We start from the raw sequence: 141,325 nt of genomic DNA, 5'->3' as shown, positions 1-141,325 counted from the left end.
GATACAGGTGTGCTGTTTCAAAGGGGCACATGCACCCCAATGTTTATAGCAGCACTATCAACAATAGCCAAAGTATGGAAAGAGCCCAAATGTTCATCAATGGATGAACAGATAAAGAAGATGTGGTATATATATATATATATATATATATATATATATATATATATATATATATACATACACATACATACAATGGAGTATTACTCGGCAATCAAGAAGAATGAAATTTTGCCATTTGCAACTGTGTGGATTGAACTAGAGGGTATTATGCTAAGCGAAATTAGTCAGAGAAAGACAAATATCATATGACTTCACTCATATGAGGACTTTAAAATAGAAAACAGATGAACACAAGGGAAGGGAAGCAAAAATAATATAAAAGCAGGGAGGGGGACAAAACATAAGAGACTCTTAAATATGAAGAAAAACCAGGGTTACTGGAGGGGTTATGGGAGGGGGAATGGGCAGAATGGGTGGGGGGCATTTGGGGGTCTACTCCTGAAATCATTGTCGCACTGTATGCTGGCTAACTTGGATGTAAATTGGGTGGGAAAGAAAGAAAGGAAAAGAAAGAAAGGAAGAAAGAAAGAAAGAAAGAAAGAAAGAAAAAGAAAGAAAGAAAGAAAGAAAGAAATATGCTGATATGATTTGAATCTTCTTACATTTGTTAAGACTTACACTGTTGGCCTAACATAGGAATCATCCTGGGAATATTCTATGTGCACTTGAGAAGAATGTGTATTCCGTTGCTTCTTCTGCTTTCACAGGGAATGTTCTTGCATAGAATATTCCGTAGATGTCTGTTAGATCTGGCTGGCTTCTTGAGTTGTTTAAATCCTCTATTTCTAGTCTTTTGTCTGGTTTTCTAGCCATTGTTTTCAGTTTGGAATTGAAGTTTCCAACTATTATCATGGAACTGTCTATTTCTACATTAATTCTGTCGGTTTTTGCTTCTATATTTTGCTAATCTATTACTACGTATATAAATAATTATTATATCTTCTTCCTGCGTTGAGGTTTTATTATCATATAATGTCTTTCTTTGTCTTATAACTTTTTAAGTTTAAAGTCTACTTTATCTGATATTAGTGTAGCCATCCCTACACCCTCTTGCTTACTATTTGCATGGAATGTCTTTCCACCCTTTTACTTGTAACACATTTGTGTCTTTGGATCTAAAGTGAGTACTTTTAACACATTTGTGTCTTTGGATCTAAAGTGAGTACTTTTAACACATTTGTGTCTTTGGATCTAAAGTGAGTACTTTTAACACATTTGTGTCTTTGGATCTAAAGTGAGTCTCCTGTAGCTAGCGTATAGGTCAATCTGTGTTTTTATCCATTCTGTTAATCTCAGCTTTTGATTGGAAAATTCAGTCCATTTACATTTAATATATTAAGTCTGATAAGAACAGACTTACATCTGTCATTTTGCTATTTTTTCCGATATGCCTTATAGCTTTTCTTTCATTTCCTGCATTACTGTCTTCTTTTAGTTTTAGTTGATTTTGTAGTATATATTTAAATACCTTTCTCATTTTCTTTCTTTTTTTTTTTTTTTTTTTATCTATAGTTATTTTCTCTGTGGTTATCCTGGAGATTCTATTTAACAGCCCCTGGGTGGCTCAGTTGGTTAAGCGTCAGACTTCAGCTCAGGTCATGATCTCGTGGTTCAGTCTGTGGGTTCGAGCCCCGCATCGGGCTCCCTGCTAACAGTTCAGAGCCTGGAGCCTGCTTCAGATTCTCTGTCTCCCTCTCTCTCTCTGCCCCTTCCTTGCTCATGCTCACTCGCTCTCACGCTCTCTCTCTCTCTCTCTCTCTCTCTCAAAAATAAATGAACATTTAAAAAATTTTTGAAAAGCAGTTAACTTTGTTGCTCCTATATAATTCATGCATGATATAGACTCAACAACAACCACAGCAGCAGCACCATGACAACAACTGTAGGAGCAGCAACATCATAAATCCATTCTTTTCAGCCTGGGGGAGATTTAGAGCTGTCCAATTAGCTGGATTGTTTCCACTGAAAATTGATTGTACTGGGCTCCACATGTAAGGAGCTTGGAAAGTCATAGTAACAAATAAAAAGGTGAACAGATTGAAAAATCATCAGCTGTTGTAGGATCCTAAAGAGAGGTGAGGACAAAGGTGAGAACCCTGCCCAGGAGTAATGGCTTACCCGAGTGGAGAGTCACAAGGGGCAAGTCAGCAAGAACCAGTGCCAGGAACTAGAGATGGGGTGGGATAACATGTTGTGACAAATGGCTGGACAATTGTGAGAGCTAAAAATTCCAGGGGGACCTGGTCCTGGTGGGGTGGAGGGGTGTTCTACAATTCTGTGAGATTTACCTCTAAGAGCTCCACTAGGTTCTCACAGTAAGTATCAAAGAAAATCCCCTTGTGATTCTGTAGAGGAGGAGAAAGGAACCCTTTTGAAATATACTTATTTCTTAATAAGATCTGTCCTCAGCAGAGACTAATTAATAGACCCTAAACTGCTGGGGTATTATCAGAGCCTAACTGACCAGAGGAAGAGAAATACCCAAGTCCAGTCAGCTCAAGCCTTCTACATGGTAGAAGGGAAATCTCCAACTTTAGCTGATTCTAACAACCGAAACCAAAACACTGAGAACATGTGAAGTTTATAATGAGAAGCACAGGCCCACTAAAAGTCTGAGCCCTCACTGTAGGACTGTAGAATGCTTCTTCTCCCCCTCTGTTCCTAATTGCCACCATTTGGAAGAAACCAAGATGTCCTTTGGAAGGTGAATGGATAAATAAACTGTGGTACATCCAGACAACGGAATAGTATTCAGTGGTAAAAAGAAATGAGCTATGAAGCCATGAAAAGAGATGAGAGAAACTTAAATGCATATTCCTAATTGAAAGAAGCCAATCTGAAAAGGCCACATACTATATGGTTCCATTGATGGGACATTCTGGAAACAGTAAGACTATGGAGATAGCCAAAATATCAAAGGAGTTTTATCAGAGCAGTGAAAGTACCCTTTATGGTGCTATAATGATGGATATATATTATGATAACTTTTGTCCAAATCCATACAACGTACAAAAGCAAGAGTGAACCCTGTTAACCTTAAAGATAAAACTGTCAGTTATTTTGGCAAGAAAAATGGGTTTATTTGGGAATAACAGAGAATTACAATTCTGGATATGCAATGTATGGCAACATAAACAGCAAGTCCAACAGAGGAGAGGAAAGTTATTTTATGGAAAAGGAAAAATTTGAGAGGGCTTGTTTTGAAGGAAAGTCCATTAGAGAAAAGCAAGAGTTCAGGTTTTTCATTGGCTGAGTTGCAGGGGTAGTTGATTTCTTATAGGAGAGGCAATGTAGATCTTTTTATTGGATCTGTAATTGATGATTCTTTCCTCTTGAGGATTTTTCTGTTGGAGTCTATAATTGACAGTCCTTCCTATAATTGACCTTGAGTGGTATGGCTCCCCCTTCTGGTCTCCGAACTCTACTTTACTGACGTTTCCCTTTATTAATTTTCACAACCCTAAAACAAACTATGGACTTTGGGCATTATGCTCTGTCAATGTTGGTTCATCAGCTGTAACAGCAATATATCACTCTGGTGGGGGCTGTGGATAATGCATGGGTGGGGTCAGGGGTATGTGGGAAGTCTCTGTCCCTTCCACTCAATTTTACTGTGAAATTAAAACTACTCTAAAAAGATAAAGTGCTTAAAGAAGGAGAGAAACCAAAGCTTTCCATCATCGAGTTTACTGAAGAATACAGGAAGAGAATCAATTGCTTCTGAATCATTTCCTTAAGGCATTTTCAGAGGGCAGTAAAGCCCCTACTGTGGGAGGGATGGCAGCAGTGGCTGCCAAGGAGAGGCAGGAAGTGTACCCTGGGGAGGATGGGGTTTCCTGAGAACTTTAATCAGGTGGATTGCTATGAACATTGGAGGAGGGGGACATCAATGTTTAATTAGTAAGCTTGATATAAAATTATCTTAAAGATGTTGCATGAACAATGAGCATGAAAACTGATATGACAATCATACTGAAATAAAAAGCAAGAAACTGAGTTCCAGCTGTATGTCAGGCACTATGTATATGTTATCTCTCTTATTCTCAAGAGTTTAATAAGATGGGTATTACTGTCTTTTTTTATAGGAGAGGAAATAGTAAGAGAATTTGGCTTGAATTAATTATATTTTCCAGGTGCCACTGAGACTCTGAGATGCCAGGACATGGCTTATCTCTTGCAACATCAGGTAAGAGCTCTGGTCCTCTGGACACAGCCACTGAATCAGAGCAGGATGTGGCATGTCTGCCTGCTGCAGGGTCAGCATATTTGTAGTGAGAGGCTCCATGGCCAGGCAGGAATCACTTACAGTTCCTGGGTCAACATTGGGGATATTGGCAATTTAGCTGCAGGAAAATAAAGGTTAATGCTGCCGCTTAAGCTAAGTCAACTGCTAAAAAATAAAACCCAAATCAGACACATAACAACATTCATGAAATAATTCTAAATGCTTCAAAGTCCAAACAAACAAAAATCCAATAATTTCCTATAGTTTTCATTATTTGTTGTTTAACCTTGCCTGAAATTGGGATTGATTCTGTAGAGTGTTTTGTTTGAACAGTGGATGCAGTGGGTGTGGGCAGGGGGTAGTGGAAAGAATGCTGGGAATCAGGAGGTGGGATGCTAATTCCCACCCCTAACCCAAATGGTGTGACTTTGAGACAGTCATTTGGACCACTATTTACACGTTGGTCAGACTCATCTATTGGATTGGGAGAATTTGAAGTTACCTTCTAATTCTAACATTCTACAAATGTGGTGTAAACTTTATGCTGTCTTTACAGTAATTCTCTGTGACAAGGTACTCACTGCTTGGCTTCCTCCATTTGCCCTGGCAGATGCTGTTGGTTCGTGGCCTCCTTCTTCCATGTTCCAGATCAGTAATGGCTAGTTGAGTCCTTCTCACACTGCATCAGCACTCTTACCTCCTTTTCTCCTTCCCTCTTCCACCTGGAAGGACTCTTGTGATTTTACTGGGCTCATCCGGATAGTCCAGAGTAATCTCTCCATCTCAATGTCCTCAGTGATAATCATGTCTTCAAAGTACCTTCTGCTATGTAAACTAACATATTCTCAGTTTCCAGGGATTAGGATGAGGATATCTACACAGATGTGTGAAGGGTGGGTGGGTCATTATTCTGCCTACCACAATTAGAGAAGACTGGGCTGATGGGCAAGGACTAGAAGTCTTAGATGCATAGAGAAAGAAGCTGCTGTGGGCTGGAGCCAGGAAGTGGCTAAATAAGTTACAGAGTCCCTGATAAGGGTGTGCGTTTATTAGGGTATGGGACAAGGAGTGAGGAGATAAGATAACTCCTCTTTATATCACGGCCCTCTTCTATGCCTCCTCTGTTGCAAAGGAAGCCATCCTAAATATGACCTGTATGGCTGTCTGCATTCATTCGCTAGTGAGGTTGTGTCTGGAAATCACAAAAAGGGAAGCTATGGAGGAAATTGGTGCCAGTTTGGTGCAACTCCAATAGAGGTGGGAAATGGAAAACTTTGCCATTATACAACTCTAGGCCTTGATAGGTAATTATGATGCTACCAAATAAACCCTAATTTTGGGACATAGACTTAGATAACCTCTGCTAGGCTTTTTTGACAATAAACAAACAGCAAGACCATTGACTGAACACTGGATTAAAACCCACCTGATGAAAAAAAAACCTCTTTAAAAAAAAAAAAAAACAAAAACCTGTATTCAGTACTTAAATGCTTCACTGAGGTCGGGCAGGCAATAGGGAGTGTTAAAATGTGTGGGGTTCACAAGAACGCCAAGACATTCTACCATCCAAGCTTGGGGAAGCTCTCTAATGTGTCCCTGCTCCCAGGAGAAAATGTGATAATTATGCACACTCTGGTATCAGGGCTTGCAGAGCTTTGATGTATGATTCTCTGTCCCCTCAGTAGAACATATCAACTGCCATTAAGAGCCTAGAATCAAGGAAATGATGTCCATGAATTTTAAGCTAGACAAGGAATGAGAAAGACATTTACAGCAGAAGGGAGGAATGGGATTTTGTGCTCATGGACCTTCCTGGACTCTCATAGTAGGAAAATAAGAAAATCCAGCTGACTTTCCTGCACAGTGGAGTCGACTTGCACCCAGGACTGTTCTCCCATCCCCACAGGCATCTTCTTTGCTGTAGGCCCTAGGAAAGGTTCCTTCCAAGGCCTGGAGACGATGTTTAGGGTGTCCTCAACTGCCAGGGAAAGAACTGAGTGTGGTAGAAGAGGACCAGGTCACTCTGAGAGGTGGATGGACTCAGCTGGTGACATCAAGGAATTACTCTGGCTGGGTTCCTCTTTGATGGTTAAAATTCTCCGTTGGCTCAAACTCACAGGTACAGAATGGCTCTCCTCTCCTGGCTGAAAACACTGTTCCATGGAAAAGAGGGATAGAAATAGGAACCTTTCCACTGAACCAGAAAACTCCTTGTAGAGATGACTCCCTTAGAGCACTGAATGTTCAGGAACCATAAAGTGCATTTAAGGGGATTTCGTCTCTAAGTGCAGTTGTCTGGGATTGGGAAGAGTCTGGCTTTGGGGTCTTAGGCAACTGGAGTTGAATCTTGGCTCTATATTTCACCTACTGTCCTTTAGCAGATGATACTCCCCTGGAGCCATTGTTTCTCACCATGTAAAATGGGGATAGTAATAACTACCTTGGCAAGAGTAAACGTATTTTATATTAAAGACCAGACACGTTGCTTGGCATAGGGCAGATACTTAAGAGTGGTGACTATTATTATTACTATTATTATTATTATTATTATTATTATTAAAGCTTGTCTAACTACATCAACTCAATATGATAAATTAAATGACATCAGGAAATTTAAGAGAAGGGCAATGTGTAAGTCTTTAATTCTCAAAATCAACTGGCAAAACCACAACAGAAGGAATCTGCCTTCTCCAAACCTCTCAGATGCATGCCTGGCCATTTTGCGGGCTCACTGTCCAGCAAGATTAATGACCATTTGTCTTAAACACCTGGCACATTGCCTGGCATGAAAGAGGCACTCAAAAGTAGTGGCTATTATGGTCATTATAACAAAAGCTAACCCCTTCAAGTGCGAAATTATATCAACTTACATGGAAAACTAGATAAAATGCATCGCATACTCCTATATCTTCTTAAAAAAATATACTGAGTGTAATTTTATTCCTTTATTTATTTTGTATACATCATCATAAGAACATCATTTAATGTGTTGGGCACTAACATCTGCTTTCAGGGACTATAAGACATGTAGGGCTAATAGCCCCAAACTAGATAATATATTGCTATCTTTATTTGATGTTGGTCTAAAATTAATACAATTTTTCTTTATAATTATATATATATATATATATTATTTTTCTTTATAATTAATATAATTATTCTTTTTCTTCTCAAAAGGTTGTTAACTATCACTTTTTGCCTTTGTCATTATAACTGTCTTTTGTAAAATCCACTCACTCCTGTGTTCATTGGTATGCAGTGAAATGAACAGCAAAATAACCAAAACCAAGCTTTGCTGAATGCTGTAGGAACACAGAGCTGATAGGCATTGAGTAAGAACTTGTAAATACTGGTCACTAACTATAAAAAGGGGTTTTGGACATCTACACAGTTAAACTGTACTGAAGAGAACAGAAACAGAGCTTGCCAGAATTATGTGTAAACACAGAGCAAAAAGGTGCTGAGTAAGAATTTACAAACAATGGTCAGGAACTTTATGTCCTGCTGTAACAACAGCTTCAGCCAACTAACCTGTGCTCAGAAAACAACAGAAAGTAGCCAAACAGGTTAGAGGTGTGTGTGAATTAAGAGCCTAGACATTGAGTGAGAACTTAGTTGCGGTCAAGGTGGCAGTCATGAATTGTGACAGCTGTTTCAGTTATCCAGAGGTGATTTTCTTGGTCTCTTCTCAGCTTTGTCTGATTTAAGGGAGGTCTGCAGGCAAGGGACACCTGATGAGTGGGTGTTTTTGCAGTTTCTTTCATGAGGCACAATCATGGCGGAGACCCAAGTCCACCATGTGGGATGAGCCCAGGCATCCAGGCTGTAATCCTCTGAGGGGTGTGTCCCTGGATAATTGGGCTCCAAGGGCACAAGTAGAAATCGTTGTCATTTCCAAGCAAGTATGTAATCGGTTTTTGAGGCTGGTGAGAGTTGGATCAGCTTTCAAATGTTCTGATCAAAGTCAGTCTTTGGCCTCAAAGCCAAAGATCCCTGAAGACATTAAAGGCCCTTGGAAACCCCTCAGCCCTGGGCCAGATGTCTTCAGCACATGTTTAAGCAGTAGTCAAACACACTTAAGCAACCAGTGCCTAACTTCTCTTCAACCCCAAGAAGTGCCATCCACAGAACTTCTAGTTAAAATGATAATGTAGGATAGGCTCCTCAAGGAGCCCTAGTGTTGAGCAGGGACCACTGGTTAGATAATGGTTGGTTTCTCCTTGTCATTGTTTTGCCTTTTGGTAAAGCTGGGAAGGGCTTGTGTCCTTTGCCTCAGAAGCCTCAGGAGTTTTCACTGGCCAAAATGCTACTAAGAAATCCTTTCTGCTGTCTCTATAGCAGACAGAGATTTTAGGTTACTTCGGGTGATGAGGCAGAATAGGGGAAGGTTATTGAGAAAGTTTATTCTTACTTTGATGCAATTATAATTCAAAAGATATACTTATATAAGCACCATTAAAGCAAGAATGCTTTCTATCTTGTTTACACTTGTATTCCTTGTGCCCAGAATGGAGTATATGCTCAAAAAACTTTTGAATGAAGTAATGAATTTCTACTGAGATTGAAGGATATAAGAAGTCCATGTAAAAATTCTCAAAACATTCTGGGAAACCCTGCTTAATTCATTATAGGATTGGAGTAGGAAGGGGGTAAAAGCTTTCTTGAGCTTCTAAGAGGTCCTGACAAATGCTAAACTTTTACAGTTCAGTCTTTGGAGAACTCATCCTTATGGTAAGTCATTGAAGTATCCATCCAGTTTTTGAAGTTTTTGTAAACAGTTAAAGAAACAAAATTGATTCTAGGAGTCAGTTATTTCTGTATTAAAACAGAAGGTTCAACAACCAAACATTAATGCTATAGTTCAGTGGCAATAAACTTTGATATTTAAAGGAAATGCAAATATGAAAACATCAAGTATTCCATAATTGTATTCTATTTTTAATTCTAATAAAAATATGGAAATGGTGTTTCATCTGATTCACCACAAAAGATATTACAATAATCTAATATGATAATTGCAAAAGAATGAATCAGAATCTTGGCTTCCATTAGTGAACAGATATTATGTAGTAGGTATTCCAAAAAAAGAAGAAAGAAAAAAGCCAGGAGAAAAAATCTGTTGACAGAGAGAGTGACATCAGAAGTTTAAATACATGCTAAAAATTGAAATTTAAAAAGAATCCCTGAGTTTTACCCTAAAGCTATGTTTTCTAGAAATCTTATTGCATTAACATTATCTGAGTATTTGTTAAAGACACATTCCCAGGCCCCACCCTATGCCAAATCAATCTGAATTTCCAGAAGTCAACTCTGAGCATTGAATAGTTACTATACTCTCCAGGTGATTTTGATGCAGAGCTAGTTTTGGGAATGAACACTAGACTGTCAGTCTTCACAATATAGCTTTCTTTTTTTTTTCTTTGTTTTTTCTTTTCATTGATCAAGATCAGCTTCCTTCTGGACACATTCTGTAATTTGTTTTATATTAGCAAAATTTCTGTGCTTCCTTTTATCTCCTAACTTCTTATCTTCTTATGGCATTTAATCAATGTGTTATGGAATTATGAAATTGAATTGGTAGAAGAATAGAGAAAAGGCAGCACAATATTTTAGTTCTCTCCACATTGTATCTTTAGATTTTGCTTTGTTCAACTATTCTGTCACACAGAACAATAGACAGAGTTATATTCAAATGTAAATCTGTATTAACTCCCATCTCTGACATGAAAGATCCTAGGATACAGTTTTTTGGGGGAGGATATCTCAACTCATTTAGATTGAGCCTGAAGATTTTTCTTATAAGCTTGACATGTAAATCATGACCCAAGCTTTAGACAGGTCTTATTTTTTTTTTTTTTTGTTATTTTTTTTCAGTATATGAAATTTATTGTCAAATTGGTTTCCATACAACACCCAGTGCTCATCCCAAAAGGTGCCCTCCTCAATACCCATCACTCACCCTCCCCTCCCTCCCACCCCCCCATCAGCCCTCAGTTTGTTCTCAGTTTTTAAGAGTCTCTTATGCTTTGGCTCTCTCCTACTCTGTTAAGTTTCTCAGGATCCACATAAGAGTGAAACCATATGGTATCTGTCTTTCTCTGTATGGCTTATTTCACTTAGCATCACACTCTCCAGTTCCATCCACGTTGCTACAAAGGACCATATTTCATTCTTTCTCATTGCCACGTAGTACTCCATTGTGCATGTAAACCACAATTTCTTTATCCATTCATCAGTTGATAGACATTTAGGCTCTTTCCATAATTTGGCTATTGTTGAGAGTGCCGCTATAAACATTGGGGTACAAGTGCCCCTATGCATCAGTACTCCTGTATCCCTTGAGTAAATTCCTAGCAGTGCTACTGCTGGGTCATAGGGTAGGTCTATTTTTAATTTTTTGAGGAACCTCCACACTGTTTTCCAGAGTGGCTGCACCAGTTTGCATTCCCACCAACAGTGCAGGAGGGTTCCCGTTTCTCCACATCCTCTCCAGCATCTATAGTCTCCTGATTTGTTCATTTTGGCCACTCTGACTGGTGTGAGGTGATATCTGAGTGTGGTTTTGATTTGTATTTCCCTGATGAGGAGTGATGTTGAGCATCTTTTAATGTGCCTGTTGGCCATCCGGATTAGACAGGTTTAATTAACATTGAGAACCTAGACTTAGGACAAGATTTTGGTTCAAATCCCATCTGTGACACTGTGATTTTAAAAAAAAATCGCTTAATTTTTAATTAATTTTAATTACGATTTAGAAAAGTTGCCTTCACTTCTCCACATTAGATTTCATCATCAAGTGAAGATACAATGTCTCATATGGAATAATAATAATAATAATAATAATAATAGCTAATAATCATTAGGTACTATATTAAATGGAAGGTAAGTAGGAAAACAAAATAGTGTCTCATCCATTAAAGAAATATTGCTGATCATGTAACTGCCACAGTTTTTAAATTTAATAGGGAGTAAATTGAGTGTTACATCTGCAGAAAGACAAACTGATGATTCTAGTAAAATATATTTTTAAAATTTTTATTTTTCAAAAAAAGGTTTTTAAGTTTATTGATTTATTTTGATAGAGAGTATGTGTGAACAGTAGAGGGGCAGAGAGAGGGGGAGAGAGAAAATCCCAAGCAGACTCCTCACTGTCAACACAGAACCTGACATGGGACTTGATCCCACGAACCATGAGATCATGACCTGAGCCAAAATCAAGAGTCAGACACTTAACTGACTGAGCCACCTCGGTCCCCCAGTTCTAGTAAAATATCTTTTCAGAATCATATCAAAGGAAAGGTAACAAAACTTGGATATCTTTGTTTCAAAAATCAACAATACCATTTTATTAAACATCTATCTGGAGTTGAAGAAGTTATCTCTTGACTGGCGGATTTTATTTTCCAGCAGTGCCTGCAATATTATTTCCCATCCCACCTGCTTTAAAAAAAAACAAAAACAAAAACAAACAAACAAAAAAACACCTTGCTATATTCCCATTAAGAGATGGAGTTTATTTCCCTTCCTCTTAAACTGGATAGACCTTTATGACTAGCTCAATGAATACAGGTCAGCAGGTGGCACAGAAAGAGACTTCTGACGCCATGTTGTAAAAGGCAGTCCAGTTTTCTCCTAGGTCTGACTCTTAGGATTTCTGCCTTTGGAATTTCTCATTGCATGAGAAAACCAAGGCCACACGGAGAGACCCATGCAGAGGGAAACCCAGGGTTCCCAGCCTTCAGCCCCAGCTATGCTCCCAACTGACAGCCACCAAAAACCAGTTGATTAAGCCAACTTAGAAACGTGTCCTCTTGCTCTCAGTCAAGGCACCCCAGCAGATGCCAAGCCCTGCCCAAACTGTACCTTTCTAAGCTAACAGAATAGTTGTTTTGTTTTAATTCACTGCGTTTTGGAGTGGTTTTTATGAATCAAAAGATTTTCAGAAGAGTACATTACTGAATTCTTTAGAACTTTAGTATTGATATAAATGTTTGCTATTGATATAAATCAATACTACATGTCAGCATTTATTTAATGACCATGTGGGTTATTAGGGTGGAGAAACAGGCATCCAATTCAACTAAAAAATGTTATTCAAAGCAGTGCTAGGATTCCTGCTCGGATTTGTATATTTATAGAATCTGTATATTGTAAGAATGCTTTTCCTCCCTCTCTTTTTATTAGATGTTGAATAAATGAATGAAAGAATGAATACTGAAGATAGCCTAGTGTATGATTCTATTTGGGGTAAAGATTAGGAGTAATGAAGAGATTAGGGAATTACTCACAAAACTCTGATAATAGATGAGTTGTTTGAGATTTAAGCCAATCACAAGATGTAGCATATCTAGCACCCAGATCTTGTTTTTTTTCGCCTTTATCAGTTTCTGGTCTTCCTTCAATCCTCATCATTAAGGCTACTTTCTCTAGGAAGCTTTTGAACCCTGAAGATGGTCAAATCTGCTTGCTATATGTCCTATAGCTCCATGCAGCTTCCTTCTGTAATGCTCATCACACCTGGCTTAAGGTGCTTTCAACATGAGGCCATGTCTTTCTGGGTTGCTTCTCCACCACCAGCACACAGTATTGTAACCACTACACTGGGGCTATTCATTGGTTTTAATTACAAGAAATTGCTCTAGGACACATTGTGTTTGTGTTTCTCATTGGTTTTAGCATTTTACTTTTTTTGGCCATGAGTTTCTTTCATTTAGCATTATTAGATGGTTAGAGATTTTATAAATTCCCTATCTACTCCTCCAGAGTAAGTACAACCAGTGGGAGAATGGGGCTTACTCACAAATATAAAATTATATTATCTGATTAAGTAATAGAATAAAAAAATGACAACTAACCTGATTCTCTAAGTGTCTCTGTGGACACGTGCTTGGAGAACACACATATTTATTATCCATTATTTTATCTTACCCCACCTCCCTTCTCTCTTTGCCTAATTCCTATCTGTTTTTTATATCTCAGCAGGGCTATCACTTCAGACAATTTGCACTTAGGCTGTGTAAATGCAAACTTCATTCTCAGTGTCAAGTACAGTGGTATCTAACACATGATAGGAGATCAGTAAATGTTGAATTAATGAATGACCGAATGAACAAAGGAATATTGGAAAGATTTGATGTAGGATCTTATTCAGGGGAAAGATCAGGAAAACAGGAGGGAATCAATCCCAAAACTATTTTATGTTTTTTTGACATTTAAGCTGGTCAAAAGAGGCAGCACACCTAGCACTCAGAAATTGGTTTCTAAATACCATTCTCCAATAAAATGAAGGAGGAATCCTTGGAGAAATGACTGATTCTAGGACTGGGACAGGGCAAATACGGATGAGTCTGGAGCATCGTGTAGTGTCAGACAGTAAGGAAGTACTCATGTGGCCATAAGTGTGGGCTGAACTAAGTGACTCTCATATAACAGAAAGAGTATGGAAAGGGAAAGAAGAAACTTCACAGATAATACCTTAACCAAGCACTTATGATTAATATCACCAGGAATACATATTTTGTTATCTTGGCCTCTCTGACACGATCAATGAAAAGGATACCGCTTCAGGGATATTCTTCCTCCAAGATCCCTAACCTCTATCTAATTGTGAGAGAACAGCTAACTTAGATTGGGGGGCAGTGTAAGAAATACCTGGCCAGTGTATTTGAAAGTATCCAGGTCATGAGAACAAGGAAATACAGAGAAGCTGTTAAAAAATCAGAAGAGACCAAGGAGAACTAATAACGAAATGCAGTGTAGTGTCCTGAACCAGGAAAGATATTAGTGGAGAAAACTGGTAAAATCTGAATAATTTTGTACTTTAATTTTATTGCAATAATGTTAAATTTCTTAATTTTGGCAAATGGACTGTGGTTATAAAATTGATAACGCCAGGAGAAAACAGGATAGGGTATATGGGAACTGTTTGTACAACTTTGCAAATTTTCTGTATATCTAAATTTATTTCAAAATTTAGTTAAAAAAAAAAAAAGATTCCAACAAAGCTTGGCTGCAATGTCCATTTAGAAGGAGTATGGGCGGTGGGGAGGAAGGAGGCTGGTCTGATTTGAAGTCTGTGAAATCTTTCTCCTCCAGCAGTGCATATATAATGCTACCCTTATCTGCATAGTGTTTTAAATTGTATAGAAGGGGGGCGCCTGGGTGGCTCAGTCGGTTAAGCGTCCGACTTCAGCTCAGGTCACGATCTCCCGGTCCGTGAGTTCGAGCCCCGCATCGGGCTCTGGGCTGATGGCTCAGAGCCTGGAGCCTGCTTCCGATTCTGTGTCTCCCTCTCTCTCTGCTCCTCCCCCATTCATGCTCTGTCTCTCTCTGTCTCAAAAATAAATAAAACGTTAAAAAAAAAATTTTTAATTGTATAGAAGGATTTCACACCCTTAGACTTACTTGTCCCTTTCCATCTAGAGAAAGGATAGTCCAGGAAAATGCTTAAGTTCATAGGGGACTAAAGTGAGCTTCTCGTCAAGACCTTACGTTAAAATGAGTAATCTCACATTTAATGCTTGGGATTTGGCATCTGTAGAGACCAGAGTGTGGACTCTGAAAGAAACTGATCTGGAAGAAGATTGTGACATCATTAATTAATACACACTAAGGAAAGAATCTGACAAGGGTGGCAAACAAGTCCAGAAAATGGATACGAAAACATTATGAATGTGTCAGCATGTTTGCAGGAGGCACCAGAGGGATATATATATATATGCACACACACACACACACACACACACACACACACACACACATATATACATATATATATATATATATATATATATATATATATATATGCCTAAGCTGTGTCTCTTAAAGCTGGTCACTGGGATGTTCCTTTGGTAGAGATGATGCTTCAAGCTATTATAGTTCCTTGGCTGGATCTGTTCTGTCTCAACAAGTAATTAAGGCACAAAGAAAGGAAACTGATTACCCATGTAGTCAGTCTTGTGGTAGATAATTTAAAACCGTTATGTTTTTGAATTCTCTCAAAACATTATGAAGTAGACATTACTGCCCCCAGTTACAGATCTGTACAGAAGTTAAGAAACAAGCCTGGTTACATAGTAAGTAGCAGAGCTGGGATTCAAATCCAGGTGTGGCTCATGCTCTGGCCCATTTCATTCCAGCCCCACTTGGTAAGTACACAGGGAGATGCCTCTCAGCCCCACTGTGCTCTTTAACCATCCAACCTGATGGTAGGATGTTGGGAACTCCTGGCAAAAACTGGATGACCGCTCTGGGATTGCATTATGGAGCACTCATTGTTTAAAGGCAGAAACCCCATTTACTTTTTGAAGACAACAAGCTGTGTATTGAATGGACAAGCTCTGTTGAGTGGCCTCCCCAATATCCATTTCCCCTTCTCTTGTTAATTCCCCTGATACTCAACATTAATGCCAACCTTACCCAGCCCAAGCCCTCTTGGCTAAAGCTGACCCCACCCCTGGCCTTGAAGGCAGGACATGTGATTCAAATTAATGTGACCCTGCTGTCTGGCCTCAGAGTTTGGTGGAGGGATGGGCATGCTGGCAAAATTGGGCCAAAGAGCATGAGGATTCATTTGCTGGGAGCCTCTGGGAAATAGGCCTCTTAGCTCTTCTGAGAGGATTTTAGAGAAATTCTTTCCTTTCTTCTGTGACAGGAAAGAAGAAACATGTAGCACAGGGTATGGATGTGGAAGCATCGCAGCAGATCACTTTGCCATAGTGAAGGGGAGTCAGCCCTTGGGGAAAGTTGTGTGTGGATCAGACAAGTTGGAATAAACCAAACATTGTTGTTCCCACATTCCTAATGAGCTAATCAATCTCTTTTATGACTTAATCCAGTTTGTGTTATTTTTTTCCCTCATTTTTAAATCTTATTTACAACGGAAATCATCTTCACTGACAACTTCCAAATTAAATTTTATGTTCGTTAGCCAGTAAGTAGGGTAACCATATAATTTCCTGTAAAACCGTAACTTTTTTCAGAGACTATGAGCTATTAATTATTATAGAGGTGCAACAGGTGTGAACTGGGACCATCGTGGACAAACTGAGATGTGTGGTCCCTCTACCCCTGAGGTATATGCTGCTTGCAGTTCTGTCCGGGAAAAAGCCGTGAGACTTTTTGCAGTTGATTCTATATCTCTGGGTACCAGTTTTTCAATATGTGAAATGAAATGCGACATTCTATGAGCGTACGTGGTTTGTCTCTAGTCTGTAATATTCTGAGCTGAGTGCTGGAGTGGGATTCTCAAGGATGGAATGTTCCCTAGGGCAGAGATAGTAATACTAACAACAATAATAGTAGCCAGTATTACTTAGCTATTGATGCAGAAATGCTGCATATCTAACAGCCACAAAAATCTCAGTGGTTTACATTAACATTTATCGTTCTTGCTGATGACTCTGCAGGTCTGGTTGATCTCAGCTGTGCTTGCTTGGCCAGGCTGAACTGCAGACTTTGCCTTGGGCTCAGAATGCTCCATCTGTGTGCATTCTTGTACACAAGCAGAAAGAGCAATGAACACTTGGCACATGCTCTTTTAACCGTACAGGATGGACGTTCCAAGATGCTAGGATAAACCAAGAACATTTAAAACCTTAGGCCTGACATCTGTTACTCACATTCTTTTGGCTATAGTGAGTCGTATTGCTGACCAAGCTCAGTAATACTGGAGCAAGGCCATACACTTTACTCCAAGAAGGAGACACTGAAAAATCACATAGTGAAGGACTTAATTATATAAATCCATTGTAGGGTAGAAATGAAGATTTGGTTACAATAACCTAACCTAAAATCCACCATGCATTGGACACTGAGTGACCAGGCACTTAAAATACATTGTATCATTAATCTTCACAACACTTTCATGGGACACATGTTAATATTTGCTTGTTGGAGGAGTGTTTCCCTAGTGTGTGCCTGTTGGGCTAAACACAGTGGTTACTTTGTAAGAGTTCTGATATTTAGTTACCTGGAAAGCAGGCAAAGCAGCTGGAGGACTCTGTTAGGCATGAAGAGGTAGCTGGAGTTATTTCTTAAACTCATGTAAGCAAGATGTACATTTGATCCCAGAGCAGCCAGTGAACAGGAGAGCCTTGGTTTAGGTTAGAAGAGAACTTCCAGTATGGACGCTCCCTCTCCTTCTCCAATTCCCTGACCTCATCAACTGTGGGCCTCACCTTTCAGTATTACTTCCTATATGTCAGTATTAAACCTTGTCCCTTCCTGTCCCCCTAGCACAGGCACAAACGCTATGGCAGCTACACAGGCTTAGCACACTGAATGTTTCCACACTGGATTTTGCTATTCTACCATTTTCATAAAACTATTACATGAATATTCAGGAACCACCAATGAACAAAATTAAGACTGTAAAAGACTGTATGTAATATACAAAAATCATAAGATACTACATTTGATGTCTAAGTGTTCTAATGACAGGATTACGAGCAACAAGGAAAAGTTGAATGGGGGGAAAACTGGGACAAGAGTGACTTCCAGTCAATGTTCAGTTCCCTCCACTTCTTACACATTCCTAAGACCATTTTGATGTCATAAACTTAGAGCCCTAAACTGAGTCTTTTGCCAAGCAAGTATCTTTTAAAGGAATGAATAAAACCTTTTTTTTCCTATTTAACAAATACTGCCCTCCAACAATTATAAATGTCAAGACACATAATTCTATTTCATTTAATTCTTGCTGAATATTTACTATAAGCCAGTCAAGAAGCTAAATGCAAGTGACAACCTTGGGTCAGGGTTATACACAGTCCAGTGTAGAAATAGCACATATATATAGATATAACCTTAATGAGATGTTGACAGTGCTTTATTTGAGTTATGAACAAATTTTACAAAACATGGAAGAGAGAGGAATTAATTCTTGTTGAGGCAGGAGCAGAAAGAGTAGGTGCCATTCAACCTCAGCCTTGAAAACTAAGAATAGTAAAAAGGACAATTTGGGACGAGTTTCAGAATTTAAAATATCACAGAGAAATAAAAACACAAACCATCTCCCTCAGAGCCCCTATGCCCTGCTTAGCTGCCTCAGGTACTGTCCTGGGATAATGAGGTTTACAAGTTAAAACGTCTCTCCCCAAAAGGTATGTTGAAGTTTTAACCCCTACCACCTCAGAATGACTGTATTTGGAAATACGGTCTTAGTAGAAGTAATCGGGTTTAACTGAAGTCATTAGTGTGGTGTCCTTTTAGAAAGGGGGATTTGGACACAGGCAGACATGCTCAGGGAAGACGGTGGGAAGGGGCTCAGGGAGAACCCATGGGAACAAGGAGGATTGATGAGTGACGCATCTGTAACACAAGGAAGGAACAGCGAAGAAGCCAGCAAACCAGAAGTTAGAGGCAAGGGAGGGTTCCCCTATGGCTTTCAGAGGGGGCATGGCACTGCTGACACACTGATTTTGGGGTCTAGTCCCCAGAACTGGGAGACGACAAGCTGCTGTTGTTTTAAGATGCCCAGTTTGTGGTACTTCCTTAGGGCAGCCCTAGGAAACTAACACAGGGAGTTAAGAAGTTGCTGTCAGTTAGGATTCTGGACTGCCCACCCCTGTCTCAAACACACTGGCTTTCGTTTTATGCTTCTGCTCCGGGTTCTGTGTGAGAAGTGGGGTTCTTTCATAGGGTAGACACGAAAACCACAGTTCTACAGCTTGGGAGTGTGTCAGTTGGACATTTTCCGTTGCAAATCCCCAAAGCCTCAGTCACATGCCTTGAGTAACCGAGAGGATTTAGGACCTGTATGATTATAAAAGTCTGGAGGGGGTGTGAGGTTCGGTGCAGTTTGACAGAGACGTTGATCAAGGCTCTCGACTCTGCTTCTGTGCAGTGTCCTGTGAAGTTTCCACATAAGGGTTTCCTCCTTGGGCTGGCTCCTCCTTTTAAGGTTGCAAAACGGTGCCATAGTTTGGCTGTACTCCACAGCACGGTAGGCAGAGGAGGGAGAACAGCTCTGCCCCGGTGTCCCGGGCATGGTTTTGAGGTTCTCACTGATTCCTTGAGCCTGCACTGATGACTTAGGCCTGTGTTCTGGCCCAACTGTGCCGGGAGGGAAGGATTTGCCCTGATTGGCTTAGCCCACTGTTTCCATGAACCTTGCTACCTAACAAAGCACCCCAAAATGTAGTGGCTCAAAACCAGAACAGCCTAAGTGTTCGTAATTCTGTGGGCCAGGAACTTGGGCAGGACTGAGGTGGGATGGCTCACTATCTTCCACGTGGTGGGTCCAGTTACACAGTTAGAGTCACTTGGCAAGTCAGCTCGGGGTTGGCTGGCCTGGAGGGTGTCTGTCACAGACGTGCTGCTTGTCTGGGCCACCTGGGTTCTCCTGTCTTGGGTGTGTTTCCCCAGCAAGCCAGCTTGGGCTTACTCATTCTCTCTTCCTCTCTCTCTCTCTCTCTCTCTCTCTCTCTCTCTCTCTCTCTCACACACACACACACACATACCACAGCATTCCATGAGGGTGAGAACAGAAACTGTAAGGACTCTTGACTTGGAAACTTGAGACCTGTGTGATGTAATTTCTGTCACATTATATTGGACAAAGCAAGTCCTCACCTTGTGATGGAACATCTGTAAGAATTTGTGATGTTTAAAATTATCACACCACCCTTCCAGCTGGAGGACGGGGACCCAAGTCACCCAACCACATAGCCCCTGAACAGAGTGGACATTAGGGAGAAAACTGGCTAGCAGCTGGAGAGGAGTCCAAAAGGTAGATGGAAAAGATGGGGGGCTTGTGTATGCCTCGCTAGGGGGACTTTATTTTCAAGGCCCGTGGTTCTCATTCTTTCTTCTCTGACAAAATAATGAATGATTCTGATGCATTCCAATTAGTAAACATGAGTCACCATGGTTGTTTTTCTCAACCTGCAGAGTGGGCATGAGTAATGTTTCCTACAGGGGCTGCACGAAACCTTCCTTCCTCTTGGGGAGTGGGCCTGCCTTGGTTGTAACTCACAGTTCCAGGCAATGGGGAGCCACTGATGTCTTGTTTCCGACTGAAGGGCAGATTTTCTGCTCTGAGATTCAGTCTTAAGGTGCTTTTTTAACAGCTCTGAGCTATACTCACACCCTCCTTCACTTCCCCCAGTGTGCACATATGCTACTCGTGAGGGATTTTCTTATATCTAAGAGCACACTATTCCCAGAAGTAACATTTCTTACTGTTGGCCTAGTCCGTGGAACCCAGTCCACTCCTCGGTGCTCACACACCATTCTCATTCATTGCCATGGAACTTTTTTTTCTTTTCTCTTTCTTTCTTTTTTTTTCTTTTCGGACCTTAACCAGGACAGCCCAGTCCACCCAGTGTTTGTACATCAACCAGGAGACTTGCTACCATCTAGTTCTCTTTCCTCTGAGAAGTCTTCTATAAGCGTCCTGCAACAATCATCATACTGATCATCCTACTGATACGATCTCCAATGACTGGAAATAAGCATGAATATACTGACAAGGGAAGGGTAATATATCTGTGGCATCTGAGCTGCAAATCAGTGAGTGTCCTCCTATGTGAATATATTTATCTCTGCTGCTAGGCTGTACACAAGTTGTAAAGGAAATATGGGATTTACCTTGTTTATGGTGAAAATAAATCTCCATTGAATAAGTGAATTAAGGATGGATAAATAAACAAGATAACCCTGTGCTCATCCCTCTAAATGGAACGATTGAGTAACATGAAAAAGTTCCTTGTTGGATGACTCAAGAGTCCTGGATCCCAGGAAGGCACCAGTGAGAGTTGACATCAGGCACCTTAAACTTGGGTCCTCCCATACACTGGGGGAAGATATGTGAGCCCAGAGGAAGTGTTTGAAAGAGGTGAGAACTTTTCTCTTAAACTGAGTAGGAATAGCATTATGAGGAATATTTGGGGGACTAGGACAGAGCCAGGGATAGGATCAGGGAGAGGGGATGGAAGAAGTGAACAGGGAAGAGGGAAGCCCTCCATTAGTTCCCCTTGGGCCTCTCCAAATTGAATCCTGTCGCAGACTATGAGTCTGGAGTTCTCTCTTGTCCAGCAAGGGAGCGGATGCAGAATTGAATACGAGAGAAGTTAATGTCCAGGAAGAGACAAGAGCCCTGAACAGGAGTTTCATCTCCATGTTTATTGAGTACACAAGATATTACTCATGTGGTGAGCATGTAGAAAATAAGATCTTACACACGTGAATGTGAAGAAAACAATCACACAGTAATTATTAACTTGTGTGTGTAAGAAGCAAAGGATCTGGGGGGCAAGTGGAGTTTGTGATCAAAGTATAATTGTACATTGGCATCAAATGGAAAGTAATTTCCTGCAGGTGATATAACAAGTTACTTGTGATCCCATTACAAAATCTCGCTAGCTAACCTTGGGTGCTTTTGCCCCATGGTGGTGACTTTCTGCCCTAAGCTTTTTTCTAACCCATTTATGTAAGTAGTACCTATTTCCCCACGAAATCCCATCCTGGTGCCTGCAACATTTTGTGCAGGGTTCTTGGCTGTGCCTCCCTGACCAGGAGTAGGTAGTTTACAAGGAAGACTTGAAGCCTTAAGTGTCTGTCCCTTAGTGCTGTGGCTCCTGCAACCACTGTTCATATGAGCAGCTCACTTCTTCTCCTGCATTCCATTGGAGACAGCCCTTGCTCACCTCCATTTGGCTAAAGGACCTGGGCTTTGGAGGAAACAGAGGCTATTTAAGTGATTTATTTAATTAGAACCAGCAGCAAGGGGCACTGTGCCATTGTCTGGCAGTCCAATCCCAGGACAGCTCCAGATGACTGGGATTATTTAATCTGCAGAATCCATTAGCCTTTCAATGTGGGGATTGGAGGGCAACAGTAAATATTACAGAAAGTGGTTAAGGGGTGTGGCCTAACTACAGTTTCAAGAGCAGCCCTTGGGCAGGGAGGACGCATCTGGGAGACAAGTGATAGAAGGTGAGGAAGAGGTACAGTGCAAGGTAGATCTGGGTGGCCCTCATACCTGCCCATCATGGACTTCTCACTTTCAATGCCCATTGGAATCTTCTGGGAATTTATGAAATGCTCATATCTGGGTTTAACCACGTCCTCCAGGTTCTGATTAAATTGGTCTAGCTTGTGGCCTGGACATCAGAGTTAGGATGCTCCAGATGAGGAGGCTGAAGGGAATGGAGAGATTTTATCATTTCATAGTGGAGAGCGGGAGGGACCCCTACAGAGCACAGCTTCTCAGGTGAAGCACAGCCCAAGAGGGAAAGATACCTACATGGACTAGTGACAAAGAAAGGGCCTTACATTTTATCTCTTGAGTTCCCAGGACAATTAATAGTCCCATTTACCACTCTTCTTTCCCTTACCAGTCATGTGGCCTTGGTCAAGTGTTATTTTCCTCACCTGTAAGATGGGTATCATCACCTAATCTACGTATTTCCTATTATTGCCATAAAAATCAGGGTTGATGAGGATGCTGTGCAAACAGTCTAGGATGGGAGAGAAGAAACGGCAGAGCTGCGTCTCCACTCCATGGCTTCCATTGAGCTTAGAATGAACTTCAAACTCTACTCAGACCCACAGACCCCACATGGTGGGGCTCTTGCCTACACCTCCAGGTTCAACACTTGCCATTCCCATCTGTGTTCACATGTTCTAGACACGCCGGCTTGTCTCTGCTCTGGAATACCGAGTTCTTCCTTCTTTCTGCAATTTCTGTCTCCTCCACCTGGATTGCAAGAGCCCTACATATTCCAGTGTAACCTCATCTTTTCTTGGGGTTTTTATTATCGCAATGCATTCAACTAGCAGCAGGGTAGGCAGTGACTGCTCAGTATGGAATTAGAAGTATGGATTGTGACTGAAAAGGAAGGAGTTTATAGAAAAGATGTTGAGTGGGGAACGTGGAGGTGAAAACTTGATTTTTGTGTTGGAGGAGAGACTTGAGTATTTTTTCTTCAGAGGGAGGAGCCAGCAGGAGGGAAACTTGTCATGTGGGGAAAGTCTGGTAATCAAGGGATCAAATTCCCCCAGCACTTTCTCCATGCAAAATCCCTTTGAAGAGATAAAACATGTGATTGATTCCTAAGGAATCTGGTTCTCACTTAGCTTCCTTTTTTTCCTATCACTTTATGGATTTCTATACTGTATTACAAATACTTCCTTATGCATGTGTGTGTGAACGGTGAGCTCAGTGAGCAGAGGGGGATAGGTCTTCCTCATTGGATCCTAGTGCTGCATACAAAAAATGGTAAGTGACATGGGTGCCCTGGAGCAGCAGGAATCCACTCAATGAATGGAAGAAGGAGCAATGGAAAAGAGGGAACAAGGCGGGAACACGGAGTGTGTGGATGCTGAAAGAAACTTCATGAGAGCTTCATGATTGGGAGGGAAGGAGCAGGAGCAAACACTATTTTTCTCTGCTCTCTCATAGTCCTTGTCTACATTCTAGCATATTTTACAGAGCTATAATCAAACATCTGCATAATTGGACATCTAGTTTTACCAAACAGTATTTTTTTTTAATTTTTTTTAACATTTATTCATTTTTGAGACAGAAAGAGACACAGAGCATGAACGGGGGGAAGGTCAGAGAGAGAGGGAGACACAGAATCTGAAACAGGCTCCAGGCTCTGAGCTGTCAGCACAGAGCCTGACGCTGGGCTCCAACTCACAGACCGCGAGATCATGACCTGAGCCGAAGTCGGATGCCCAACCGACTGAGCCACCCAGGCGCCCCGCCAAACAGTATTTTGAACAACACCTTACACTGGCTCATATTCTTCATAATTATTGTGAGAACTGCACAACATTTTATCCAGTTAATGTACTGCAATTTACATCACTGTCTTCACTGTCCCTGTTGTTGGACATTCAGGTTGTTTTCAATTTCTGCTATTACAGAGAATGCTACAGGGAGGAGCAGCATACAGAGGGATTGCCCTTCTCCTGAATTAGCTCCTCATCTAAATTACAGTGAGTGAAATTACTGGGTCAAAGGGCAGGAACCTTCTATGGTTTCAGTACCTACTACTGTATTCCTGTTTTTTATCCACAGTCATAAAGTCTCATCCATTTCACTGTGAACAATGGTGCTAGTGTTATTATTATACCTTTCTTAACAAGTTAAGGATATAAAAACATACCTCATTATTTAATTTGAATCTGGTTACAAGATGAACATTTACCCCTATTTGCTTTCTATCTATATTTTGCATTATGTCATTTGCTATCAAGGGAGCATTTATTGATACTTCTACATTAGAATAAACTTTTTATATATTAAACATAATGATCCATTTCTATAACATTTGAATGAAATGCTTTTCGTGCTGATTACTTTTTCACTGTGATTAGTTGGTTCTTGTACAGAAATTATCTTTTGATCCTTTTCTTTCAAAGATTCATAAATTAAAAAAAATTTTAATGTTTATTTATTATTGACAGAGAGAGACAGAGTATGAGCAGGGGAGGGGCAGAGAGGGAGAGACACAGAATCCAAAACGGGTTCCAGACTCTGAGCTGTCAGCACAGAGCCCAACATGGGGCTCAAACTTGTGAACCACAAGATCATGACCTGAGCCGAAGTCAGAGGCTTAACCGATTGAGCCACCTAGGGGCCCCTATGATTTATAAGTTTAAATGCTGCCATCACCACCACCACCACCACCACCACCACCAACAACAACAACAACAGCAACAACAAAAAGCTTATATGGGGCACCTGAGTGGCTCAGTTGGTTGAGCATCCAACTCTTGTGTTTTTTTTTCATGTTTAAAAAAAATTTTTTTAACATTTTATTTATTTATTTATGTATATATTCATTCATTCATCTATTTATTTACATCCAAGTTAGTTAGATATAGTGCAATAATGATTTCAGGAGTAGATTCCAGTGATTCATCCCCTATGTATAATACCCAGTGCTCATCCCAACAAGTGTCCTCCTTAATGCCCATCACCCATTTAGCCCATTCCCCCCTCCCACAACCCCTCCAGCAACCCTCAGTTCTCTGTATTTAAGTCTCTTATGTTTTGTCCCCCTCCTTGTTTTTATATTATTTTTGCTTCCCTTTCCTTATATTCATCTGTTTTGTATCTTAAAATCATATGACATTTGCCTTTCTCTGGCTGACTAATTTGACTTAACATAAAACCCTCCAGTTCCATCCACATAGTTACAAATGGCAAGATTTCATTGTTTTTGATTGCCGAATAATACTCCATTGTGTGTGTGTATATACACACACACACACACACACACATCTTCTTTATCCATTCATCCATCGATGGGCATTTGGACTCTTTCCATACTTTGGCTATTGTCGATAGCTGAGTGTCCAACTCTTGATCTTAGCTCAGGTCATGATCTCACAGTTCATGGCTTCAAGCCCTGTATTGGGCTCTGAGCTGGCAGAGTGTAACCTGCTTGAGATTCTATCTCTGCCTCTCCCCCTCCTCAAAATAAATAAACTTAAAAAAAATTTTTTTTTTAACGTGCAAAAACTCTCAATCCTATTTTGTGCAATTTTTGGACAGTTCTTCCACTAATTTATAATTTTTAAACATACATTTTGAATATAACTTAATGTTTGCCCAAACGGATAATCCAGTGGCTGTTTACAGTCAGTATGTAAGAGTTAGGGAACAAACTTACTAAAACGAGCAGACAGGCCCTTGTCTTGAAGCTGTGTTGTTTTTACTGACAATGCATATTATTAGGTATAATAATTATGGCTATAGGGTTATGGGTTAATAATTAGGTTATAACCATTATGATGGTGGTGAGCATGATACAGATCATGAATAGAGAAAGGTTTATGCTCTGTTGGCTAGGATTGCCTTGTGATTTTCATGTGCCTTAGGCATTTTTGCTTTTATTTTATAACTGTGTGTAATAAAGGCAAATACAACCCAGGCTGGATTCATTACTACATATTCATTTTCACTCTTAAAGTTTTTTTTTTTACTTATTTGAAAATGAAAACATTTTTGTGGGCCACTAAGCTATATGCCTGCTGTGTCTAATGGATATCAACCCTGTCCCACAGTCACCTCTTAGCACAAATTAGCTCTCTTTAGCTAAATTATTGAGTCTACTCTGTGCCTTTGCATTCAGTTCCTCAAATACACATTTTTACCTTATCAGAACCATAGTATTTTAAACAATCATTATTTTTAAATATGTTCTAACAGCTGTTAAAGCTGATCTGTACCCCAAAACTCTTCTTTTTAGGTCTCTAGACCACTTATTTTCTAAGTAAACTTTAGAACTCCTCTGTTTATCCCAAGAGAAAAATCCTCCTGAAGTTGCATTGTATTTGTAAGTTATCTCAAAGAGATAGGACATTTGTATAAAGACACAACAATGTGATATTCCATTCCAGATTTAGGATAGCATGACCATGCTACAAAGAGGGTTCATGAGCAGTGGTGACAGAGGCAGGAAATAGGGGAAGAAGAGCCTGCAGTCTTCCGGGGTGAGCTCTGAACTAGGGGTGCTCAGTGAGGCTGGGACACGAGCTCCCATGAGTTAACATACTCCCAGCCCTGTAGGTCAAGTGCTAGTTTATTCTTTGCATGAGGGGAAAGGGGGTGCCCTTGGGCAAAGATTGAAAACCATCATTTAGCCGAACGTACCTTCTCCTAGGCGGATATTCTGAAGTGGCTGTAGCTTGGTAGCCCTTACTACCAGTCTTACATATAAGTTTAACAAATTTTTTTCCCAAAAAAAATTTGGGGGAGAAATTCTTATCTTTATTATCAAGCCCAGCCTGCAGCTCCCCCCCCAAGCCTAGCCCACCCAAGGCAGACAGCTAGTAGGGGTCTGTATGTGAGACAAGAAGAGGTACCAGTTCTACTCAAAATGTGTGCACTAACTGGGCTGTGGACAGAGCCTAGACAATCTGGATGGAGGGTAGGTCCTGTGGGGTCATGCCCCCAGCTGCCGCTCCTGCCAGGACCACAGGAGCTTGTACCATCTGAGAGATGGGAGCCACGGGGACGCCCTCAGCGGCAAAACTGAACCAGGTGGCTCTGGGGCCAGCAGCTACAGTTTAGTGTTACCTTCCTTAATGCTGCTATTCAGCAGCTCAATGACTGGGGCTCTGCAGATGATGAGCAGTTTCGGTCCCAATGGGCCAGGGGAGGCTGCTCTGTCAGCCCTGGGGAGAGGGTTTCTACCTCCCAGATGTACTCCCCATCAGGCTGCTCGGCAGCAGGATGTTTTGCAACCTCTGGCTGGTCTGCAGCACTTCCGGAACCACTGCTGGCCTCACTATCACCTGCTCCCCAGGGCAGCACACCAGCAACTAAAACACATATAACATAAAATTCACTATTTAAATCATTTTAAGTGTACAGTTTAGCGGTATTAAGTACATTCATGTTGTTGCACAACCATCACTGCTATCCATCTCTAGAACTCTTTTCATCTTGCAAAACTGAAACTTTGTATCCATCAAACAGTAACTCCCTATGAACTCCTCTTCCCAGCCCCTCACCATTCTAACTTTTCTTTCTCGCTTTCTTTCCTTTCCTTTCTTTCCTTTGCTTTTTCTTTTCCTTCCTTCCTTCCTTCCTACCTTCCTTCCTTCCTTCCTTCCTCTCTTTCTTTTATGTTCTTTTCTTTCTGTTATTTCCCCCTTTCTCTCATGCCCCATGCTTTGAAAACTACCATTCTACTCTACTACTAAGAATTCAGCTTTTTTTTCTGCTCAAGATTCCATATATAAGTGAGACCATGCAATACTTGTCTTTCTGAGTCTTGATCATTTCACTCAGCTTTATAATGTCCAGATTCATCCATATTTTTGCAAATGGCAAGGTTTCCTTTTTCTTAAAGGCTAAGTAATATTTTATTGTATATATGACCACATTTTCTTTATTCATCCATTGAAAGACATTTAGGTTGTTTCCATATCTTGCCTATTGTGAATAAGTTTGCAGTGAATGAACATGAGAGTGCAAATACCTCTTTAAGGTAGCAATTTTATGTCCTTGGATATATATTCTAAGTGGGATTGCTGGATCATATGGTTGTTCTCTTTTTAATTTTTCAAGGAATATCCATACTGCTTTTCATAATGGCTGTATCAGTTAACATTCAGCAGTATATAGGGGTTCCCTTTTTTCCACATCCTTACCAAAACTTCTCTTTTCACTTTTTTTATATTAGCCATCCTAACAGGTGTGAGGCAGTATCACTTTGTGGTTTTCATTTGGTTTCCTGCTGATTAGTGACTCTGAACATCTTTTCACACACCTTTTGGCCATTTGTCTTCTTTGGGAACATGTCTGTTCAATCCTGCCCATTTTTATTTTTCAAGGGTTTTTTTTTTTAAGTTTATTTATTTATTTTGAGAGACAGAGAAAGAGAGCATGAGCAGGGGAGGGGCAGAGAGAGAGAGAGAGAGAATCCTAAGCAGTCTCTGGACTGCCAGTGGAGAGCCTGATGTGGGGCTCAAACCCACAAACCATGAGATCATGACCTAAGCTGAAATCTAGAGTCAGACACTTAACTGACTGAACCACCTAGGCACCCCACTTTGCCCATTTTTTAAATTGGGTTATTGGTTTTTTGCTACTGAGTTGTAAGATTTCCTTATATGTTTTGGATACGAATCCCTCACTGAATGTATGATTTGCAAAAGTTTTCTCTCATTTTATAGATTGCTTATTCATTTTATTGACGTTCCCTTTACAGTGCAGAAACTTCAATTTGACATAGTCTCACTTGTGTTTTTGCTCTTGTTGACTATCCTTTTGGTGACTGACCCACAAAATCACTGTCAAGACCAATGTCAAGGAGTTTTTCCCCATGTTTTCTTCTAGAAGTTTTACAGTTTTAGGTCTTAAGTTTAAGTCTAATCTTTTTTTGATTGGATGTTTGTATGTTGTGTAAGGTAAGGATCGAATTTCATACCTTTGCATGTGGATATCCAGTTTTCACAACATCGGTTACTGAAGAGGCTGTCCCCTTTCCCCACTATGTATTCTTGGTACCTCTGTCAAAAATCATTTGACTGTGGAAACTTTGTGTTGTGTGGAGCAGTGTTAGCCCCGCAGTCAGCCTTTTACGGGTCTTCAAGGCTTGAGTCTGTCTTTTCCTCAAGATGAATGATAAGCCAGACTTGTCCAAAGTGGAGAAGCTTGACAGGTCAAAATGGAAGAAAATGAAACTAAAGAAAAAAATACTCTTTCCTCAAAGGAAACTATCTAGCAAGAGAAAGAGTTGTTGAAACATCATAAAATGGGGATCCTTGAAGAGCAAATTCAGCATTGCCTGAATGTTTGGTTTGGGGCTTGTTTTTTTTGGTAAACCTATGTGTTTGTAGAGATTGTAGGCACCTTCTGATGTCTTCTTACTTACCCTTTCTCCTTGGCTAAGAGGTCAGGAGTAGCCAGTGTTCCCTTATGTTTGTTTTTAAAATTTCCATTGGTGCATAAACTCCAGCTGGCAAATGCTATCAATAATCTCAGCATTGATGACTTTTGTGTGTGAAGTTATTTCACCCCCTACAGGATAAGCCACTTTTAACCTTCTGCATTGGGTGCCTCCATTGTTCCATAAACTTCATGATGTGGCATGTGTTTATAGCTTCTCAAAGGTTATTTTCATTTCTAATGTACCAACAAAATAATAAACATAATCCAAAAATTATTTGTGCATGATTTTATTTCTGGGTTCTCTATTCTGTTCCATTGATCTATGTGTCTATTTTTATATCAATACCATACTGTTTTGATTATTATAGCTTTGTAATATAGTTCAAAAGCAGGAAGTGTGATGTCTCCAGCTTTGTTCTTTTTGCTGAAGATTGCTTTAGCTCTTTGAGTCTAATTTTGTTCCATTAAATTTTAAGATTTTTTTTTCTAATTTTTGTTTCTATTTCTGTTAAAACTGCTATTGGAATTTGGACAAGTATTGCATTGAATCTGTAGTTCATTTTGGCTGTATAGACATTTTTTTTAAAAAATGTTACTCCACCATTATTTTTTTTAAGTTTATTTATTTATTTTGAGAGAGAGAAAGAGAGTACAAACAGGAGAAGGCCAGAGAGAGGGAGAGAGAGAGAATCCCAAGCATATTCTGCATTGATAGCTCAGAGCCCACTGTAGGGCTTGAACTCATGAACCATGAGATCATGACCTGAGCTGAAACCAAGAGTCAGACGCTTGAGCCACCCAGGTGCCCTGGCACCCCAGATCAATAGACAATTTTTTTTCTTTTTTTTCTATTTTTGTTTTATTTAATTTACATCTAAGCTAGCATATAGTGCAACAATGATTTCAGGAGTAGATTCCTTAATGCCCCTTACCCATTTAGCCCATCCCCCCTCCCTTAACCCCTCCAGCAACCCTCTGTTCTCTATATTTAAGAGTCTCTTATGTTTTGTCCCTCTCCTTGTTTTTATATTATCTTTGCTTTCCCTTATGTTCATCTGTTTTGTATCTTAAATTCCACAAATGAGTGAAGTCATATGATATTTGTCTTTCTCTGACTAATTTCACTTAGCATAATACACTCTAGTTCTATCCACATAGTTGCAAATGGCAAGATTTCATTCTTTTTGATTGCCAAGTAATACTCCATTGTATATGTATGTACCACATCTTCTTTACCCATTCATCCATCGATGGACATTTGGGTTCTTTCCATACTTTGGTTATTGTTGATAGTGCTGCTGTAAACATTGGGGTGCATGTGCCCCTTTGAAACAGCACAGCTGTATCCCTTAGATAAAGACCTAGCAGTGCAATGTCTGGGTTGTAGGGTAGTTCTATTTTTAATTTTTTGAGGAACCTCCATCCTGTTTTCCAGAGTGGCTGCAGCAGTTTGCATTCCCACCAACAGTGCAAAAGGGTTCCTCTTTCTCTGCATCCTCGCCAACATCTGTCATTGCCGGAGTTGTTAATGTTAGCCATTCTGACAAGTGTGAGGTGGTATCTCAGTGTGGTTTTGATTTGTATTTCCCTGATGATGAGTGATGTGGAGCATTTCTTCATGTGTCAGTTGGCCATCTGGATGTCTTCTTTGGAGAAGTGTCTATTCATGTCTTTTTCCCATTTCTTCACTGGATTATTTGTTTTTTGGGTGTTGAGTTGGATAAGTTCTTTAGAGATTTTAGATACTAACCTTTTATCTGATGTATAATTTGCAAATGTCTTCTCCCATTCCGTTGGTTGCCTTTTAGTTTTTCTGATTGTTTCCTTCACTGTGCAGAAGCTTTTTATGTTGATGAGGTCCCAATAGTTCATTTTTGCTAGACATTTTTAAAATATTAATTCTTTCAATCCATAAACATAGGATATCTGTTCATTTATTTGTGTCTTACTCAATTCTTTTCATTAGTGTTTCACAGTTTTTAGTGTAGTTTTGTAGTTTAGTAGTTTCAATATCTTTTACCTATTTGGTTACATTTATTCCTAAGTATTTTATTCTTTTTGATGCTAGTGTACAGGGGATTTTTTTTCTTAACATCTTTTTTGGGTAGTTTATTGTTAGAATATAGAAACACAATTGATTTTTGTGTATTGATTTTATATCCTGTATCTTTATTGAATTCATTTATCAGTTCTAACAGTTTTTTTGATGGAGTCTTTAGAGTTTTCTATATAAGATTATGTCATCTGCAAACAAACAATTTTACTTCTCACTTTCTGATTTGGATGCTTTTGTTTCTTTTACTTGAAATGCTTTGGCTATGAATTTCAGCACTATTTTGATTAGAAGTGCTGAAAGTGGGCACCTTTGTCTTGTTCCTGATAATAGATGAAAAGCTTTCAGCTTTTTGCCATTGAGTATCAAGTAAATGACAGAGTGGGCTTGTCATACATGGCCTTTTTTTAATGTTGAGGTTGGTTCCTCCTAATTTGAGAGTTTTTATCATGAAAGGATGTTGAATTTTGTCAAAAATTTTTCTGCATCTATTGAGATGATCATATTTTTAAAAACTATATGAATAAATAAAGATTTCTTTTTTTTAATGTTTACTCATTTTTGAGAGAGACAGAGACAGAGTGCAAGCAGGGGAGGGGCAGAAAGAGAGGGAGACACAGACTCAAAAGCAGACTCCAGGCTCTGAGCTGTCAGCACAGAGCCCATTGTGGGGCTTGAACTCATGAACTGTGAGATCATGACCTGAGCCGAAGTTGGGCACTTAACCAACTGAGCCACCCAGACACCCCTAAAGATTTCAATAAATACAATTACGTAGACAATTATAAAATCTAGTTTTGTGGTAATAGTAGTTTATAACTGCACTTTTTGTTTTCTACATGTTTTAGCAGGTCAATAAAACTTTTAAAAAGATTTTATTTTTAACTAATCTCTTTACCCAACGTGGGGTTCGAGCTCACAACCCTGAGATCAAGATCACATGCTTTACCAACTGAATCAGTCAGTTCAGATTAATAATTTTTATTTATTTGTTTATTTACGTTTATTTATTTTTGATAGAGACAGAGCACAAGTCGGGGAGGGGCAGAGAGAGAAGGAGACACAGAATCCGAAGCAGGCTCCAGGCTCCGAGCTGTCCGCACAGAGCCTGACGGACACAGGGCTTGAACTCACAAACCGTGAGATCATGACCTGAGCCAAAGTCAGACGCTTAACCCACTGAGCCACCCAGGTGTCCCTTTATTTATTTTTTTTAAAAAGACACATTTATTCAGCATCGTGATCAGATTATTACATTTAGCAATCAATAGCATGGGTGCAAAAAAAAAAAAAAACTACATTAAAACCCTTTTTTGGAATGCTTTATACTTTCCACAGAACAGAAACTAAAATAACCTCTTATGCGATTAGTCACAAATACAGCCCTTGAATTTTTGTCCATACACATGAGTATTGTCTCAAACATGTCTTCTTTGTAGCAGCTAGGCCCCACCACCACTGTGCTTGACTGAGTTCAAAAATCTGTTGTAACCTGTAACTTCCCTGTCACTTCTCTGGCTCTCCTCTCCTGCTAAGCTTTGTTTCCTGGAAGTAATTAAAACCTTCTGCCACTCCCATAGCCACTGCTGCTGGAACCACCATAGCCACCTTGGTTTCATGGTTTGGCAGAGTATTGGCCTCCACCACCATACGGGCCAGGGCTTCTGCCTCCAAAACTTCCTCCTCATAGGGGCCCAAAATGTCAAGATTGATTGTTGTAATGGCCAAAATCATTATAGCTTCCACCACCTCCAGAGTTGCTTCCATCATTACCAAATCCGTTACAGCCATCCCCACTGCCACTATCCACCACCACCTCGACTACCACCAAGGCCACCTCGCCCACCGAAGTTTCCTCCATGGCTGGAGTTGTCATTCCCACCAAAACCACCTCTACGACCACCACCAAAATTTCCAGAACCACTTCGACCTCTTTGGCTGGATGAAGCACCAACCATCTGTTGCTAAATAGAGGTTTCCTTACTTCACAGTTGTGGCCATTCACAGTATGGTATTTCTGAATGACAGTCTTGTCTACAGAGTCATGGTTGCCAAATGTTACAAAAGCAGAGCCTCTCTTTTTGCCACTGCTTCGGTCGGTCATGATTTCAATCACTTCAATTTTCCCATACTGTTCAAAATAATCTTTTAGGTAATGTTTTTCAGTGTCTTCTTTAATGCTACTGACAAAAATCTTTTTCACAGTTAAGTGGGCACCAGGTCTTTGAGAATCTTCTCTAGAGACAGCCCTCTTTGGTTCTACAACTCTTCCATCCACCTTGTGTGGCCTTGCATTCGTGGCTGCGTCCACCTCTTCCACAGTGGCATGCACACGTGACAAACCCAAAGCCTCTGGAGCACTTGGTGTTGGGATCTCTCATTACCACACAGTCCGTAAGCATTCCCCACTGCTCAAAATGGCTCCTCAGACTCTCATTGGTTGTTTCAAAGCTCAAACCTCCGATGAAAAGCTTCCGCAGCTGTTCAGGCTCTTTGGGAGACTCTGACTTAGACATGATGGCGGTGGGAGGGGAGACTTTCACGATGCTTACTCGGCAGCGTCTGTGGGCAGAAAGACCAGATTAATAATTAAAAAATTTTCTTTTTCTAAAAGCTAGTATTATTATAACAGTGTTTATCTCCACATTTGGCTTTTTTTTAATAATTTAACTAATACATTTAAAAGAATTGTTCCTTTATGCTTTTGGACGCACACATATCAGGATGCAATGTTGTGACATCAACAACCAAACTTTGCTGTTAAAGAAGAAGTTAAACTGGTATAAATTCAAATTAGATTATAACCTTCAGATGTTAAATGTAACCTGCATGGTAACCCCAAAGAAAATTACTGTAGATTAATTATACACAAAAGGAAATGTGAAATTACACATTTCATTTAAAATTTAATCACAAAAGAAGACAGTAATTCAGAAAATGAGAAACAGAAGAGTTATAAGGCATTTAGAAAACAAACAACAAAATTATAAAAGTGAGTTTTTCCCTTATCAGTAACTATTTTAAATAGAAGTGGATTGAACTTTCCAACCAAAGGAGATTAGCTGAGTGGATAAAAACACATGATCCAACTATATGCTATCTACAAAAGATTCATTTTAGATCCCAAAACACAAATAGATTGAAAGTGAATATATGGAAAAATACTGCAGAAATAGTAACCAAAAGAGAGCAGGGATGTCTAAACTGATGTCAGACAACTTATACATTATTTTTTAAATGCTTATTTATTTTTGAGAGTGAGAGTGCACATGCATGTGAGCAGGGGTCAGGGAAGGGCAGAGAGAGAGGGAGACAGGATCTGAAGTAGGCTCTGTGCTGTCAGCGCAGAGCGTGATGTAGGGCTCAAACTCATGAACCCTGAGATCCTGACCTCATGACTTGAGCCAAAGTCAGATGCTTCACTGACTGAGCCACCCAGGTGATCCAAACAAAGTATACTTTATAAAGTTTCCAAAGAGACAAAGAAGAATATTACATGTTAATAAAATGCTCAGTACAGCAAATACATATACCAGTTGTAAATGTTTACATGTCTAATGACAGATCATCAAAATATGTGAAGTAAAAACTGACAGAATTCAAGGGAGCAATAGTTCTGCAATAATAGTCCAAGACTTTACTGTACCACCACTCTCAGTGTAGATGCAACAACTAAACAGAAGATAAGTAAGCAAATAGAGGGCTTACTAGAATAAACTACGGTAGATCTGACAGACATCCATAGAACACTCTACCCAAGAACAGCATACGTATTCTTCCCAAGTGCACTTAGAACATTTTCAGGGTAGACCATATGTTAGGCCTCCAGTTAAGTCTCAGTAGCTTTAAGAAGACAGATACCGTGCAAAGTGTCCTCTCCAGTCACATCAGAATGAAGTTAAAACTCAATAACAAAAGAAAAACTGGAAAATTCACAAATTTGTTGAAATTAACATATCCTTAACCAACAAATGGGTCAAAATAGAAATCACAAGGGAAATTAGAAAATACTTAGAGGCAAATGAAAACACAGCAAACTAAAATTTGGTACAGTGAAAACAGTGCTAAGGAACAAAGCTATAAATGCTTACATTAAAAAATGAGAGTGACATTAGCATCACGGTGGCATAAGACATTAGTCTTTTTTTCTCTCCCTTTTTAAACAACTAATTAGACATTCATCCACAAGCAAAATATCTCTGTAAGAAGTGTTGGACCCAGTTTAATATGCCAAGAGACCTGGATAACTCTTGCCCACCAGTGCATCTAAAAACAGGCAGACAGATTTTGGATCTCAGTAAAGATTTTAGAGTCAGCAAAACTGCTGCACCCCCTCTCACTGGCCAAGAAAAAAAGCCTGGAGAATGCTGACCTGGGAAGATATCCTTGGGTGAGAGAGAACTTATAGAGGGTCAGCCTGCCTGAGGGGAGATTCTAGAACACCACTAGAGCAGGAAAGACACGAGTCTGGTCATAGTAGAGAGGGAAGAACTCTGCCAGAGCCACCCTTCCAACCAAAAGAGACACTGCACAGGGCCACACTGTTCATCCATGGTGACCTCTCCTGTGGAGGAGGTAGAAATTGGTGAGTTCCTGGCTACCTTACTTGTGTGGTGGTGACTAGAGAAATCTGTTTGTATCCAACAACATGCAGCCCACTGAGGTGAGACCTCATGACTAAGTGGAGGCAAGACAGAGTAAGAAGCAGATAAGAACATCAAAGTAATTCAGTTCCTGGTGACTACTTCAGGACCTCAGCATGAACTCTGCTGATAAGGCTCTGGGAGTACAACCACATTAAGATCTCCCCACTGGGTCCACAGGCACTCGTACGCCAACAGTGCTAATGCACACCTCCCAACACGCACACGCATGTGCACACACACACTCTGTGACAAGATCCTCGTGTGCTCCCAAGTGCAATGGTAATAGAGGTCCAGTAATCAGAGTACTCTCAGGAAAATGGAACAGGGCTATGGACAAGGGAGAAACCACCACTTTTTGGAAAACCAGAGAGAGGCATCCAGCAGCAAGCCTGGTGACTTCTAAGAACAAGAAAAGATGTAAAAGCTTAAGAATTCTGCCACAAGAGGAAGAAAAAAGAGTGGGGCAGGTCTACTCATTCAAAAGCTGAGGAAAACCCACATATAGCAGCACCAATCAACAGTACCCCATATGAAGGCAACCAATAAAGATTTAAAGAAATGTCTACTACTTCAAGTAGCAATGTAAAAATATAAGGGACATGAAAAATCAAGGAAATATATCATCCCCAAAAGATATCAATAATCCTCACGTAACTTAGCTAAAAGGTGTATAGTATGATCTAATAGATAAAGAACTCAAAATAGCTACTTTAAAAAAAACTCAAGCTAATCGGGCGTGTGGGTGGCTCAGTTGGTTAAGTGTCCCACTTCGGCTCAGGTCATGATCTCATGGTTTCTGAGTTGAGCTCTGCATGGGGCTCTGCATGCAGAGCTCCAAGATCCAAGCCTGGAGCCTGCTTCAGATTCTATATCTCCCTCTCTGTCCTTCTCCCACTGGCACTCTGTGTTTATCTCTCTCAAAAATAAACATTTAAAAAAATTAAGCTAAAAGAAGACTCAGACAATGCAATGAAACAGAAAAGAAAAGAAGGAGAAAAGAAAAAGATCAATCTGAGTTCTTTTTTTTTAAACGTTTATTTATTATTGAGAGACAGAGAGACACAGAGTGTGAGCAGGGGAGGGGGCAGAGAGAGGGGGAGACACAGAATCTGAAGCAGGCTTCAGGCTCTGAGCTGTCAGCACAGAGCCCGACGTGGGACTTGAACTCACAAACTGCGAGATCGTGACCTGAGCCGAAGTCGGTAGCCTAACCAACTAAGCCACCCAAGCACCCCCTGAGTTCTTTATGAAAGAGAAATAATAAGAAGAACCAAATTCTGGAGCTGAGGAATTCAATGAATGAGATGAAGAATGTGATAGAATAAAATAGAATGAAGAAATAGAATAAAATAGAGATGCAGCAGACAGCATCTGTATTAGAGTATACTAGATTAAAGAATAAATGACTTAAAGGACAGGAGTTTTGAAATGACACAGAAGAGAACAAAGAAAAAAAGAGCAGAGAAAGCCTGCATGATCTAAGAGAATCCATCAAAAGGACAAATACCAAAACAATCAGGATTCCAGAAGGAGAAGAGAAGGAGAAGGGGGCAGAAAGTTTATTTAAAGAAATAGCTGAGAACTTCCCAAACTTGGAGAAAGACTTGAATATCCAGTTTCAATGAAGCTAATAAATTACCATATTATCTAAATGCCAAAAGACCTTTCTCCAAAACACATTATAAGGAAACTGTTAAAAATCAAAGAGAAAGAAAGAATCCTAAACACACAGCCAGGGAAAAAAGTGTAACCTCCAAAGAAACCCCCATTAGGCTATCAGTTGATTTCTCAGCAGAAATCCTTCAGGCCAAGAGAGAATGGAATGACATATTCAAAGTGTTGGAAAATAAAAACTGCAACTATAATACTCTATTCAGTGAAGTTATTCTTCAGAGATGAAGAAGGAATGACTTTCCCAGATAAACAAAAGCTGAGGGAGAAATGCTGAAAGAATTTCTCAGAGCTGAAATGAAAAGACAATAATCAGCGACATGAAAACTTATGAAAGTACACAACACCCTGGTATAGGTGAAAAATATACAGGCCAGATTTAGAAACCTCTAAAATAGAATGGTTGGTCAGCCACTTAACTATAAAATAAAGGTTAAAAGAGTATTAAAAATAACTATAGTAACCATAATTTCTTAATGAATACACAACATAGAAAGTAAGTGTGACATAAAAAGAGGGGGGGGCGGTAAAAGGTGGAGCCTTTGTAGGAGATTGAAGATAAGTTGCTATCGGCATAAAATGGAACATTTTATCTATAAAATGGTTTATGTAAGCCTCATGGTAACCACAAAGCAGGAATCTAAGGTAGATTTACAAAAGAAAAACAAGAGAAGCAAAACATACCATCCTAGAATATCGACAGTTTAGAGAGGTAGGCAGAAATAGAAAAAGAGCAATGCCAGTACAAAACAAACAGAAAACAGTCAATAAGGCAAATATGGCATTACTAAGTCCTTACGTATCAATAATTACCTAAATATAAATGGATTCAATTCATCAGTCGGAAGGCACAGAGTGGCTAGATGGATTGAAAAATAGAAAAAAACAAAACAAGATCCAACTATATACTACCTACAAGAGACTTACTGCAGTATTAAGGACACACATAATCTCAAAGTGAAGGTATGGAAAAATATATTCCATGCAGTGGTAACCAAAATAAAGCAAAGGTAGCTATACTTATATCAGAGAGTATAAACTTTTAAGCCAAAAACAATAATGAAACAAAATGATAAAAGGGTCAATTCATCAAGAAGATATAACAATTAATTATACACACTAGTATATACACATATACACAGTTAATATATACACATCCAGTATCAGAGCACCTAAACATATTAAGCAAATACACACATCTGAAGGGAGAAATTGACAACAATACCATATGAGTGGAACTTTAATACTCCACTTTCAGCAGTGGGTATGTCACCTAGACAGAAAGTCAACAAGGTAACAATGGACTTGAACCATACATTAGACCAAATGAGATTTGTAGATTGTTCCTTCCAATAGCAGAAGAATATACATTCTTTTCAAATGCACACAGAATATTCTCAAGGAAAGATGATATGATAAGTGATAAAACAAGCCTCAGAAAATTTTAAAATATTAAAGTCATACCAAGTATCTTTCCTGACCACAATGGTAAGAAACTAGAAATCCACAACAGGGAAGCTGGAAAACCCACGAATATGTGGAAACTAAACAACACATTCTTGAACAACTAATGGGTTGAAGAAATCAAAGGGAAAATAAAAAATATTTCAAAACAAAAATGGAAATATAACATCCCCAACGGACCTATAGGATGATATGAAAGCACTTCTGGGATGGAGCTGTATAGCAGTAAACACATATATTAAGAAATTAAATCTCAAATAGCAACCTAACTTTATACCTCAAGGAATTAGAAAAAAAAAGAAAGAAAAAATTAAGCCCAAATTTATCAGACGGAAAAAGATAATAAAGATAAGAGTGGAAATAAATGAAATAGAAACCAGGAAAGTAATAGAAAATATCAACAAAACTACAACTGATTTTTCAAAACGATAAACAAAATTGATAAACCCTAGCAAACCTAAGAAAAAAAGAGAGAAGACAAGTTAATCAAAAATGGTTGATACTATCAAATTGATACTACCAAAATACATAGGATCAATACACAACTGCTATGAACAATTGTATGCCAACAAATAGATAACCTAGATGAAATGGAGAAATTTCTAGAAACATACAACCTACAAGACTGAATCAAGAAGAAAAAAATTGAGGGGCCTGGATGGTTCAGTCAGTTAAGCCTCTGACTTCAGCTCAGGTCATGATCTTGCAGTTTATGGGTTCAAGCCCCTCATTGGGCTCTGTGCAGACAGCTCAGAGCCTGGAGCCTGCTTCAGATTCTGTGTCTCCCTCTCTCTATGACCCTCCCTTGCTCACACTCTGTCTCTGTCTCTGGAAAGTAAATAAACAAAAAAAAATTTTTTTAAAGAAAAAAAATTGAATAGACTAATAATAAGTAATAAGATTGAATCAGTAATCATAAAGCTCCCAATGCAGAAAAACCCCAGGACCAGACTGCTTCAGTGGCAAATTCTACTAAACGTTTAATGAAGAATTAATGGCAGTCCTTCTCAAAGTCTCCCAAAAAATTGAAGAGGAGGGAACACACCCAAACTCATTTTACAAAGCCAGCATTACCCTGAGACCAAAGCCTGCAAGGACACTACAAGAAAAGAAAGCTACAGACCAATATCCCTGATGAGTATACATGAAAAATCCTCAACAAAATGCTACCACACCAAATTTGAGAACACTTTGAAAGGATTATACTCCATGACCAAGTGGGATTTATCCCTGGAGTGCAAGGATGTTTCAATATATGCAAATCAATAAATGTGATATACTACATTAATAGAAAGATAAAAGTCACATGATTATCTCAATAGATGCAAAAACAGCATTTGACAAAATATAACATGGTTTCATGATAAAAACCCTCAACAGACTGGGTATAGAAGGAACAAGACTCAACATAATAAAGGCCATATATGACAACCCCACAGCTAATATTATACTCAGTGTTGTAAAAATTGAAAGCTTTTCCTCTAAGTTCAGGAAGAAGACAAGGCTACCCACTCTCACCACACTTATTCAATACAGTACTGGAATTCCTAGCTAGAGAAATAAGGAATAAAGAAATAAAAAGCATCCAAATCAGAAGCAAAATGGTTATTTGCAGATGATATGATCATATATATAGGAAATCCGAAAGACTCAAACAAAAAATTCTTGGAACTAATCAATAAATTTCAGTTACAGGATATAAAATCAATATACAGAAATCAGAAATCTATACACTAACAGTGAAACATCTGAAAAAAGAAATGTAAAAAACTGTTCCATTCACAATAGCATGAAAACCAATAAAATATCTAGGAATAAATTTAACCAAGAAACTGAAAGATCTGAACCATGAAAGCTACAAGATTTTGTTGGATGACATTGATGAAGATACAAACAAATGTAAAGATATTCCATGTTCATGGATCAGAAGAATTAATACTGTTAAAATGTCCATACTACCCAAAGCAATCTATAGATTCCGATGGCATTTTTCACAGCAATAGAAAAAACAACCTTAAAATTTGTATGAAACCACAAAAGAAACCACAAATCCTGAGAAAGAAGAACAAAGCCAGAGTATCACACTTCCTGGTTTCAAACGATATTGCAAAGCTATAGCAGTTAAAACAGTGTGGTACTGGCGTAAAAAAAAAAGACATACTACCAATGGAACAGAACAGACAGTTCAATATTAAACTCCCACATATACAACCAACTAATATTTGACAAGGATGCCAAAAAGGAATCCAAGGGGAAATGATGGTCTCTCTAACAAATGATGTTGGGAAAACCAGATAACCACATGCAAAAGAAAAAAGAAAGAAAATAAATTGAACATCTCTCTTACACCATTCACAAAAATTTACCTGAAATGGATTAAAAACTTAAATGTAATACCTGACATCATAAAACTCCTACCAGAAAACTTAGGGGGAAAGATTCTCCACATGGGTTTTGATAATAATTTGGGTGGATATGACACCTAAAGCATAAGCAACAAAATAAAAAATAAACAAGTGGGACTACATGAAACTAAAAAGCTTCTATACAGCAAAATAAACCATCAACAAAGTGAAAAGACAACCTACAGAATAGGAAAAAATATTTGCAAGCCATATAACTGATAAGGGGTTAATGTCCAAGATATATAAAGAAATTGTACAACTCAATGGCAAACAGCCCAAATGATCCACTTTTAAAATGAGCAGAGGACCATTTTCCCAAAGAAGATATATGAATGGCTAACAGGCTAACACATGAAAAGGTGTTCAGTCTCACTAATCACAGAAATGCAAATCAAAACTACAGTGAGATATCACTTTATACCTGTTAGAATGGATATGATCAAAAAGATATAACAAGTGCTGACATGGATGTATAAAAAAGGGGATCTTTGTGCACTGCTGGTAGGAATCTAAATCAGGGCAGCCCCTATGGAAAACAGTGTGTAGGATCCTCAAAAAACTAAAATTACCATATGATCCAGCAGTTCTGCTCCTAGGTATTTATCCAAAGGAATTGAAAATGCTATGTCAGATTGATATCTGCACCCCATGTTCATGGCAGCATTATTTATAATAGCCACAATATAGAAACAACCTAAGTGTCTGCTGACAGATGAATGAATAAAGAAATTGTAAGGTATATATTCAATGAAATATTATTCAGTCATAAAAAGACGGAAATTCTGCCATTTGCAACATGGATGGATCTTGAGGGCATTAGGCTTTGTGAAATAAACCAGAAAAAGACAAATACTGTATGATCTCGCCTATACAGAGAATCTAAAAGAAAAAACACCTAACTCAGAAAAAAGACCTGATCTGTGGTTACCGGAAGCAGGGAGTGGTGGAGAGGGAATTGGAAGAAGGTGGTCAAAGCTACAAGCTTCCAGTTATAAGATAAATAAGTACTAGGGATGTAATGTACAGCATGACCATAGTTAACACAGTTGTATGGTATATATAAAGTTAAGAGAATAAAGCCAAAGTGCTATCACAAGGAGAAAATTTTTCTTTTTTTTTGTTTCGTATGTGTATGATATAGTGGATATTAACTAAATATTATGGTAATCATTTCACCATATAGGTAAAAATCATTATGCTATACACTTTATCTTATCCAGTGCTGTATGTCAATTATATCTCAGTAAAACTGAGAAAAAAATATTGCTTTGGCTGTGTACAACATTATAGAATAATTGAATACTTTTGTTAGCAAGGTACAGCTTATATACAACATATATATAGATCATGTATTGAAACGCACAAGCAAAAAAGTTGATGAGGAGCCATCAACTTCTGCCTGAGAGTTTCCAGCGTCTCAACCTGCCCTACAGATTTTAGACTTGTCTGTCCTCGGATCACACAAAGTATTTACGTGAAATTGAATATACACGTAAATATATTTGAAGTGATATCACCTACCCTGGAAAGCTTTTCTATCTGGATTAGGTTAGAATACAACCTCCTGTGCCTACTCCAGAGATACTGTTTATCACACTGTGCTCTAATTGCCCCCTTCCTTCATGCCTCAAATACCAATCAAGCATCTACCATACTTGATTCTATGTTAAGTGTTACAGTGGAGAGCAAAACAGATGTAGTCCCTGTGTGAATGGAACTTACAGTCTAAGGGGGGGGGGGGGGTAGACATTAACCAAATAACTACACTATTAGATATATAAACTAAAACAAGTAGTGAGCTGAAAGAAAGGTATGACCACTCTTTAAAATCAAATAAGAAAGAAATATAACCTAGACTCAGAGAGTGGCAAGTCTGGAGAGGCTTCCTTGAGGAAGCAATGCTCAGCAGAGATCTGAAGATGAGTAAGACTTAACTGGAAATAGAGAATAAGGGGAGACCAGACCAGTGGAAAAGATACTGTGACTGGAAAAACATGCAGATTCTGACAAATTTAAAAACGCCAATGTGACTAGAACTCAGAGTGGGAGGGAGAGCATAGTGAGAATTCAGACTGGAACAATAGTCAGGTGCCACATTATATGTAACTTTGTGGACTGTATTAAGGGTTTTGTACAGGACCTGGCAGATCGTTGACTACCTCTATGAAGGCAAGAAACCACACATATAATCTTCCTAGATTTACAGATAAGCCAAGATCTCCAGGAAGTCTCAAAACTACCCCTCTTTATGGAAACAATTAATCTTATCATTGCCCTGGTAAGCCAGAGTAGGAGAGATGAAGCCCAGATTTATAGCGCTTGGCTCAGGGCCCTGCCAGAGACAAGGGCAAGACTTTTGTTAGCTCTACCCATCACTTACACGCAGCAGCTATTACAAGAATATCCAGAAAAGTTTCATCAAGAGCAGAAATATCTGAGGATCCAAATAATTGAATAGCCTTACCCCCTACTCCAGAGGCATTCTTGAGAATGAATTGTTCATTGTCTAGGATAGATCCAGGTAAAGACATGGCTCTTAGAAAGTTAAGTCAAGCTAGGACTTCATAGTGAAGAAAACAGAATTTTCTTGAAATTTCAACAATTACGAACCGGTCCTTGCTTCCAAGGTATGCTCTTAGTCACAGCCAATTCTCCCTGGAGAGAGCCAAGTGAAGCAGGAGAGCAGAGAAAGTAAATTCTGCTACTGGAGGAGTTTTCTAACAATTAGAGTGATCCAAAGATAGAATGAGCTACCTCAGAAGATAGTGATCTCAAAACTTCAAAAATAAGCTAGTAGGCCAGTTGGGGTGTTATAGAGGAGATTCAAGCTTATGGGTTGGTCTACATGAACTTAATGGTTTCTTCCCACCATGAGAATCTCAGAGGCAGAAAGAATAATGTGAATGAGTAACCATAGGATAGAGAGAACTGAGAACTGAGCGAGAGAAAGAGGCTGCTTGTAAAAAGCATTCAGTTATAAAGAACAGAAGGGCTTAATTTTGTTTGGAGTAGAAGCAGTTTATGCCATTGTACCTAATCTGATCTGGGTTTGGGAATGAAGAGGAAGAAATCTAACAGTGCATTCTTTCTGGGAACTGTGGCTTCCAACTTGAAATTAGGTCTGCACACCTACCCAACTCCAGTGAATGTGCTTTTCAGATTTTGGTGTTGGGCTAGGGTTATTATGGTGAAGATGGATATTAGTTATCTGTAGCTGTGTAGCAAATTATCTCAAAATGTAGCTCAGAAGAACAAATATTTTATTTTGTCACACAGATTCTGAGACTATCTAGGAGTGGTTCAGCTGGGTGGTTCAGGCTCAGGGTCCCTCTCTACATAGATAAATAGGTAGATAGATACAAATATATTATTTTATAGTCCAGCTCTCACCTGGGTCTAGAATCACATGCAGGTTCAAACAGGGCTAAAGAAGTCTCTCCTAAGCTCCCTTATTTGGTTGTTGCAGACTTTATTCCTGGCTATTGGACAGAGACATGGACCCCTCCATAACCCGCTTTAATGGCCTCATGACATGGCATCAGGCTTCCTAAGGAAGAAGTGATTCAAGAGGGAGAGAAACATGAATGAGTGAGTGAAATAGTGCCCAAAAAGGAAGCAGGACTATTATCTACAATATAAAGATCTCCTATAACAGACAAGCAGCCCCCCTCCTAAAAAAATGGACAAAGTATTTGAACAGAAATTCCACAAAAGAAGATAAACAAATGGCCAAAAACACACGAGGAGATACTCAATTATCACTAATCATTAGGGAAACAAAATTAAAACCCACAATAAGAGATGGTTACAGAATAATAATAATAGCTAAAATTTAAAAGACTGAAAATACTGAGCATTGGCAAGGACATGCGGAATGAGTTAAGTGATCATAATATACTTCTGCTGTAGTGTAAAATGTCAGAGCCATTAAAAAAAACTTTACTTATACACACATTTACCATACCACCTCCAGTAATTTAAGAATAATGAATTCAGCTTTTCACACAAGACTGTACATAAATGTTTATAAGAGTATCATTTATAATAGCCAAGTCAAGAAACAATTCATTTGTGGGTCCATCCAACAAATTGTGTACACATGAAATATTTCTTTTTTTAAAAATGTTTTAATGTTTATTTTTGAGAGAGACAGAGAGAGAGAGAGTGTGAGCAGTGGAGGGGCAGAGAGAAAGGGAGACACAAAATCCGAAGCAGGCTCCAGGCTCTGAGCTGTCAGCAGAGCCTGATGCGGGGCTCGAATTCACAAACCATGAGATCATGACTTGAGCTGAAGTCGGACGCTTAACTGACTAAGCCATACAGGCGCCCCAACGTGAAATATTTCTTAATTCTCCCTCTTCCCAGATAATTATATATTTATACACGTAGCAGTATAAATAAATCCCAGTCATTATGCTAAGTGGAACATCTTAGGGAAAGAACATACATACCATCTGTCTATCTCTGGGAAAATGAATCTGCAATGATAGAAATCAGGTCAATGATTGTATGGGATAGGGGTTTGGGAGATACTGACTTCAGAGTGTCATGAGGAACATCTGGGACAAAGAAAATATTCCATACCTTTTTCTGTGGTGATGGTTACATGGAGAACATTTGGCAAAACTCATGGAAATGTAATTTAAAACATATAATGTTTTATTGTGCAACCTATACCTTATGAAACGTAATTTTAAAAATAAGAAAAAAGGCTCTTGGGTGGCTCAGTTGGTTGAGCTCAGTCCACTTCGGCTCAGGTCATGATCTCATGGTTCATGAGTTCAAGCCCCACATCAGGCTTGCTGTTGTCAGCACAGAGCCCACTTCAGATCCTAGTTCCCTCTCTCTCTCTCTCTGTGCCTCCCCCACTTCTCTCTCTCAAAAATAAATAAATATTTAAAAAATAGGAAAAATGTTCAAAATATTTAAACAACAATTTTAGAATGGGAGGGATAATTCATAGAAACAAAATAATATTTGGAAACTTTATTGCTTTCTACCCAGGCAAAAATACCATATATTAAATAGCATACTTAATCACATGGATATAGATATAGGTATAGGTATAGATATAGATATAGATATAGATATAGATATAGATATAGATATCTACAAATGTAATCTTATGCCTTAGGGAAATTTTTCTGGTATTTTTTAATCATTATGGGAAAGGATCTTTTAATAAACCTCATAGAAAATTTCAATTTCCCATGTAAAAAATTATAAAGATCATTTGATGAAACCTCAGTGCAAAAACATAGAACTGATAACTGAAGCATACTTTTAAAAGCTATTTTAAATTAAAAAAAAAAACTACTATACAACTTTTGAGTCAAAGTGGAAGTCAAAACAAAAATTATAGACTTTTAAAGGCAAGATCTTTACATCTCATAACGTGTTACACGGTTAAAGGATGAACTCAGAGAACAAAATAATAAACATATAATAAATGTATAATATTTAAGATAGTGGTAAATTCTATGAATAAGAATAAAACTGAATAAGGTAGAGACTGATCAAAGAAGGAATACCATTTTGGTCAAGGAAGCCTTCACTGAGAAACTGACATTTCAGTAAAGTTCTGAAGGAAAGGAGGGAGGCAATCATACAGACATTGAGAGGACAGGATTCTAGGGTGAAAAATAATTAGCAAGTGCCAAGACCCTGAGGAAGCTGGTAGTGGAGCAAACGATGGGTAAATTAGTAGAAAGGGAAATCAGAGAAATGATGTGGGATCAAATCATGTAGTACTTCTTAGGCTACCGCAAGGACTCTAACTTGTATTCTAGTGGATGGGAAGCCTGTGAAAGGTTTTGAGCAGAGGATAAACATGATATAACTTATGTTTTACAAGGATCATTCCAGAATTGTCTATGTAGCAAAAAGGGTAGAAACAGGGAGATCAGGTGGGAGGTTGTTGTAATAATCCAGGTAAAACATGATGGAGACTTGGATCAGGAGAGACTCAGTGGAGGTGGGGGAGAATTGGTTAAATACAAGTAATCAAGGAAAAGAGAATATAGACCATCTGATTTAATAATTCAACTCAGAAATCTAAAGAGACCAGCTAAACAAACTTTTCAATCAACTGAGTGAAGGTAATTAAGTGGGCAGGAAAGAAATGAGTGAATTAGAAACCAAAAAGATATATAGTGAAAGATATACATAGAATTAAAAAATAAATAAATTATGTTCTTTGTAAAGTCTGATAAAATAAATTTTTGGTAAAGTAAGTAAGGAAAAAGAAAAGGGAAAATACAGATATATAACAGAATGGAAAAGAAGACATAAATATGAATACTTTAAGCTATAATGAAAAGATACAATTTGCTAATCATGCAAAAATTCAAATTAACAAGTTGCACAAAAATATAAGTGAATCAAGGATAGAATATTTTTATATTCTTTGGGTAAATACATAGTAGTACAATTGCTGGATCATAGAGTAGTCACCCCAATATTTTATAGCTCATTACCTACAATAGCCAAATTATGGAACCAGCCCAAGTGTCCATAGACTGATGAGTGGATAAAGAAGTGTACACCACACACACACACACACACACACACACACACACACACACACACACTGGAATATTAGTCAACCATAAAAAAAGAATGAAATCTCACCATTTGCAATGACATGAATGAAGCTAGAGAGCATTATGCTAAGTGAAATAAGTCAGTCAAAGATGAAACCATATGATTTCACTCATATGTGGAATTTAAGGAACAAAACAAGCAAAGGGAAAGACAAGAGAGAGAGAGGCAAACCAAAAACAGACTCTTAACAATAGAGAACAAATTGATGGTCACCAGAAGGGAGGTGAGCGGGGGGATGGGTTAAATAGGTGATGAGGATTAAGGAGGGCACTTTGTGATGAGCATTGGGTGATGTATGGAAGTGTTGAATCACTGTATCATACATCTGAAGCTAGTATTACACTGTATGTTAACTAACTGGAATTTAAATAAAAACTTCAAAAAAATAATAGAATAATAATACAGCAGACTGACCATAGCAGAAATTGAAAAACCTTGTTAAGAATTATGTTATAAAAGGAACTCTGTGAGAAAGTTTTAGAAGTGTATTATATAAAGGCACAGATAGTTTCCATGTTATTTACATTGACCTAAAACAGAAGAAGTTCAAAAGTTTGCCAACTCATTTGATAACTTTGGCAGAGCCCCAATACTAACTTTAACAATAGTAGTACAAAGTCCTAAATAAATCACAACAAATTGAATTTGGAAGCACATTTTATTTATTTATTTATTTTTAAATTTTTCTTTATTTTTTTTTGCAATATATGAAGTTTATTGTCAAATTGGTTTCCATACCACACCCAGTGCTCATCCCAAAAGGTGCCCTCCTCAATATCCATCACCCACCCTCCCCTCCCTCCCACCCCCCCATCAACCCTCAGTTTGTTCTCAGTTTTTAAGAGTCTCTCATGCTTTGGCTCTCTTCCACTCTAACCTCTTTCTTTTTCCTTCCCCTCCCCCATGGGTTTCTGTTAAGTTTCTCAGGATCCACATAAGAGTGAAACCATATGGTATCTGTCTTTCTCTGTATGGCTTATTTCACTTAGCATCACACTCTCCAGTTCCATCCACGTTGCTACAAAGGGCCAGATTTCATTCTTTCTCATTGCCACGTAGTACTCCATTGTGTATATAAACCACAATTTCTTTATCCATTCATCAGTTGATGGACATTTAGGCTCTTTCCATAATTTGGCTATTGTTGAGAGTGCTGCTATAAACATTGGGGTACAAGTGCCCCTATGCATCAGTACTCCTGTATCCCTTGGGTAAATTCCTAGCAGTGCTACTGCTGGGCCATAGGGTAGGTCTATTTTTAATTTTTTGAGGAACCTCCACACTGTTTTCCAGAGTGGCTGCACCAGTTTGCATTCCCACCAACAGTGCAAGAGGGTTCCCGTTTCTCCACGTCCTCGCCAGCATCTATAGTCTCCTGATTTGTTCATTTTGGCCACTCTGACTGGCGTGAGGTAATATCTGAGTGTGGTTTTGATTTGTATTTCCCTGATGAGGAGTGACGTTGAGCATCTTTTCATGTGCCTGTTGGCCATCCGGATGTCTTCTTTAGAGAAGTGTCTATTCATGTTTTCTGCCTATTTCTTCAACAAACATTTCTTATTTGTTTTTCGAGTGTGGAGTTTGGTGAGCTCTTTATAGATTTTGGATACTAGTCCTTTGTCTGATATGTCATTTGCAAATATCTTTTCCCATTCCGTTGGTTGCCTTTTAGTTTTGTTGGTTGTTTCCTTTGCTGTGCAGAAGCTTTTTATCTTCATAAGGTCCCAGTAGTTCATTTTTGCTTTTAATTCCCTTGCCTTTGGGGATGTGGAAGCACATTTTAATACATACCCTCTGGCCAGACAGAGTTTATCAAGAAACAGTGTAGAGATTTAAGACACCAGACTCTGGAACCAGATAGCCTAGGAACAGGTTTGCTATGGATCTGCTAGCTGTGTGGCTTTGGTCAATCTATTTAATTTCTCTGTATCTCAGTTTCATCATCCATCAAATGGGGCTTCTGATAGTAACTACTTTATGCAGTCATTGTAAAGATTAAGAGAGTAATTCTGTGGGGGCGCCTGGGTGGCTCAGTGGGTTAAGTGTCCAACTCTTGATTTTGGCTCAGGTCATGATATCACAGTTCGAGAGTTCGAGCCCTGCATCAGGCTCTGTGCTGACAGCTCAGAGCTTGCTTGGGATTCTCTCTCTACCCCTCCCCAGCTTCCCCCTCCCTTTCTGTCTCTCTCAAAAATAAATAAATAAACTTAAAAGAGTAACTCTGTGAAGCACTTATTATAAGCCAAGCATATAGTAAGCACTCAAAAATATTAATGACTATTAATTTCTATGTTTGGAGATATATTGTTCATATTAGCAAGTCAAAGGAGAAAAACCATAAGGTAATGTTGTTAGATATCAAAAGTATTTTGATAACGTTTCATATTCATTTATTATTTTAAAAAAGTTCTAGTATACAGTAAGAAGAAAAATATTTTCTTAAAATAATTAAGAAGCTCCATTTGAAATCTGTAGCCTTCATCATCAAGGATGCCTATTATCACCAGCATTGTCATGATGTGATACAAAAAGAACAAAAAATATGAAATAACATTTATTATTATTTACAAATGATACATTTTTGTACCTAGAAAACCCAATGCCAGTCAAAATCCAAACAGGATTTTTAAACAATTGGTAATTATTCTAACTTTCTTCTAGAAGAAAAATAATGTATAAAAATTGCCAAGACCATGTTGAAACAGAGAAGTATTGGGGTGCCTAGGTGGCACAGTTGGTTAAGCAACTGACTCTTGATTTTGCCTCAGGTCATGATCTGTGAGATCAAGCCCTGGGTCAGGCTCTGTGCTGACAGCAGGAGCCTCCTTGGATTCTCTCTCTCTCTCCCTCTCTCTCTGTGTCCCTCCTCTGCTTGTGCTTGCTTGCACACTTGCTGTCTCTCAAAATAAATAAACATTAAAAAAATGGGAGAGAGAGGGAGAAGTATGAGGTGCTTTTGGCTTATATGAGGCTTCATCTTTTACAAGTGCAAGAGGTATACATATCAACACAAGAGAAAAGAAAGACCAGAAGAAGATAGCATATGATAAGGGTGGTGTTTCAAATCATTGTGAAAATTGTTGGCTAATTAATAAATGTTTTGTGAAAAGTAGACAATTTTATTATTAATAAAATCTATCACTCCATTGCATTTGTAAATTCAGTATGTTTTCTGAAATCCATCATATTGTCAGGCAATATTTGCAGAACCAAATTTGAACCATGCGTTTTGGAAGTGATTCCAAAAGCCGAAGGCTTATTGAGTAGGGTACATTAATTCTATAATAAGAACTCTTGATATACATATTTCACCTGCAATTCTGTCAGTTTTTATTTCACATAATTTGAGGCTGTGTTGTTGGATGCATGTGTGTCTATTATCAATAGATATTCTTGCCACTTTGCTCCTTTTCCCACTAGATGATCTCTTTCCTTTTCCAATAAGGTTTTTTTCCTCCTGAATTCTATTTTAATCATATATTATGAAGCTCAACTTGTTTTTCTTCATATTTGTCTTATGTATCTTTTCCTACCCATCTATTTTAAATAATTTTGAATCCTTCTGTTTATTTCATAGAAAAAAAAATCATTGCTAGAGCCTTAAAAGAAAGTCCAACCTGATAGTCTTGGTCTTTTATTTGGTGACTTTAATTAATTTACAATTATTTTAAAGCTATGTGAATACTTATTACTGCCATCTTTTCTCAAATTGTGCATTAACTATATGTCAGGGGTCTTTTTCATGAACAGGTCTTTTTTTTTTTAATTTACATCCAAATTAGTTAGCATATAGTGAACAATGATTTCAGGAGTAGATTCCTTAATGCTTCTTACCCATTTATCCCATCCCCCCTCCCACACCCCCTCCAGTAACCCTCTGCTTGTTCTCCATATTTATGAGTCTCTTATATTTTGTCCCTCTCCCTGTTTTTATATTGTTTTTGTTTTCCTTCCCTTATGTTCATCTGTTTTGTCTCTTAAAGTCCTCATATGAGTGAAGTCATATGATTTTTGTCTTCTTCTGACTGACTAATTTCACTTAGCATAATACCCTCTAGTTCCATCCACGTAGTTGCAAATGGCAAGATTTCATTCTTTTTGATTGCCGAGTAATACTCCATTGTCTATATATAACACATCTTCTTTATCCATTCATCCATCGATGGACATTTGGGCTCTTTCCAAACTTTGGCTATTGTTGATAGTGCTGCTATAAACATTGGGGTGCATGTGCCCCTTCGAAACAGCACGCCTGTATCCCGTGGATAAACACCTAGTAGCGCAATTGCTGGGTCGTAGGGTAGTTCTATTTTTAGTTTTTTGAGGAACCTCCATACTGTTTTCCAGAGTGGCTGTACCAGCTTGCATTCCCAATGAACAGGTCTTTCCACTGAACAGAACAGATTCTGTTTCAGTATTAAAAATGTATGCATTCTTAAAAAAAAATAAAAAAAAAAAGGGGGCGCCTGGGTGGCTCAGTCGGTTGAGCTGCCGACTTCGGCTCAGGTCATGATCTCGCGGTCTGTGAGTTCGAGCCCCGCGTCGGGCTCTGTGCTGACAGCTCAGAGCCTGGAGCCTGTTTCGGATTCTTTGTCTCCCTCTCTCTGACCCTTCCCCGTTCATGCTCTGTCTCTCTCTGTCTCAAAAATAAATAAACATTAAAAAAATTTTTTTAAATGTATGCATTCTTTTTAAATTTTATGATATGTCCCTTAATATAAAAGACCTATACTTATGACATTTATTTTTACTAAGCATGAGTATAAATGACCATCCATATATTCCAGTACTCAGTTTAGAAAATGATACCTAAGGAAACAAAACCATGGTGGGTGCTGCCTTTATACCCCTCTTCATGACATCTTCTTCCCACCCACTCAAAGTTAATAACTTTTAAAAATATGATATTTATTCTCCTTGCACGTAACTGTATTTTTGCTACATATATATGTATCCCTAAATTATGTATAGTAATGTTATGCATGTTTTAAATTCAATACAAATGGTACCATCTGTATGTACCTTTTGCAACTTACTTTATTTTGCATGCAACATTACATGTGAGATTTATCCAGGTTGATACATATATTTATATTCATTGTTCTGTAGTGTATTGTACATATCCATTATATGAATAAACCACAGTTTATCTAAGGTATAGATTATCAATAGATAGATAAAGAGATAATAACGTATGTGAGTTTCAGAAGCAGTAGACTGGAACCAAAACAAAATGAACATTATTTTTTTTTAATGCTTATTTATCTTTTGATAGAGAGAGTGAGGGGGAAGAGGGGCAGACAGAGAGGGAGAGAGAATCCCAAGCAGGCTCCATACTGTCAGCGCAGAGCCCGATGTGGGGCTCAAACCCATGACCCATGAAATCATGACCTGAGCCGAAACCAAGAGCCGACCGCCCAACTGACTGAGCCACTCAGGTACCCCAAAGTGAACATTCTTACAATGATTTTAAGGAGATGAAATGCAAATGAACTCATAAAAATAAATGGATAAAATTGCTAAGTTGGACATTAAGCGAATTGACATAAAATCTCAATAAGAGGAAAAACAAGCCATGGTACCAAAAACAGTTCCATCAACTGATGACCCCTGTATTAGTCTGCTCTGGCAGTCATTACAAAATAACACAGATTAAATAGCTTAACAACAGAAATATATTTTCTCTCAGTTCTGGATGCTGGAAGTGCCAGATGAAAATCCCATCAGCATTGATGTGTAGTGAAATCTCACTTTTATCTTACACATCGCTGTCCACCAGCTGTGTCCCCACCTGGCCACTTCTCTGTGTGTACATGGAGAGGGAAAGAGAAAGATCTCTGCTATCTCTCTGTTTTTCTTTTAAAATTTTTTAAATGTTTGCTTATTTTTGAGACAGAGAGAGAGACAGAGTGTGAGTGGATGATGGGAAGAGAGAAAGGGAGACACAGAATCTGAAGCACGCTCCAGACTCTGAGCTGTCAGCTCGAACCCACAAACCGTGGGATCATGACCTGGGCTGAAGTCAGACATCCAAGCGACTGAGTCACCCAGGCGCCCCTATCTCTCTCTGGTTTTATAAGGCCTCCAGTCCTATCAGATCAGGACCCTACCTTTATGATCTCACTTAATCTTAACTGCTCCCTCAAGGCCCTATCTTCCAATACAGTCACATTGGGGGTTAGAGCTTCAGCATATGGATTGTGGAGGTACGTGTTCTCTCTCTAATACTCCCAAATCTTATATCCCATTTAGCTTTGTCACAACATTATTAAAAAGCAACCTCAAAATCTTAGTGGTTTACAAAAGCAAATATTTATTTTTCTTGGTCATGGGCAGGTAGTAGGGATGAGTGTGGTCTCAGCTGGTGTTGGCTGCGTGTGGATCTAGACTGCAGGTCAGGTTTAGGTCCACAGGCTTCATTTTGGAGTCCAGGCTAAAAGGGCAAAGGACACCTAAGCATGTACTTTTCAGGGTGATTCCAGTACCACAAGAGCACAAAACCCAACCACATAAACATGTTTCAAACCTCTGCTTGTACCACATCTACCAGCATCCCATCAGCCAAATCAAGTTACTAGGCTAAGCCCAAAATCAAGGATCAGGGATGTCCATTTCACCTACATTGTGGCCATGGTGAGAATAAACATACACACACACACACACACACACACACACACACACACACGCACGCACACTACCATGGGAGCGATAGTTCAACAGGCACAGCATAGATTCTCAAGCTCCAAGTGTTTGGCATGAGTCTTAATGACACTAGAAGACATTGTTTTGCTATGACGGCCCATGTGGGTTTTGCGTAGTAAAGACTGATGCTGCAGCCACACCATCCATAAGCTAAAAGTCTTTTGTCTCTCATGTTGTGCTTTGATTCCTCACCCACTCCCTACAGCGCTTCGTAAAGTTCTGAGCCAGTGCACCCTGCTTTTGTTTGGAGAGTTCACATTGGTCACACTCTTTCACTCTGTGAGCTCTGAGTCCATTGAGAAGTATGGTGGGAATTCAGTGCAGTATTGGCTTTATTATGGTGAAGTTGCCTTGGATCCCAGACTGAAATGGTTTCTCATCTGTTTCCCCTCCTGATATGACTTCCTAGTCATAGGTATTACTCCTAGAGAGCACCCTGCCTGTCTGCTCTGTTTACAGCGTGGGGAGGAAGCAAAGCTGGTCAGATTAATACAGAGGAGGAGAAACATAGAGCAAGAAGGGTGCTCAAACTAAAGACACAGGCCTTGTGGAGGCAGGAGGCAGAGTCACTGATAACTGGTGGCCACTGCGGAAACCTCCAGGCTTTTGAAGGAGTCACTCTCTAGGTGACCGAATTCACTGAAGATGAAGGCCCTTGGACAGTTTGGCTTGAAGAAAATCAGGCCCAGAGGGGACCTGGTAGTTGACCATGAACATAAAAAAGACATAACTCCATTACTTCTCTCATTCATTCAATAAATATTTGAGTCCTACCTTGTGCCAGGCATACTGTTCTTTGTATTGGCAATTCAGCAATTAACAAAATAGCCATATCCTTGTCAGTGTGGTACTGACATGGTTTATGGAATGGGGTACAAACATTAAATAAAAAATGTAGATAATATATATTCTGACAGAAGGTAATAAATGGTAAAGACAGAGAAAAAAGGGAGGGAAGAGGGTTAGGGTGTGTTGGCAAGGTGAGGTACAATTTCAGAAAGGATGGCCAGGGTAGGTGATATTTGAATAAAGATCTGGAGGAAATAGGGCCATGGGGTTAGAGCATTGTGCAACAGGTGAGGCAAGTGCAAACACTTGAGGGGGTAGGTGCCAGGGTTGAGGAATAGTAAGGCCAGTGTGTGAGAGGAAGTACAAGATGAAGCCAGACAGGTCATGGGGCTGGTGGTGAGAGGAGGGAGGGAAGATCATTGTGGACCTTGGAAGTCCCCACAATGATCCAGGTGCTTATTCCATGAAGTGGGGAGTCAGTGGAATACTTTGTGCATAATGAAGACATTTGGGTGATTTACCTTTACAGCGCCAGTTGGGCAACAGTGTGGAATACAGACTGAATGGGAACAAGGGTCATATTCCGTGTGCTCCTGAGAAATCATTAGAGTCAGTGGATATAAGGGGGTGACTTTACCAACTAAAGAACCTCACCTAACTGACTATCCACCAGTGAAACTGGGTGCTCAGTCACCTTGGGAGTCAGCAGCACGTAACTGACAGTCCCAGTAGATGTGAGGGTTGTTAACGCTGGGAAATTCCTACATCAAATAAGGCATTAAACTCTGACATCCCAGATTCCTTCCACTAATGAGCATCTCTGGTGCCACAGCATATATCACCCTAATCTCCCCCAGTTAGAATATAGGTTCCATGAATATAAGGAGTTTTGTCCCTTCTGTTCATTGATCTATCCTGGTGCCTTAAATAGTGTCCAGTAAATAACAGCCACTCAATTAGCATTTGTAAATGTTTGAATGTCCCTATTAAACATATTGCAGGTTTTTAGGGGTGCCTGAGTGGCTTAGTCAGTTAAACAACCGACTTTGGCTCAGGTCATAGTCTCCTGGTTTGTGGGTTCAAACCCCATGTTGGGCTCTGTGCTGACAGTGCAGAGCCTGCTTGAGATCCTTTCTCTCTCCCTCTCTCTCTGCCCTTCCCCTACTCATGCTTCCTCTCTCTCAAAATAAATAAATAAACTTAAAAAAAATATTGCAGATTTTTGAGCATCATACTTTTGTTCTCAGCACCTCAGAGAATAAGAATAGTTGGTTGGATGGCACCTGATGAATTTTCCAGGCCTGCCAGTCAGTGTGATTGCATTTCAGACTCTGAGCCATTGTTTCTAAAGGGCTTTGCAGGCTATAGGGTGTATGAAGGGTGCTTATGGGGAGGGAAGGCAGGGATGGGCAGTGGCAAAGCTGAGTCAAGGGGAAGTACACAGAGAACCTCTGGTGCTAGGGATCTCTGAACATGAAGGTGGATTGTCTTGGAGATGTCTCGAGTTCTTGTTCCATTAAAGGTGTTTCCTTAAAAGCTAAAGATACAGGATACAGAAGACCTATCCCATCCCAAGCATGTTGCCTTTGCTTCGTGGTCAGCCTGGTCAACAAAGTATTCACAGGTCTTTAGGCTTTCCTTGGAAAAACACCATAAATAGCAGTAGGGACGCCTGTTAAGTGTATTTAAAACCTCTTTTTTTTTTTTCTCGTCTTAATGAAGTTCACCAGTGACAGTATTTTTTCAAAGACTTCTGTGTGGGCACAAGCATTATTATGCATCCCCAGACACCCACCTGGCAGCTACGCCACTTCCCCCTGAGGTTTAACAGGATCGCCAACATCAAAAGGTAGGCTGACGGGGCTCACCTTTGCCACCAGATAAGCCAGTGAGACCTGCTGTTACGTTTATTGAACAATCAATACAACGAGATACACAGTATGTCTTTGCAATGATTTTATTTCATAGTTAGCTTTAGTTTACTTCAGTATATGTGTTGCCGAAGCGAGCACAGCTTTAGTTTATTTCAAACTAAAGAGAATGTTTTTAATATTAAGCATGCATTTATATGTGTCTTCCATGCTCTGTATCCGATGAGTTGCTTTCATTACAAATTAAAAGTAGACTTCGCTTCATGATGACCTGGAAAAAAACAATAACAACCAGAATTTTGTAACTTTATTGTGAAAATATTGAAATCTATTATCTCATTTACTCTTTAATACTAGCTAGTAGATATTGTTGCCTTTGATTCACAAATAGGGAAATTGAAGCTCAAAGAATGTGTGACCCATGGTCATATGGCTAATAGAAGGCAAATAGTTCTTGACTCCAAATTTATGTTCTGAATTCATATGTAAATATACCAAAAGTATGTCCCTACCTTTCAAACTCAAATGATAGAATATTCATAATTATAACTTCATGGGACAGACATTTAAATAGATTTGTATTTTCTAGCAGATGATCCCAGTATCACAGGGAGATACTGGGAAAATGGAGGAAAATGAACCTAAATTTTAGGAGTTTCAGCTACTGGAACTCCCTCTTCTCTTTCCAGACACTGGTTGGGCACATTGCCCTGTGAATTTTTCTACTTCATGAGCTTAGGGAGGGTTAAAGTGTGGACTGCATCCCTGCAATAACCAGTTTTCCAGCCTCCCATCTGACAGTACAAGGGCAGTCACCTTCCTGGAGTTGTTTACTGCTTAAGTCCAAGGTCCCTGCGGCGCCTGTTGTAGACTTTGAAGCCCATAGAGGTAGGCAGCAAGTTGGTGTTTGCCACGCTTCCGGCTTTGCTCAGCAGGCCTCCCAGCCAGTGGGCCACACAGGTGGCAGAGTTGCAGGTTCTCTTCTGGACAGTGACTCTGATTAGCAAGGTGGAAAAAGAAGAGAAGACCTGTTAGAGACTGGAACAGATACCTGCCACATAGAACCATCATCGTAAAATTACTGCTCTGAGAGGCACCAGTTAACCTTGTGTCTTTCCTCAATCACAATTGTCACTGCAGAAATACACAGGCTCTTGGGGAAAATGCCATGATCACTCCCACAGACATTCCCAGGGGTGTCAGAAAACCCAAGGTGGCTCCGGGTGAGTGGCCATGGAACACAGAGCTGTAACAGCCTGTCTTTCCTGTATAAATAAACTACAAATCAAGAAAGGCTTATGAGACACAGAGAATTATGGCCCCAAACTGATCCTAACACGAGGATTGTCTGGAAGTCACATCCCACTCAAAGGCATCAAATATCCCTTGTTAGAAATACAAAATTTCCCCGACTTACCTGGAAGAAAAGGCGATTTTACAGCGTTGGGTCCCCGAGGTGCTTACCTGTTCTTTACTGCTCCTGTTCTTCCTACTTGAGGTTGGTCCAAGGACTAGCTACTCCACCCTGCACCCAGCTACCACAGGGCTGAGGCTACTTCTAAGCACAGGTCCCTGAATCTGGGAAGCCTGTGGTGTGGGCCAGAGCAATAACCACCACCGCTCAGGTCTTTTGAGAAATATACTTTTATTCCCCATCGGCAAACACATTCACAAGCAGGACTGAGAAGCCGTGCTGTGAGTCCTCAGGGGAAGCACAGGGCTGCCCCCCATCTCTTCCTGCGTGATTCTCTTCTGGCCTGTTCCTCTTGCTCTCCTCCCATCTGAGGTTCCAGACATCCACTGCCATAAAGAAAGCCACCGATACCAGCAACCCGAGAGGACCACACGTATCACGATATAGGAAGGAAGGAAGGAAGAAAGGACATTAGAAAAGAGAGGGAGGGGTTTAATAGGCATCCTGGGTCATGCCATCGTGAGGGCCGTGGTCTCTCTCCAAGCTGCTGGCCATGACCCTTTTCTTGCCGGGTGCTCCGACCCCAATTGCAGTCTGAGGGAACGTGTGAAACTTGTTGAGGTCCTGTGTGTATGTGCCCAGCACACAGGTGCTCAGATTACTGCACCGCTTAGCTCGGAAGCTGTCCAGGCTGCAGGGAAAAGACATGCCAGGTGGTACCATGCACCAGGTCTGCCCCTGTGGCGATCGCCCAGAAGGTTAGACCAGGGAGGAGGCACTCTGAGTGGGGGCAGGAGGGGCAGGCAGGAGGGCAGCTCACACATCCTCCATTAGGAGAACTCCGAGGTTTGCTGAGCCAGGGCAGCGTGGGGCAGGGTTGCAGCGGGGAAGGGGTGCCCTTTCCTAGCCTTCCGCATGCCGCTCAGTCCTTCTTGCTCTGCAGAGAGGTCCTTAGGGTAGATGCAGGTGCAGCACATGCCAGGCAGTGCCGGGGCCGGGCCAGGGGCTGGCGTGAGCTCCAGGCTCAGGGGACACGGGGAGGTGGGGCTGGGGAAGGGCGTCTGGCCCCATGACAACATGCACGTCTCCACAGATCCTACACATCTCAAGCCCCCAGACCTACCTCAGGTACTGCTCTACCTGACCCCACCCTCTGCAAGGCCTTTGGCTTCACCTTGCAAATGTGCAATGAAGGCTCCATGTGGATGTGAGAGAACGTCAAGTGCAGGTTTACAAGGAGAAACCAATTTCTAAAATCTCCTGGGATCTGTGGGGTCCATCTGCTGGCCTCACACTTACCAGTCCTAACTCCTCCAATGCTGGGAAGTCTCCTCATTGCTTTCAGACCAGTTTCCGGAGGGAGGGATTTCATACCTTCCCCAGTTGCTTTCCGAAATGGATCTTTTTACATGTGGTCTAACCATAGTCTCTGTGTGGGACCTGTTTTCAGTGGTGCGTGAGAATAGCTGGGCCCCAGGCCGAGGAGAGCCATGGCAGTGTGCTGGCCTCCTGTCCAGCCGTGTTCCATCTTACCTCTTAGGATATGCCTTCCTTGGCAGGACAGGAGGGAGGGGATGCCCTGAGCCAAGTGGAGTGGGGATCCTCACCTGGAGCCCTCGGTCTCCTGCTCCTGCTGCTGTTCACGGGCCTTCCTCTGCACAAAGTCCTTCACCATTGCAGTCAGCAGGAGGCGCAGTTCCTCCTCATTGAGCATAGCAGCGTCCTGAGGACTCTCCAGAGCAGACCTGGGGAGGGGAAGAAAACACAATAGAAGCTCTGGGTCGCTGCCTGTCTCTCCCAAGATAAGCAGCCAGGCTTCCTAGTAAAAGCAACAGAAGCATTCTGTCAGATCAATGAGTTATCTGAAATTTATAATAAAGAATATTGTATATCAGTGCTGTTTTTCAATTATGTGCTACACACCTTATATCAGAAAATATATACTCCCCTTTGCGCGGCTCACCAGTTGGTAAACTTTCAGCACACCACAATTTTGAGAATGGAATTGTCTGATCCCAGGAGAAGTGGGAGAGGAGTGACCTCCAGGCAGGGCTGGCTTACCTGAATGGTGCTGCCTGGAGCATGCCCACCTGGTACAGGGCCAAGATGCCAAGAACCAGGAGAGGAGAGAACTTCCAGAAGCCCATGGCGCTTCTCTGCAAGGGAAAAAGAATGTCATTTTCTGCACCAGTTTGAAGTTCCATGAGCCCAAGAACCTGGACTCTGGTCCTGCTTCTTTCTTCCTGTAACTCCCTGGCATGGTGGCTTCAGGCTGGTAATGCCATTCCTTTCCCCAGTGTTTCCTCACTGGGGAAGTGGACTGTGGGAAGATCCAGTGAGACTGAAGCAAGCTATCCCAGCAGGACAACTGGGGAAAGAGGACTCAGTCCATAGCCCCCTCCCCACCACCTCACACACTACATTACCTGCTGGCCAGGTCTCCATTGAAGACAATCCCGGGACAATCTCCTGTTTCCTACCCAGAGCTGTACTCCCTGTGTAGGGCTTTTGATCATATCTGGCCATGGTGTGGGGCGGTGGGGGGGGGGGGGGGGGAGTTAGCTAAAAAGGGAGTATCTGTCCCATTGGAATCTTAGGGAAACTGAAGAAACAAATATTACTGCTCACCTGCTCTGCACTCTAGTAGAGAATCCCCTGCAAGAACCAAGTTTAGCAGAGTCTTCTGAAAACCAGGAAAAAAGCTCCCAGGACTCACTACTGGGGCTTTCCTTCCCGGGCTGCCGGCCCCTAGTCATTGCACCTATTTGCCACCCACTGGCGCTGGTCCAGGTTCCGAACCGATTTCCCAGGGACCACTAGGCACAAGACATGATCCCGTGAGCACCCTTGTGTCCTACTGTGTGCACAGTGCCTGCGGAGCTCCAGCGTCCTGAGCGCAAGTGTAGCAAGAGACAGCGAGACTGATGGAAAAATTAAAGCGGGAAGTCTCCGAACTGAGACAGCTCAGTGTACCTGGGGTTTGAATAGCGGAGTAACAGATTTTGTGACGAAGAGACCCAGACAGAAGTGCCCAGAGACTCAAAGATGGGCAGGAAGAGCAGATACAAGAACAACTAATGCAGAAGAGGGAGAGAAGAAGAGGGAGAGAGAAAATCATACAGCAAAGGTAGGAATCTCGGGGCTCACCTGGCAGCAGGCAGCAGGTGGCTTGGAGCCCAGGCAGTGGCAGCTGCGGTAGCGTTGGCGTCGGGCGATGGCGCTGTGGAAGTGTCAGGGACACTTGAGCAGAGCAGTGGCTCGGCTGCCTCCCAGCACCAGCAGCTGCTCTTATTCCCGCCGCTCTGGGTCTGGGTGGGGTGGGGGTGGGGGGGTCCAGGAGCTCTGAGCAACCAATGAGGGAAAAGATCACGTACCCCAGATGGATTGTGTCACCCATTTGCGTCTAGAACCTAGAACATTCAGCGGGACCATCCCACTTGTATTTGCATTGAGGTCATTGATGGAAGTGGAGGGAGGGAGAGGGATGGGACCAAGAAGGAACATCCTTATAAAGTGAGCAGGAAGTTGAGGGCAGTTTGATGTCATGGTAAATTTCACCGGTTAAGTTCCGCTGCACAGGTTTTGAACATGTGCCCCACTCTGTCCCCAGCTTGCGTTCTTACAGGGCAAGATCCAGGAAGCAGGGAATCCTGGCTCCTCAAGTCTGACCCGAGACCTCCCCACCCCCGACCCCTGTCCAGTGGAGGCTTGGAGGGATGACAACGTGCATCAGTGTTGATTCTGGGCTGGAATTACTCTGAGGGGCAGAGCTCCCAGGAAGTCGGAGATAGAAGTGATAGCAAGAACTTTGTCAGAACTCAATTCCAGCTGTGCCAATTCCATGCTGTAGAATCAAGGGCAGGTAACTTCTTAGCACCTCAACGTACTCACCTTTGAAATGGGGACCATAGTCCCATTTTGACAGTGTGGTGTCCTTAGTAACCATGTACCTGTCCCATAACAAGGTAGAGATTTAGAAGAACACTCAGGCCCAAATGGGGGATTCTGTGAAATCGCGATCGGTTTTCCTTCTTCCCACCCTATGTGGCTTCCTGGACTCCTGCTGAGTGGTCTGTCACGTGCGTAGGAGTGGAGAGCCCTGCTGTGCCTCAGCATAAGTGTGTAAGGCACCAATGCTTCCCAAGCCACCAAACAAACCTCCAGCCCTTCCCTCTTCCTATCCGCTATCCATCACCCCAGGTCCTCAGCCTGCTGGAGCCATTTGCTCAGCTGCCCCTTGCTTCCGGCTGCTGTTTGCCAAGTTGTCCCCTGCGCCCACATCCCCCGCACTTCAGTCCTCCTCTAGAGAGCAGGGAATGCTTGCAGGTACTGAAGAGTCCCTGCGGACACCAACACTCACATTCAAAGCTTTCACACACACAAACTCACTTCTGTCTCCAAATCATGTGCCCACTCCCCAGAGCTCAGGCAGGCACAGGGGTCTGACACACGGGACACCCTGTGGGTTCTCTCTGAATCGCAGCCCAGCCTGCCTCCGAGTCTCTCCCCCATAGGATCGCGTGCACACATGGCATGATGCTGATCTGCTCTCATCAAATGCACTCACTCTCATTTTTCACAAAAAAATATTTATTTTGGGGAGAGCGAAAGCAGGGAAGGGACAGAGAGATGGGGACAGAGGATTCGAGGCAGGACAGAGAGATGGGGACAGAGGATTGGAGGCGGGCTATGTGCTAACAGGCTGATAGCATTGAGCCCGATGCAGTGCTCGAACTCACAAATCGGGAGATCGTGACCTGAGCAAGAGTCAGATGCTCGACAGACTGAGCCGCCCTGTGCCACCGCACTAACTCCCAATTTTAAGCGTGCTCTCTAACATGCAGTTATTCAGCACCAGATCCTCTCCGGGACCTATCCCAACTGGAGGGCTTTAGGACCTCTCCACCTGATCTTTCACTCCTCTCCTGCCTGGAGGTCCAAGGTCCTGACTTGCTGCCCTCCGCACGGAGAGTGCCGAGAAAGCGGCTTCTCACTGTTCCCGAGGATCTCCGGGTGTGAGCGAGCAGCGCGTCCAAGCCTCAGCCCCTACACACTTCCCCGGCGCGGCAAGCATAACCGTGGCGGCAAGTCTGGTATTCCAGCCACAGTGGGTGGGGACTGCATCACGGGCTGTGGCGGGCAGGCAGAGACCCCAGTTAGGTGGTTTTCCCAGGCAGAGCAGAAATCCTGCCCGGGTACGTCCTATGTGATCCGGGCAACGTACCCGGGCAACGGTGCATCCCTATCCTCAGTCCCCAGAAGCCTTTGCGTTTCATAGAACACACCTGCCTTTTGCCACGTCTCTTTCCCTTCCAATTTTGTGCCTCTGTGTTGGGGACACCTAACTTCCAAGATGCTCTATTCAGCATTCCTCGCTCTTAACTCCTGGTGCTGCCCCCAACGTGAAGGAGTAAGTTCGGAGCTACGAAACTGTTCTCTGAGTCCATCCCTGATTTACCAAGTAAATACAAGGAAATTTAGACCTTCGTGTGTGCAGATTGCTAGCTTATGTCCAGCTATCCCTAAATCCTCTCCCAACTTAAGGCTAATATATAAATCGCTAAGGAAGGGGCACCTGAGTGGCTCAGTTGGTTACTTGCAGGGACTCTTGGTTTCGGCTCAGGTCAGGATCTCACGGTTCCTGGGTTGGAGCCCTGCATCGGGCTGTGTGCTGACACTGCCGAGACTGCTAGGGATTATCTCACATTGTATCTCTCTCTGCCCCTTCCCCGTTCTCTCTCTCTCTCTCTCTCCACACCCCCCCCCCCCCGTCTCTCAAAATATAGAACTTTAAAAAATAAATCACCAAGGAAAATACTGATGTTAAAATAGCAATTTGACTGTTTTGCTCTTGATTGATTTTCTAATCTTATTTCGTAACTTGGTGTGAAAGGACCCACGTGTGGGCTCCGTCTGCATCGGGACTCTAGTCCCTGTCTTTGGCCTCATAGCCACGACCTCAGCTGGGGGAATGGTAGCAATGTCTCCTCCCTGCTGTCAGTTCCTGAGTACACAGACTCTTGGCTGGACACTGAGCCCAGCACCAGGTCCCACAAGATCATCTCCCACAAAGCCCTGAACACTGCTGCTGGCGGGCTGGGTGAACAAACCACGGAAGTGCATTCTCCAAGAAGTTTAGAAGATCAACAGCCAACAACTTCCTGATCATCTTCTGAGCCAGTTCCAACCCCCTTCACACAATCAGGGACCCCTACAGCCATCACTGCCATGGTGGAAGGTATCTGCCAGTACAGACTACAGGTGCCTCACAGGTACCTCACTCAGATCCCTGACAAGACCTTGTCCATGAGCATAGCGGATGCCTTCACCATAGGGACACCTCCGACACAGGACACAGTAAGACCCCCTACACACCCCTCTCAAGAAGGACCATGGCACCCCTAGTACCCGCATTGTAGGTAGTCTGCGGGCTGTGCCCCAAGCGATCCGACCGATGCCCTCGTGGACGACAGACTGAGGACAGTCAGTTGGTATTTCTGGGTCCTGTGTGTCACCAATTTTGGATGGGGCCGGAATCCCCACTAACTTTCGTCCTGTCCTGCCTTGTTAGCTGAGCTGGGAATTTTCAGCGAGTCAGGGATAACCTCAGTCCCGCTGACTATCCTCTCATTCTCCTTGCACGAAATAATTTAAAGAGAGAAAATAAATCCAAAACCATTTTCTACTGAGCTACATGCCTGATTATCAAGTGAAAGCAAGGAACAAGTTCAGACCTTTCTGTGTGCAGATGGCTTAAACTGAGACAGGCAATCCTTGAAACTCCTCTGGGCTTCTCGTGGGATCGCCTGCACACACAGCCTGACAATGATCTGCTCTCATCATACCTGCACTAACTCTCAATTTTAAGCGCACTCCCGAAACACAGTTATGCAGCACCTCAACCCTCTCCAGGACCCAACCCACCTGGAGGGCTTTAGGACCCCTCCACCTGATCTTTCTACTCCAAGCTTGCCGGGAAGGTCGGAGGTTCAGACTTGCTGCCCTCAGCGGGTAGAGTGCCTAGAAAGAAGCTGTGCATTGTTGCCAGAATCTCCCAGTCTAAGAGCAGAGTGTGTGATTCTCAGGCTCTACACACTCTCCCAGCACCGCTGCAGGTGCGTCGGCAGCCGCGGGCTGCAACTACCCCGCCCATAAGGCGGGCTGTGAACGTGGTTGGTGGGCCTGCATCACGGGGCTGTGCTTGCAGGCAGAGACCCCAGCCAGGCAGAAACCACCCCGAGTGTGCCGTGAGTGACCAGAACCACAGTGCACCCCCATCCTCGGTCCCCAATAGCCTCAGTGTTTTAGGACACATCTGCCTTGTGCCGCATCTCTTCCTCTCCCAGGTTGGTGGCCTCTGTGCTCAGGGACAGCCTGCTTCCAAGATGTCTTTAATTCAGAGTGCCTCCTTTTTAACTCTTGGCGCGGCACTGCCGTCAGGGAACAAAAGCTTGGGGCTGGAGAACTCCGTGCAGGTTATGCTGGCAAGGCTGCAGGGGAACCCGGGAATGGTCAATAGGATGCAAGTGTGCTTAGGCACAGAATAAAGATTGGTGAGCGGAGCAAGGGACAGGGCTCAGGATGGTGGATCCCAGGCTCAGTGAGTGCATGCCAGAGGCTACACAGACAACCACTGCTGACCCAGTCTAGGACCTTGGCTCAGCAGTTGAGGTCCTGAGCTTTCCACCTGGAGGTGCGGGGCCAAACTGGTGAAGGCGGCAAGCAGATACTGGATGGCAGGACGGTTGGACTCTGCCACTTGAGACAGTCATAGGGGACTTCTCTCAGGTGCCACATACTTTGACAGAAATGATTTCCACTCCAAGTCTTGAAGTTTCTAAATAAGAACCCTATGAAATCATTTGTAAATATGTACGTCCGTGGACTGTGTTTTGCTGATGAGAGAACCAGCCATAACTTCCTCCAGTGCAGTGGTGACGAATGGCTAAGAGATGACTACTGTAGTGGCCAACTTCATGGCTACCTCACTTTGCAGGCTCAGGACTTTCCCTCTGGCTTCCATGTGTGCCCTGAGCCTTCAAAGCCAACGTTCATTCCTCACTCGGAAATCTTTCGTGGTTACAAACCACAGGCTGGTGGTGTGTGACAAGAATCAGGGTCTGTACCCAGAAGGTGCTAGAGTGGCTTCCAGCCATTTCAAGTTTTACTTTAAAGGTCAGTCTGTCTGCAAATAGAGCAATTTAACAGAGTAGAGAGCCCAGAAATAAACCCACGATTATAGGGTTAATTAATCTATGTATGACAAAGGAGGCAAGTATATGCAATGGACAAAAATCGTCTCTTCAACAAAAGGTTTTGGGAAAACTGGACAGCTGCATGCAGAAGAATGATCCTGAAGCACTTTCTTACACCGGTGATACACAAAAATAAACTCAAAATGGAATAAAGACCTACATGTGAGACCTGAAACCATAAAAATTCTTCAAGGGAGCACAGGTAGTAGTTTCTCTGACGTCAGCCAAAGAAAAAGTTTTCTAGATATGACTCCTCAAGCAAGGGAAACCAAAACAAAAACAAACTATTAGGACTACATCAAAGGAAAAAGCTCTGCACAGTGAAGGAAACAATCCACAAAACTAAGACAACCTACTAAATGGGAGAAGATATTTACAGATGGTACGTCCATTAAAGGATTAGTATCCAAAATATAGAAAGAACTTATACAGCTCACCACCAAAAAGTAAAGAATGCAATTAAAAAATGAGCAAAAGACATGAAAAGAGAGTTCTCCAAAGAAGACATACACATGGCAAACAGACACATGAAAAGATGCCCAACATCCGTAATCACCAGTGAAATACAAATCAAAACCACACCGAGATACCACCTCACACCTGTCATTATGGCTAAAATCACAAACCCAAGAAACAAGAGATTTGTTAGTGATATTGTCCTAAAAAAGGAACCCTCATGCACTGTTGGTGGGAATGCAAAATGTCACTGTGGAAAACAGTATGGAGGGTCCTCAAAACATCCAAAAATATAATTACCTTATGATCGAGTAATTCCCCTACTCAGTATTTATCCAAGGACTGCAAAGCATTAATTTGAAAAGACAAGTTCACCCCTGTTTATTGCAGCATTATTACAATAGCCAAATATAGAGGCAACCCAGTGTCCACTGATAGATGAATGGATAAAGAAGATGTGGCATAGGGGCACCTGGGTGGCTCAGTTGGTTGAGCATCCGACTTTGGCTCAGGTCATGATCTCGCAGTTCATGGGTTCGAGCCCCACATTGGGCTGTGTGCTGACAGCTCAGAGCCTGGAGCCTGCCTCAGATTCTGTGTCTCCCTCTCTCTCTGCCCCTCCCCTGCTCATGTTTTTTCTTTCTCAGTCTCTCAAAAATAAATAAACGTTAAAAAAGAGTTAAAAAAAAAAAAGAAGATGTGGTATATAGATACAATGGAATATGACTTAGCCATAAAAAAGAATGAAATCTTGCCATTTACAACATGAATGGATCTAGATGGTAAAATGCTAAGTGGAAAAAATTCCTTCAGAGAAAGATAAATACCATACACTTTCACTCAAGTGTGTAATTTAAGAATCAAAGCAAACAAAGAAAAAGGGACAAACCAAAACATAGACTCTAAAATATAGAGAACAAACTGGTGCTTGCCAGAGGGGAGGTGGGTGGGGAGATGAGTGAATAGGTTCTTACTGTGATGAGTAATGAATAGAGTTGTTGAATCACTATATATATAGATAGATAGATATAGATATGTATATGTATATCCCTGAAACTAATATGTAATATGTAAACTGTATGTTAATTATACTAGAATTTAAAAAATAATACAGTTGGTTTAAAATAAAATAAAATAAAATAAAATAAAATAAAATAAAATAAAATAAAATAGCCATTTGTCCATTTGACCTTTGATATCATGATCTTATCTCATAGCTTTATACCTGGAAATCAGGGTACATTAGAAACAATCTAGTTTGGAAAAACAATTTTACAGCAAGCTGATAAACTCTACCTGTAACATTTATTTCCATTCTTCTGAATCAGATTCCTGCACTTTCTTATTTAAAGTGTTTTAAAAGATGATTTATCAGGGTGTGCCAGAGTCTTGTACCTGGTTGAAAATTCTTATGTGAGTTTTTATGCATTTAAAAGGATTATACCCAATGGGTTGCTCCTTTAATTCTACACAGCTTGGGTATGATACAGACTCAGCAATGACACCAAAACCACAACAACAACTGCAGGAGCAGTAGCAACAACACCACAAATTCATTCTCTTTAACCTGGGGAAAAGTCAGAGCTGTCAAATTTCCTGGAGAATCTCCACCGAAAATGGATTGCACTGGGTTCTCCAAGGAGGGAGCATGGAAGTTGCCACTCTGTCCTAACAATAAGTGAAAAGCTGAAGAGACTGAGGGGAAAAGAACAACCCCTGTAGGATCCTTAAGAGAGGTGAACACATAGCAAACCTTTGCCCTCAAGATTGGAGAAGCAGATGAATGCAGGGAGTTATGTCTTACCAGAGCAAACGCTCAACAAGGGCAAATCTCAGTGCTTGGAGCTAGTGCTGGGGTAGGTCACCAGCAAGCTGCTGGAGGCTCAGTGTGGGCAACTCTGAGAGTTAAAAACTCCAGGGACAGACACTCACTCATAGGAAACTCCCACAAATGTGCATTTTACCCCCAGGAACTTGACCAGGTTCTCAACAGTACATGTGAGAGAAAAATCCACTGGTGGGATTTACCTCCTGGAGCTGTACCCAGTTCTCAAAATGAATAACAGAAAAATCACCTAGTGTTGTTCCTAGAGAGGGAGGGGAAAGGAACCAACCACTTTTTTAATATACCAGAGCTGCTTCTTCAGAAGGCCTGCCCTCAGGAGAAACCATTTAACCAGAGACTAATGTGCCGAAATATCATCCCTAACTGACCAGGGGGAAGGGAAATACCCAGCTCTAATCAGCGCTAGCCTTCCAACAGCCAGAAGAGCCTAGAACCAAAGGGATGACATCAGTGGATTTTAGAATACACAGGGAATGAGAGAGACATTTATGGCAGAATGAAGGAATGGGATGTTGTGTTCATGCGATCTTCCTGGACTCTCACAGTGGGAAAATAAGAAAACCCAGCTGACTTTGCTGCAGAGTGGAGTCAACTTGCACCAAGGGCTGCTCTCCCAACCCTAAGGCACCTTCTTTGCTCTGGGCACCAGGGGAGGTTCCTTCCAGGTTCCAGAGACCACGTTTAGGGTGTCCTCAGCTGCCAGGGAAAGAACTGAGGGTGGTGGAGGAGGACCAGGTCACTCTGAGAGGTGGATGGACTCAGCTGGTGACGTCAAGAAATTATTCTGGCCGGGTTCTTCTTCGATCATTAAAATTCTCCCTTGGCTCAGACTCACACGATACAGAATGGCTCTCCTCTCCCTGGCTGAAAACACTGTTCCATGGAGAAGAGGGATAGAAATAGGAACCTTTCCACTGTACCAGAAAGCTCCTTGCAGAGGTGACTCCTTTAGGGCACTGTTCAGGAACCATAAGGTGCAGCTAAATGAATTTCCTTTCTAACCAGAGTTGTCTGGGGTTGGTAAGAGCATGGCTTTGGAATCTTATTGCAACTGGGGTTGAGTCTTGGCTCTGTCACTCCCTGTTGTCCTTGAGCAGATGATACTCCCCTGGAACCAGTGTTTCTCACCACATAAAATGGGAATATGTAATAAGTACCTAGCAGGAGTAAAGATAAAGATAAAGATAAATGTTAAAGACCAGGCACGTTGCTTGGCACAGAGCAGATACTTAAAAGTGGTGGCCATTGCTGTTTTGTTGTTGTTGTTGTTGTTGTTGCTAAAGCTTATCTAACTGCATCAGCTCAATATGTTAAATTAAAGGAAATCAGTACATACTCTGCCTTCTTAAGAGGAAGTCGCTGTATCTTTAATTCTCAAAATAAAACCAACTGCCAAAGCCACAGTAGAAGGAATCTGCTTTCCGGAAACCTGTCAGATGCATGCCTGGCCATGTTGCAGGCTCACTGTCCAGCAGGATTAATGACCATTTACCTTAAACACCTGGCACATTGCCTGGCATGGGAGAGGCAGTCAAGAGTAGGGGCTGTTATTATCATTATAACAAAAACTTACCGTTGGAAGTGACAAATTGTACCAACTTGAATCGAAAACTAGGTAAAATGCATTGCACACTCCTCTCCCTTCTTAAATACAGTAAAGGGAACGTAATTGAAATCCTTTCTTGAGGATTCATTGATACCATCATAAAAAACGTCACTTAATGTGTTGACCTGAATACAGTGCTGTCCTCAAGGGAGTAACACATGTAGGGCTGATAACCCCAACTAGATATCATGCTGTTGGTTCTTTTTGATGTCTAACAACTATATACTTTTATGTTTATTTTATTTTATTTCTTCCCATCGGGTTGTCAAGGATCTCTCCTAGCTGATGTCATTGTAACTGTCTTTAGCAACATTCTCTCCACTTGTCTTTTCATTGGGTATGCGGTGAAAGAAACAACAAAACAGAAACTATAAAAGCCAAGCTTGGTATAATGGTATAGAAACAAACAGCCAATAGGCATTAACTGAAACTCTGGAAATCCCAGTCAAGAACTATAAAAGGGGTCTTTGTGGTCAACTACTCAATTAATCTGTACTCAAGAGAACAGAAACAAAACTTGTTGGAATTATGTGTAAATACAGAGCAAAGAGATGCTGAGTAAGCACTTAAGAAATCATGGTCAGAAAGTCATGTTTTGGTTTTGTTTTTTCACATTTTGGCAGGTGTTTTCTTCCCACAATTCTGTGTGTGTGGGTGTGTGTGTGTGTGGTAAAACACACATAAAATAAAATTTACCACATTAACCATTTTGAAGTGTACAGGTTGGTGGTGAATACATTCATGATATTGTGCTACCATCACCCCCATCCATCTCCGTAACTCCTTTTCATCCTGTATAACTGAAACTCTGTACCTATGAAAGAATAACTCTCCGTGAGCCCTTCCCCCAGTCCTAGCAACTACCATTCTACTTTCTGTCTCTATTTCTGGTAGTATTTTTAGCACCTCATCTAAATAGAATCATACAGTATTTGTGGTTTTTTTTACTGGCTCCTTTCACTTAGCATAATGTCTTCAAGTTTCATCCATGTTGTAGCACGTGTCAGTTTCCTTCCTCTTTAAGGCCGAATAATGTTTCACTATATGGATATACAACATTTTGCTTCTTTCATTAATCAGTGGACACTTGAGTTGTATCCATTTTTTTAATCTATTATGAATACTACTACTATATGTATGAATGTAAATATCTCTTTGAGACCCTGTGTTTATTTTTTTGGGGTATATACCCAGAAGCAGAATTGCTAGATCATGTGGTAATTCTATTTCTAAATTTTTTTAGGAACTATCACATTGTTTTCCACAATGGCTATACCTTTTTACATTCTGGATATATAATGGCTATGCAGTCATTTACAGTCCATGTCATGCACAAAAAGTGCACAAGAGTTCCAATTGCTCCACATTCTTGCCAACATTTATTATTTACTTATGTATTTTTTTTAGTATCCACTCTAATAGGTGAGAGGTGGTATCTCATTGTGTTTTTGATTTGTATTTCCCCAGTGGTTAACTGTGTTGAGCATCTTTTCATGTGCTTACTGGCCATTTGTGTATCTTCTTTGGAGAAATGTCTTTTCATGTTCTTTGACCATATTGGAGTCAGGATATTTGTGTTTTGTTTTTTCTTTTAGAATTCTCTATAATTTCTGCATTTAATTCTTTATCAGATATATGATTTATAAATACTTTATTCCATTCTATAAATTGCCATTTTGCTCTGTTGGTAGTTTCTATTGATGTACAAATTTAAAAATTTTTCATCACGTTAAACTTGGCCATTTTGAATTTTTACCTATGCCATTTGTGTCATATTAAAAAAATAGTGGCCAAATCCAATGTCATGAAGTTTTTGTTTTCTTATAAGAATTTGTTGTCTTATGAAGATAAATTGCTTTATGTGTTACACTTATGCCTTTGATCCATTTTAAGTTAGTTTTTGTATATGATATTAGGTAAAGGTCCAATTTAATTCTTTTTCATATGGGCATCCAGTTTTCCCAGAACCATTTGTTGAGAAGACTGTCCTTTCCCCCACTGAATGGTCGTTACACCCTTATCAGAAATCATTTGATCATACATACACAAGGGTATATTTCAGGGCTCTCTGTTCTAAATCATTGATCTATATGTTTGTCCATATGCTAGCACCAAAGATTTGATTACAGTAGCTTTGTAGAAATGTTTTTAAGTGATTTTTATTGATGTATAACTGACATATCATTAGTTTCAGGTGTACAACATAAAGATTTAAATATTTGTATATATTGCAAAATGATTACAATGAGTCTAGCTAACATCTATCACAATACATAGTTACAAATATTTTTCTTGTGATGAGAACTTTTGGTATCTACTCTCTCAGCAACTTTTGAACATGCAGTACAGTATTATTAACTATAGTCACGATGCTGTATATTATATCCATGTGACTTATTTATTTCATAACTGGAAGCTTGTACTTTTTGACTCCTTCACCCATTCTGCCCCCTCCATCTCCACTTCTGGCACCCACCAATATGTTCTCTGTATCTATGAGCTGTCTTATTTCACTTAGCATAATGACCACAAGAATCTTCCGTATTGTCACAGATGGCAGTATTTCATTTCATTTTATGACTGAAATATATATAAATATGCATATATATACATATGCAAATATATATGCCATTTTTACCTTATTCATTCATTGATCAACAGACATTAAAGTTGTTTCCATATACTTATTGACTATGCTGTAATAAACATAGGGATGTAGATATCTTTTCAAGCTAGTGTTTTCATTTCCTTTGTACTCAGAAGTGGAATTACTGGATCATACAGTATTTCTATTTTTAATTTTTTGAAGAACCTCTATACTATTTCCCATAGTGGCTGCACAAATTTACATTCCCACCACAGTGCACAGGGGTTCCCTTTCTCCACATCTTCACCAACACTTGTTATTTCCTGCCTTTTTGATACTAGACATTCTGATTGGTTTGAGGTGATATCTCCTTATGGTTTTGATTTGCATTTTTCTGATGATGAGTGATATTGAACCTCTTTTATGTACCTGTTGGTCATCTGTATGTCTTCTTTAGGAAAATGTCTATTCAGATCTTCTGCCTAATTTTTAATCAAATTATTCTTTTATGTGTTGTATGAGTTCTTTATATATTTTAGATATTAGCCCCTTATCAGATACAGGATTTTCAAATATTTTCTCCCATTCAATAGGCTGCCTTAACATTTTGGAGATAGTGTCCTGTGCTGTGCAGATGCTTTTTATTTTGATATAGTCGCACACTGATTTTTGCTTTTGTTGCCTGTGCTTTTGGTATTGGATCCAAAAAGTAATCACCAAGACTGATGTCAAGGAGTCTACTACTGCCTGTATTTTCTTCTAGAAGTGTTATGGTTTCCAGGCATTACATTCAAGTATTCCCATTTTGAGTTAATTTTTGTGTAGGGTAGAAGACAGTGGTCCAGTTTCATTCTTCTGCATGTAAACAGCCAGTTTTTCTAACAATATTTATTAAAGAGACCATACTTTCTCCATTGTATATTTTTGGCTCCTTAGTCATAAACTAATTGAACATATATGCATGGATTTATTTCTGAGCTTTCTATTCTGTTCCATTGATCTATGTGTCTGTTTTGATACCAGTCCCTTAGTGTTTTCATTACTGTAGCTTTGTGGCATAGTTGGATATCAGGGAACATGATGCCTCCAGTTTTGTTCTTGCTCAAAATTACTTCGGCTATTTGGAGTCTTTCATGGTTCCATACAAATTTTAGAATTGTTTGTTCTATTTCTGTGGAAAAATGACACTGGAATTTTGATAAGAATTGCATATAATCCACAGCTTCCTTTGGGTAATATGGACATTTTAACAATATTAATTTTTCCAGGCCATAGGCATGGAATATGTTTCTATTTATTTGTACCTTCTTCAATTTATTTCATTAGCATCCTATAGTTTTTAGAGTACAGATCTTTCACCTCCTTGATTAAATTTGTTCCTAAGTGTTTTATTCTTTTGGATGCAATTGTAAACATTGTTTTATTAATTTCTCTTTTTGATAAATTATTACTGTTATTAGTGTAGAGAAATGCAACAGATTTTTGTCAATAGATTTTGCATCCAGCAACTTTACTGAATTCATTTATTAGTTCTAAAAAATTTTTGGTGGAGTCCTTAGCATTTTCTATATTTAATAATATCCAGTCACCTACAGATGGTCAGTTTTAGTTTTTTCTTTCCAATATAGATGCTTTTTATTTCTTTTTGTTGTCTGAGTGCTCTGGCTAGAACTTCCAATACTATGTTGAATAAAAGTGGTAAGAGTGGGCATCCTACTCTTAGAGGAAAAGCTTTTAGCTTCTCACCATTGAGTATAACATTAGCTATGGTCTTGTCATATATGGCCTTTATTATTTAGAGAAATATTCTCTCTGTACCCACTTTGTTGAGAGTTTTTATCATAAATTGATGTTGAATTTTGTCAGATGATATTTCTGCATATATTAGGCTGATCATATTATCTTTATCTTTCGTTTTGTTAATGTGGTATATCAAAGCGATTGATTTGCTGAACCATCCTTGCATCTCTGGAATAAAGCTTACTTGATCATGATATGTGATTCTTTTAATGTATTGTTGAATTTGGCTTGCTAATACTTCATTGAGCATTTTTACATCTATGTTCATCAGGAATATTGGCCTGTAATTTTTTTTTTCTTGTAGTGCCCTTCTCTGGTTTTGGACCCGGGTAAAACTAGGCCTCATAAAGTGAGTTTGGAAGTATTCCCTCAGCTTCAGTTTTTTTGGAAAAGTTTGAGATGGACTGGTGTTGATTATTTTTTGAATATTTGGTAGAATGCAATTGCCAGTGTAGCTGTCTAGTCCTGGGCTTCTGTTTGTTGGGAGATTTTCGATTATTGATCCAATCTCCTTTTCACCAATTAATCTGTTCAGATTTTCTGCTTCTTCCTCATTCAGTCTTCGTAGGTTGTAATTTTCTAGGAATTTGTCCATTTCTTCTAGGTTGTCCTATTTTGGTATAAAATTGTTCATGGTAGTCTCCCTACAGTCCTTTGTATTTCTGTGATATCAGTTGTAATATCATCAATTTCAGTTCAGATTTTATTTACTTGAGTTATCTTTCTCCTTGGTGGATCTAGCTACAAGTTTGTTGATTTTTGTTTGTCTTTTCAAAGAACCTGCTCTTAGTTTTATTCATCTTTTTACTTGTTTTTTGTTTGGTTTTGTTTTGTTTTTAGGCCCTCTTTCATTTATTTCTACTCTGATCTCTGCTATGTCCTTCCTTCTACTAACTTTGGGCGTTGTTTGTTCTTTTTCTAGTTTCATGAGGCGTAATGACAATTTACTTGAGTTTTTCTTGTTTCTTGATTCAGGCATTTATCACTACGACCTTCCTTCTTAGAACTGCTTTTGCTGCATCCCATACATTTTGATATGTTGTATTGTGATATTCCTTTGTATTAATGTATTTTATGATTTCTCTTTGGATTTTTGCCTTTGACCCATTGGTTGTTCAGTAGCATGTTGTTTAATCTCCACATATGTGTGAATATTTCAGTTTTCTTCTGGTAATTGATTTCTAGTTTCATACCATTGTGTTCAGAAAAGATACTGATATGATTAGAATTATGGTTAGAATCTTCTTACATTTGTTAAGACTTATACTGTGGCCTAACATAGGACTCATCCTAGAGAATGTTCCATGCACTTGAGAAGAATGTGTATTCCATTGCTTCTGTTGCTTTCACATGGAATGTTCTGTATATATCTGTCAAATCCATTTGGTCCATGTTACTTAAGGCCTATGTTTCCTTACTGATTTTCTGTGTGGTTTATATATTCATTGATATAAGTGGGACATTAAAGGGATATTGGCCTATAGTGGGGTTTTTTTGTTTTGTTTTTTGTTTGTTTTATGTTATGTGTTTTGTTTTGTTTTGTTTTTGTCTTGTTTTTGTTTTTTGTTTTTTGTAGTATCTTTGCCTGGCTTTGGTATCAGGGTCCTTCCTCTTCAATTTTCTGGAAAAATTTTGATAAAGATTGGTTTTTGTTTCCTTTAATTGTTTGGTCATATTCACCAGTGAAACAGTCAGATACAGGGTTTTTCTTTGGGGGAGATTTTTGATTACTGATTCAAACTCTTACTAGTTGTAGATATATTCAAATTTTCTATGTTTTCATGATTTAGTCTTGGTAGGCTTTGTATTTCTAGGAATTGTGCGTTTCACCATTGGTTATTCAATTTGTTCATGTATAATTATTCATAGTACTCCCTTATTGTCCTTTTTTATTTATCCAGAATTTGTAGTAATATCCCCACTTATGTTCCTACTTTAGGAATTTGAGGCTTGTTGTTTTTATAGTTGTTGTTGTAGTCCATCTACCTAAAACATTGTCGATTCTGTTGATGTTTTAGTAGAGCCAGTTTTGGTCTCATTTATTTTCTCTATTGTGTATATCCTCCATGTCACTTATCTCTGCTCTAACATGTATTCTTCTTCCTTCTGCTAACTTTGAGTTTACCTTGTTCTTCTTTTTCTAGTTTCTTACATTGTAAAGGTAGGTTGTTGATTTGAGGTCCTTCTTGATTTTTATTTTATTTACTTATTTATTTATTGGGGGGGGGGTGAGTAGGGGAGGGACAGAGAGAGAAAGAAAGAGAATCCCAAGCAGGCTCTACACTGACAGCACAGAGCCTGACACAGGGCTCAAACCCACTAACTGTGAGATCATGACCTGAGCTGAAGTTGGACACTCAACCGACTGAGCCACCCAGGTGCCCTCTTCCTGATTTTTAATATAAGCATTTAAGACTATAAATTTCCCTTAACACCTCCTTAATACTATATACCATAAGCTTCAGTATGTTGAGTTTTCAATTTCGTTCATGTGTAAGTATTTTCTAATTTTCCTTGTGATTTCTTTTTTAATTTATTGGTTGTTTAAAAATGTGTTTAATTTGTACACATTCTGAATTTTCCCAATTTTCTTGCTGTTACTGATTTCTAACTTCATCCTGTTTGAACTGGAGAAGATACTTTTTATTAGATCTATCTTTTAAAATCTATTGAGACTTAATTGGTGGCCTAACATACGTTCTGTCCTGGATAATGTTGCATGTACACTTGAGAAGAATGTCTATGTTGTTGTTCTTGCATAGAATGTTCTGTAGATGTTTGTTAGATCAGGCTGGTTTATTATGTTGTTAAATTCTCTATTTCCTTACTTATGTTTTGTCCGGTTTTCTATCCATTCTTCTCAGTGGGGAATTGAAGTCTCCAACAATTATCATGGAACTGTCTATTTCTACCATTAATTCTGTCAGGTTTTGCTTCTATATTTTGCAAGTCTATTATTATGTGTATAAATAATTATTATATCTTCTTGCTGCACTAAGCCTTTTATTACCATATAATGTCTTTCTTTGTCTGATAACTTTTTAACTTTAAAGTCTACTTTATCTGATAATAGCGTACCCACCCCTGCTCCCTCTTGGTTAGTATTTGCATGGAATATCTTTTTCTGTCCTTTCACTTTTAACACATTTGTGTCTTTGGTCTAAAGTGAGTCTCCTGGGGGCACCTGGGTGGCTCAGTCAGGTAAGCCTCTGACTTTGGCTCAGGTCATGATCTCACAGTTCATGAGTTCGATCCCAACATTAGACTCTGTGCTGACAGTTCAGAGCCTAGAGCCTGCTTTGGATTCTGTGTGTCACTCTCTTTCTGCCCCTCCCTGACTCATGCACTGTCTCTGTCTCTCTCTCTGTCTCTCTTTCTCTCTCTCTCTCTCTCTTTCTCAAAAATAAATAAACATTTAAAGAATTTTAATATTTTAAAAAAACTTAAATTAAAAAAAATTAAGTGAGTCCTATAGCTAGCATATCAATTAATCATATGTTTTTATCCATTCTGCTAATCTCAGCTTTTCATTGGAGAATTCAGTTCATTTACATTTAATATATAAGTATGATAAGAACAGACTTACATCTGTCATTTTGCTATTTGTTTTCTATATGCCTTATAGCTTTTCTTTCCCTCATTTCCTGCATTACTGTCTTCTTTTGTGTGTAGTTGATTTTTGTCATATATATTTAAATACCTTTCTCATTTTCTTTTTTTTATTCTGTAGCTATTTTCTCTGTGATTACTATAGGAATTATATTTAATATCCTAAAGTTGTAATACCCTAATTTGAATTCATACCAGTTAAATCAATAACATACCAAAACACAGCTCCTTTACATTTCCACCCCACCTCTTGTAGTTGTTGCTGTCACAAAATTTTATCTTTATACACTGAGCATCCCAAAATATGAACTAATAATTCTTTTAAATGCATTATTCTCTTAAATTATATAGAAAATAAAATAGGGCATTACAAACCAAATTTACTAGCTTTTAGACTAACCATTTTTCATTTATTAATCTCACAATATAGCAAACAAAAAGTCCATTACAAACCACTATTATAATAAAACTAGCTTTTAGAATTGCTCATGTATTTATCTTCATTGAGATCTTATTTCTCCTTGTACTTTCTAGACTGTCTGGTGTCCTTGTATTTCACCTTGTTGGAAATCCTTGACCTTTTCTTATCAGGCAGATCTAGTGGTAACAGATTCCCTCAGCTTTTGTGTATCTAGGAATGTCTTAATATAAACCTTATTTTTTAACAAGAGTTATTCCAGAAATAGGATTCTTTTTTTCAATTTTTTTTAATGTTTATTTTTGAAGGAGAGAGACACAGAGTGTGAGTGGGGGAGGGGCAGAGAGCGAGGGAGACACAATCTGAAGCAGGCTCCAGGCTCTGAGCTGTCAGCACAGAGCCCAACTCGGGGCTCGCACTCACAAACCACGAGATCATGACCTGAGCCGAAGTCAGACTCTTAACCGACTGAGCCACCCAGGTGCCCCAGATATAGGATTCTTGATTGACAATTGTTTTCTTTTATTATTTTTTGTATATTGCCCCACTGCCTTCTGATAAGAAATATGCTATCTTATCGAGGACTCCTTGTTTACAGTAATTTGCTTCTCTCTTGTTACTTTCTAGATTCTTCCTGGTCCTTGGCTTTTTAAAGTTTGATTATGATGTGTTAGGTGTAGGTTTCTTTGAGTTCACCTTGCTTGGATTTGCCGAATTTCTTAGCTATTTATATTTATGTCTTTCATCAAATTTAGGTGGCTTTGGCTATTATTTCTTCCAATATTCTCTCTGCCCTTTTTTCTCTTTCTTCTTCTGGGATTCCCAAAATGTATATGTTGGTCCATTTGATGGTTTCCAACAGGTCCTTTAGGCTCTGTTTCTCAGATTAATAATTTCCATTGTCTTATTTTCAACTTCACTGATTTTGTTTTCTTCTGTCTGATCAAATCTTTTTATCACACTAGCAAATTTTTCATTTCAATTATTATACTTCTCAGTTCCAGAATCACTTTTTTTGTTTGTTTCTTTTTAGGTTTTCTCTTTATTGGTATTTCCATTTTGCTTACACATCATTTTCTTATCTTTTCCCACATATTCCTTTCATGTTTTTTGAGCATATTTAAGATAGTGATTTTAAATCTTTGACTACTATATCTGCCATTCAAATATTTTTCTTGGAGAATTTCTATTTATTTAATCTTTTTCCTTGGAATGGACCATACTTTTCTGTTTCTTTGTATGTCTCCTGGGTTTTTTTTTTTTTTCTTCTTTTGTAACATTGGAATTTGAATCTAATGTTTTGTTTTGTTTTGTTTTTTTAATTTTTTTTTTCAACATTTATTTATTTTTGGGACAGAGAGAGACAGAGCATGAACGGGGGAGGGGCAGAGAGAGAGGGAGACACAGAATCGGAAACAGGCTCCAGGCTCCGAGCCATCAGCCCAGAGCCCGACGCGGGGCTCGAACTCACGGACCGTGAGATCGTGACCTGGCTGAAGTCGCACGCCCAACCGACTGCGCCACCCAGGCGCCCCGAATCTAATGTTTTGATAACTCTGAAAAATCAGATTCTCCTCCTTCCTTAGGGTTTGCTGGGGTTCTTTAAACAATATTTGTTTTGGTCGTTACTGTTTTTATAGGCTATTGCTATGCTGTGGATCAATCTGAGGTGTAAACTTAAGGTCTTCTAAGAGCCTTTTCCTTTACGTACATGGTCACCTTCTAATTTTCCCTATAAATGCAGTTGTTTTTGAATGTCCTGGTGTTTGATAAGTTTTTTTCCCCATGAGAAAGAGAAAAATGAATGAGGAAGAAAATGGGTTCTGGCCCTTTAAGTCCCCTAGTAGTCACTTTCGACGAAGGGGAGGGGCTTACAACAATGGAAGGAGGTGCAACAACAAAGCCCCAGACCTCCTCCTTATCTGAACCTCTGTGATAAAAACAGAAATCATCAATCAGAGGACAGACCCCTGATATTTGGAGGACAGGGTCTTTTTTGTCCACCCTGGCTCCCACAAGCTGTTTGCAAGCTGCTCCAAAAACACACAAACAGCTGATTGCTTCGTGGCTAGGAGTGGGGGATTGGTAGCCATTATGGTGCTAAGCACTGGAATTGGCCAGAATTCACTGCAGTTTTCAGTCAAGTCTTCCCTTGGAAGTTGCAAGCCTTCAACACTTTCCAGAGTTCCAAAGTAACTACCTTAGACAGGTTTACAAGTGCAATTGGGTAGGTGGGGAGCCAGATATCTGGCACTTCCTGCATAGCCATATTCCCAAAACCCTCCTTCATGGGTCTTTTAAAACAACAGCTTGGAAAACAAACAGGAAACAGCCAAACAGGTTAGAGTTATATGTGAATAAAGAGTCTATAGGCGTTGAGTGAGGGCTTAGTCGTGGTCAAAGTAATGAATTGTTGTGACATCTATATTAGTTATCCAGAGGTGATATTCTTGGTCTCTTCTCAGCTTTGTCTGGTTTAAGGGAGGTCTGCAGGCAAGGGACACCTGATGAGTGGGTGTTTTTGTAGTTTCTTTCATGAGGCACCGTCATGGTGAAGACCAAGTTCATGACATGGGAAGGGCTCAGAATCCGCAATTCTTGTGAGGAGTGTGTCCCTGAATAATTGGCCTCCAAGTACATGAATAGAAATTGTGTTTCTATTTCCAGGCAAATATCCTTGTAGCTGCTGTGCGATCAATCAACTTTCAGATATTAGATCTTGTATTGACTTCTCTAATACCGAGTCAGCTTTTGGCATCAAGGACCCAGAAGACCATAAAAGCCCTTTGGAAGCCCCTCAGCCCTAGGCCAGTTGTCCTCAGCACCCCATTACGCAGTAGTTAAACACATGTAAGCAATCAATGCGAAACTTCTCTTCAGTACCAATAAGCACCATCCACGGAAATTTCCAGTTAAAATGAAAATGTGAAAAATAGGCTCCCCAAGGAGTCGTGGGATGACTAGGCTCCCCAAGGGATGAGTAGAGATCGTGGGCTAGAGTGGTTTCTCCCTTTCACTGCTTTACCTGTGGCATACCTAGGAATTATTTGTTTTTGTTTGTTTGTTTTGTTTTTTGCCTTACAACTTCAGGAGTTTTCACTGGCCAAAATACTGCCATGAAATCCTTTCTGTTTTTGTGTTTTGTTTTGTTTTGTTTTGTTTTGTTTTGTTTTGTTTTGTTTTGTAGGAATAGGGATACCAGGTTCCTGAAGGAGATGAGGCAGAATAGGGAGAGGTTGTTGAGAAAATTTATTCCTACTTCTGTCATGTATGTTTAGCATTAAATGTTTAGATTAGCCCTCTTCCATTTTATTTTTATTCTCTGAAGTCCTACTAGGTGTGGGGTAAAAGTAGATCATATCTAGTCAGTAGATCAAGTATAGATCATACTAGGAAAGTCGTTCTACTGATTTAGCCTCTTTATATGTTTAGAAAGTAGTAACAAATAGCTAAAATGGCTCATTCCAGCCTTACATTTTAACTTATTAAAAATGGGGAGAGGGATGAAGGAGGTAGATATAGAAGAATAGGGGTGCCTGGGCAGCTCAGTCAGTTAAGCATCCAACTCCTGATTCAGCTCATGTCATGATCTCATGGGTCATGAGTTCCAGCGCTGCATCAAGCTTAACACTCACAGGGAGGAGCCTTCTTGGGATTACCTCTCTCCCTCTCTCTCTCTCTCTGCCCCTACCCAGTGCTCGCTCTCTCTCTCAAAATAAATAAATAAACTTTTAAAAAATTTTAGAACAAATAACAAATAAGGACAAGTAACAAATAAGGACGTTGTGTGATGGCAATGAGATTTACTTGGAGATTAGTTGAAAGACACTGATGATTATTATTTTATTTTATTTTTGCAGAGAAGTCTAGCCTAATTTCCTAATAAGTTCTTCCAGAAAAACCAGTTGGTTTTTTAATGTTTATTTATTTTGAGGGAGAGAGAGAGAGGGAGAGAGAATTCCAAGCATGTGCCACACTGTCAGCACAGAGTCAACTCCGGGCTTGATCTCACGAACCATGACATCATGACCTGAGCTGAAATCAAGAGTTGGACACTTAACCAAGTGAGCCACACAGGCACCTCCAGAAGAGCCAAGTGTTAAAGAAGCCATCTTTCAGTCAAATATTAATGGGACTTGTTTTCTTGTGAGTCTTGTTTTCTCCCTATATTCGTGAGAAATTATATTCCTTCACATTGCTTCATCCATTCTCCCAGTAGGCATTCTTATTCACATCTGTGACAGTCCCTGGTCAGTTTTAGAAATAAAAGCTCCTGTAGGTATTTTAAATAGAATGGAATTTCACACAGGGAACTAAAGTATTAAAAATTATGTTTGTGGGGCGCCTGGGTGGCTCGGTTGAGTGTCTGACTTCAGTTCAGGTCATGATCTCACGGATCATGAGTTCAAGCCCCGTGTCCGACTCTGTGCTGACAGCTCAGAGCCAGGAGCCTGCTTCAACTTCTGTGTCTCCCTCTCTCTCTGCTCCTTTCCTGCTCACATTCTGTCTATCTCAAAAATAAATAAACATTTTTAAAAAATTTAAATAATGTTTGTATTTCTGCCTTCCAATTGCACATAAGACATCTAACTGGGCAAAATTTGCCTTTAGACAGCAGCTTTAAAAAAGTGTGGGAACAGTTATGACTTAGTTTTCCAAATAACTAGGAGGGTTGAAGGGATCCTGAGTGTGCTGATGCCATTTCTATCTTAACATCCAAGTGCTTTGAATATTTCCAGTGTGCCAAAGCTAAGACTTAAACCAAAGAATGAATGTCTAATAATGGAACTTCATCTATCAGTAAGAGAAATTATTTTTTCTCTTAGCATTGGGAGAGCTCTTCAGGTATTAACACATAAATGATTTCTACAAATTTTACATTTGGCCTGCAGGTACTTTATGGTTATGATTATCCAGTAGAAGGCAAAGCCCTCATTTAACCTTTCATTTCTTACTGCCTAGGAATGCAGTATATTCTCCTGTATAATTTTACCTCTGAGGTTATGAATTAGGCTGTCCCATCTCAGACCCTCAGTCTCCTTCATTCTGATAAAACACACTCATAAGTGCACATACTGGAATGTACAAAGGGCCCAAATGGGTGCTGGCTGCCTCACTCAGTGCAGGAAGAGCATTGTGGGGTGGACACCCAGGGCTAGGGCCACAGCTGCCCAAGAACTGGCAGGAGGCCATGACACATTCACCTGCTGTTACCCCTCAGGATGAATCCTGAAGCATGTTTGTTTCATAGCTAGCTGAAAGGGACTCTTAAAATTTTTGTTATTGAATCTTTATTTTTAATTCATTTTTCTTTTTCTTCAGTTCCAGTTATTTTACCAGAATAAAGTCAAGTCAGGCACTCTGAGTTGATTTTCCAGAGTATGCAGCGTCTTCTTTCAATATGTGACTTCAAGTTGCCTTTTATTTCACAATGGTTCTCTTCAATGATTATTTTGTAGCATTCAGTCTGTTCTGTTCAGTAGCTTTGGTTTTCTTCTCAGGAATTTACGCGCAAATGCACACACACACACACACACACACACACACACACACACACTTTGCTGAGGTTCTGTGTCACTTTCTCCGAAATCCTTTTTCATTTATTTCATACTTTTAATTTAAAATTTTCCTCCTTTCTATCTTCTGTTTCTCTTTATGCAATGCCCATGGTATTTATTAGTTAATATATTGCTTCTAGTTTAGTTTCCATTTCTATGATGTTGTTTCTTTTATTTCTAACACTTTCCTTGGTTTTCTAAGCTCCATTTCAAATCTTCATGTTTTCTTTTCTCTGATAATTTTTGATTCCAATTTATTTTGATTCCAATTTAAGCTGTTCTTTTATAACTGCTATTATTTTCTTAATTTCCTTTAGCTTGTTTATTTAAAATATTAGAATACAGTTTTCATTCATTTTATCCTGTCTTTCTGGTATGTTTGCTTGAAAGAATGTTATTCTGCTTCTAATTTTCCTTTTTTCTGATAATAGTTTTTTTTAAGATTTTATTTTTAAGTAATCTCTACCCCCAATGTGGGGCTTGCACTCAGCCCCGAGATCAAGAGGGTGCACACTCTACCAACTGAGCCAGTCAGGTACCCCTTTTTTATTTGTCCTGGTTCCCACTGATAATTTGTGATGAGTTTGACTGCTTTTCTTTCCTATTGCTCATATTTCAGTGAGACCAGTTATTTGTACTAGAAGGGAGCCAGTGTAATTTTCCTGGCTTCAAGATTCTAGAGCTCCCTCTTCTGGCACTTATTTGAATTGTTTAAAAATACTGTACTTTGTGAGCTGTGCTGTCCCCTTTACTCGTTTCTTTGCCCCTATTGTTCCTGCTCAATATGGGGATTCTGTCCTAGAAGTGATAGGGTCCAAAATCAAGATCACCCCAGTACTCTCTGACTTAATGAGGTCCCCTTGCACTCACTTACAAACTGTAGTCTACACAGCTCCTCCTTTTGGTTTGGACTGATGTTCTCTGGGGGGCTATATCTGAAATGCATATAGAGACAAAAGATTTCTAGTAATATCCAAATCAAACATAATGAAAAGAAATTCACCCAATAGAAAATGTTCAAAGGTTACAAACAGCCAATCTATAGAGAAGAAAACCCGAATGTCAAGTAAACATACGAAAAGGTGCTTTATCTCACTAGTTATTAGAAATGCTAATTAAAACATGAAAATGGGGACTTTCAACTGATTCAGCACTAAGGACATTTACAAGTTAATATAATAACTACCAAAAAAAGAATCAAATTGTGGCTCCTGTTAGAGAACAACCATCACCTCATAGGTATTCTGAGAAAAGAAAGAGGAAAAAAATGTGATAAAAGAATATTACATCCCTAGTTCTTACTCTGTGATCTCTGGGTGTTTGCTTACACTTCCCACATCCTAGAATATTCTCTATCTACTTCTTTATCTAACTAGTTCCTACTCATCTCTCAGGTCTTACCCTAATTGTCATCTTTCAGGAAAACATCTGATTCCCCTTTAGCCTAAGATAAATGTTCCTGTTGTGTCTGTCCTTGGTATTTTATACTTTCTCTGCCATAGCGTTTTCCAGTCATTGCTGTGATACTGTTTTATGTGCACCTTGGCTAGGTTATAGTGCTGAGTTATTTAATCAAACTTTAATTGACGTATTACTATAAAGGTAGTTTATAGATGGGGTTAGCATCTACAGTCAGTTGACCTTATGTAAAGATTATCTCCCACAGTCAGGGTGGGTCTGTTCCAAGTAGATGAAAGGCCTTAAGAGCAGAAACAAACCTTTCCTGTGGCATAAGAAATTCCATCTGTGAAATGCATTGTCACCTCCTGCTTGAGAGATTCCAGCCTTTCTCTGCTAACTGCCTACCCTAGGAAATTTGAACTTGACTAGCCAGCCCCACATTTTCATATGCCAATTCTTTGCACTAAATTCCTCAATTTCTCTCTCGAAATATGTGTATATGTATATACACATAAATACATATTTACATATGTACATATACAGACATATACACATTTTCAGATATATATCTCTTCTGCTTCTATTTCTCTGGTGGAACACTGCCTGATAAAATTATTCTACCAGATTATATAATGATCCGTTTTCTTTCACATCAAACTGTAAGCACCATTAGAGCAGGAATGGTGTCTGTTTTGTTTGCCTTTGTATATCTAGGGCCTAGAATATGGTATATGCTCAAAAAACTATTGAATTAATGAATTTCCTCCTGAGATTGAGGCCCAATATAAAAATCCTCAAACAGCTGTAGGGAAACATCCTCAGTGCACTATTTGATTACAGAAGGAAGGGGCTAAGAGACTTCTAGATGCATTTAGGAAATACTGATGAATGCCAAATAATAATAATTCACTACTTGGAGAGACCCTTTTGGTAAGTCACTGGAGTATTTATCCAATTTTCAAAGTTGTAGCAAACATTGAAAGAAAGAAAGATGATTCTAGAAGGCAGTCATTTCTGTACTAAAAAAGAAGGTGCAGCCAAACACTACTAGTATAATTCACTGGCAATAAACTTTGAGATTTAAAGGAAATGTAACTACTAATATAGCTAGTAGCCCATAATCATATACTCTAAGAGTTTTATTCCATTTTTAATTCAAAGGAAACAAGAAAATAGACTTTCATCTGATTCAGCACAAGAAATACGAGAATAACTTAATATGATAGCAGCAAAAATGGATCAGAATCTTGGCTTCTATTAAAGTACAGACATTCCCTTGTACATACTCCAACAAAAGAAAGCTAGAAAGAAAACCTGATGATACGAGAGAATGACATCAAAACATTTTTAAAATGCTAAAGGTTGAAATTTAAATTAAAAAAAAAAAACTTTTGACTGCATCCTAAACCTTTGTCTTCAAAAAAACAAAACAAAACAAAACAAAACAAAACACACAAAAACAAAAAAAGTCTGAAGGCTTATGACACTAGCATCATCCATGCATTGATAAAGACATGCATTCCCAGGCCCTACCCTATGCCAACTGAATCTGAATCTCCAGTGTTCAGACCTGAGCATTGAATAGTTACTATCCTCCTCAGACAATTCCGATGCACTCTGACTTTAAACTGTCAGTCTTCACAATAGATCTTCCCTTTCCTTCACCTCACTGATCAAGATCAGCTTCTTTCTGGAAGCATTCTGTAATTCATTTTATATTAACAAAATTTCTGTGCCTCCTTTTATCTCCTAACTCCTTATTTATTATGACATTTAATCAATGCATTACAGAATCATGAAATTGAATTGGTAGAATAATGGAGAAGAAGGAATATTTTAGTTTTCTCCATACCATATCTTTAGATCTTGCTTTGTTATATTAGTGTAAGTATTCTCTTACACAGAACAGACATAGTAATATTCATGTGCAAATCTGTATGTAGCCCACATCCCTGGCATGAAAGATCCAAGGACACATATTTTTGGAGAGTGTCACAGCTCACTTGGATCGAATCATGACTAAGTATTTTCCTACCAATAAACTCGACACCTAATTCTTGACCCAAAGCTTGACACAGATTTTAATGAACAGTAAAAAGGTAAGAACAACGATCTAGGTTCAATCCCATCTGTAACGCTGAAGTGATTTCAGAAAAGTTTTTCCATCTTCCTAGATTGACTCATCGGTGAACATACAATATCTCCTATGCAAAAATAGTAAAAAGAATAACTAATAATAAATGGATGCTGTGCTAAATGGAAGGTAAAAGGTAAAACAAAATAAATTGCTTCTCATTCATTAAAGAAATGTTGATGATCATGCAAGCACAACAGATTTTAGCCACAATGGGGACCTGACATAAGCATTACACCTGCACACTTATGGTTCTAGTAAAAACATATTCAGAGTTAGACCCCAGGAAAAACAAGAAAATATGGATATCCGTGATTAAAAAATCAACAATACCATTATATTAGGAACTAAGAATTGGGAAATAGGAGCATATATTCCTTTTCTACATTCCCTGTACTTTTAAATTTCTTACTTTGAGTTTAGGCCTTATAATATACTTTCAAAATGCAGCTAAAGAGTACAGATTCATTATGAAATATCAGAATTACTTCCCAAGTTTTTTTTCAAAACAGTATTATTTACCTGAGGGGCATTAGTAAGCATCTGAAGTGTGTTTGTCCTCCCTGGATGATCATGTTGGTGCACAACAGCTGTCACAGACGGAGCCACCGATTCCAGTGAGTTTAAGGACAGGCAGCCAGGGCTTCCATCTGGAACAGTAAAACTCTTGAAGAAAATGTAAGCCATGTGACCAAGTTTGATTCCACCATAAGAAACTGAAGAACCATAAATACAAGAATAAAACAGCTTTAATTTCCCACAATAATGCTAAGTGTTCCCACAGCCAACATGATTACTTACCTCATTTTTCAATTGGCCTCAGAAATAAAATACATTAGCATAAACTACACACATTAATAGAGGGAACCGTGTTAGTTATGACCCCCGCAGTCATTTACTTTACCTGATATTACAGGATCTCACACTAGTCTACTGGTGTATTACTCGGGCTAAGGATAAAATCACTCTGATTTTCTTTTTTTATTTTTTTTATTTTTTTTTAACGTTTATTTATTTTTTTGAGACAGAGAGAGACAGAGCATGAACAGGGGAGGAGCAGAGAGAGAGGGAGACACAGAATCCGGAACAGGCTCCAGGCTCTGAGCTGTCAGCATAGAGCCCGACGCGGGGCTCGAACTCACGGACCGTGAGATCATGACCTGAGCCGAAGTCGGACGCTTAACCGACCAAGCCACCCAGGCGCCCCTAAATCACTCTGATTTTCTTAACACATATCAGCTAGGAGTTAGGTTAGGTGACCAGGGTACAGATAGGTGGTGGGACAAGGGAGCAATAAAGAATGAAATTTCTCTCATATTATCTGTGACTCAGATGGAAATAGATAATTAGGAACTTAACTTTATCAAGACAAGCATCTCAGTATAGATTTGATGTTTTCATGTTACAGCGTGCTTCATGATAGGAAAGTTTTTTGTTTAAAAATGTGATTAACAATGACTTTGAAGCAATTTTCATGAAATAAAACAGAAAACATACTAACTATACTCCCAAACATATGTCAACCAAATATAAGGAAGGTAAGCCACTGTCCTCAATGAGCTTATACTAAATCCTAAGAGATTTGATTTACAGTGCATCCAAGGCTCCTGCTTTGTCTTCTGAGCTCCCAGAGCATGCATTCATTTGGTAGAAAAGTCCATGCTGAAGTCCTCCATGACACATATTTTGCCTGACATTAAGGGCAGAGAGCTGAAGGATGCTGTCTTTGCCCTCTAACAGTCTGGGCTTATGTCACTAATGTGGTTCATACCATCATGTTATGGCTGCTTATAATTGTGTCTTAAGCACCCAGGCCTTATTTACATTTGTTCACTGGCTAGCACGGTATTCAATTTTAATTGGAGCAAAAAGTTGAAAAGGTAATTTCTTAACCAAAATATAGTCAGGGGAATAAAGAGAAAAGCGAGCTCAGATGAAAGAGAATCAGAATTGTTGAATTAAATGATTTCCTGACTGCCTGTCATGTGCCAAACATCCTTCCAGGGAATTTATACGTGTTCCTTTGTTTAATCCTCACCCCAATCCTGTGAGGCAGGAAGGAATCTAACCTTACTAAGCCTTACAGAGGTTGATGCCTTTCTCCCTGTCAACCCATCCTCCCCTCTGCAGCCAGGTGACCCAGTCTGGTCACTCACTGGCTCCACAGCCTTCCATGCTCTCCATTGTCCTTGGAATTATGTCCAAAACTCTCAAATGACTTTAAGGAGCTACAGGACCTGGTGCATTCCCATGTCTCTAGCCTCATTTCTTGCCACTCTTTCTCCTGCTCTCTCATTTTTGTTATAATAAGTTTCCTTCAGTTCCTTGAGCACACACCATGCTCTTTTTCATATCCTGGCCTTCCCATAGGCTGTTCTTTCCACCTAGAATGCTTTTTCTTCCTCTATTCTCAAAAAAAATGTTGAATGGATGAATGAATGAAGGGATATTAGAGTGTAGGATCTTCTCAGGGAAAAGATTAGGAGTAGGGAAGGGATTAGGGAATTAATCACAAAACAATGATAATAGATGAGTTGTTTGAGGTTTAAGCCAATCACAAGATGTAGCACAAACCCAGATCTTGGTTTCCTCTCTTCCTCATTTCTTGCTCTTCCTTAAAGCCTCAGCATTAGTGCCACTTTCTCTAGGAAGCTTTTTAACCCCAAAGGTGCTTAAATCCTCTTATTATCTTCCCTGTAGCTCCATGCACGTCCTTTCTATAATGCTTGTCACACCTGACTGAAGCACCTTGAGAGCAAAACCCCATCCCTTTTTTGGTTTCTTCTCCATCCCCAGCACATAGCATTGTAAACAGCACACTCTGTAAATGTTTATATAACATTCCCAATAAAACAAAGCAAGAATCCTTGGGAAATTAGCTGATTCCGGGGCAGGTGAAGGAAAAATACAAGATGGGTCTGGAACATATTTATTGTAGTGCCAGAAAGTAAGGAAGCACTCAAGTATCCAAACTGTGGGGTGGACATAGTGACCATCACCTAACAAACAGAGTAGAGAAAGGGAAAAATAAAAACTTTAGTAACAGGAGAAACCTGACAGACACTGCCTTCATCAATCAAGATTAACATTGCTAGTAATACATCTTGACATCATGAACTCCCCGACTGGATCAATGAGATAGGCACCTCTCATCTGGGATATTATTTCCCAAGATCCATAGCCTGTAACCTTGAGAAAACATCAGATAACCTAAATCGGGGGCAGTTTAAGAAATATATGATCACGGCATTCAAAAATGTCAAAGTCATGAAAAAGCTAGGAAAGACTAAGAATCCGTTAAAAGAATCAGAGGAGACCATGGTGATGCGACAACTAAAAGCAATATGGGAGTAATGTCAGCAATATGGCGGCCTAAGCCATTTCTCCTCTTTATCCTCCTTTTTAATCAATGAATTAGTCATCCATATATGAACAGATTTGCCTTGATTGGTCTTTTGGGTCTGAGAACCTTACTCCAAGGGGCCTGGGAGGAATCTCACCCACGAGTGCACTTGGTAAGAGACAGACAAGCCTCCATAACAGGCTGCAGAACAGGTAGAGCCAGCGTAAGTGTCTAGACCCCCTTAGCTGCCCTCAGTCAAAAACCAGGTAAGTGCTGACAGGACAGTCACTCACAGCTGAGTGACAACTTATAGAAGTCCAGACTATGTGAAGGAGACTCAAGCATACCGTTGGAAAAAGAAGAAAAGAAAAAATACGAATTTGGTTGCAATGGAGGCAGTAAGATACACTTTCCTGTCACTTTTCCTCTTCCCTAAGGAAACACTGAACAAAGTTGATTTATCTGGCAATGGTGACCTGCCCACAGGGAAAAGGAAAGTGCCAAGTGAGTCCCTGGCTGCCCCAGCTGGGCAGAATGTGGCTGGAAAAACCCATTTTGTCTCTGTCAGCACTGGGAGTACTAAAATGAGAGCTCTAAGACCTAGGGAGGAGAGTTATTGGGAAAGAGGAAGATATGAAGTTCAAACCACCTCGAAGGGATTGTGCTTAACAAGAAGTCCATCCACTATCCTCTGGGAGTACCACCACCAAGGATCTCCCCAATAGGCTACTAGGCACCCCTCAATGCACTACCGCTAAATTCACACCTCTGGGCACTCTGATGCAGGCGCCCTGTTAATGCTTTCAGGTGTGCTTGCCAGAGCTCTCTAGAGACAAAAAGCACCCTCAGAAAATAGTGGTTGGCAGGCAGGGAAGAAACACAAACTTGAGCAATAGCACCACCTTCTGGACAACAAAAGAAGTTTCCAGTAACCAGCCTGGTGAATTTTAAGAACCAGAGAAAACATAAAAAGCTTAAAAATTCTGCCAGACTACTGGTGGGAATGCAAACTGGTGCTGCTACTCTGGAGAACAGTATGGAGGTTCCTCAAAAAATTAAAAATAGAGCTACCCTGTTACCCAGCAATATGTCTATACAATGGATTTACAATGGAATATTACTCAGCAATCAGAAAGAATGAAGTCTTGCCTTTTGCAATGTGGATGGAACTAGAATGTATTATGCCAAGCAAAGTAAGTCAGTCAAAGAAAGGCAAATACCATATGACTTAACTCCTATGTGGAATTTAAGAAACACAACACATGAACATAGGGGAAGGGAAGGAAAAATAATAACAGAGAGGGAGGCAAACCATAAGAGACTCTTAAATACAGAGAGTAAACTGAGGGTTGCTGGAGGGGTGTTGGGTGGGGAGATGGGCTAAATGGGTGATAGACGTTAAGGAAGGCACCTGTTGGGATGGGCGCTGGGTGTTATATGTAAGTGATGAATTACTAAATTCTACTCCTGAAATCATTATTACACTATATGTTAACTAACTTGGATTTAAATAAAATTTTAAAAATAAACAAATAAACATTTAAAAATTTCTGCTGTAGAACAGAGCAAAAAGAGTGCAGCAGGTTCAGCTTCACAAGCACAGAGGAAAAACCCAGATAATACCAATGCCATAGAATGTAATACCCCATCTGCTGAAGGCATTGAGCACAGAGTTAAGCAGATCTCCTTTACTTCAAATAAGGAATATGAAAAAATCAAGGAAATGTGTCAACACAAAAGAAAATGACAAGTCTCTGGCAACTGAGCTCAAAGGCATGGGATATTGTGATATAATTGATAAGGAACCTAAATAGCAGTTGTGAAGATTCAGTGAGTTGTAAGAAAACTGAGAAAGGCAAGTCAATAACATCAGGAATAAAATGAACAAAATGAGTTATTTTCCAAAAACATTGAAACCATAGAAAAGCACCAAACAGAAATTCTGGAGCTGAAGAAGTCAATGAATGAGATGAAGAATGCAATAGAGAGCCTCTGTAGCAGGGCAGACCAGATGGTAGAACAAATATGTGCCTTGGAGGATAGGAATTTTGAAATAACACAGTGAAAAAAAATGAAATAACAGAGATTTTAAAAGGGAAGGAAAACCTATATGTAGAACTATGGGAATCCATCAAAAGACAAATATCAGAATAACCGAGGTTCCAGAGGGAGATAGATGGGGGAAGAGAATTTATTGAAAGAAAGGACAGACAATTTCCCAAATGTGGGGAAAGGCTTGAACATCAAGTCCAGAAAGCTAATAAATCACCCTATTATCATAATGAAAAAATACCTCCTCCAAGACACATTATACTGAAACTGTCAAAAATCAAAGAAAGAATCCTAAATGCAGCTGGGGGCTGGAGGAAGGGGGAGGGCGGGCTGGGAACAATGTAACTTACAAAGAAACCCCCATTAGGCAATCAGTGGATTTCTCAGCAGAAACTCTATAGGCAGAGAGAGTGGAATGACATATTCAAAGTGTAGAAGGATAAAATTTGCCAGTCAAGAATATATTATCCGACAAAGTTATTCTTCAGATATGAAGGAGAAATAAAGGCTTTCCAAGACAAGCAAAAGCTGAGGGAGTTCATCACCACTGCATTGCAAGAAATGCTTAAAGGAGTTCTCAAAGCTGAAATGAGAAGATAGTAATCAACATGAAAACACAGGAAAGTACACAGCACACTAATATAGATAAAAATGTATTTTAACCACTCAACTATAGTATAAAGTTTAAAGGAAAACAGTAGTAAAAATAACTATAGTGCTATAAATTTTTAATGAATAAACAACATAAAAAGAGGTAAATTATGACATCAGTAATATAAAAGGGAAAAAGTAAAGGTTGGGCCCTTTATAGGTGACCAAAAAATAGTTGCCATCAGCCTAAAATGAACTGTGCTATCTATATAAGGTGTGTTACATAAGCCCCATAGTAAACACAAAGCAAAAACCTAGAGCAGATTCACAAAAGACAAAGAAGGGGGAAACAGACCATACCAACATGGAAAATAACCACTTTACAAAGGTAGGCAGAAACAGAAAAAGCAACAATGGAAATTTAAAAAAACCCAGAAACTAATTAATTAGATGGTAGTCCTTAATATCAATAATTACTCTAAATGTATATGGATTAAATTTAGCAACCAAAGGCACAGAGTAGATGATGGATTAAAAAAACAACAACTATCGGCTGCCTACAAGAGACTTGCTTGGACCTTAAGGACACATATAGAATCAAAGTAAAGGGATGGAAAAAGGTATTCCATGCAAATGAAAACCAAAAGGAAGAAGTGTTAGCTATACTGATATCACACAAAATAGACCTTAAGTCAAAAATGTTAACAAGCAACAAGGAAGGTCATTATATAATGATAAACAGATCAGTCCATTAAGAAGATAAAACAATCATAAAAATATATACACCTAAAATCAGAGCATATAAATATACTAAGCAAATACTAATAGATATGAAAGGAGAAATAGACAATACAATAATAGCAGAGGACTTCAATACCCCAGCTTCAACAGTGGATAGATCATCCAAGCAGATGATCAACAAGGAAGAGATAGACTTGAACAAACATTAGACCAAATGGACCTAACAGACATCTATAGAACATTCCATCTAACAGCAGCAGAATACAGGGCTCATAATTAAACCCCTGCATATATGGTCAGCTAATATTTGATAAGGGAGCCAAGAACATCCAATGGGGAAAAGATGGTCTCTTGAACAAAAGATGTTGAGAAAACTGGGTAACAACATGCAGAAAAATGATACTGGACCCGTCTCTTACACCACTAACAAACATTAACTCCAAATGGAAAAAAGACTTAAACATAAGACCTGGTCATAAAACTCCTAGGAAAAAAACAGGGAAGAAGCTCCTCCACGTTAGCAACAAAAGCAACAAAACAACAAAAAAAACAACAAAAGCAAAAATCAACAAATAGGATTGCATCAAATTAAAAACCTTCTATACTGTAAAAAAACAATTAACAACAACAAAAAGCCCCTACAGAATGAGAGACAATGTTTACAAGTCATGTATCGGATAAGGGGTTAATGTACCAGGGTGCCAGGGTGGCTCATTTGGGTGAGCGTCCGACTTCAGCTCAGGTCGTAATCTTGCAGTTTGTGAGTTCAAGCCCCACATTGGGCTCACTACTGTCACCACAGAGCCTGCTCTGCATCCTCTGTCCCCCTCTCTTTCTGTCCTTCCCCTGCTTGCACTCTCCCAAAAAAATAAATTAAAAAAATAAAATAAATGCACAAAGAACTCAGACAATGCAATAACAACAAAAAATGCAATTAAAAAATGGACAGAGAATTAAATAGACACTTTTCAAAAAAAAAGACATTCACATGGCCAACGTGTATATGAGAAGGTGCTCGACATCACTAATCATAAGGGAAATAAATGCATTAAGACCACAATCATCTTTCACCACACACCTGTAAGAATAGTTATCATAAAGAAGACAAGAGGTAACAAGTGTTGGTGAAGATGTGGAGAAAAGGGAGCCCTTGTGTACTGTCAGTGGAAATGTAAACTGGTCCAGCCACTGTGGAATACAGCCTGAAGGTCCTTCAAAAAGTTAAAAATAGCATTACCATATAATCTAGCATTCTGGGTATACAGCCAAAAGAAATGAAAACCTGTTATCGAAGAGATATATGCATTTCCATGTTTATTATGGTGCTGTTTACAATAGCCAAGATATGGACACAACCTAGGTTCCCATCAATGAGATGAATGGATAAAGAAACTGCAGTATATATATACTGCAGAATACTATGCACCTGTGAGAAAAAAGGAAATTCTGCAGTTTTTGATAACATGGAATGATCTTGAAGATGTTGTGCTAAGAGAGATAAGTCACACAGAGAAAGACAAATCCTGTATGATATCCTTTTCATGTGGAATACAAAATAAAATAAAATAAAATAAAATAAAATAAAATAAAATAAAATAGTGGAATGGTGGTTGCCAAAGGCTGGGGAATAGAGGAATGGGAGAGACATTGATTAACGGTACATGCTTGCAACTAGTAGATAAATAAGTCCTGGAGAACTAATACACAGCACAGAGGTTACAAACAACAAAATAGTATTATTAACATTAAACATACCAAGAGACTAAATCTTAATTGTTCTCACCACTAGAAGGAATGATAATAATATAATAGGATAGAAGTGCTAGCTAACAGTGCAATGGCAATCATATTGCAATATAAATGGATCAAACCAATGGGCTGTACACCTTAAACTTATACTGTATTATGTGTCATTTATATCTCAATTTTTAAGTAAATGAATGAATAGATGGATGAATGCAACCTGGTATCCCAGAACAGAAAAAAAGGATATTAGTGGAAAAACTAGTAAAGTTTGAGTAAATGCTATAGTTTAGTTAATTTTATTATATCAATATTTTATTAATTTAATTTAAAAATATTTTAATGTTTTTATTTATTTTTGAGAGAGAGAGAGCACAAGCAGGAGAGGGCAGAGAGAGAGGGAGATATAGAATCAGAAGCAGGCTCCAGACTCTGAGCTGTCAGCACAGAGCCCACTGTGGGACTTGAACTCGTGAACTGCGAGATCATGACGTGAGCCGAAGTCAGATTCCTCTTCTTAACCAACTGAGCCACCCAGGCGCCCCTATTTCTTAACTTTAATAAATGGATAGTGGTTTTGAAGCATGTTAATGTCAGAACAAGCTGGGATAGGGTAGATAGGAACTCTCTGTACTATCTCTGTAACTCTTGTAAAACTAAATTTATTTCAAGATAAAAAGTTAAAAAACAAAAATCCAGACTTGGCAGCAGTGTCCATTTAGGGGGAGTCTAGTGGGAGGAGCAAAGAGGCTTGCCTGATTTGGGGTTCATGAAATCTTGGCTTTCTAGCAGTGCATATATAATGTTAATGTCTTCTGCATGGCATTTTTGATTTTGTGAAAGGATTTCAGATCCTTAAACTCATCTAACCTTCTCCATCAAGAAGAAGGATAGACAAGGAAGGTTCTTACTATGTAGGGGACTGAAATGAGCTTCTCCCAGAACTTTAAGATAAAATGAGTAATCTCACATTTAATGCTTGGGATTCAGCATCTGTAGGGACCAAGGTGTGGACTCCGATGGAAACTGATCTGGAAGAAGACTCTGACATCATTAATTAACACACCAAGGAAAGAATCTGACAGAACTGGTAGCCAAGTCCAGAAAATGAATACCAAAACACTATGAATTTGTCAGCATGTTTGCAGGAGGATTCAGGAGAAAGGAGGCCCTTAGCTGTTTGCAAGCCCAAATGGTAGGTACAGAGGAATTATCTCTCAGCCCTGCCAGGCTCTTGAACCCTCATACCTATGGAGACTCCTAGCAAAAACTGATGCACTCTTCTCTGGGATTGTATTACAGAGCACTCATTGCTTAAAGTCAGCAAATCCCACTTGCCTCTTGAAGACAATAAGCTCTATAGTGAAAAGACCAGAGGGTGACTCCTTGATATCCATTTCCCCTTCTCTTGGTAATCGCCCTAAGTAGGAAAACCCACTTTTCTATTTAATATATAATATTCTCTAACAAAGTATCAGGTTACATAATTTTTCTTTATTTTTTTATTGAAGTAAAATTAACATACAATGTTATATTAGTTTCAGATGTACATCATAATGATTTGACTTGGGGACATAATTTTATTTCATCCAACATGTACTGAATATCTACGATATGCCAGGCACAAGCTAGGTGCAAGTGACAATACAACCACCAGGATCACACATAGTCCAATGTGGAAATAGCACATCATACAGATTTAATCTGATACAAGTGTTGATAGTGTTTTATTTGAGATATGAACAAGTGCTTTGAGATACAGAAGAGAGAGGGATTCCTTCTTTTGGAGGGAGAAGTGGAAAGAGTTGAAGGCTCATTCAATCTGAGCCTTAAAATCTAAGAGAGAAGATGAAGAAGGACATTTTGGGGAAAGTTTCCATATGTGAAATGGCACAGCAATAAAAACAGAGTGGGCCTGCCTTAGTTGTAACTCACAGTTCCAGGAAATGGGAAGCCAGTGATGTCTTGTTCCCAATTTTAGGGGAGCTTTTCTGCTCTGAGATTCAGTCTTAACGTGCTCCTAAAACACCTCTGAGTTCTACTCACATACCCTCCTCTTGGATTCCCCCAGTGTGCACATACGCTGCTAATTTAGGATTTTACTGTTTCCAGTAGTACACTATGCCCAGAAACATTTCTTTTGCTGGCCTAGTGCGTGGGGCCCAGTCCACCCCTGGGTGCTCACACACCATCCTGGCCTTTTCTGTCCTTTGGCCTTGACCAGGACAGCCCAGTCCATCCTGTTTTTTGGGGTTCCATCAGGGGAGTGGCTACAGTCCAATACTCTTTTCTCCCAGAAGTATCTTCCTTGTGTACTCCAGCTGATACGGTCTCATGAACATGAACTCAAACACACTGGGTAAGGGAAGAGTGATATTGCTGTGGTATCTGAGCTGCAGATACTGTGAGTGGCCACGTGCACATATTTATCTCCGCTGCTGGGCTATATACAACTTGGAAAAGAAACATGGGATTCACTTTGTTTATGGTGAAAATAAATCTCCATTGAATAAATGAATTTAAGGATGGATAAATAAATAAGATAACCCTGTGAACATCCTTCTAGATAGAAATGTTTAGTAACATGAAAAAGTTCCCTGGTAGATGATTCTCTTCAGTCAAGGGTTCTGGATCCCAGGAAGGCACCCGTGAAAGCTGCTATCAGGCACCTTGATCTTAGGTTCTCCCTTACCCTGGCTGAGGAATACCTGATCTCAGAGCTAGACTTTGAAAAAGTAATGGGGCACCTGGGTGGCTCAGTCAGTTAAGCGCTGGCCTTCAGTCATGTCATAACCTCATAGTTTGTGGGTTTGAGCCCTGCATGGGACTCTGTGCTAACGGCTCAGAGCCTGGAGCCTGCTTCAGATTCTGTGTCTCCCTCTCTCTCTGCCCCTACCCCACTTTCTCTCTGTCTCTCTGTGTCTCTCTCTCTTTCCCTTTCTCTCTCTCTCTCTCTCTCTCTCTCTCAAAAATAAATAACACATTTAAAAAAAGAGTGAGAACTTCTCTCTTAAACTGAATGGGAGCAAGACTATATGGAATACTTTGAGAGACTAGGACAGAGCAAGTGTCTGGGAGAGGGAGTGAGAAGAGGGAAGGAAGAAGTTTGTAGGAAGACAGGGAAGAGGGAACCTCTCCATCACCTGCCCTGGGGCCCTTCCTAACTGAAAATTCCACCCTGGAGCCTGCAACATTTTCTGCAGGGTTCTTGGCTGTGCTTCCCTGACCAGGAATGGTTAGTTACAAGAAAGACTTGAAGCCTGTGTCTCTGAGGTCAATGGTTGCTATGGCTGCTGCAACCACAAGTTCATATGGGCAGCTGCCATATGGGCAGCTCATTTCTGCTCCTGAGTCCCATTAGAGCCTGACTCTGGATAAGAGGCTATTTACAGCAAATGATTCATTTAGAACCAAGCAATGGTGGCTTCTGCCATTGTCTGACAGACCAGCCCCAGGGCAGCCCAAAATCACAGGGATTATTTAATCAGTACAATCCATTAGGGCTGTCAATAGGAGGGGACAGTAAATATTGTGGAAAGCAGTTAAGGGATGTGGCTTCACTTCATCTTCAGCATCAGCCCTAGGACAGGGAGGAGTCACCTGGGGGACAGTGATAGAAGATAAGGAGGGAGGGGCAGGGCAATGCAGATCTGGGTGGCCCACATGCCTGCCCCTCAGGAGCTTCTAATAGGCTGACTCTCAACCTTGAACCTCATTGGAATCTCCTGGGACTTTACAAAATCCTGATACTCAGGTTCCATCACCTCCTCCAGACTCTGATTAAATTGGTCTGGCTTGTGGCCTGGGTTTTAGGGTTAGGAAGCTTTCTCTTCCTCCAGGAGGAGGCTGAAAGAGAATGGAAAGATTTTATCATTTCATAGTGGAGAGCTGGAAGGATGTCTACAGGGCACAGCTTCTCGTGTGAAGCAATGGGCCAAGAAGGAAAGGCCACCTGCCTGGATTAAGATTATTACAAATAGAGGACCATAACTTTTATCTCATGAGTTTCCAGACCAATTGATTTTCTCATTTACCATCCTTCTTCCACTTATAGTCATGTGGCCTTAGGCAAGTCTCATTTTCCTCACCTGTAAAATGGGTGTTCTCACCTTTTCTACTTATTTCCTGTTATCACCATGAAGATCAGAGTTCGTGAAGATGTTATAAGTCTAGGAGAAGAGGGTAAGGAAATAGCAGAGATGTGTCTTGAGGTTTGGGACCTGAGAGGAGGTTGTCTAAATGACAGTGGTGGCGAAGAAGTTGATAAAAAACAGATTTTCAAAAACCCTCCATGCTGTATTTTCTTGCCCAAGGGTCTACTGTGCAGTTTGGTCAGAGTGTCATGAGGTCCCAGGTCTGGCTACCTCTCCCTAGATGGGGTCAAATCCTGCCTCATTTGTTCCCTAAGGAGCCAGTGGTCAGGAATCTTCTACTGCTTTACCTCTGCCCCAGAGGCCACCTAGTCCAGAGCTGGTACATCTCTGGTTAATGGTCAATAATCATTACTGGATGGATGAGTGCATGGAATTAGAAACACATATGGAATCCTGACTAAAAGGAAGGAGAGTTATAGGAATAATAATGAGAAGGAGTGTGGAAGTAAAAACTCGATTTTTGCCTTGGAGGAGAGATGAACATTTTTTTTTTTTTTAATTTATATATTTGAGAGCAAGAGCATGAGCAAGGGAAGGCAGAGAGAGGGGAACAGAGTATCCAAGTGGTTTCTGTGCTGACAGCAGCAAGCCTGATGTGGGGCTTGAACTCAGAAACTGCAAGATCATCATCTGAGCCTAAATTGGATGCTCAACCCACTGAGCCACCCAGGTACCCCAGAGAGGAGCATTTTTATGTCTCTGGGGGAGGAGCAAGAAAGTGTGCTGTCAGAGAAAAGTGGAGTAATTAAAAATGCAAATCCCTTGAGCCCTTTGAAATGAAAAATCCCATTGAAGAGATAAAACATTTGACTCCTAAGAATTCTGGTTCCTAGTTAGCTTCCTTTTTTTTTCTATCAGTTTTTGAACTTCTGTACTATATAGCAAATATCTCTTTATCCATGTGTGTGTAAATGGTGAGCTCAATGAGCAGAGGGAAATAGATCTTAACCATTATTGTATCCCATTGCTGAATACAAAATAAAGGCTCCATAATTAATGAATAAAGTATCTGTTGATTTTCTTTCTAGGTGACGTGGATACCCGGGAAAAGCATGCTCGTTCAAAAAATGGGTAAGACAGAGAAATGAATAAAAGAGGGAACGATGCAGGTAGAGGAGCGTGTCGATGCCAAAAGAAAAATTACCAGTTTCGTGATTTGAAGAGAAAGAGAAGGAACAAACACAATCTGTTTTTCTTTTCTCCCTCATCGTCCTTATCTACATACTGGCATATTTAACAGTGCTATAATCAAATCATCTACATAATTGGATATTTTGGTTTTCAAAATGCTATTTTGAACAGCTCCTTACCTATCTGATATTCTTCATAGTTATTTTTTTCTGTTAACTGCAGAATATTCCATCCAGTTAATGTACTACGACTTACCTGTTTGTACTTTTTCTATTGTTGGACATTTAGGTGAATGCATCTCTGCTATTATAGAAAATGCCTTTTTGTACTTTTTCTATTGTTGGACATTTAGGTGAATGCATCTCTGCTATTATAGAAAATGCCACAATGAAGAGCCTCACATCTAGGGATTGCCCTCCTCATCAATCAGCTCCTTCACCTAAATTACAATGAATGAAAATTACTGGGTCAAAGGGTGTGAACAGTTTTATGGTTCTTAATATATACCCTCAAGTTCCTGTTTTATATCAGCTGTCAGAAAGGGATGAGCACATCAATTTATTGCACACTCTGCCAGTATTACTGTTACATCTTCTTTGCCAAGTTAATAGATGGAAAAATATATCTTGTTGTTTGAGTTTTGTTATGGCCTGAATATTTTCCCACTTGCTCACTATCAGCATTTCATTCTGTTCAGGTCATTTGCCATTAAGGGGGCATTTATGATACTTATATATGTTAGAGTAAACTTTTATATTTTATACATAATAATCCCTTTCCCTAACACTTAACACAAATATTTTTCCTGCCGTTTTTAATTTCACTGTGATTAATTGGTTCTTGTACAAAAGTTATGTATTGACCTTTCCCTTTATGAGTTCTTTCAAAAATTCACGTTTAGACACTGTATCTAAATGAACATATAAAAAACTTTCAATGTTACTTTGTAAAACATATGACCATTAAGTTATTTAATACGTTTGTAATTTTTAAATATACAATCAAGTGGCAGTTTAGAGTCTATATGTGAGAGACTTGGGGAGCAATCTTGTTCAGAGGGAGGACAGGCTTCTTGTTCTGAAGCTGTCTTGCGGCATTACAGCAAGTATATTGTTTTTCAAGTTATTATTCAAGTATAACTAACATATAGTGTTATATTAGTTTCAGTTATGCAATATGATTCAACAATTCTATACATTTCTCAGTGCTCATGAAGATAAATGTACTCTTTAATCCCTTTTATCTATTTCAACAACCCCCCCAACTCCCTCCCCCTCTGATAGCCCCTAGTTTGTTCTCTATATTTATTTAAGAGTCTGGTTTTTTTTTTTTTATGTTGCTGTTGTTTGTGTGTTTCTTTCTTTCTTTGTTCATTTGTTTTGTTTCTTAAATTCCACACGTGAGCGAAATCCTGTGATATTTGTCTTACTCAGACTGACTTATTTCATTTAGGATTATACCCTCCAAATCTATCCATGTTGTTGCAAATGGCAAAATTTCATGGTTTTTATGGCTGAATAATAGTCCATTGTGTATATATACCTCATCTTCTTTATCCATTCACCTATCGATGGACACGTGGGTTGCTTCCCTATCTTGGCTATTGTAAATAATGCTTCAGTAAATACAGAGGTGCATGTATGTTTTCGAATTAGTGTTTTCATATCCTTTGGGTAAACACCCAGTAGTGGAATTACTGGATTATATGGTATTTCTATTTTTAATTTTTTTAGAAACTTCCATACAATTTTCCACAATGGCTACATCATTTTGCATTCCCCCCAATAGTGGGAAAGTTTCTTTTTCTCCCTGTTATTTCTTGTGTTTTTTATTTTAGCCATTCTGACAGGTGTAAAGTGGTATCTCATTATGGTTTCAGTTTGCATTTCCCAATGATCAGTGATGTTGAGCGTCTTTTTCATGTGTCTGTTGGCCATCTGGATGTCTTCGGAAAATTTTCTGTTTAGGTCCTCTGCCCAATTTTAATTGGATTATTTGTGGTTTTGGTGTTGAGTTGTAGAAGTTCTTTTTGTATGTTTGATATTAGCACCTTGTCAGATATATCATTTGTAAACATCTTCTCCCTTTGGGTTGTCATTTTGTTTTCTTGATGGTTTCTTTCACTGTGCAAAAGCTTTTTATTTTGATGTAGTCCCAATAGTTTAATTTTGCTTTTGTTTCCCTTGCAGAGAGACATATCTAGAAAAATGTTTCCATGGCCAGTATCAAAGAAATTACTACTGCGGCACCTGGGTGGCTCAGTAGATTAAGCATCTGACTCTTGGTTTCAGCTCAGGTCATGATCTCCCAGTTTGTGAGTTCGAGGCCCGCATCGGGCTCTGTGCTGACAGAGCTTGAGATTCTCTGTCTCCCTCTCTCTTTGCCCCTCCCCAACTCACACATGCACTCTCTCTCACTCTCTCTCTTTCTCAAAAATAAACATTTTTTTAAAAAGGAAATTTTTTTATTATTTACTCTTTTTTAATTTACATTCAAGTTAGTTAGCATATAGTATAATAATGATTTCAGGAGTAGAATCCAGTGATTCATCCCCTACATATAACACCCAGTGCTCATCCCAACAAGTGTCCTCCTTAATGCCCCTTGCCCATTTAGCCATCCCCCCCACCCACAATCCCTGCAGCAACCCTCAGTTTGTTCTCTGTATTTAAGAGTCTCTTATGTTTTGTCCCCCTTCCTGTTTTTATATTATTTTTGCTTCCCTTCCCTTATGTTCATCTGTTTTGTATCTTAAATTCCACAAATGAGTGAAGTCATATGATATTTGTCTTTCTCTGACTAATTTTGCTGAGCATAATACACTCTAGTTCCATCCACATTATTGCAAATGGCAAGATTTCATTCTTCTTGATTGCTGAGTAATACTCCATTGTGTGTGTGTGTGTGTGTGTGTGTGTGTATATATATATATATATATATCTATATATATATATATAGATATACCACATCTTCTTTATCCATTCATCTGTCGATAGACATTTAGGCTCTTTCCATACTTTGGCTATTGTCAATAGCACTGCTATAAACATTGGGGTGCATGTGCCCCTTCAAAGCAGTACACCCACATCCTTTGGATAAATACCTAGTAGTACAATTGTTGGGTCGAAGGGTATTTCTATTTTTAATTTTTTGAGGAACCTCCATACTGTTTTCCAGAGTGGCTGCACCAGTTTGCATTCCCACTAGCAGTGCAAGAGAGTTCCTCTTTCTCCGCATCCTCACCAACATCTGTCATTGCTTGAGTTGTTAATTTTAGCCATTTCTGACAGGTGTGAGGTGGTATCTCACTGTGGTTTTGATTTGTATTTCCCTGATGATGAGTGATGTGGAGCGTTTTTTCATGTGTCCATTAGCCATCTGAGTGTCTTCTTTGGAAAATGTCTATTCATGTCTTTTTCCCATTTCTTCACTGGATTATTTGTTTTTTGGGTGTTGACTTTGATAAGTTCTTTATAGATTTTGGATACTAACCCTTTATCTGATATGTCATTTGCAAATATCTTCTCCCATTCTGTCGGTTGCCTTTTAGTTTTGCTGATTGTTTCCTTCACTGTGTAGAAGTTTTTTTTATCTCGGTGAGGTCCCAATAGTTCATTTTTGCGTTTCCCTTGCCTCCAAAGACATGTTGAGTAAGAAGTTGCGGCAGCCGAGGTCAAAGAGGTTTTTGCCTGCTTTCTCCTCTAGGATTTCTATGGCTTCCTGTCTTACATTTCAGTCTTTCATCCATTTTGAGTTTATTTTTGTATATGGTGTAAGAAGGTGATCCAGGTTCATTCTTGTGCATGTTTCTGTCCAGTTTTCCCAGCACCACTTGCTAAAGAGACTGTCTTCATTCCATTGGATATTCTTTCCTGCTTTGCCAAAGATTAGTTGGCCATATGTTTGTGGGTCAATTTCTGAGTTCTCTATTCTGTTCCATTGATCTAAGTGTCTGTTTTTGTGTCAGTACCATACTGTCTTGATGATTACAGCTTTGTAATACAGCTTGAAGTCTGGAATTGTGATGCCTCCAGCTTTGGTTTTCTTTTTGAGGATTGCTTTGGTTATTCGGGATCTTTTCTGGCTCCATACAAATTTTAGGATTGTTTGTTCTAGCTCTGTGAAGAATGCTCGTGTTATTTTGATAGAGATTGTATTGAATCTGTAGATTGCTTTGCTTAGTATTGACATTTTAACAATATTTGTTCTTCTAATCCATGAGCATGGAATATTTTTCCATTTTTTTGTGTCTTCTTTGATTTCTTTCATACACTTTCCATAGTTTTCAATGTATAGATTTTTCACCTCTTTGGTTAGGTTTATTCCTAGGTATTTTATGGTTTTTGGTGCAGTTGTAAATGGGATCGATTCCTTGATTTCTCCTTCTGTTGCTTTATTATTGGTGTATAGAAATGCAACCAATTTCTGTGCATTGATTTTATATCCTACGACTTTGCTGAATTCCTGGATCAGTTTTAGCAGGTTTTTGGTGGAATCTTTTGGGTTTTCCATGTAGAGTATCATGTTGTCTGTGAAGAGTGAAAGTTTGACTTCCTCCTTGACAATTTGGATGCCTTTTATTTCTTTGTGTTGTCTGATTGCTGATGCTGGGACTTCCAATATCATGTTGAATAACAGTGGCAAGAGTGGACATCCCTGATGTGTTTCTGACCTTGGGGAGAAAGCTCTCAGTTTTTCCCCATTGAGGATGATATTAGTGGTGGGTCTTTCATATATGGCTTTTTATGATCTTGAGGTATGATCCTTCTATCCCTACTTTCTATCCCCCTTCTATCCCATCCTTTCTTTTTATCAAGAAAGGATGCTGTATTTTGTCAAATGCTTTCTCTGCATCTATTGAGAGGATCATGTGGTTCTTGTCCTTTCTTTAATTAATGTGGTGTATCACATTGATTGATTTGCATATATTGAACCAGCCCTGCATCCCAGGTATAAATCTCACTTGCCATGGTGAATAATTCTTTAATGTATTGTTGGATCTGGTTCACTGGTATCTTGTTGAGGATTTTTGCATCCCTGTTGATCAGGGAAATTGGTCTATAGTTCTCCTTTTTAGTGGAGTCTTTGTCTGATTTTGGAATCAAGGTAATGCTGGCCTCATAGAATGAGTTTGGAAGTTTTCCATATGTTTTTTTTTTTTTTTTTAGAACAGCTTCAAAATAATAGGTGCTAACTCTTCTTAAAATATTTGATAAAATTCCCCTGGAAAGCCATCGGCCCTGGACTCTTGTTTTTTGGGAGATTTTGATTACTATTTCAATTTCTTTATTGGTTATGGGTCTGTTCAAATTTTCTATTTCTTCTTGTTTCAGTTTTGGTAGTTTATATATTTCTGCGAATTTGTCCATTTCTTCCCGATTGCCCAATTTATTGGCATATAATTGCTCATAATATTCTCTTATTATTGTTTGTATTTCTGCAGTGTTCATTCTTTATTTCTTTCATTGATCTCTTTCATTCTTGATTTTACTTATTTGGGTCCTTTCCTTTTTCTTTTTGATCACACTGGCTAGGGGTTTATCAATTTTGTTAATTCTTTCATTAAAAAAAAGAAATTACTACCTATATGTTCTTCTAGGAATTTCATGGTTTCAGGTTTCACACATAGGTCTTCAATCCATTTTTAGTTTATTTTGTGTATGATGAAAAAAAAGTGGTCCCATTTCATTCTTTTGCATGTAGCTAGTTTTCCCAACACCATTTGTTGAAGAGATTGTCTTTTTTCCCACTGCATATTCTTGCCTCCTTTGTCACAGATTAATTGACCATCAGAGTATGGGTTTATTTCTGGGCTCTCTATTCTGTTGATCCATGTGTCTATTTTTTTTAAGTTTATTTATTTACTTAGAGGATGTGTGTGCACATGCACATACACAAGAGTTGGGGAGGGGCAGACAGAGAGGGAGACAGAGAATCCTAAGCAGGCTTATCACTGTTAGCATAGACCCTGATGTGGGGCTCTATCTGACAAACCTGTTAAGATCATGACCTGAGCTGAAATCAAGAGTTGGAGGCTCAGGCACCCCCCATGTGTCTATTTTTGTGCCAGTGCCATACTGTTTTGATTACTACAACTTTGTAGTATATCTTGAAACCTGGGATTGTGTTACCTCCAGCTTTGTTTTTCTTTTTCAAGATTGCTTTGGCTTTTTGGGGTCTTTTGTGGTTCTATACAAATTTTAGGATTATTTGTTCTGTGAAAAATACTGTTGCTATTTTGAGTGGGATTGCATTAAATCTTTAGATTGCTTTGGGCAGTATGGACATTTAAACAATACTGGTTCTCCCAGTCCATTAGCATGGAATATCTTTCCGTTTGTTTCATCTTCATTTCCTGTCATCAAATGTTTTATAGCTTTCAGAGTACAGACCTTTCACCTCCTTAATTAAGTTTATTCCTAGGTATTTTATTCATTTTGGTGCAATTGTAAATGAACTGACAGCCTTATGGGTTTTCCCTTGTATGTAACTGTTTTCTTTTCTCTTGTTGCTTTTAAAATTCTCTCTTTATCACTACTTTTTGTCATTTCAATGATTATGTCCCTTGGTGTGGGCTTCCTTGAGTTGATTTTGTTGAGGGCCTTCTGTGCCTTCTGGATCTGGATATCTGTTTCCTTCCCCAGATTAAGGAAGTTTTCAGCATTATTCCTTCAGATAAATTTTCTGACCCTTTTCCTCTCTCTTCTCCTTCTGGGATCCCTATAATGTGAATGTTGTTATGCTTGATGATGTCATTGAGTTACCTTAAACCATCCTCTTTTTTTAAATTTTTCTTTTTTTCTTTTTTTTGTCCATTGTGGCTGCTTTCCCATAGTCTGTCTTCCACTGATTTGTTCTTCTGCCTCCTCTCATTTACTATTGATTACTGCTAGTATTTTTTTAACTTCAGTTATTGATTTCTTCATCTTGGATTGGTTCCTTTTTATAATTTCTCTTTGTTGAATGTCTCACTGAGATCTTCCACTCTTTTCTCAAGTCCAGTGAGTATCTTTATAACCATTCCTTTGAATTCTTTATCAAGTATATTGCTTATCTCCATTTCATTTAGCTATTTTGCTGTGGTTTAGTTCTGTTCTTTCATTTGGGATGTATTCCTCTGTCTCCTCATTTTGTCTAATTCATTGTTTGTTTCTATGTATTAGGAAAGCCAGTGTGTCTCCTGATTTTGAAAGTGGTGGCCTTATGAAGAAGAGGTCCTAGAGTGCAATGCCCCCTGCTCATCAAAACCAGGTACTTCAGGGATGTTTCCTATGTGTGTTACATATGCCCTTCTGTTGTATCTGAGCCTCATTCACCTTCAGTCCAGCTTGCTGCAAGGCCCAGTTTGCCTGTGGTGGGCAGGGTTTTTGTCCCTGTGTTGTTAATGGGCTAGTCTGGAGCCTTTATTTTTGCAGTCATGGCCAATCCTAAAAGTTACTTACAAAAGGAGATTCTATAAATTATTTTATAATTTATTCTAAAATAACCTGACGGGATTAACTGTATAGATATTTTTAACTTTTTTTAATGTTTATTTTTGAGAGAGAGAGAGAGAGAGAGCACGAGAAGGGGAGGGGCAGAGAGAGACACACAGAATCTGAAGCAGGCTCCAGGCTCTGAGCTGTCGGCACAGAGCCTGACACAGGGCTGGAACCCACGAACCGCAAGATCGTGACCTGAGCCAAAGTCGGACGCTTAACTGACTGAGCCACCCAGGCGCCCCAACTATATATATTTTAAACAAATTTTGTACTCTTTGGAAATTTAATACCATTACCACTGAAACATACACACACACAACCTGACAAAAACAAAATAACTTGTTTAACTTTGATTTTAAATAAATTCTAGGCAATCAGCAGATTCATAGCTGACAGATTATTACAAAGTTCTGAAATTGAGCAAAATATCAAGTAGGCAAAATACATTTTTTCAAAGTTTCATTTTCCCTAAGATAATAGTTACTGAAAAAGTATATTTCAGAGCTTAGGTTAAAATACTGCTTTTGGATCAACCTATGTGTGAGCAAGACAGTATTTTTCTAACCCTGGCTCTTCCTCTTATCTTGGCAGGATTTGAAGATCTCTAATTAACTGGAGTGTTCCAAACCACACAGAGATTATAGTTTTGGAAGTGTAGAGCCAAGAGCCTTCTATCAAAGGGCCTATTGAGAAAGAAAGCAGAAAGAAAATGACATCGTTGCTAGTCTGCTGTATATTAAGATATTATCAGAGAGAACTGTGGTACTTGTCCTTGGGGAGCCATCAAATCCAGGATCCAGGTAGCAGGGTACCCACATGGGAATGCTTAGGAATCCAGCAGTGTATTAGGGAAGAATCCAGTTTTCCTTGTGTGTCTCCTTTACTCTCACACTACACCACACTCACACCACTTCTGACACCACATGTGTAAGAGTCCCCCCTGCCCCAAACTGTTGTCTGCAACACCAGCTGGGTGTTCTACAATTAAACCAATTCTGACACTATTTACCTGAAGATCATGTCAGATCCCATAGTTTAAGGGCCCAGTCTCACAAGAGTGCTCCCGTCTTCACTTCAGATGCCCATCACAAGCAACAGATCCCCCAGTTACCCACAATTTCTCTCTGACTTGGCCACAAATCAGAGTCTCCTCATGATCCTCTCCTCAGGTTCAATTAATTTGCTAGTGTGGCTGACAGAATTCAGGGAAACATATTTACCAGTTTATTAAAAAAGATGGTAAAGGGTGCAGATGAACAGCCAGATGAAAAGATATGTGTAGGGAGTAGGGCAAGGAAACAACAATGGCCTCCCCTGAGGCAGTTGTCATGCTAGATAATGCTGATTCTCCTCAGAACCCAATTCCACATCCCCTCTTTGCTTGCAGACCTCTAACTAGACACAGGTCCCAGCAGGACTCTAAAGGTGAGGTAAAAAGTGTGACCCATGAGGAGGTGCACTAAACTCCAAAAGAACTATCTGAGTTTTCTAATTTATACAAGCAGAAATCTGGGGAATGTGTGTGGGAATGGGTATTAAGAATACAAGGTAAGGGTAGAAGGAGCATAAAATTGGAGCAGGCTAAATTTATTGATACGGGCTCACTAAGCAGAAATTCTGCACTAAACGTTGCAGTTCAGGTAGTTTTTTTTTTTTTTTTTTTTTTTTTTAAGGCTCTAATAATTTGTTTAGTTGGCTGAAACGTAAACCAGAAGATGGTCTATCATGAGTGAGCTGGAAATATTTTACCTCCCTTGCTTTAATGGTAGAGTAAGGGATTCCCGAAGTATAAGGAGATTGGAATGTTTGAGGGAATTGGTCATTTAAGACCTACCCACTCACAGTGGGAGGGTCCAGATGATGTAACTTTCACCAACACTGTGAGAAATTAATTCATGAGGGGAGCCCTAGCATCCTTGAAGAGCTTTGTGGTCACTCTTTTCTGTAGGCCAGATGTTTACAGTGGGAACGGCAGCCACTCAATTGGGAAACCGAAATACAGCAGGAGTAATTGGATCCCAGGGTGGCAGGAGCCAAGTGATGGTACTCACAACCAAAAGCAAGGTGCACGTGGTTACCATAACAGACAACAGGGTCAAAGCAGCAATCAAAGTATTCTGACTTACGCAGACCTACGGCATTGCCTAGTTTATCAAAGGATTCCTAAAAGTGAGATAGTTAGGAAACCTACTAAATTCTTACTTGATCTGTATAATCAGAGAAGTTTTAGATCAAGTTAACACAAATCTAACTTAAATAATGAAAACAGAGAGTCATGGACCCGCAATCAGTTCTCAGAGTTGAGACAGTTTAAAGACCAAGAAACTCCTTTGAATGAAGGTCATTGAGAAAGGACCATAGTATACCATCAAAAATTTATACCGCTAATCTTTTTCCCTGTGGTCCTCAAAGAGACCTACAGGTTTTTACCAGCATAACTGTACACTGAAGAAAAGGAAATAATCTGATCTTTTAGAGACTACTGGATGCTGACTCCAAACTGACACTAACTCCAGGGGACCTGGAACATCACTGTGGCCATGAAGTCAGAATATATGCTTGTGTAGGTCAGGTGATCAATGGAGTTTTAGCTCGGGTCCATTTCACTGTGGGTCCAGTGAGTCTCCGAACCCATTCTGTGATTATTTCCCCATTTCCAGAATTTATCATTGGCATAGACCTACTGAGAACTTGCAAAATCCTCACATTTGTTTCCCGAACTGTGGAGTAAGGGCTTCTGTGATGCAAGAGGCCAACTGAAAGTCATCAGAACGGCCTCTACCTAGGAAAATAGTGAATTGAATGCAATACTGCATCTTTGGAGGAATCATAGAGATTAGTGCCACCGTCAAGGACTTGAAAGATACAAGATTGGTGATTGTCACACATCCCTATTTAATTTTCCTATTTGAACTGTTCAGAAGAAAGATGGATCTTGGAGACTGACAGTGGATTGTGGTAAGCTTGACCAGCTGGTGACTCCCAACTGCTCTTGCTGCACTGTCTTTTCATGCTGTCAGACATCGGCACTCCTGGTTCTTGGGCCTGTGGACTCAGACTTACACATCGGCTCCCCAGTTCCTGGACTTCAGACCTGGACTAAATTATACCACCAGCTTTCCTGGTTCTCCAGTTTTCAGAGAGCAGATCATGAGTCTTCTCAGCCTCCATCATCATGTAAGTCAATTCCTATAATACATCTGCTCTTATAATTACACATCTGTACATTTTTACCTCTATCTCTAAATCGAAATCCTACAGGTCCTGTTTCCCTGGAGAACCCTGACTAATGAGTTTACTAATTCAACGTTTGGAAACCTACACTAAGATAATTATCTCAAACATAGAGAACCAGTGTGAAGGAAGATGTTCATTATACTATCTGTATAGCTTTACCGCAGGGAAATTTGGGAAGTTTGATTGTAAACTTAATCGTATGATTGTGTTATAAAGATGTCAACACAGAGGCACCTGGGTGGCTCAGAAGGTTAAGCCTCTGACTCTAGGTTTCAGCTCAGGTCTTGGTCTCATGGTTTGTGGGTTTGAGCCCCGCCTCTGGCTCCACACTGACAGTATAGAGCCTGCCTGGGATTCTGTCTCCCTCCCTCTGTCTCTCTCTCTCTGCCTCTCCTCTGCTTGTACTCTCTCTCCCTCTCAAACGTAAATAGGGGCACCTGTGTGGCCCAGTTGGCTAAGCATCCAACTCTTGATTTCCACTCAGGTCATGATCTCACAGTTTGTGAGATGGAGCCCTGCATCGGGCTTCACGCTCAACAGTGTGGAGCCTGCTTGGAATTCTCTCTCCCTCTCTCTTTCTCTGTCCCTTCCCTGCTCACACTTTCTCTCTCTCTCACAGAATAAATAAACATTTAAATAAAATAAGTAAATAAACTTTAAAATGAATGAATGAATAAATAAAAATAAAGATATCAACACATAAATACGATGTCCCCAAACTAAAACTTTAGACCTTATGTTCTGTAAATTGTTAAATTCAGACATTCCCAATTTGTCTCGACTTAAAAATTAACATTTTTGCAGTTTCACCATAAACTTTTTATTAAAATATATTAGCAAATAGTCTTCTCTATTTTCTGCCATATTTGCTAACACATCTGGTTCCCTATGACAACAGATGTGTTCCAAAGAAAACATAGGTCTTTCAGAACCAGACTGATTGTAATGAAAGACAAAATGTCACAAGATAAATTGCCCAAAGATACATGTGGGATATGTGGGGGAGACTTTCAGTTTTGCAGTAGAAAATTATGTGTTTACTCACTTATTTCAAAGTAAATCATAAAATTTCCTAAATAATTAAGTAGATTAAAAGAGACATTTTGCACCAGCAGAAAATGTCTCCACTCTGTTTATTCTGTGTTTATAAATCTGCTTAACCAAATAAATACATTTTGCTTAAATTGGAACTCAAAAATCTGTGAAATGACTTCGGATTGGAGAGCCTCATATTATCAGCCCTGAGTTAAACTCACTGTCACTCAGTTGAGGCAGCCTGAGCAAGTGGACAGAGGACAGGAACCAGCACACTGCTTTCATGTTCCTGCCACCAACTGCATATGTGACCTTGAGTGAATCTGTCCACTCAGGGCCTCAGCTTCTACATGTGTAAAATGTAGCTTGAATTGGATTGAATGCTTCTTAATGCTCCTTCCAGTTCTGAAATTTTCTAGAGTTGCTGTAAGCTTTGTGCCATGTACACCCTATACTACTTTCCGATAGCAGGTCACTCTCTGCCTTCCCAAAATGTTGCCAAGGGATGCAAGGATACGTCACTGTGGCGTGAGGCATAGTCAAGAAACTTCCTGCTCTATCTCCCGGATAGGATGAATGAGAGACACTCAAACAAGGCTGTAAAGGAGGAAGGAGCACTATGCTCTTCAGACCAGTGTCAGTAGGGCTTATTCCTGCTTCTCTGAAACAGACCTGCCTTTGTGTCTGGGCCTTTGCTTCTCTGAGAACAAGTTCAGTGCAGATGGTATGATACCTTGCTGTAGGTAAATGCTTCCCAAGTGTTTGCCTGATGAACCAACCTAGAGACAAAACATGTCTTCTGTTGGAGCCTGAAAAATGGCTTGCATCGCTCTACCCAGAGGGCCCTCTAGGGAGGAGTCTTGACAGAGGAGACATTCCCAGCTGCCAATCATCTATCATGGATTTAGGGCCCATGGTGCCCTAACCATGTGTAAGGATATTGGGATTCAGGAGAATAAAACAGGAATCCTACCTTCCAAAAATCAAAGGATTAATGAAAAAGAGAAGGTACTGAGAGGTGAAAGCTGATCAGAATGATAAGGAGTATAAAGGCTAGAGTAGCTCAGATGTGTAGGTCACTATGGTCCAGAGCATTTCAAGACTCCTCAGTGAAGGTAGTCTGGAGTAGGCCTGGGGTGGGATGATTTGGGATAGGCAGAAAGTAAGAAGCCAAGTATTCCTATGTGAAGTCTTACTGGCCCTCCCTCTCCTGTAGGCCCAGAAAATTGCCCATTCCCTCTGTCATACTCAAAATGCTGGTCTTCAAACCCCAGACAAATAAACCTTCTGTCCCACCAGCCACCTACAAATGTCTCTTCTGAAGAACAGAAGATTTTTCTGGAAGAAAATGAGCTGAATAGGATGACTCTAGATGCAGTGTGATGGACCAGGTTGGTCACTGAGAAGTAGACATGTTCCACACATGACATGGAAGAATTAGGTTATGTTCTATAATGATTAAAATTAGTTTTGGCTCAAAGGCAAAAGCCTTATGACTCTCCCCTTGTGTCCACTGGGAGCACAGATTTATAAAATCTGGAAGAGAGGGGCCAGGCAAACCCACTGCAGAAGCAGGCCAGTGCTGTAAGGTTTCTTATCTTTACTGTCATTGTCAAAGAATTAGGGCTCCCAAAGCGTGTTTTCTAGATAACTGAAGTTAATCCTTCAGATTCCAGCAGTTTTTTCTTTGTGTTGTAGAAACTTAGCCAAATCTTCCAATAATACGTTACACATTTCCTCTGCACTTTTAAGAATGTTCTTAAAATGACGAATCTTCTTTAATGAGCATCTTCAATTTCATCTGCTGTTTACTTTGTTTCTTAGAAGTTACTGTTTTTAGGGGCACCTCAGTGGCTCAGTCAGTTAAGCGTCCGACTTCATCTCAGGTCAAGATCTCATGGTTTGTGAGGTTGAGCCCCGCATCGGGCTCTGTACTGACAGCTTGGAGCCTGGAGCCTGTTTCCGATTCTGTGTCATCCCCTCTCTCTCTGCCCCTCCCCTGCTTGTGCTCTGTCTCTCTATGTCTCTCAAAAAATAAATAAATGTAAAAAAAAAAATTTTTTTTTAAAAAGAAGTTACTGTTTTTAGAGACACAATATAAGAATCTTTATCAAAGCATTTGCAAAGCAAAAGTAAGAAGGCTTCAAATTGGGGCTGAAGTGGCTCTGAGTGATATTCATAAACTTTAAAGAATGGATTTTCGTTATATCTGTTTTCCTTTTCCTTTCTACCTGCCACTCAGTGTCCCACAGAAGACCAGTAGCTTGAGAAGAATTTCAGTAAAACTTGCTTTTGGTCATTATTCTAGGGAAGTTAAGTCCCTGGGAATAAGCTAGTTCTATGCCCCAGACTTCAATTTCTGACCACCCCCCCAACACTGATCACATTTCCTGTGATATATATGCTTATAGAACTGTTCTTTACTTCAGAAAACTGTTTGTAATGGTGTGTCTATTTGTGATTATTTGACTAATGTTTGCATCTTCTAAAAGACTGTAAATCCCAGGAAGGTGGGGCCCATGACTGGTTTTGTTCACCATTACATCCCTAGAAACTAACCTAGTAAGTGCTGAATAATTTTGGATGAATGACAGAAGGAACATGTGGCAAGTCCAGAGCCCCGATTTCTGGTTGTGTTGGTGCTGTCTTGTGTGATCTTGGATAGAGCATTATACATCCTCTGAGTCTCAGATACCACATTTGGAAGAGGGTCTTTAACAAATGGTCATAAAGGGTTCATCCACTCTAGACTTCTAATCTTTTTAAATACAAGAAAGGATAGAAGATGTCAAGATTAGAGGATAATCCAGTATGGAGCTGGAGGAGAGGCAGTGACAGGGGTGGCCAGGTGAGTATCCCTAGAACATGGCAGAAATGACTCTTTGGAGAAATGTGATCTCTCTGTGGCCATCTGGCCTTTGGGAAAATTATGAAGGGAAAAAGTTTCTCATTCCTGTTCCTACCTCCCACTTTGTCATCAAAATGATCGTTTGGGTGCTCTACTTCCCATGGTCAGGACTAGGGTGAGACAACAGAAGCATTTACTTTGGAAGCAAAATTTAAGGAAGCACCAAAAAGCTCAGTAATCAAGAAAATATTTTAATGTAACACTTCAAAATCTAAATTAGTGCAAAAATCCATGATGAACAAGATATCAAAATTTGGGGGCACCTGCTGGTTCAGTCAGTAGGGCATGTGACTCTTGATCTCAGGTTCATGAGTTTCAGCCCAACATTGGGCATAGAACTTACATTAAAAAAAGAAAACAAGACCCCATGTCGGGCTCTGTGCTGACAGCTCAGAGCCTGGAGCCTGCTTCTGATTCTGTGTCTTCCTCTCTCTGTGTTCACACTCTGTCTCTCTGTCTCTCTCTCTCAAAAATAAATAAACATTAAAAAAAAATTTTTTTTAAGATATCAGGGGTGCCTTGGTGGCTCAGTTGGTTAAGTGTTGGAGTCTTGATCTTGGCTCAGGTCATGATCTCACAGTTTGTGGGACTGAGCCCCACATAGGACTCTGTACTGATGATGTAGAGACTGCTTGGGATTCTCTCTCTCCCTCTTTCTCTGCCCCTCCCCCATGCGCTCTCTCTCTCTCTCTCTCTCTCTCAAAATAAATAAATAAACTTTAAAAAAAAGATATCAAGATTTTAAAAGTCATGATCAGTATTGTGTTTTTCTTTTGCCTCAGGTTCCAATATGGCTCACCTCAACACTTCCTCTGATTCTCATTTCCTCTCATTCTGATGAAACACAGGTGTGAGTGCACATAATGGAATGTGCAAGAGAAATACATTTGTGTTGGCTGCAACACTGTCCATTGGGGGGAATGTCAGGTGAGCACCCAGGGCTCAGGCCAGAGTTACAGCCATCCAAGAACTAGCAGGAAACCACTCATCTGCCCCTGCCCCTCAGAATGAGCCCTTGGAGGGACTGTTCCCAAAGGCCAAGAAAGAGGCTCTTGTACCAGCACAGCAATACTGTCCTCTCTTGAGACTGTTGCTGTTCTGTACACACAAATGTCAGAGCCATTTACAGGGTTTTCACATTTCCCCAGGTATCCATTCCACTCTGCAGACTGTAGACGGGATCCTGGCCATGAAGCAGTAAAATCCTTTACTTCCTGTCCCGCCAAACATCCCTGTCATAATAAAATCCACAGACAAACTTTACTGATCATTTTCTATCACTCTAGGAGCAAATGCGGGGAGAGGGAACAAAGTGAGCTATTTTTCTTAGCTGAGCAGTGAGAAAACATGATAAGTGGTGACAAGAAAAGATCTGTGTTCTGAGGGACATTTAATGATTCGTGAGGACCACCCCCTCTACCACCACTATCCCCCAAGGGGTGGTGTGGGTGAAGGAGGAGGCAGCTCATTAGTGCTGTTAGTCTGTCAGACTGCTGTCAGGACTGCAGTGACTATGGGGGCGGGGCAGGGGGGAGAATGCCAAAGAAGGGACAGTTCTTACTTTAAACGAATGGAAAGGTATTGTTGAAATGAAGATCAATACTTTATTGTAAAAAATGATGGGAAGGGACCATTCTTTAACTGAATACCAATACTGCCTAATAGTCGTGGCCAGCCCAGACCCTGCAAACCTGATGATGTTGGGGAAAGCAGGCAGGGCTGACGTCCAATGATCCTGCAGTGCCACTGCTCCTCGTGCCTTGGCATACCTGTACCCCATCTGCAGTCCCAACATCCATATTTAGTCATCTTCATTGGCCTTTGGTAAGACATTGAGGACTAAGTTTAACGATGATCTCTTATTTTATCCATTTTACTAGAAGATTCTTTTTTTTTTTTTTTAATGTTTATTTTTGAGAGAGAGAGACAGAGCATGAATGGGGAAAGGGCAGAAAGAGAGGGAGACACAGAATCTGAAGCAGGCTCCAGGATCCAGGCTCTGAGCTGTCAGCACAGATCCTGATGTGTGGCTCAAACCTATGAACTGTGAGATCATGACCTGAGCCAAAATTGGATGCTTAACTGACTGAGCCACCCAGGTGCCCCAGAAGATTCTTAATTAATAAGAATTTTAAGGAATCATGGGGCACCTAGACACTCAGGTTGAGTGTCTGATTCTTGATATTGGCTCAGGTCATGATCTCTAGTGGGCATGAGATCAAGCCCCTTGTCATGCTCCAAGCTGACAGCGCAGAGCCTGCTTGGGATTCTCTCTTTACCTCTCTATCCACCCTTACCCTGCTCATGATTGCTCTCAAAATAAATAAATAAACATTACAAAATAATTGTAAGGAATCTCTAAAGATAATAATATATCAGGCATTTGTAATAGACATTTGGTAGATATTCTGTGGCTGGAGATCCTATGAAGCACCTTGTTTTAATAGGTAGATATTCCACACCTGGAGATCCTGTGCAATACATCTTCCAAATCTGGGGATATCCACATACCAAATGGTGAGCTCAAAACAGTTGAACAGCCAAACTCTAAGGTTACCTAACTGGCTGGCTTCATCTCCACTGTATTTGCATTAGAAATACAGAAATGAGAAGCTGAAAATATTCTCAGATGATAGAGCTTGCTTCATATATGGGGACCTGTCCTCTTGATATTCTCTCATTGGAATATTTTTCCCCAGATTTCTCTCAGCCTTGCCTCCTGTGGTAAGCAGAATAATTATCCCTCCACCCCATATGTCCACTTCTTAATGCCTACAATCTGTGAATATGTTAGATTTCATGGCAAGGGGAAATAAGGTTGCAGGTGGAATTAAGGTTGCTAAACAGGTGATTCTGTGATGGAGAGATTACCTGTATTATCTATATAGGCCCAATGTAATCAACAAAGGTCTTTATAAGTAGAAGAGGAAAGCAGAAAAGATAGATCCAGTGTGAGAAGGACAGTCTGATGTTGCCAGCTTTGAAGATGGAGGAATGGGGACACAAATCAAGGAATGTGGATAGCTGGAAAAGGCAAAAAAACTGATTCTCTCTTAGAACCTGTAGAAGGAATGCAGCCATAGCAACACCTAGCATTTAGCCTAGGAAGACCTATTTTGGACTTCTGAGCTCAAAAACTGTATGATAATAAGTTTCTCTGTGTGTGTGTGTGTGTGTGTGTGTGTGTGTGTGTGTGTGTTTTAAGCCACTGTTTGTGGTAGTTTTTACAGCAGCAATAGAAAACTAATACATCTCCTTATCATTTCATCTAAGTTCAAATGTCATCTTCTTAAAGAGACATTTCTTAATATCTCACACCTGCTAAGGTATCTCACTACACACTTATTTTCATTTGATTATAATTATCTAAAGTTTTGTTGTTTTTTTTTTTTTTGAGAGGGAGACAGAGACAGAGCACCAGCAGGAGAGGGGCAGAGAGAGAGGGAGACACAGAATCCAAAGCAGGATCCAGGCTCTGAGCTGTCAGCACAGAGCTCGATTGCGGGGCTCGAACTCACAACTGTGAGATTATTATGACCTGAGCCTAAGTGGGCCCTTAATGACTGAGCCACCCAGGCACCTCTGATTATAATTATCTAAAATTATTTTCTGTTTATTCCTCTTCCTTTTCACAAGAATGTAAATTCTAGGAGGGTGAAGACTTTGTTGCTCTTTTCACCTATGTATCTCCATTGCTTATGATACCACTACATGATAGACATCCAATAAATATTTGTTGCATGAATGCGCCTTAAGCTAACGACCGTAACACTCTTGCCACTGCTGAATCACAACTAGAAGACACCTGTTAGAAGAGTCCCATGCCTGGGTAGGTCCTATGTTGCAAGAAACTGCTCAATAGAAAGCAGGAGTAGAAACATACCAAATGGGAATTAACAAATAAGCAATCAGTTGCTTAATTTTAGCTAATTTAGAAAGCTTGAAGACTAAGTACCATCCGTGGGCAACTGCGGCCTAATGAGTCCTCTGCCAAGAAGTAACCAGTTTGGGAAGACCAGAAAGGGGTGAAAAAATACATGATTAATTCAGGTTACCTACATATTCCGTAATCACAATCCTTAGATCACACACAAAAATGCCTCATAATGACCAAGGGACAAATGAGTAAAACAGGGCAGATTATTTTCTTTGTATGTTGATGAATCAGTTCTCAAGTGGAAATTTTTAAGATTATCAGGTTTAGCTCAAAACTGAATTCGGATAATCTTTGAAATTTTGTCACTCTTAAATAGTTTGTTTAGAAGTTCCTTATTTAATAATTCCTAAAAAGACTCCCTCAGAAAGGGCTGGCAGCAGCCCGGTGGGGAAGGCTGTCTCCTTCGCCCTGCCCTGGGGTCAACACCCTGGAAAAGGCCTTCAGGAGATCGCCTAAGAGCCACGCCCAGATCCAAAGGCTCGCACCCGCCTCTGCACTGTAGACTCTGAGCGGTACAGAGCTGGGAGTAAATGTCGGGAGCGGCCAGAGGACTCTACGCTCAGCCAGCCAATGGCCAGGGAACGGGGGCGGGACCTCGGGATGTCCGGCCAATAGGAGCACAGCGGGGCAGAAGGGCGTCCCCACTCCACGGCGGTGGGGGTTCGTAGCCCCAGCCCCGGGCCCGGGCAATGTGGGGCCCTCCGGGTGCCGAGGCGTGCGTGGCAGCGCTCGGAGGCGTGCTCTTTTTGCTGTTCTTCGCGTTTGGGATCCGCCAGCTGCTGAAGCAGAGGCGGCCCACTGGCTTCCCTCCCGGGCCGTCGGGGCTGCCATTTATCGGCAACATCTACTCGCTGGCCGCCTCAGGCGAACTGCCCCACGTCTACATGAGAAAGCAGAGCCAGGTGTACGGCGAGGTACAGCCCGACGGGCTACGGGCAGGGAGGGCCCGGGTCTACCTCCCTGGGTCTACCTCCGGGGTGGACCTGAAGGCGGCTCCCGGGCCCGAGCTGTGGTCCCCAACCCTATGTGCAAGTGACTTGAAGGGAAACCCCGCCCAGCCAGAGTCCCCACCCTTCCAAAGCCCAGCGGGATCCAGCTGGGCCAGGCCCCCAGCAAGGGCGCGGAGGTCGTGCTCCCACGCCTGCGCGGTGGAGCTCTGGCCTTCTTTTCTTTTCTTTTCTTTTCTTTTCTTTTCTTTTCTTTTCTTTTCTTTTCTTTTCTTTTCTTTTTTTCTTTTCTTTTCTTTCTCCTCTCGCGGGAGTTAGGCGTGTATTCGGTTCTACCCACGGATTCTCGCGAAAATGAGGCTTTCGAAGTGTAGGTCCAGGTTAATGTTTTTAACAGGAAGTTCCTGAATGTTTGCATCTGAGGATGCCTGGTCTAGGCATCTGCTGGGGTGGGGGGGGCCGGGGGGGGGGGTAAGAAAGCGCAGGTGAAGGCCCTTGGCCAAGATGCGCTCTTGAAAATTAATTGTGAAAGCGAATGAATTTATGACTAAAAATCGACGCGGAGGCCTACAGCGCAGAGTGAGCAGTGTCGCCCTGACCAGCCAGGCGCATCTTCTTAGAAAACACTGAGCGAGGTGCCCTCTGGTAAACTCACGACCAACCACAGGGCCAACTTCCGGCCTCTCCCACTAACCACTTACAGTGTCTCCCACTGTCTAGAGAAGGAAAGTTTGGCACAGAAATGCTGAGTGACTTGCAGACAGCAGCTAGGCCCCTCCATGCAGGGGACAAGGCTGGGAATCAAGCTTGTGATTGGAAAGGTGTCCTGACCCCAGAAGGAGACAGAAGTTTCCAGAGCATCGGCCCTGGCTGAGCTCACCTGTTATGTTTCGAATCCATCCATTCCTATGCAGCAGGAAGCTAGGCTGTGTGCCAGGTGCTGGAGATGTGGTGAGGAAGGCAGACACGGCCCGATTTCAGGGAGTTCGAGCCCACTGAGAGAGCAAATCTAAGTATCGACCACAAATTGTGAATGCTTAGAAGGAAAAGTAGAGTATTGCTGTCTGGCAATTGTGGTATTTCAGGTTGGAGCTTAAAACCTTATCTGAACCAGTGTTTACAAGAATTACCCTGGATTTTGGTACCTCGGTAACCGTTAACGTTGTTAAAGGGTAAGTGGACTTAGGTAAAGCAGATGTATGTAGTTCTTACATTTTTTTGTCAGCCTTCCGGTTCTCCAGGAGTTGAGTGTATTTCTGTGATTTCCATTGAGTGTATATGAGCTCTGGTGTGTGGGTACAAAGCATCATGAATTCTTTTTTTTTTTTTTTAACTATTTATTTATTTAGAGAGAAGGAAAGAATCCCAAGCACACTCCACACTGTCAGTGCAGAGCCCATTGAGATCGTGATCTGAACCAAAACCAAGAGTCAGACACTCAACCAGGCACCCCTATTCTAGAGACTCTAGAGACTCAACTGAGCCAACCAGGCACCCCTATTCTAGAGAAATCATAAGATGTGAAAGGAGGCATGAGCCTAGCAGTTGAGTCCTCTTTTGTCAGATAAAACTGGACTTTTTCCTCTCTGAATTTTAATTTTTCCTCTTGTGTAATGACAATAATGACTAGAAACAGTTAACTGCTTCTCAAATGTTCTTGGTTATAAATTGCAGAACAATTTATTAGGTCTACAACATAAAAAGTATATTTAAGCTAATTATGTGAAACACTGTCTTGCAGAATAAGAAGTTGTTTTTCATATATAAATATTTGAACTGATAGGATCATTGTATTTACAATGAACATTCTTTTCCAGAAGGGGGTAACCTGAGTTTCCTATCAAAATAGATTACAAATTATACAAGACTTCATTTTGGGATAAGTAGATCTGGTTCAATGGATTTAAGAATTTGGCATGAGTAATTCGTTTTATTGCTGTCACGACTGTTTGAGGTGACCATGGTTCTTTACAAAGAGGGCAATTTACTGGAGGTGATAAAATCAAGTAGTGCTGTTAAGTACAGGAAGAACAGAGGAAGAGAGGAGAAAAAATGAAAAGGATGTATGCATTGAAGAGTAGATAACTGTTTGCCTGACTCTGCCCTTACACTTAAGTTGAAAACTACCTAACATATTGAAAACCACACCTAACATACTAATTCTTTCAGCTATGACAACATTTGATCCTTTTTTTTTAAGTTTATTTATTTGTTTTGAGAGAGACAGTGCGAGTGGGGGAGGGGCAGAGAGGTGGGGGACAGAGAAAACCAAGCCGGCTCCGCACTGTCAGCACAGAGCCTGACACGGCTCCACCTCACAGAACTGTGAGATCATGACCTGAGCTGAAACCCAAGAGTCAGACACTTAACTGACTGAGCCACCCAGGTGCCCCTGATTCTTTTTTTTTTAATTGTAGTTGACACACAATGTTAAATTTTAGGCATAACGTGTAGTGATTTAGCAATTCTGTGCCCTGTGCTAGTCTCACCACAATGTGACTACCATCTGTTACCATGCATTGCTATTCTAGTACCATATTCCCTATGCTGTACCTTTTATTCTCATGACTTACTCATTCCATAACTGGCAGCTCGTACCTCCCACTCACCTTCACGCATTTTGTCCATCCCCTCATCCCCTCCCCTCTGGCAACCACCAGTTCTATGTATTTATGGGTCTGTTTCTGCTTTTGTCTTGTTTTTAGATTCTACATATAAGCAAAATCGTATATGTCTTTCTTAGCATAATAGCCTCTGTGTCCATTCATGTTGTCCCAGATGGCAAGATCTCATCTTTCTTATGGTTGAGTAATAATAATGTGTACATTGTATCACGTATTCATACTTTCATATATTGATGGACATTTAGGTTGCTTCCGTATCTTGGCCATCATAAATAGTGCTGTCATGAACATAGCAGTGCATGTATCTTTTTGAAACAGTGTTTTCAATTTCTTTGGACAAATACCCAATAGTGGAATTAGTGAATTGCATGCTATTTCTAATTCCGATTTTTTGAGGAACCTTCATACTGTTTTCCACAGTAGCTGCACCAATTTACATTCCCACTAACAGTGTACAGGGGTTCCTTTTTCTCCACGCCCTTACCAATATTTGTTATTTCTTGTCTTTTTGATACTAGCCATTCTGACAGGTATAAGGTGATATCTCATTGTGGTTTTGATATGCCATTTTCCTGATGATTAGTGATGTTGAGCATCTTTTCGTGTGTCTTATGATGTGTGTGTCTTATGTGGAAAAATGCCTATTTGAGTCCTCTGCCCATTTTTAATTGGATTATTTGTTTTACTGGTGTTGAGTTGTATAATTTCTTTATCTGTTTTGGATAGCAAACCCTTATGGGATATACAATTTGCAGATACCTTCTCCCATTCAGTAGGTTGCCTTTTCAGTTTTCTTTTTTTTAAATGGTTTCCTTTGCTGTTTACAAGTTTTTATTTTTTGATATAATCCCAATAGTTTATTTTTGCTTTTGTTTCCCTTGCCTGAGGAACATATCTATAAATAAATTGCTAAGGGAAATAACCAAGTGAATACTCCCTATGTTCTCTTCTAGGATTTTTATGATTGTAGGACTCACATTCAGGCCTTTAATCTAGTTTGAGTTTATTTTTGTATATGGTTTGAGAAAGTGGTCCAGTTTCATTCTTTGCATGTATTGGTCCGGTTTTCCCAACACCGTTTGTCTTTTTTCCCATTGAATGTGCTTGCCTCCTTTGTTGTAGGTTAATTTTATATTAATGGGTTTATTTCTAGGCTCTCTTTACTGTTCCATTAATCTGTGTGTCTGGGTTTTTTTTTTTTTGCCAGGATCATAGTATTTTGATTATTATATCTTTGTAGTATATCTTGAAATCTGGGATTGTGATACCTCCAACTTTGTTTTTGTTTTTCAAGATTGCTTTGCCTATTTGGGGTCTTCTATAGTTCCTTACAAATTTTAGGATTATTTGTTCTAGTATTTCTAGTTCTGTGAAAAATGCTGTTGGTATTTTGATAGGGATTGCATTAAATCTTTAGATTGCTTTGGATGGTATGGACATTTAAACAGTATTGGTTCTTCCAGTCCATTAGCATGGAATATCTTTCCATTTGTTTGTGTCATCTTCAGTTTTTTTATAAGTGTTTTATAGATTTCAGAGTACAAGTTTTTCACCTCCTAGGTATTTTATTATTTTGGGTGCTATTATAAATGGAATTGTTTTATTAATTTCTTTTCCTGTTACTTCATTATTATGTATAGCAATGCAACAGATTTTTGTATATTGATTTTGTATCCTACAGCTTTACTTATGCATCTATTACTTCTAATAGTGTTTTGGTGGGGTCTTTAGATTTTCTATGTATAGTATCATGTCATCAACAAATAGTTTTACTTCTTCCTGCCAATTTTGGTAACTTTTATTATTTTTCTTGTTTGATTATTCTGGATAGGACCCCAGTACTATGTTGAATAAAAGTGGTGACAGTGGACATCCTTGTCTTGTTCCTGATCTTAAGGAAAAAACTCTTAATTTTTCATCATTGTGTATGATGTTAGCTGTGGGTTTGTTATATATGGACTCTATTATATTGAGATATGTTCCCTCTAGTTGAGAGTTTTCATTATGAAGAGATGTTGAGTTTTTTCAGATGCTTTTTCTGCATCTGTTGAGATGATCATCTCATTTTATCCTTTATTTTGTTAATGTGGTGTATCACATTGATTGAGTTTCAAGTATGAAACAGCCTCGCATCCCCGGAATAAATTCCACTTGATAATTTTAATTAATTTTTAAATTTGGTTTGCTAATATTTTGTTGAAGATATTTGGTTCTGTGTTCATTGAGGTTATTCGCCTGTAGTTTGGGGTTTTGTGTGAGTGTTTGTGTGGTGTGTGTGTTTGTAGTGTCTTTGCTGTTATTATCAGGGTAATGTTGACCTTGTAGAATGTATTTGGAAGTTTTCTCTCCTCTTCTTTTTGGAACAATTTGAGGAGAATAAGTGTTAACTCTTATTTAAGTATTTGGTAGAATTCATTTGTGATGCCATCAGGTCCTAACTTGTTTGTTGGGAGTTTTTTGATTAGTCATTCAGTGTCATTATTAGTTTATTATTAGTCAAAATCAGTCTATTCAGATTTTCTTTTTGTTTTGGAAGATTATATGCTTCTAGAAATCTATTTCCTCTAGGTCGTCCAATTTGACATATAATTTTTCATAGTAGTCTCATAATCCTTTGTGTTTCTTTGAAGTTAGTTGTTACTTTCCTCTTTCATTACTGATTTTGTTTATTTGGGTCATCTTTTTTTCTTCATGAGTCTGGCTAAAGGCTTATCAGTTTTATTGATCTTCTCAAAGAACCAGCTCTTGTTCATTGATCTGTTGTTTTTTTTAAGTTTCTGTTTCACTTATTTCTGCTCTGATCTTTATTATTTACTTCCTTCTACTGGTTTTGGTTTTTATTACTTATTTTTCCAGCTCATTTTGGTGTCAGATTAGGTTTTTTATTTGAGATTTGTCTTGCTTCTTGAGTAGGCCTATACTACTATAATCTTCACTCTTAGAACAGCTTTTACTGCATTCCAAAGATTTTGGCCCATTGTGTTTTCATTTTCATTGGTCTCTATGTATTTTTTTTTATTTCCTCTTTGATTTCTTGGTTGACCCATTTATTGTTTGGTAGCATGTTATTTAACCTCCATGTATTTATGTTTAGGATCCTCCTATTCCACCATCTTCCTCAGAAGTCAAACCTACTTTGAACAGGTAGATTGGTTATCTCCATTTCATTTAGTTCTTTTTCTCACATTTTGTCTTATTCTTTCATTTGGATCATACTCTCCTGTCTTTTCATTTTGCTTGACTTTCTGCGTTTGTTTTTATGAATTAAATGAATAGATACTGCTCCTAAACATGGGTGGAGTGGTTGTGCCTGGTGATTTTGGCTGGATGGCTGGAACTGTGGCTGATGTGGGCTGGAGGAATGAGTGCCATTCCTGGGCACTCTGCTGGAATGACTGGAGCTGCAGTGGGCATGGGCCTGAATAGTCCAGGGGATCTTCACACAGAGGGCTCCCTGGCAGGACAGCTGGAACTGAAGAGGTTGTAAGCCGATGGGCTCCTGGGGCTCTCCACACAGAGAGCACCCTGGCAGGACAGCTGAAGGTGAAGTAGGTGAAAGCAGGGATGGATGGGTGTCCCAGGGGGATCCCAGGACCCTGTGAGCAGGGGGTGCCCTGGCAGGGTGGCTAGAGCCGAGGCAGACATGCACAAGGAGGTCCTTGGGCCCTCTGCATCAGGGGTACCCTGGCAAGTCATCTGGAGCTGAAATGGTGTGGGCCTGGAGTATTCCAGGGTGCTTTGCACCTGTCACATTGGTGAGACAGCTGACTAGGGGTATCTTGGTGTGTGCTGTGCTGGGGCCTCCTTGTTGGGATGGCTTGGGCTGGTGTGGGCTAGGGGCCCAGTGCTCACTGAGGCTGCAGGCTGGCTATGGTGCCCAGCCCCTGCTCCTTTCTATGCTGTCAAGGTGGAGAAGAAATGTAAACCATGGCACTTGCCATTCCTGATTGGGCAGATTTCCAGCAGCTCCCCTGTCATTTGGCAGGGTTATAGGGCTAGTTTATTTATATTCTAGTTGCCCTTTTAAACCATGGGTTGTTGTTGTTTTTTTTTTGTCTGTGCCCCAGACAGGCAAGTCTGCTCTCAGCCCCTTAGTACTGTCCCTCCCCACCAAAATTCACAGCATTGGGGGTGGGGATTCCCTTTGTTATTGTGTCTCCATCTCTCTTGTCATTCTTTATGTGGTCGTCTTTTGTTGTATAGAAGCTGTTTTGGGATGGGGGGTGGGGGTGGCGCCTGGGTAGCTCAGTTGGTTGGGCATCCAGCTCTAGATTTCAGCTCAGGTCATGATCCTAGGGTCATGGGATTGAGCCCTATATCGGTCTCTGCACTGAGCATGGAGCCTGCTTGAGATTTTCTCTCTTTCTCTCTCCTTCTGCCCCTCTCTCCCATGTGCGCGCGCTCTCTCTCTCTCTCTCATTCTCACTAAAATAAAAAAAAAGAAAAAGCTACTTAGTTCTTCAGGAGGAATTGCTTTATAAATAGGTGTAGATTTGCTGTGGTTTTGGAGGAGGGGAGTTCCAGGTCTTCCTATATCTTTGTCTTGGACCCTCCCTGGCAACATTTGATCTTTATCTTAGTTGTGAAACACCCTAAAGGTCTCTCATTGCATTACTGGTATTTTGCAATTCTGATGAAGTCTTACCATTAGTACAAGTTGTTAAATACTATACCTTTTTTGAAAGTAGGAGGAGACTATTATCTCTTACACTTCTGAGAGGCTGTGCAAGTTGTTTATAGGGCTTATTTGTAAATAGAATCTTATTTTTCCACTCTCTTCTTAATTTGGAGATGTGTGCTCACAGAAAAAGCCTGGACTTGAAAACTGCGTGTGAGAAATGACAGTCACCTCAAGTGACACTTACTTTTATGTAATCTGTGAATTCAGTTCTTTTTTTATAAATCTTGAAGGGAAAATAACCAGTACTGGGGTCTCATACATTCATTTTAAAGGTAATCTTAAATGGAAATATACCACATCAAGAAGTATCATTTCCTTGGCGATTCACTCTGAATGTGTAAGCTTCTGCAGTGACTTTACTCTTAATCCAAATTTTGAGAAGCATTTCTTAGCTAGCAAAGGTAGTAAAAGTATTTTTTACAGATTATTTTCAAGTAATGAACGTAAGGACCATAAAACAATTCCTTACTTTAAGACAAGTAGATTTGGCTGCTTATTGACATATTTACACAGAAAGCATTTATTGAGACTTTCATGCAAGGCACTGTGTGAGATTCTTTGGAAGGTTCAGAAGATGAAAGATGAAATCCCTGATTCTGTGGAGTTTATAATTTAGGAGGCAATCAGGAGACAAGAACATTCCTGGTTTCTGGTTCAAGGTAGTATTAAGTAAGTGCCACAGAGGTATCTCAGCTTGTGCTGTGGTGGTTCAGAGGAGGGAAAGAGGGAGAGTGCACCAAGAAAGGCTTCAGTGGGGGTGTTCCCTAACGACTTGGTATGGTTTGAACAGTATGGCAGTGATGGGAGGCATCTCAAATGAGAAGACAACCCAAGCAGATGTGGAAAAGTGTGTGGCAATCATGTTTCATCAATGACACTTTCACATACCTCTCCTCCTAGTCCTTCACCCATGATATTGTATAATAGTGTGCATAAATGTATGTCTCTACCGCCAGTCATTAATTCAACATATATTTAACAATTGTCAGCCTCTGCTCTGTACTGTCCTGGGGTGAAGATAATAGTAGCAAACACAACTGTTTTTTGTTTTTTGGGTTTTTTTTTTTAATTTTTATTTTTTTAATTTTTTTTTAATATTTATTTGAAAATTTATACTTTGAAATGAAAATGCTGTGCAACTTAATTGTGTCATCCATAGGGTGGTTATGAAATTTCTTTTTATTTTTATTTTTTTTCAATATATGAAATTTATTGTCAAATTGGTTTCCATACAACACCCAGTGCTCATCCCAACAGGTGCCCTCCTCAATGCCCATCACCCACTTTCCCCTCTCCCCCAGTCCTCCATCAACCCTCAGGTTGTTCTCAGTATTTTAGAGTCCCTTATGGTTTGCCTCCTTCCCTCTCTGTAACTTTTTCCCCCCTTCCCCTCCCCCCTGGTCTTCTGTTAAGTTTCTCAGGATCCACATATGAGTGAAAACATATGGTATCTGTCTTTCTCTGTATGGCTTATTTCACTTAGCATAACACTCTCCAGTTCCATCCATGTTGCTACAAAGGACCATATTCCATTCTTTCTCGTTGCCACGTAGTACTCCATTGTGTATATAAACCACAATTTCTTTATCCATCAGTTGATGGACATTTAGGCTCTTTCCATAATTTGGCTATCGTTGAGAGTGCAAACACAACTGTTAAAAATCCCTGCCCTAGTGTAGCTTACATTCTCCTGGGGGCTGAGCGGAGGGGGGGAGATGGGCAATATAAATACAATAAGTGAAGTAAATAATATGCTGGAGTACAGAGTATGAAATAAACTAAATTAAGGCAAGAGAGAGGAAGAATGCTAAGGGATGAAATTTTAACTGGGTTAGAGCAGGCCTCACTGCAAAAAAGAAGGCCTTTGAGCAAAAGCTTAAACTATAAGAATAACCAGGGAAAGAACATTCCAGGCCAAGAGAACACTTACAAAGGCCATGAAGTGGGAGTATGCCATGTCAAGAATCACCTATTACAAGACAAGTTGAGAGGCTGTTATGATAACATAGGGAGAAAATGAAGATGGCTTAGAGTGTCAGTGATGGAAGGGTAAGAAATTATCATACACTGTTTATATTCTGAAAATAGAAACAACATGGCTACTAAGAAGTGACATGGGGCTGGAAAGAAAAATAAGAGTCTGCCTGGGCAGCTCATGGGCAATTTGGGTCCTGAAGAGCTGGAAGGGTGGATGGAGTGGTCATTAACTGAGACAGTGAAAAATTGTGGGCAGAGCTGGTTTGTAGGGAAGGGAAGAAACTTAAAGTTCATAGACTAACTTCTAGATGAGAAGGAAAGTGTTTCACAAACCTTTATCAAAAATCCTTGAAAACAGCATATAACAGAATAGTTCAAATAACAGTTCAGATAACAAATTCCCCAGTTTTACCCTCAAATAGGGGACCACATTTTTGAGGAAAAGTGGATTGTGTAACAGTCTTCTCAAGCCATGGCTCCTCCTTGGTTTTTATAATCCATAGTGTCCACACCTGATAGATGGCTGTACCCTGCACTATGACCCTCATGTTTGTTCTCCCTCCCTATTAAGACACTTTTCAGTCGCAGGGTTTTCTACCATCCTGTGAAATCACCAGTCTGCTTTTTTTCCTATTTTCTAATGCCATTCTTTCATGCTGTGATACTGTGATTTATAATAAGAAATATATATTTGGTCTTTGTCCCTTTCCTGGAATATACTTCCTAAAGTCCTTGGAATTTCCTAAGTGATTAAGGTGTCTTTTGTTATTCTTAACAAGCCCCTTTCAACCACATGGGAGTTTATGCTAATGAAGTAATTTTTTGGAAAGATCCTAAAATGGGAGTTTATTACCAGGAGAAACAAGCCTGATTAGAGGGTTGGAACTTTCAGTCACGCCTCCACTACCTCTGGGGAAGGCAGAGGGCCTAGAAGTTGATTCCATCACCAATAGCCCATGTTAATCATGTCTAGGTAATAAGGCCTCCATAAAAATGCCTGAATTACAGAGTTCAGAGAGCTTCCATGTTGGTGAACAGGTGGAGGTGAGCAGAAGATGGATAGCATGCCTGGGGACAGCATGGAAGCTCCACTCCCCTTACCCCATACCTTGCCCTATGTGTGTCTTCCACGTGGCTGTTATGTCCTTCTATAATAGGCCGAGTTATGTCCTTCTATAATAAACCATTCATCTAGTAAGTAAAATATTTTCCTGAATTCTGTGAGCCACTCTAGCATATTAATCAAACCCAAGGAGGAGGTCGTGGGAGCCTCTGACTTAATAGCCTTTTGGTCAGAAGCACAGGACTTGGGATGGGCACCTGAAGTGGAGACAGGCAGCAGTCTTGTGGGACTGAGCCCTTAACTTGTGGGATCTGACACTATCTCCAGGTGGATAGTGTCAGAATTGGGTTAAATTCTAGGACACTCGGTTGGTGTCCCAGAATTGCTGAGGTGTGGAAAACCCTCACGTCTGGTTGTCACAGTGTTATAGGAGAATATTGGGAATAGAGGAGGCACACAGGAGGTGTTTTTTCCTTTATAGCTGTTAAAATTACACTGCTGGGAAATGACTTCAAGATCATTCCATTACTGCTTTGGGAGCCGAAAGAGTCCCACCTTTTGCTCAGCCGGTAGCCGTTCCCTTTGCGCTGAAACTCTCACACTGCCACTTTTGACTGATACCACTGCTTGTCACACACAGTCCATGCTACTTCCCCAGGGTTCTAGTGTTCCTGCTGCTCAGTTGGCAGAACCTATCCTGTGCCAAAGACTCTGTTGCTCAGTTGGTTGCTTCTGTTACAATTTGGAGATTATTTGGAGGTTTCATCACTTTTTTTTTTTCCCAGTAATTACTTCCGCTGAACTTATGTTCTCTGCTAAACCTCCTGGGTTTTTTGTTTGTTTGTTTGTTTGTTTGTTTGTTTTGTTTTTTACGAAGTCGTGTGAACCATGGTTAAATCTGCTGTACTTATTTGCACCGAGATGAGGCTTGACTAAGTATTTTGGTTCTAAAATGCTCTCAGCCAAGCCCTGAGAGGATGAAGATAAGCAATCTTTGCACCCCACTGATAAAGTAGCATTGCTCCCTCGCTGGACTAGTCTCTTATTGTGGACTAGCTAGACTACAGAGGTGTTTCATTGTACATGAACCTGAGGTGAAGCACCTGAGGAACTCCAGCAAGGAAAGGATGGCTATTCTGTCTTGCCTTCCCCTTAGCTGAGCGGCATCCACCTGTGCCTATGTGGTAAAGGCCTTTTCTCCAAGGTCACATTCCCTGAGAGGACCTCCTTGTTGACTTCATGGAATTCAGGGACCCAAATACAAATGAGCCTAGTTATAATATGTTCATATTTCAAAGTTATCTCTCAAGTAACCCCGTCCCCTACCTAAGGTTGGAGTAATAAATAATATGTAGATGGTGTTGCTTCCTCACTTATCTTGGAAATAAAAAGAGATCCCTAGATATCATTGAAGGTATTAAGTTGGAATGAATCTTAAAAGAGCATCTAAATCAAGTACCATGTTTTCTCGGGCAACCCTGAAGCCCAAAAAGGTTAAGCGTTCTGCCCAGGGTCCTACATTTGTTTAATGACAAAGCTTAAACTAGAACCCAGGCTTCAGGAGCCCAGTACTCTTTTCATTACACCATTTATAAGATTATGTCTCCAGGCACTGACTCGGTAATGAAATCATAGTGTTTGATACGCCTTGTAGAGAGAAGGCATTCAAACCATTGTCAGTTGAGTAAAAGATCGTTCTGTTTTCAGGGAAGTAACAAATGCTGGGAGAGCTGGACTTAGCACATGTGGATTTCCATGGTTATATTGGTCCATACATTTTGCCATTTACATGTTGTTGTTCTCTTCTTCTTTAAGATCTTCAGTTTAGATCTTGGAGGAATATCAACTGTGGTTTTAAATGGCTATGATGTAGTAAAAGAATGCCTTGTTCATCAAAGTGAGATTTTTGCAGACAGACCATGCCTTCCTTTATTCATGAAGATGACAAAAATGGGAGGTATGTGTATTTTCACTTGTTTAGTGATTTACTATTTTAAATTACATTCCTTATTCTATGTAAATTTAGTACATAGAGTTTGGATTCTGTTGTACTGAAAAACAGGAAATAATCAGTTAATTTAGGTTATAGAACCTCGTATTTGAAGACCTTTCAGGTCTGACAGCCATATTTTAGACAAATTCATGCTAATACTATTGTAGTAATCCAGTCTGTAATATTATAAATAATGTTTTAAAGAATTAACATTTAATAATATCTTCAAGTTTTGTGAAACAGGTTAGGAATACACATATGTGCATGCACACTTGAATCAAAAGTATTTTTTAAAGCCTGTCTTGAATACTTGATGACATTTTTACTATCATTTTGCTTCTAGAATATGAAGCAGGCTTTCTTAACTACATATGTAGTTAATGACATGTAAATGAAGAATTGTGGGATTTGTGTAAAGGACTAGCTTCTGTTTGATTTAGTGTTGATCAGTGTTGGGTGATTCCATATTCAACAAGAGAGAAAGGCTGAAAGTTAATAGATTGGTGAGCAGAAAGCCTAAACTAGAATGTTGAAGTCAGATACAGTGGTTTTAATACTTAATAGTCTAAGAGTTATACAATAATGGTGTCCAATATTCTCTAGTTTAATGAGAGCTTCACACTTAATTTCAAAGAAAAATGTAACAATATTTTGCTTACATAGACTAAAAATAAAGACATTGAAAAGAAAATAAAAATTAACCATATATTAAATCTCAAAACAAAAAAACTAATGCAAAGAAAATACCAGTTGTAAAGGACAAATTCTCAGGCCAGAGTACAATGATATTTGAAAGCAATAAAATAAATAAAACACAAATTTCCAGCCTCTTAAATACTCTTCTCAATAATAATTAGGCCAAAGAAGAAATTATACCACAATCATAATAGGAGACCTTTAAAGAAATTGTGAAAATGAAAGATGATGTTAGCAGAGCAGTATTTGGGATAAAGTATAATACTATATATTTTTCAAAGCTATAGATTTATAGTTTGGACTGTTTTTATTATAAAGAAAGTTAAAATAAGCATTCAACTTGATGTGTCCAAAAAACAGGAAGACAAACAGAAGTAGAAAATTATGTGTTATTTTAAGATACATATGCACTGAATTTGAAACTGGGAAATGAGAGCCACCATTAGCCCACTCTTTGAGTGAAAGTTGCCCGGTAGGTGGGCTCAGCCTATGCTTGGCCAGTGTAGAGTTATAACAAGGCTCCTCTGAACCTTTTTGTACATGTGTCTCATATGCATACATCTCTCTGGGGCTTGCTTTCATCCCAGTGCCTTTGCACTAGCTGTTCCCTCTAGAGCAGTGATCTTTCCCTGGATATCTGCTTGGCTCACTCTCTCGTGTCCTATATCTTTACTTATGTCACTTTCTCAGTGAGGCTTTCCCTGACCACCCTGTGTCTCCATCTTTGCTGTATAATTTGTTTGTTTGCCTCTCCTCACTAGTATGTAAGATCCAGAGGAGTAGGGATCTCTGCCTCTTCCATTTACTGCTAGGTCTGTTACCTAGCACACTGCCTGGAACACAGTAGGTCTCTATAAATACATGTTGAATGAGTATTTGTTGAATGAATAGTCATCTGGAAATATAGAAAAGACAACTATGGGAACGTAAGATTATTACATAGCACTTCAGACCCCTTATGTATGGTTAATGTTATTATAAGCTCCAAATTCAAAAACTGTTGCTGAAATGTAAATTTCATAGGTACCTCATGTACAGGAGAATGTGACATTTTTGTATTAGGTACATGTATGTACCAGTTATGAATGAAATTTTAAATAAAGCACATGTTACATAAATGTATATGCTAAAGATGTTTTCCTCTTGATAGGCAACTTATTTTTTTTAACTTTTTGCAAATCACCTTTTAAATTCAAGTATAATTAACTACAGTTATTTTATAACTACAGTGTTATATTAGTTTCAGGTGTACAATATAGTGATTCAACAATTCTGTACATTACTCAGTGCTCATCATCATAAGTGTACTCTTAATCCCCTTCACCTATTTCACCCATCCCTCCCACCCACGTCCCCTCTGGCATCCACCAGTTTGTTCTCCATATTTTAGAGTCTGTTTTATTGTTTGTCTCTTTTTTCTTTGTTTTGTTTCTTAAATTCTACATATGAGTGAAATCATATGGTATTTGTCTTTCTCAGACTGACTCATTTTACTTTCATAATACCCTCTAGATCCATCCATGTTGTTGCAAATGGCAAGATTTCATTCATTTTTTTTTTATGGCTGATTATATTCCCTTGTATATATACCACATCTTCTTTATCCATTCATCCATCAGTGGACACGTGGGTTACTTCCATATCTTGGCTATTGTAAATACTACAGTAAATGTAGGGGTGCATCTTGATAGTTAAGTTAAAGGGAATATATTCCATAGTAGCAACATGAGAAGAGCAGAGTATACTGTGAAGACTGAAATTTTAAGGCAAGCAATATCAACATTGGAAGTTTGAGTTTCATGTTTGCCCTCTGTCCCTCTGTCTTCATTTGGGCTGCTTTAATAAAAACACCATATAGACTTAGTATCATAAACAACAAACATTTATTCTCACAGGTCTGGAGGCTGGGAAATCCAAGATCAAGGTGCCAGGAGATCTGGTGTCTGGGAAGAGCCTGCTTCCTGACTTATAGACAGATGCCTTCTCCCTGTATTCTCGCATAGCTGAGAACAATCATCTCTTCTTGTGTTTCTTGTAAGGGCACTAATCCAGTTCATGAGGCTCCACCTTCATGACCTCATCACCTCCCCAAAGGCCCAACCTCCTAATACCATCACACTGGGGGTTAAGCTTCAACATATGGATTTTGTGGGGACACAAACATTCAGTTCTTGGTATCCTCCTTTAGGCTTGAGTATTTCCACCACATTGACGCCTCATTCAGCTTTCCTTGGCCTCTTCAAGAGTTACCTTGTGTAACATATGCTTTTAACAGGAGGATGTCTGTATTCTAAAACCTAGACTCTTAATGCAGAAGATTCCTAATCCTTGAGGGATGATTTTCAGCTGTTTGTTTAGTCCAAGATAAAATTTTGCCCATGGAACATGCAGTCATTTGTCGTTTATAGATGAGGGGTATAGTAATAGTTAGAGAATACAGGTCTAGTTCACCCAGGATGAATTACATAAGACTGTCCAGTTTCATGTGGTGGGAGAATTACAGGTCTTTTCTGCCTGTCCCCAGATAAAAAGTAGACAAGCTTTATATGTTGACAGTATTCTGTGGCTAATGAGTAGCAGAGAACAGGGCTTAAAACCACTAGGTTTATAGAAAGAGAATTTGGAGAAGAATGACTGACCACCCTTTTTTACTCCATAGCGTTTTCAGGTGTTAGATACAGGAATGTTGGAATGATCAAATTTTTTAATACTTTTGTTTTTTCAGGCTTACTTAATTCCAGATATGGTCGAGGATGGATTGATCACAGAAGATTAGCTGTAAATAGCTTTCGCTATTTTGGATATGGTCAAAAGTCTTTTGAATCTAAAATCTTAGAAGAAACCAAATTTTTTATTGATGTTATTGAAACATACAAAGGTAGACCTTTTGACTTGAAACAATTAATAACAAATGCTGTTTCAAACATAACCAATCTGATCATTTTTGGAGAACGATTCACTTATGAAGACACTGATTTTCAGCACATGATTGAGTTATTCAGTGAAAATGTGGAACTGGCTGCCAGTGCCTCTGTCTTCCTGTATAATGCCTTTCCGTGGATTGGCATCTTACCTTTTGGAAAACATCAACAGCTATTTAGAAATGCAGCTGTGGTCTATGATTTTCTCTCCAGGCTTATTGAAAAAGCTTCCATCAACAGAAAGCCTCAGTTACCTCAGCATTTTGTTGATGCTTATTTGGATGAGATGGATCAAGGTAAAAATGACCCATCATCTACTTTCTCCAGAGAAAATCTTATTTTTTCCGTGGGTGAACTCATCATTGCTGGAACTGAAACTACAACCAATGTGCTACGGTGGGCAATTCTTTTCATGGCCCTTTATCCTAACATTCAAGGTGAGGATTCTGTTGACCATATAGGGCTGTCCTTACATTTAGGACTCACACATGTCTTAGAGTCTTTGGCTGTGTACAAAGCATTTTATTTGGGAATTTCTCCTGTACTAGCCGAGAAGAAAAATATTTAATAGTTGTAAAGAGTTTCACACATCTGTTCTCCCAAGTCATGTAAAAACCTCAGATAGGTCTTATTACACCTATTTTGTAAATGAGGGAAAAGGCTAAATGGCTGCCTTGCCCAAGTTCAGCCACTAGAAGTGGCAGAGCTGGGACCTGAACGCCAGTTTCTTCAAGTCAAATTTTATGTTTCACTATTTCCCTGGCTGAGAGTGATGTTATTCCAATTGTAGGGTTGTTTAATTTTTATTTGTCTTACTTTCGATTGTTAATTTTTTATTACTTTTAGTGTGTTTTTCACAACAAAGTTACTCAGAGCATTGGTTTCTGGTAGCACACAATATATGGCATATGGTCAGATAGAACTCCCAGATGATGAAAAATCTGAACCTGGTTGTCCCCATACCCTGTTGACTTATTATAGGTTATCCTTTGTTTTGTCCCAAAGAGAAATTACTTTGGCTATAATTCTAAGAATTGCATAATAACTTGAACACTTTTCCTCTGACAGGGCAAGTTCAGAAAGAGATCGATTTAATTATGGGACCCACTGGGAAGCCTTCTTGGGATGACAAATGCAAAATGCCTTATACCGAGGCAGTTTTGCATGAAGTTTTAAGATTCTGTAATATAGTGCCATTAGGGATTTTCCACGCAACCTCTGAAGATGCAGTCGTACGTGGTTATTCCATTCCTAAAGGCACGACAGTAATTACCAATCTTTATTCTGTACACTTTGATGAAAAGTACTGGAGAAACCCAGAAATATTCTATCCCGAGCGTTTTCTGGACAGCAGTGGCTATTTTGCCAAGAAAGAAGCTTTGGTTCCTTTTTCCTTGGGTAAGAGAACTTTCACAGGGGCATGACTTCAGGACAGAGTGTAATGATGGTTGCTCATGTATGACATCTTAATCTGAAGGATTCCATTGTAGAATTAAAGATTCCAACACCAGAAACACAACATTGATTCTCACAGGAGAGAATGGTTTAATTAGAAGTCATTTACACCTATTTCTACTCAACGCTTAATTTTGTAACTAGAAAGAAACTGTTGAGAAGCTCTGGCTTCTTCTGAAACTTTTTTGCTTGTGGATTTTGGCTTGTAAGCAAAACTTACAGAGCTAGAAGTCCGTAACAGGTAGCTTGAGAAACTGAGACCCAGGGGAAGAGATGACACCATAATTTGAAGTAAAATGAGAACACAGCTCTCTTGGCTCCTAGTTTATTATACCTCATCTCCAAAAATATGGCTTCTGCTGTGAAAAAATACACAGATCACAAGATCCATGGAAAATGGACTGAAAACTCTTCCTTTAATTGAGGAAGGGTTAACATTCAGTCATTTGAAATGAAATGAGTTTCTCCTGGATCTAGAGAACAAAATGTCATACCTCAAATTCAGTCTTTCATGGTGTATCTTGGGCTGTGTTGCAACATGAAAGGGAAGTGTGGAAGAGGATTCATAAGCTTACAGAAGTCCATGATCTGACAGAAGGTAAAGAAATGGGCTCTGAGAACTGAAGGGCCAATTTTTTATTCCTTTTAATAAACATAACTTTCTTTAAATTCCAGATTTCCTTAACGGTACCCACATATTAGATACAAATTTTGGTAAATATTGTGGATTTTTTTTAATGTTTATTTAATTTTGAGAGCGAGAGAGAGAGCGCGAGCAGGGGAGGGGCAGAGAGAGACAGAGACACGGAATCTGAAGCAGGCTCCAGGCTCTGAGCTGTCCGCACAGAACCTGGCGAGGGGCTCGAACTCACTGAGGCTGAAGTGGGACGCTTAACCAACTGAGCCACCCAGGCACCCCAATATTGTGGAGTTTTAAAAAAATATGTTTTGTTGTTTTGTTTTGCTTTGTTTTGTTTTTAGGGAGAAGACACTGTCTTGGAGAACAGCTGGCTCGGATGGAAATGTTCCTGTTTTTTACAACATTGCTTCAGAGGTTTCACCTGCATTTTCCACATGAACTGGTTCCAGATCTGAAGCCCAGATTAGGCATGACATTGCAACCCCAGCCCTACCTCATCTGTGCAGAAAGGCGCTGAAAGTGCGTGGATGTTTTCTGGGAAAAGGCTATCTGGTTGCCTTTTACCTCTGAACCTTGTTTATCTAATCAGTGTGTGCGTTTGGACAAAAATCACAGCATCATAAAGCCAAATGAACACAGGTGTGTCTTTGAAAACAGTACTAAAGCAATAATAAGCATTAGCTATGTTTTTTTTAAGCTTTTATGACTTCTAAGGCAGAATTATCTGTGGAGGAAAACAAAGGTGCAAATGACAGGTGTTGCTTAAGTAAGAAGGGCCGTGGATGCCCTAAGCAGAGCCTGACTTTTCAGCCTCTTGTTGAACACCACGTACTTCTCATCCTTTCTCAACTCCATCTTGCTCTGGTCCTGGGGTCCCTGTTTCCAAATGCCAGTGCCAGCCCCCTTCTGATTAGGTATCATCATTAATGGGTAGTGTGGTATGCGTCCAGTTTAATAGAGGACTAAAGGAGAAATTAGAACCCAAATAAAGGAGTTTGGAGTACAGAGGTATTTTAGACATGGTGGCAGATAATAGAAGAAA

At 39.9% G+C, this 141,325-nt stretch overlaps 2 protein-coding genes, 1 long non-coding RNA gene and 2 pseudogenes across 4 annotated transcripts; 3 read left to right on the top strand and 2 right to left on the bottom strand.

Annotated features, from left to right (window-relative positions):
- Positions 1 to 29,334: 29,334 nt before the first annotated feature.
- Positions 29,335 to 29,577, top strand: LOC122201261 (annotated as a pseudogene).
- A 3,407-nt stretch (positions 29,578 to 32,984) lies between these two features.
- On the bottom strand, positions 32,985 to 36,197 carry LOC122200051 (annotated as a pseudogene).
- Positions 36,191 to 103,325, top strand: LOC122200055. Its single transcript, XR_006193706.1, has 4 exons — positions 36,191 to 36,283; positions 45,351 to 45,472; positions 102,586 to 102,628; positions 103,041 to 103,325. It is a non-coding gene; the product is annotated as an uncharacterized LOC122200055 (long non-coding RNA).
- Positions 58,680 to 61,447, bottom strand: LOC122200053 (calcitonin receptor-stimulating peptide 1-like). Of its 2 annotated transcripts, none has more exons than XM_042905470.1 (3): positions 61,325 to 61,447; positions 60,871 to 61,008; positions 58,680 to 58,845 (listed from the first exon to the last, which is right to left on the bottom strand). In XM_042905470.1, exons 1-3 carry the CDS (start codon positions 61,408 to 61,410, stop codon positions 58,680 to 58,682), a joined length of 390 nt encoding a protein of 129 aa, XP_042761404.1. In that variant the 5' UTR covers positions 61,411 to 61,447. The 2 variants fall into 2 exon arrangements, with proteins under 2 accessions (XP_042761404.1, XP_042761403.1); XM_042905469.1 differs by lacking the exon at positions 58,680 to 58,845 and adding an exon at positions 59,756 to 59,954.
- An 18,650-nt stretch (positions 103,326 to 121,975) lies between the features above and the next one.
- LOC122200050 (vitamin D 25-hydroxylase) lies at positions 121,976 to 140,913 on the top strand. The gene is made up of 5 exons (XM_042905460.1): positions 121,976 to 122,200; positions 134,394 to 134,535; positions 137,993 to 138,625; positions 139,257 to 139,586; positions 140,625 to 140,913. Exons 1-5 carry the CDS (start codon positions 121,976 to 121,978, stop codon positions 140,798 to 140,800), a joined length of 1,506 nt encoding a protein of 501 aa, XP_042761394.1. The 3' UTR covers positions 140,801 to 140,913.
- The last annotated feature ends 412 nt before the right edge of the window (positions 140,914 to 141,325 follow it).

Source organism: Panthera leo, chromosome D1 (genome assembly GCF_018350215.1).
Source record: "Panthera leo isolate Ple1 chromosome D1, P.leo_Ple1_pat1.1, whole genome shotgun sequence".
NCBI lineage: Eukaryota > Metazoa > Chordata > Mammalia > Carnivora > Felidae > Panthera > Panthera leo.
The sequence above is the reverse complement of the archived record's forward strand: the minus strand, read 5'-3'. Positions and strand labels throughout refer to the sequence as shown.

What these genes read in the sequence shown, in the direction of transcription:
- LOC122200053 (XM_042905469.1), bottom strand. Translation starts at nt 61,410, where the DNA reads ATGGGCTTCTGGAAGTTCTCTCCTCTCCTGGTTCTTGGCATCTTGGCC. An exon ending in CTCCAGGCAGCACCATTCAG is followed by an intron (nt 61,009 to 61,324) that starts GTAAGCCAGCCC and finishes TCCCCTCCCCAG; the next exon opens with GTCTGCTCTGGAGAGTCCTC. An exon ending in CAGGAGACCGAGGGCTCCAG is followed by an intron (nt 59,955 to 60,870) that starts GTGAGGATCCCC and finishes TTTTCCCTGCAG; the next exon opens with CCTGGACAGCTTCCGAGCTA.
- LOC122200050 (XM_042905460.1), top strand. Translation starts at nt 121,976, where the DNA reads ATGTGGGGCCCTCCGGGTGCCGAGGCGTGCGTGGCAGCGCTCGGAGGC. An exon ending in AGAGCCAGGTGTACGGCGAG is followed by an intron (nt 122,201 to 134,393) that starts GTACAGCCCGAC and finishes TTCTTCTTTAAG; the next exon opens with ATCTTCAGTTTAGATCTTGG. An exon ending in TTTGGTTCCTTTTTCCTTGG is followed by an intron (nt 139,587 to 140,624) that starts GTAAGAGAACTT and finishes TTTTGTTTTTAG; the next exon opens with GGAGAAGACACTGTCTTGGA.